The 144,179-nt window shown below is 40.0% G+C and overlaps 2 protein-coding genes and 1 non-coding gene across 15 annotated transcripts; all 3 read left to right on the forward strand.

Moving 5' to 3' along the window:
- The first annotated feature begins 667 nt into the window (after positions 1 to 667).
- Ccdc7b (coiled-coil domain containing 7B) lies at positions 668 to 74,129 on the forward strand. Of its 13 annotated transcripts, XM_087596678.1 has the most exons (20): positions 668 to 941; positions 4,524 to 4,642; positions 7,946 to 8,269; positions 11,534 to 11,653; positions 16,783 to 16,866; positions 27,611 to 27,631; positions 27,887 to 27,919; positions 28,584 to 28,735; positions 38,643 to 38,704; positions 40,029 to 40,085; positions 42,181 to 42,256; positions 49,387 to 49,417; positions 49,812 to 49,901; positions 53,909 to 53,988; positions 57,051 to 57,105; positions 64,254 to 64,439; positions 69,165 to 69,350; positions 71,349 to 71,371; positions 72,368 to 72,412; positions 73,822 to 73,954. In XM_087596678.1, the coding sequence occupies exons 3-19, from the start codon at positions 7,997 to 7,999 to the stop codon at positions 72,372 to 72,374; spliced, it is 1,536 nt and encodes a 511-aa protein (XP_087452804.1). In that variant the 5' UTR covers positions 668 to 941; positions 4,524 to 4,642; positions 7,946 to 7,996; the 3' UTR covers positions 72,375 to 72,412; positions 73,822 to 73,954. The 13 variants fall into 13 exon arrangements, with proteins under 13 accessions (XP_087452804.1, XP_087452803.1, XP_087452802.1 ...); XM_087596677.1 differs by lacking the exon at positions 72,368 to 72,412; XM_087596686.1 differs by lacking the exon at positions 27,611 to 27,631 and having other exon boundaries at positions 682 to 941; positions 16,783 to 16,889.
- A 5,806-nt stretch (positions 74,130 to 79,935) lies between these two features.
- LOC120098742 (U6 spliceosomal RNA) lies at positions 79,936 to 80,042 on the forward strand. Its single transcript, XR_015644479.1, has one exon. It is a non-coding gene; the product is annotated as a U6 spliceosomal RNA (small nuclear RNA).
- A 31,939-nt stretch (positions 80,043 to 111,981) lies between these two features.
- On the forward strand, positions 111,982 to 135,533 carry LOC103690393 (zinc finger protein 431-like). The gene is made up of 4 exons (XM_087596689.1): positions 111,982 to 112,127; positions 131,745 to 131,871; positions 132,067 to 132,127; positions 133,322 to 135,533. The coding sequence occupies exons 1-4, from the start codon at positions 112,125 to 112,127 to the stop codon at positions 135,195 to 135,197; spliced, it is 2,067 nt and encodes a 688-aa protein (XP_087452815.1). The 5' UTR covers positions 111,982 to 112,124; the 3' UTR covers positions 135,198 to 135,533.
- Positions 135,534 to 144,179: the final 8,646 nt, after the last annotated feature.

The raw sequence follows: 144,179 nt of genomic DNA on the forward strand, positions 1-144,179 counted from the left end.
GTCTTTACCTAATGTACTTTAGCTGGCATAAATATTGGCTTATTCATGCATCAACAAGCATTTATCAGCACATACCCCAAGTCAGTGACACTGTTGGTACCTCAGACTTCATATTCCAATATCATCCCGACTGTGTTCATTTTCTACTACATATAAGCACCTTCCCTTCTTTCTCAGAATATCAACAGCTGTTACAGGTAACACCTACAATTACATAATGACATTGCAACTCCAAGGGTGCTCCTGATGAGAGTCTTTAGCACAAGAAGCTGCTTAATGGCTCACCTCTCCTCACCTCTCCTTTAGTTCATTTCAACCTATTTTATTTACTTTGGTCTGTATGTATTTGTTTCGTGTTCTATGAAAACCTAGATCTGTCACTCTCTCACCTCTTCCACTCTGGAAAAAAATCACTGTTTCTTGTTGGCTGACAAGGCGGCACAAGCTCTCTGTTGGCTTTCTTTTTAACATCGGAAGTGGGGCTTCCATGTTCTAGGCTTCCATGATCCCTGGCACCCACACTTGACTCCTTGTAGCTGCCAGGGCACGAAGGCAGCAGAGCTGGAGGCAGCTGCTTGCATCCTCGGGTCTTGGTCTTTGCTTCATCAGTGGGCATGAGGGATCCATGAGGGAGCCACAGCCCACGCGCCACGCCCTGTGGCCTTGTGATCTTTTTGGCTCCCCGGTGCGCCAGGGATCAGGGTGGGCCAGGCGCGTGCCCTGTGGTCCGTTGTTACCACCCGGGGCCCAAAGGCCCACTTTTCCCTTTCAGCACAGATGTCAGTTTGTACTGGGGCAGAGCAGTTGTCTGGGGAGTTTGCTGGCGTCTTCCAAAGAGATCTAGGAGACTCAGGATTTACAACTTTCTCAGGCAAATAGATTCCCACCTGCCTCCCCAAAGTCAAGTCACCCAGTAAGACAACTGCCAACAGCCTCAGCAGGTACCCCTCTCAGAGGGCAGCGGGTGGGAGGGGTGACTTCCTGAAATGGTAAAGGTGAGCATTCGGCTCTCCTGCAAGAGCTTTCCCAGTGATGAGTCCCGAGGAACAGCTGCCATATTTAAGGCCCCTTCTTGTTCCTTAGGGGTATTTGTCCAGTTATTGGATCTCCACCAGTCAGAAACCACTTCCCATTAGCTCATTTGTAGTGTGTGTTTCGTAAGGCTGGTGCAACAAGGTAGCACAGACTTTGTGGCTTGAAGTGGAAGTTCATCACTACCCAGTTCCTAGATTAGAAACTCAGGCTTCAGGTGTTTTCAGGGCAGGTTTTGCCTAGAGAGTTGTAGGGAGACGAGTGTGTGCTGCTCTGCTCACTTCTGCTGGTTGCTTGCACCCATTACTTCCTTCAGCTTAGAGACCCATGTATGAGCCAATATCTGCCTCAAATGCAGGGACATTCTGCTGTCTGTGTGTCTGTTTCCGTTTTTTTACTTTGTATAGGAAAACGCTGAGATTGGGGCCTGTTCTGGTCTAATGTGAACTCAACCTGATGACATTTTCAACCGCCCTAATGCCAAACAAGGACACATTCACAGGTTCTGCGTATCTGGGGCATAACTCATTTTACCCCATAGCAACATGAAAACTCGATACTTTTTCTCACTAGGAAACTCCCCTTGACCACCTTTACTCTGTCTAGTAGTACAGGAATTAGCCTCTCTATTTTAGCTACATTTCTCTTAACTTCCTATATTCATGTTCCTTCTATTTCCTCTCTGAAAATTGTTGTCTAGGAGACTTAAGTGAAGTAGGTTTTGGTGTCTTTGGAGTCCCTGAAATTGCTGCTGTCATTCATGTTCCAGACACCAAGCTTCATTGTTTTCCTCACACATATTTGAAATGTATATCCCTGTCACTGGGTGTGCATATTTAAAATTTTATAAGGTGTCTCTTAGAACTTTTACCTGAAGTGTTTTCTGTTGGCTGAAATATGCACAAAAGCCTACAAAAAAACTATTTGCATTTTAAGTCCACAATTGTAACAATGAGTATTTTCTTCATTAGAAATTATGCCCAACCTATTTGAGAAAGTAAGTATTTGAAACTTTTATAAAAATGATTTACTTTATGAGACTACTAATTTTTGATTGAAAATAGATTTTTTTCATACAAAATATTCTTATCATGGGTTTCCTCCCATAACTCTTCCCAGATCCTCCCACTTTTCCATCCACTGGAATACACATCCCTTCCTTTCACTCTCAATAGAAAATGAACCTGCGAGTCAAATAACCCTATTAAACAATGGGGTTCAGAACTGAACAAAGAATTCACAGCTGAGGAATGCTGAATGGCTGAGAAACACCTAAAGAAATGTTCAACATCTTTAGTCATGAGGGAAATGCAAATCAAAACAACCCTGAGATTTCACCTCACACCAGTGAGAATGGCTAAGATCAAAAACTCAGGTGACAGCAGATGCTGGCGAGGATGTGGAGAAAGAGGAACACTCCTCCATTGTTGGTGGGATTGCAGACTGGTACAACCATTCTGGAAATCAGTCTGGAGGTTCCTCAGAAAATTGGACTTTGAACTACCTGAGGATCCAGCTACACCTCTCTTGGGCATATACCCACAAGGTCCCCCAACATATAAAAAAGACACGTGCTCCACTATGTTCATAGCAGCCTTATTTATAATAGCCAGAAGCTGGAAAGAACCCAGATGCCCTTCAAGAGAGGAATGGATACAGAAAATGTGGTACATCTACACAATGGAATATTACTCAGATATCAAAAACAATGACTTTATGAAATTCATAGGCAAATGGTTGGAACTGGAAAATATCATCCTGAGTGAGGTAACCCAATCACAGAAAAACACAAATGGTATATACTCATTGATAAGTGGCTATTAGCCCAAATGCTTGAATTACCCTAGATGCGTAGAACACATGAAACTCAAGACGGATGATCAAAATGTGAATGCTTCACTCCTTCTTTAAAAGGGAGTACAAGAATACCCTTGGCAGGGAATAGAGAAGCAAAGATTAAAACAGAGACAGAAGGAACACCCATTCAGAGCCTGCCCTTCATGTGGCCCACACATATACAACCACCCAATTAGACAAGATGGATGAAGCAAAGAAGTGCAGGCCGACAGGAGCCGGATGTAGATCTCTCCTGAGAGACACAGCCAGAATACAGCTAATACAGAGGCGAATGCCAGCAGCAAACCACTGAACTGAGAATAGGTCCCCCGTTGAAGGAATCAGAGAAAGAACTGGAAGAGCTTGAAGGGGCTCCAGACCCCATGTGAACAACCATGCCAACCAACCAGAGCTTCCAGGGACTAAGCCACTACCTAAAGACTATACATGGACTGACCCTGGACTCTGACCTCATAGGTAGCAGTGAATATCCTAGTAAGAGCACCAGTGGAAGGGGAAGCCCTTGGTCCTGCTAAGACTGAACCCCCAGTGAACATGATTGTTGGGGGGACGGCGGCAATGGGAGGAGGGTGGGGAGGGAAACACCCATAAAGAAGGGGAGAGGGAGGGATTAGGGGGATGTTTGCCCGGAAACCGGGAAAGGGAATAACATTCAAATGTAAATAAGAAATACTCAAGGTAATAAAAAAAAAAGAAAAGTAAAAAAAAAAAGAAAATGAACATAGATAACAACATAGAATAATAAAAAGAACAGAACAGGACAAAACAAACAGAAAAAAAAGCCGAAGACCCTACTTTTGGGAATAGAATGACCCTTTCATAGGAGTTGCCTATCAGACATCCTGCATATCAAATATTTACAATTCACAATAGAAGCAAAATTATAGTTATGAACTAGCCATGAAAATAATTCTAACTTTGGGGGTCACCACAACATGAGCAACTGTATTGAAGCATTGCAACATTAGGAAGGTTGAGAACCACTGGAGCACATGTAAGGGAAATGTAGTTATCTGCTGAATACTTTTCATGCATATAAATCCTGAAGGAGATTTGAGAAAAATCCCCAACAGGAGTTATGTAGTTTGAAATTGGGATTAAATGGGGACTAGGAACAAAGAAGCAGAAGCTGACAATTCAGATCTTTGAAATCCTACTTTCCACTCAGAGTTATTCAAGACTCCCAGGCAAAGCTTACTTTGTTGTGTGGGTAATATTTTTTTTTTCGTCAGGTTGAGGTGTGGCCGAAGTTAATGGAATAATCTAGTTACTTAGGTTACTCTCCATATCACTGTGCCAAAATTCCATTCTGGACATCTAGTCTTCCTTATTGTCTCCAAAATACGATGAACACTGTTTAAGGCATTCCTAATGGAAACTGCACTCTTTTGAAGTCCCTCTCCAGTGGTGGGCAAGCACCTAAATTAGCACTGTTTTTGAGATGCTTAACTGAGACTCAACAGAAATATCTGCATACTCATCTCTGTGATGCTGGTCCTGACTGTATTAGAGCCCAGATCATCATTCATTTCTAAAGTTGATTTCATTTGCTCAATACTCCTGTATTATGTTTGGGGTTTGCTAAGGTGAGGTTTCCCGTTTAGATTTGTTTTTTGTTCTACTTTCCTTGACAGCATCCAGATCCTCCTTAAGAGCACAGTGCATTCACACAAAGCCAACATGGCATACAATTCACAACTTACCTTCAAGACGATGAAGGCACAGAGGGGATAACAGATCCTGCAGCACAACTGTAAGTAGTCCTCTTGACAAAAGAATGGCCCCTAGTTGCATGGGAATGAATCTTCTTCCTCTCTTGAGTTGTTCTGTGGCCAATGTCAGAGGCTCAGGATTAAGCAGAGAGGAACCATCTGTGGGGTAGCTTATCGAAGTGAGCTCTGTGTGATTCTTTTTCATCTTCTTGGAGAGTTGAGTAGAGATACCAGGTTCGTACCTCGCATCCAGTTGTCTGGCTGACTTGGAGCTGCCTTTCAGGAGGGAAAATCCTGAACTGGATCTGTCTGAACTCCCATTCAGGGGTGAGACTGACTAGATTCCCTGGAAGCTGGAAAATGGAGCCCAGGGAAACTGGACCGCAGATGGGTGGGGAAGTCACACAGACATGATCAAGGAGTTGGTGATCTGAATGGATAAATCCCTTTGTTTTAAATTAAGAGGATAGGATCAGTTATCTACCAAAGGGGAAAAGAACTAAGCCAAGAATGAATGTCTCAGCCTTTTACTACTGGGAGCGCTGTAGGAGCTGGGGAAGGACACACTTTGGATTGCTGAGACAGAGCTCTCAATGGAGAAGGGAAAGAAGCTTGGTTTTGAATAAGATATAGGAGGGGTTGCAGAGCAAGCAGTGGTAACACCCTAGTCCCTGGCCTGAGAGACAGCAGGAGAGAACTCCCAGCTGCTACAATCCTCACACTGCCTGAATGCCCAGAAAAGGCTGAGGTTAGGAAGCTGATTGGGATTGATCATCTTTTTGTGGCCACTCTCCTGCGTTTGGAAGAGCCCAGTTTAGAACACCAAGCTAAGATGAGCAACCCTGTGACTGGAGAAACTACAACCTTGCTGGCCAGGCTTTGACTCTTGATGATGAGAGGTGACCACCACATGGCCAACTTAAAGTGTTCCTAGTTTGGGGCATCCTAGCCCTGACAAACTGCACAACCTATACAGCCACTTCCACTAGAGCCTTCCTTCAGGCTTTGTTCCTTCAGCACGAGCTCTGACTAAGTTGGTCATGGCAGGGTGCTTGGACTCTAGTCCCAGACCTTAGCTGGTTCATCCTTAGCTTAGGACCACTGAACCTAGTCACAGCTCCTTAGCTGGTTTATTCTTTAAACCACGTTTATTTGTTGGTCCTTAATGAGTTTGAAATTTAGATAACATTTAAAATCTTATGAGAAGAAATATTAAATCAGGGTAGGGGAGGTGGCTCAGTGGTTAAGAGCACTGACTGCTCTTCCTGATGTCCTGAGTTCAATGCCCATCAAGCACATGGTGGCTCACAACCATCTATAATGGGATCTCATGCCCTCTTCTGATGGGTCTGAAAACAGTGACCGTGTACTCAAATACATAAAATATAAGAGAGAAATATTCAATGATACTATTGATTTTCCCATATTGTCTCAATGATATGCTCCATTTTCTGTAAGATTTTGTACTTTCTCTTTTGTTTTGTGTTTTCTTTTCTATTAGTTTTCTGACAATATTTTATCTGTTCTTTTCTTTAAAGATGTATTTATTTATTTTTATTTATATGAGTAAACTGTAGTTATCTTCAGACACAGCAGAAGAGGGCATGAGATGCCATTACAGATGGTTGTGAGCCACCATGTGGTTGCTGGGAATTGAACTCAGGACTCTGGAAGAGCAGTCAGTGCTCTTAACCGCTGAACTATCTCTCCAGCCCCTTATCTGTTCTTTTTAAAGTGTATATTCCGGTACACTTTATGTCTCAGAAATTCATCTTTATTTTTATTTGGAGTGTTTTCCCTATCTGTTTCATCTTTCTTTTCCTTTGGAGCTCTTCCTATCAGTCTGTCAGTATTTACAGACTTCGTGTATCTCTTAGTTTTGCTCTTCATTTCTCTGGTGTTTTCTCTGCTTTGCTTTTGTGTTCCTGCTGCTGTGTATCCTTCCATCTCATCTCCTGTCTTACTAACCTATCTCACGGAATAGTCAGTTATGTGATCCATTTTTATTTGTGCTATTTTCATTTTAAAGCCCCAAATACATCCGTTTATAATGTATAATCACTAGCCTATTTGTGTTGAGTGTAAGACCACAAAGCCACATTATTATATCTTAATTGGGTCACCATATCCACAATCAGCATGGTCTGACACAGGTTTTCACACTCTGTGGGAGGAGATATTGTTCTTAGTCTTAATGAGGTAGCAAAGAAGAAAAACGTTCATGAATGAAAGCTTAAACCTTTCTGATCTGTTTTCTTTACCACACTGTAACTTTTAAAATAATGTTACATATTGAGACATCCATTGTAGGGAGAAAAACAGAATTTTTCTCTTTCTGAAAACAATGTCTTATTTATTGCCTCTGCCTTCTTTCTTCTTCCTGAATCTCCCACACACAAATAAGACTTGAACAGCTTTTCAAAACATATCATGCCTTATTTCCAGAATATTATCTATCTGAACAGTAATGGATACATGTGCTAAAATTTCAAGTCCTAAGTATTTTCACTTATTTCATCACTTACTCATACAAAATGTTATAAAATTTAAACACAAAAATTATAACATTTGGAGCAAATAGTATAGAAAGGAAGCAAGATATACAGAGAAATTGGTCTTTATTGAATTTCCAACTATAATACCTCCTAGCTTTTGAGTTTTCCTGTGACTACTTTCTCTGAGATGAGGTTAATCATTTGCAAAATGGGAATGACAGTGTGTGGAGAGGGTGTGTTTTAACTTAATAATGGGAGTTTCAGTACTCTGTTGTCATGCTTGAGTTTAAATACTTCGTTTTTATTTAGCTTGCCATTCAAAATGGCCAAAAAATATAATGTCAGCTCCTCCCAGAAGAGGTTTGGTGTATATTTCAATTATTTTTATATTTCTGTGACAAATCATCTCACGATGAGTGTCTACTGGAGGTAATTATCTACCTGGATAACGGTTTCAGAGGGTTCAGCAGGTAGTTACTTGGCTTTATGCTTCTGGGCGATGGTAAAGTAAAGCTTTATGATAGGAAGCAGAAAACAGAGGAAATTGGGGACTAGGCATAAAACTTCAAGTCAGCATTCATCTATCAGCTTCTTTCAGCTAAGCCATACCCACTAAAGCTTTTCATCCTACAAAATAGAATCATAATTTGGAAAACAAGTAGCCAATACTTGAGCCTGTACAGAACTGGTTGTATTCACACCATAACAATGTCATCTGAAGAGCCTGCTACAGTACCATAATGATAAAACAACATAGTATATGAATTTCTTGAATATCAATAATTTTGTTGATATACTAAATGAACAGTGTGGGGTTTTCCTTTGAATGTCCTAACATTTTATTCACAGGGAGGTACTGAATTTTTCGCATATAACTTGGAAGCTAAATTAGCCACAAAAATGAAGAGAGCAAATCATCTCTCGACCACTAGTAAGAAGTCAACAGGTGTTCCAGAATTACCTCATAAGAAAGGAAAACTGAATTCATCACATAAGACAAAAGAAAAACATAATGCCAAGCCTACATATGAAAAAATTGAACCAATGGTCCTCAGGTCTCCACCCACAGGAGAGTCAATTGTACGGTATGCCTTGCCAATACCATCAACTATGACGAAAGACTTAGTATCAGATGCTGAAATGGTCAGGAGGATTGCCAAAAACCTGAAGATGGTAAGATACTTGTTGGATCTTCTACTGGTAGAGTTCCCACTATGGTCACTAGCTGGGGCACTTGCTGTTAGGCAACAGGAGAATCAGCTATATTTATAATGGACTCAGTATATTATTATGCCCATGTTAAGATTTATTACATCCTGCACATGAAGAGAAATCAGAAGGAAAATGGGACCAAGGCTATAGATTGTTATCTGAGACATTCTTAGTTCCTCTGGCAGTGAATCATGAAAACGCATATAGAATGTGTTCCAGAGGAAGTCATTAGACAATATCCAGAGTGATGATACCTTAAAGTGGTCTGTCTATGGCTTTACTGCTATGAACAGATACCATGACCAAGACAACTCAATATAAAGGACAACATTTAATTGGGACTGGCTTACAGATTCAGATGTTCAGTCCATTACCATCAAGGCAGAAAGATGGCATCATCCAGGAAGACATGGGGCTGGAGGAACTGAGAGTTTCACCTCTTATTCCAACGGCATCTAGGAGAAGACTGGCTTCCAGGAAGCTATGGTAAAGGTTTTAAAGCCTATGTCCACAGTGACACATATACTCCAACAAGGTCATCCTGTTAATAGTGCCATTCCCTGGATCAAGCCTATACAAACCATCACATGGTCCCTGACAACCACATACTAGAATTTGAGAATCCAAGGAAAGCAGGAGTTCAACATACAGCATACTATCTGGGATAAAAACCACTCTTTCTAGCTTCCTGAAAATGAAATTTCTAAATGTCAGACTAAAGCCACCATTCCAAGTAGGACCTTGTGAGTATGAGCATCTGAAATCCCATTCCAGCTGTAGTGATGCTTGTCTGCACTTCAAGCAAGAAGAGCAAGACAGATTATAGCACTTGATATTTCCCCGTTTTTTTTTACATAAGGATTGACAATCAAGTTGTAAATAGTTTTTAAGTGGCACAAGGAGGGAAGACACCAAATTAAAGATATTATAGTTTATCATACTTCTAAGACACCTGTTAGATCACAGTTTGCTTTTGTGGAGAATGTCTTTTGAAATTTTTTGCTTTTTACTCTTTAAATTTCTTTTTAAAAATATTTTAAATGTTCATTTTACAGCCTGATTGCAGCCTCTTCCCTTCTCTTCTCCCAGTCCCACCTTTAGAAATCCCTGCCCCATTGTGCCCTCCCCTGGGTTATCTAGTGCCAGCAAGTCTAGGGACATCGTCTTCCACTGAGGTCCAACCAGGCAGTCCAAATAGTGGAGAGAGGATCCAATGGTGGAGATCAAGGACTGTGACAGCCCCTGTTCCACGTGTTAGGGCAACCACATGAACATCAAGACTGTACCTTTGCTACAAATTTGTAGGGTGTCTAGATCAAATTCCTCCATTCGTCCTACTTAGTGTCCCAAGGTCTGTGAGCCCCCGTGGTACTAGGTTACGTGACTCTGTAGGACTTCCTGGGGGTGTCCTTGTCCCCTCTGACTTTCCAACTTGTATGCCTCACTCTTCTACAGGACTCCCTGGACTCAGCCTGATGTTTGGCTGGATCTCTGCATTGGCTTCAGTCTGCTGCTGCTTAAAGCCCCTTAGGAGACAGTTATGCTAGGTTCCTGTTTGCAAGCACAGCAGAGTATAAAAATAGTGCCAGGGGTTGGCTCTCTCACATGGGATGGTCTCAAGTTGGGGCAGGTATTAGTTAGTTGTTCCTCAGTCTCTGATCGATCTTTGTCCTTGCACATCTTGTGGACAAGACATATTTTGGGGTAAAGAGTCTGTGAGTTGTTTGAGGTTCTCCCGCCTTCTTCTAGAAATCCTGTCTGGCTATAGAAGGTAGTTATTTCAGTCTCTATATTCCCCTCTTGTAGGCATCTAAGCATGTCACCCCCATAGACTCCCCATATTCTCTCCCATCATAGGACTCCAGCTAGTCACCAAAAATGTTCCGTAACCTGATTTCCATTCTCACTCCTAGGCATCTATCACCCACTTTATCCCATACCTGACCACCATCACCGTTCCCCTCCTCATGTCTTCTCCTACCCAGTTCCCTTTCTCAATTCACCTCAGATGACTATTTGGTTTCCACTTTGGAGTTTGAATCATTAATTCTCCCTTGTGTCCTCCTTATTACCCAGTATCTTTGGGTCTGTGTATTGTTGCATGGTTATCCTGTACTTTATCACTAATGTCCACGTCTAAGTGAATAATTACCATATGTGTCTTTTTGACTCTGGGTTACCTCACTCAGGATGATATATATTCTCAGGTTCCATCCATTTGCCTGCCAATTTCATGATGCCTTTGTTTTTATTTTTTAAGTATTTTTAAATATTTTAAATTTATTATTTTATGTTATGAGTACACACTGGCTGTCTTCAGACACACCAGAAGAGGGCATCAGATTCTACTACAGATGGTTGTGAGCCACCAGGTGGTTACTGGGAATTGAACTCAGGGCCTTTAGAAGAGCAGTCTGTGTTCTTAACCATGGAGTCATTTCTGGAGTCATCCAACCTGATGCCTTTGTTTTTAATCATTGAACAATATTTCATATTGTAGGTGTACCACAGTTTCTTTTCTTTTTTCAAAAAATTTGGAATTAGTTACTTTGTTTATTTACAAACCTTCCTGGTTTCCTCTTGGAAAACTCCCTATTCCATCTCTTCTTCCCCCTTCCTCCACGAGGGTGCTCCCTCATTCACCCAACCACTCCCGCCCTACCACCCTAGCATCCCCCCTACGCTTGGGCACCAAGCCTTCACAGGACCAAGGGCCTCCCCTCCCATTGATGCCAGACAAGGCCCTCTTCTGCTATATATTTTCTTTATCCATTCTTCAGTTGATGACCCTCTAGGTTGTTTCCAGTTTCTGGCTATTATGGATAGGGCTGCTATAAACATAGCTGAGCAACTGCCCTTGTAGTATGATAGGCATCCTTCTTGTATATGCCCAGGAGTGGTATAGCTCTTTACATTTCTTTTATTCAGTGTGATATTCAGAGGAAAATCAAACTTTGATGAAACTCTGCTTTCTTCCACCATTCACAGACACATACCTCTTTTAGCTATTTATCCACATAGAGAAGATACACCCTTGGAGTGTTCTCATGATGAGGTAGCAGGCTTAAACACCACTGAGCAGGGTATCTACCTGACAATGTCTGGTGAGTCAAAGAGTAGAAAGCTTATGTTCCACTGGCAATAAAGTGACATCTGTATGATTATAGTGTAACTACTTTAGTATTTTGACTATAAAGAAATGCAACTTGCTTTCCATTTTCTTAGGTTGTTTCTTCCTTGGAAAACACCTATGGAGTTCACAGTGATGATGGAGAAAAAGAAGAAGAAAAACCTGAAGAAGAAGAAGAAGAAGAGGAAGAAGAAGAAGAAGAAGAATACGTATCTGTAGGTGTATTCAATGTTAATGAAATAAATTAAGTGCTGGAAGGGGTTAACTCTTTTCTTCGGAATCCACACACACTGTTTGAATGGATCACTATCTAGACAAAGATTCTCTTGTGTCATTTGACAGAAGAATGCTAATGTTTTCAGTCTCAGCCAATTCCTTCTGTCTTAACTCTCTGTAATCTACTCTTTATAGTCTTGCTTCTATGGTGAGTTTTAAATATGAGCTTGGTTATTTTGATTGCCTTGGTTATAAGAAAGATCATTGCACTAGCAAAATGGTTCAGTGGATAAAGATGCCTGCTATTAAGCCTGACAACTTGAGTTCAGTCCTTGGGACCTACATGATGGAGGGAGAGGGTGAACTCTTGCAAGTGGTATTCTGACCTCCAAGTGTATACTTTAGCAACCAAACATGAGCCCCACCTACAGATAAATAATAAAATGTAAGTTAATAAAAAGGGTTTTGAGATTTAGTAAATTGTTGTAATTCACCTATTAATACCACAGTATGTTTCTCCTTAAGTTGGTTGTTTTATTTGTTCTTCCTGTATGTTTTAATCTTTTTTTAAAGATTTATTTATTTATTTCATGTATGTGAGTACACCGTCACTGACTTCAGACATGCCCTTTTACAGATGGTTGTGAGCCACCATGTGGTTGCTGGGAATTGAACTCAGGACCTTTGGAAGAGCAGTCGGTGCTCTTAACCACTGAACCATCTCTCCAGCCCCCTGTTTTAATCTTTTAAGGTGTTCTTAAATTTTTCTTTAGGTGAATGTGTGCATTCTGAATGTATGAATGTACACATATGTGATGATGCCTACAGATTTCAGAAAAAGACATTGGGTTAAAGTGACAGGAAGGTGAAGACATCCAATGTGGGTCCTGGGAACTGAATAACAGTCTGTTGAGAGGGCATTGGGGACCCTTAAGAGTTGAGCCACCTCACAAGCCCTGTTTTATATATACCTGACTCATCCAAACGTTTGCAGTTGAGTTTTTAACCTTTATTTTCTCATTCTTACATTGTGTGTATGAACAGCTGCATGTGCAGCATATGTATAAAGGTCAGAGGACAACTTTGTGGAGTTAGTTTACTTCTTTCACATTTACATGGGTTCCAAGGGTCAAATTCAGATTGCCAGGCCTGCCCCTTACCATCTCTTAACCATATTGCCAGCCCCCAGTTTTACTCTTCAAACATAAAATATTACCCTTTTTTATAATTAGTTTTTTAATGGATTGATTTGGGCTATATAATATTACACCTGGGGTGAACCTTCCCATAAATATGTTTAATAACTGTACTTATTTATATTGTATTTAATCTTGTTCACCACAATTTAAATTTGCACACTGTTTAGATCTTTTACATGATTTGTTTGTCCTACAGTTTGAAGGAATTGTTAATGACATGTTTAAAACTTTAGTTTCTACACATTTGACATCAGTGACAGGCATATGGTGGTTGTTTGTGATGATCTTTGATCTTGTGATATTAGTCATTGTATCATTTAACTCTCAGAACTTTATGCTGATATATTGAAGGGATAATTACGTTGTCCTCACCAGATACTCTAATTTCTTTCACTCAGACTTCCAGTCTGAATGCTTTTCAGTTCCTTATTTGGACTTACAATGGTTTGGGCATTGTAGTAAATAATAGTGGTAAAAATGAGGACCTTGTTGCTTTCCAGTAGCTGTGCTCAGAGAAGGCTAAAAGTACAATTCAGGCTTAGCCCTAAAAACACAGTGAAAAAGAAAAAAAGGGCCAGATACTTCTATGAAACATTTAGCCTAGTGATTTGCCCTTGGTGTGAGAAGTGGAAAACCACTTTTCACTGTCACACAGCTGTGCTGTACTATCAGGTAGTGGTCAGAGCATTGGTCACTGCATGACTTACACACATAACTAGACTTAGCTTATGGATTAGATCCCCTCACCCCAGAAATACTTAGAGCGTATCTAACATTGAGGAAAGATCAATCTTCCAAGTTTCAGGGGACACTTGAGTGTTTAAATTTTGCTTACTTCCTGAGTCTAAGGCGCTGCCTTCTTCCTTCCTGGAGGGAACTTTTCAAATCTGAGGCAATCTGTGCAACAGCCTGAAAAGACTGATGAATGCTCAGCTGGATTTCTTCATCTCACAAATTCTGTTGTCCATACCAGAGTGCTTTGAGATTGTATGTAGGTAAGACCATCCTGCTTCTTGCATGCCCACTTTAGATAGGTTGGGCTTTGGGTCTTTGTTTCTTTTGAGCTTGTTCTGTGGAATTCAGTTCCTCAAATTTTATGTTGTCACGTTTTCTGTTTCCTCACTGAAGACTATGGAAGTTAATTTTTAGTTTTTCTTTTCTTTTGTGACAGTAGCACTGGAGTTCGGTGTCTCATTTCTTTTTACATTTCAGTGCGAAATGAGACCTTTGACTCCTTTCTTTGGGTATTCATACCAGTGTTCTTCAGCAGTGTGGTTTTATTTCATTGAACTCATTGGGACACATGCCTATCTTTAGAGGCAGGGTATTTTATTTTATTTTATCCTTGTGGTATATTTATTTCAGTATCTTTTACTTTGTCTCATTTTATTTTTTTATATTAATTTTGTTAGAATTTCCTATGTAACTATCATATTTGCAACATTTCTCCCTTCTCCCTTCAACAACTTCACTACCTCCCTCATATTCATGGCTTCTTATACTTTACTTAGTATTGTATAATATATGTGTATGTATAAATGTAAATGTTTGTATACACAATAAGCCTACAATGGCCTGTACACAGCCCATTGGATTCCTTTAATACTGCTCATTTGTAAATGATTTTAGAGTAGACCAATTGGGATAGAATAACCTCTCAGAGGACTCATCCGTGGAGAAAAATTAGTTTCCCTCATTCAGGATCTATTCATTGCCTGTATCTCTTCATTTAGGATTAGGGCCCTTTGAGATTTTCCTCATCTACATTGTCATATTAGCTGGTGTTGGCATTTTTCATGTCTTGTTTAGGCAACTATATTGTTGAGATTTTATGTGGCACAACTTCCTGTCAATATGGAAGATATTCCACAGCAGATATCCTGGTACTCTTGCTCTTACAGTATTTCTGCTCCTTCTTCTACAGTGCTCCCCAGGCCTTATTTATCAGGGTTGTTTTGTAGATGTATTGACTGGAAGTGAGACCCCATAGTCAGTTGTTCTTTCCATTATAGTCAGTTGTGGGCTTTTATGATGGTCTCCTACATGCTGCAAAATAAGCTTCTTTGAGGAGGAATAAGAGCTTTATCTCTTTGTGTATATAAGGAGATGGATTAGATGCAGTCAGAGATTAGAATGGTTCTCCTTTAAGTCCATGAACTCTCCAGTCACAGGGAGTTGACCACATTTACAGTACTGGTAATAAATTCTGTCCTACTTAGCAGACCTTAAGTCAAATGAGATAGTGTTGGGTTACCATAGCATATAAGTCCCACTAGTGCATCTTTCAGGATATCTACACATTTTAGTCATTGTTATGGAACTGGAAATTTTTAACTACTATCATAATCATTAGTAGTAGTAGATAAATGTTACTATTTGCACCAAAAATGAAGTTTTGTTAGTCTTAAAGAAACTGTAATATGAACTAGTAGTATGCATGTGGTAATCAGCTTTTCTGACATCTATTGTCATAATTCTTACTGATTTCCTTATCTGTATAGATGTCAGTTCCTGAACTTATTTCAGTGACCCTGGCCTCTGCCTACAACCTCCTTTGTTTTCCTGTAGCCTATTTCATATTATGATAGCAGTTCTTCAGTCTCCCTAGGGCATGAAAACTATTGGTCCTGCCAATTATGTATCCCAAATTATCCTTGTATCCTCTCTCTACTAGCTTAAATTGCATAGTACAGAAGGTATCATTATCACTCCTTAGCATATCTGGTAAATTCTGTTGGCTTCTTTTGTCTATTGTAGTGGTCTTTGGATATTTAGTTGTAATGTATTTGGGTAAACTATAAACCTTGTCAAATTGATCTTTAGTCTGTGGCAATTAAATGCAATAGTGGAATGGAATGAACTGTCTTTATGTTTGTGACTGGTTAATCTTCTCTATTTTTTAACTCTCTAGGATGATTCTTCCAGTGTTTGTTTGAATACTAATGGTTGAAATCTCAGCCGAAAGTATGAGTGAGAAGCACTCTATGACTTCTTTAACTTTTTGAGGTGGTCAGTGGGTAAAGATGCTTACCATTAAGCCTGATGATCTGAGTTCAATCTTTGGTACTCACATGAACATCCATTCCTGTTCTTGGATCTCCACTGGATAATATGGCATGCATATATACACAAATACACAAATAATCCTTAAATTTTTTTGAGACAAGCTAAGTTCCCTTGAATATTCTCTGGAGTTCAATATGGCCTGAAACTTGAAACCTCCTGCCTCATCTTTCCAAGTGCTGGAATAATGCATATGTCTCATCAGTTTTGTTCCTATGAATATATTAATGGCTATTCTTTAGTGGACACCTTCTTCTGTGAGAATCTTAACTGGAAATAAGTGTGTAAGATTGCTTTAACATGGGTTGGGTTCTGATATAGAAATATCTACCAGAAGATATTTAACCATCACACTGTATTGATGATTGGCTACTAGAAGATAACACTGAAAGGCTACAGATTTTGCAAGTATATTCACAGACAAAAATTGTAGTTCACATTCTTTTCTACTTTTGTGATGTTGGGGTTTGCCAGACTTCTCTACCACTTAGCTTCATCCATATTGTACATTACATTCTAACATGTGCAATTCTATATACTATAACACAGGAGTTCTTTTCTTTAGACCATCCTAAAAGCAGTAGAGTAAGGTTGGGCTGCTAGAGTCTCTGCAGTTGTATATATGAGAAAAGGAAAACATACTGTGTCATCAGTCTCAGGATATACTTCTTTCCACAATTAATTTCTAGTAGGGTTTGTTGGGATAACATTTAAAACATGGCTTCTTGCTACCCAAGTTTGAAGCAGCAGAAATTACACAGAACCAAAATATTTTCCAAATACATTTAAATAGATTAAGAAATAAGTGGATATACAAGTGAGCTTTAAAGTTGAAGGTAACTCTATTTTGTGGTTCTTTTTGGAAGGTTGGTGATGATATGAATTCATTCTTGTTGTGCTGTTCACAATTTGCCGCTCAGCTGGAGGAAGCAGTTAAGGAAGAACGTAATGTATGTATTCCAAGTCTTGCCCGGTGAAAACTATGAGAGCTTGTATTGATTGTAGAAACTGTGATGTGATGTCCAGTAAGCAATATTAGCCTAAAATCAGTCCTTTAGGGAATTTAAAAAGTCATTAGAAAATATTTTATTTTATTTTTTTCTCAATGCAGACATATCTGTGGATTTTTCTTTAAATACAATATTAATACAGTATTTTCAAATATGATCTCTATACTATATTTTTATTTTTAAAATAAACCTGTATTATCAAAATCATGTTAGGATTAATGCTAATTTATCATTAATAAAATATTTTTTAAAAAAGGATCATCATAGTACTAATTCCCAGTATGTAAAAATACTATTAGCATAGACATGGTTGACTTTCTGCTTTTCCTTACATATTATAATTTTCCCCTTGTTGATATATATATAATATCTATATATATAATATTTCAAAAAAATTAAATAATGTGTGGCATGATAGACAGCTCAGTGGTTAAGAGTATTTGTTGCTCTTGCAGAAGAGTCAGACTTGGTTCCCAGTAGGTACATGGTCACTCACACTCATGTGTAACTCTAGTTCCAGGAGCTTCAGCACACTCTTCTGGCCTCTGCAGGGATACATGTAATATATACACGCAAACATTCTTAAGAGAAAACCACAGAAAATAAAAATGAAACTTTTTAAATTTTTAAATAATATCACATTTTTCTTATTTCCAAGTGTACTTTAAGTTTTAAAACATACCATGGTCGATAAGGCCTCTGGGCTCCCGTGGGGGAGGGCCCAGGAGCGGCAGGACCCCTGCCTGAGACACCACTGGAACCTGAAAGAAACAGACCGGATAAACAGTTCTCTGCACCCAAATCCCGTGGGAAGGAGAGCTAAACCTTCAGAGAGGCAGACAGGCCTGGGAAACCAGAAGAGACTGCTCCCTGCACACACATCTCGGACGCCAGAGGAAAAAGCCAAAGACCATCTGGAACCCTGGTGCACTGAAGCTCCCGGAAGGGGCAGCACAGGTCTTCCTGGTTGCTGCCGCTGCAGAGAGCCCCTGGGCAGCACCCCACGAGCGAACTTGAGCCTCGGGACCACAGGTAAGACCAAATTTTCTGCTGCAAGAAAGCTGCCTGGTGAGCTTGGGACACACGGAAGCAGAATTTCTCTAGAACCGGGCACGTTCTGTGTTTACCGGAAGTCCCACACCCGCGGATCCCGGCCCGCAGCAGCTCTCTGCTCCCAGACCCGGTGAGAGAGAGACCCAACCGCCTGGTCAGGTGGGCACTCCTGAGGCTGCAGAGCGGAAGAGACCACCAACACTGCTCACCCCTGCCCACATCCCTGGCCCAAGAGGAAACTGTATAAGGCCTCTGGGCTCCCGTGGGGGAGGGCCCAGGAGCGGCAGGACCCCTGCCAGAGACACCGCCGGACCCTGAAGGAAACAGACCGGATAAACAGTTCTCTGCACCCAAATCCTGTGGGAGGGAGAGCTAAACCTTCAGAGAGGCAGACAGGCCTGGGAAACCAGAAGAGACTGCTCCCTGCACACACATCTCGGACGCCAGAGGAAAAAGCCAAAGACCATCTGGAACCCTGGTGCACTGAAGCTCCCGGAAGGGGCGACACAGGTCTTCCTGGTTGCTGCCGCTGCAGAGAGCCCCTGGACAGCACCCCACGAGCAAACCTGAGCCTCGGGACCACAGGTAAGACCAAATTTTCTGCTGCAAGAAAGCTGCCTGGTGAACTCAAGACACAGGCCCACAGGAACAGCTGAAGACCTGTAGAGAGGAAAAACTACACGCCCGAAAGCAGAACACTCTGTCCCCAAAACTGACTGAAAGAGAGGAAAACAGGTCTACAGCACTCCTGACACACAGGCTTATAGGACAGTCTAGCCACTGTCAGAAATAGCAGAACAAAGTAACACTAGAGATAATCTGATGGCGAGAGGCAAGCGCAGGAACCCAAGCAACAGAAACCAAGACTACATGCCATCATCGGAGCCCAATTCTCCCACCAAAACAAACATGGAATATCCAAACACACCAGAAAAGCAAGATCTAGTTTCAAAATCATATTTGATCATGATGCTGGAGGACTTCAAGAAAGACCTGAACACACTTAGGGAAACACAGGAAAACATTAATAAACAAGTAAAAGCCTACAGAGAGGAATCGCAAAAATCCCTGAAAGAATTCCAGGAAAACACAATCAAACAGTTGAAGGAATTAAAAATGGAAATAGAAGCAATCAAGAAAGAACACATGGAAACAACCCTGGATATAGAAAACCAAAAGAAGAGACAAGGAGCTGTAGATACAAGCTTCACCAACAGAATACAAGAGATGGAAGAGAGAATCTCGGGAGCGGAAGATTCCCTAGAAATCATTGACTCAACTGTCAAAGATAATGTAAAGCGGAAAAAGCTACTGGTCCAAAACATACAGGAAATCCAGGACTCAATGAGAAGATCAAACCTAAGGATAATAGGTATAGAAGAGAGTGAAGACTCCCAGCTCAAAGGACCAGTAAATATCTTCAACAAAATCATAGAAGAAAACTTCCCTAACCTAAAAAAAGAGATACCCATAGACATACAAGAAGCCTACAGAACTCCAAATAGATTGAACCAGAAAAGAAACACCTCCCGTCACATAATTGTCAAAACACCAAACGCACAAAATAAAGAAAGAATATTAAAAGCAGTAAGGGAAAAAGGTCAAGTAACATATAAAGGGAGACCTATCAGAATCACACCAGACTTCTCGCCAGAAACTATGAAGGCCAGAAGATCCTGGACTGATGTTATACAGACCCTAAGAGAACACAAATGCCAGCCCAGATTACTGTATCCAGCAAAACTCTCAATTAACATTGATGGAGAAACCAAGATATTCCATGACAAAACCAAATTTACACAATATCTTTCTACAAATCCAGCACTACAAAGGATAATAAATTGTAAAGCCCAACATAAGGAGGCAAGCTATACCCTAGAAGAAGCAAGAAACTAATCGTCTTGGCAACAAAACAAAGAGAATGAAAGCACACAAACATAACCTCACATCCAAATATGAATATAACGGAAAGCAATAATCACTATTCCTTAATATCTCTCAATATCAATGGACTCAACTCCCCAATAAAAAGACATAGATTAACAAACTGGATACGCAACGAGGACCCTGCATTCTGCTGCCTACAGGAAACACACCTCAGAGACAAAGACAGACACTACCTCAGAGTGAAAGGCTGGAAAACAACTTTCCAAGCAAATGGTCAGAAGAAGCAAGCTGGAGTAGCCATTCTAATATCAAATAAAATCAATTTCCAACTAAAAGTCATCAAAAAAGATAAGGAAGGACACTTCATATTCATCAAAGGAAAAATCAACCAAGATGAACTCTCAATCCTAAATATCTATGCCCCAAATACAAGGGCACCTACATACGTAAAAGAAACCTTACTAAAGCTCAAAACACACATTGCACCTCACACAATAATAGTGGGACATTTCAACACCCCACTCTCATCAATGGACAGATCATGGAAACAGAAATTAAACAGTGATGTAGACAGACTAAGAGAAGTCATGAGCCAAATGGACTTAACGGATATTTATAGAACATTCTATCCTAAAGCAAAAGGATATACCTTCTTCTCAGCTCCTCATGGTACTTTCTCCAAAATTGACCATATAATTGGTCAAAAAACGGGCCTCAACAGGTACAGAAAGATAGAAATAATCCCATGCGTGCTATCGGACCACCACGGCCTAAAACTGGTCTTCAATAACAATAAGGGAAGAATGCCCACATATACGTGGAAATTGAACAATGCTCTACTCAATGATAACCTGGTCAAGGAAGAAATAAAGAAAGAAATTAAAAACTTTTTAGAATTTAATGAAAATGAAGATACAACATACTCAAACTTATGGGACACAATGAAAGCTGTGCTAAGAGGAAAACTCATAGCGCTGAGTGCCTGCAGAAAGAAACAGGAAAGAGCATATGTCAGCAGCTTGACAGCACACCTAAAAGCTCTAGAACAAAAAGAAGCAAATACACCCAGGAGGAGTAGAAGGCAGGAAATAATCAAACTCAGAGCTGAAATCAACCAAGTAGAAACAAAAAGGACCATAGAAAGAATCAACAGAACCAAAAGTTGGTTCTTTGAGAAAATCAACAAGATAGATAAACCCTTAGCCAGACTAACGAGAGGACACAGAGAGTGTGTCCAAATTAACAAAATCAGAAATGAAAAGGGAGACATAACTACAGATTCGGAGGAAATTCAAAAAATCATCAGATCTTACTATAAAAACCTATATTCAACAAAATTTGAAAATCTTCAGGAAATGGACAATTTCCTAGACAGATACCAGGTATCGAAGTTAAATCAGGAACAGATAAACCAGTTAAACAACCCCATAACTCCTAAGGAAATAGAAGCAGTCATTAAAGGTCTCCCAACCAAAAAGAGCCCAGGTCCAGACGGGTTTAGTGCAGAATTCTATCAAACCTTCATAGAAGACCTCATACCAATATTATCCAAACTATTCCACAAAATTGAAACAGATGAAGCCCTACCGAATTCCTTCTACGAAGCCACAATTACTCTTATACCTAAACCACACAAAGACACAACAAAGAAAGAGAACTTCAGACCAATTTCCCTTATGAATATCGACGCAAAAATACTCAATAATAGGAATCAGAGAAAGAACTGGAAGAGCTTGAAGGGGCTCGAGACCCCAAAAGTACAACAATGCCAAGCAACCAGAGCTTCCAGGGACTAAGCCACTACCTAAAGACTATACATGGACTGACCCTGGACTCTGACCCCATAGGTAGCAATGAATATCCTAGTAAGAGCACCAGTGGAAGGGGAAGCCCTGGGTCCTGCTAAGACTGAACCCCCAGTGAACTAGTCTATGGGGGGAGGGCGGCAATGGGGGCAGGGTTGGGAGGGGAACACCCATAAGGAAGGGGAGGGGGGAGGGGGATGTTTGCCCGGAAACCGGGAAAGGGAATAACACTCGAAATGTATATAAGAAATACTCAAGTTAATAAAAAAAAAAAAAAAGAAATGTATATAAGAAATACTCAAGTTAATAAAAAAAAAAAATACTCAATAAAATTCTGGCAAACCGAATTCAAGAGCACATCAAAACAATCATCCACCATGATCAAGTAGGCTTCATCCCAGGCATGCAGGGATGGTTTAATATACGGAAAACCATCAACGTGATCCATTATATAAACAAACTGAAAGAACAGAACCACATGATCATTTCATTAGATGCTGAGAAAGCATTTGACAAAATTCAACACCCCTTCATGATAAAAGTCCTGGAAAGAATAGGAATTCAAGGCCCATACCTAAACATAGTAAAAGCCATATACAGCAAACCAGTTGCTAACATTAAACTAAATAGAGAGAAACTTGAAGCAATCCCACTAAAATCAGGGACTAGACAAGGCTGCCCACTCTCTCCCTACTTATTCAATATAGTTCTTGAAGTTCTAGCCAGAGCAATCAGACAACAAAAGGAGATCAAAGGGATACAGATCGGAAAAGAAGAGGTCAAAATATCACTATTTGCAGATGACATGATAGTATATTTAAGTGATCCCAAAAGTTCCACCAGAGAACTACTAAAGCTGATAAACAACTTCAGCAAAGTGGCTGGGTATAAAATTAACTCAAATAAATCAGTAGTCTTCCTCTATACAAAAGAGAAACAAGCCGAGAAAGAAATTAGGGAAACGACACCCTTCATAATAGACCCAAATAATATAAAGTACCTCGGTGTGACTTTAACCAAGCAAGTAAAAGATCTGTACAATAAGAACTTCAAGACACTGAGGAAAGAAATTGAAGAAGACCTCAGAAGATGGAAAGATCTCCCATGCTCATGGATTGGCAGGATTAATATGGTAAAAATGGCCATTTTACCAAAAGCAATCTACAGATTCAATGCAATCCCCATCAAAATACCAATCCAATTCTTCAAAGAGTTAGACAGAACAATTTGCAAATTCATCTGGAATAACAAAAAACCCAGGATAGCTAAAGCTATCCTCAACAATAAAAGGACTTCAGGGGGAATCACTATCCCTGAACTCAAGCAGTATTACAGAGCAATAGTGATAAAAACTGCATGGTATTGGTACAGAGACAGACAGATAGACCAATGGAATAGAATTGAAGACCCAGAAATGAACCCACACACCTATGGTCACTTGATTTTTGACAAAGGAGCCAAAACCATCCAATGGAAAAAAGATAGCATTTTCAGCAAATGGTGCTGGTTCAACTGGAGGGCAACATGTAGAAGAATGCAGATCGATCCATGCTTATCACCCTGTACAAAGCTTAAGTCCAAGTGGATCAAGGACCTCCACATCAAACCAGACACACTCAAACTAATAGAAGAAAAACTAGGGAAGCATCTGGAACACATGGGCACTGGAAAAAATTTCCTGAACAAAACACCAATGGCTTATGCTCTAAGATCAAGAATCGACAAATGGGATCTCATAAAACTGCAAAGCTTCTGTAAGGCAAAGGACACTGTGGTTAGGACAAAACGGCAACCAACAGATTGGGAAAAGATCTTTACCAATCCTACAACAGATAGAGGCCTTATTTCCAAAATATACAAAGAACTCAAGAAGTTAGACCGCAGGGAAACAAAAAACCCTATTAAAAAATGGGGTTCAGAGCTAAACAAAGAATTCACAGCTGAGGAATGCCGAATGGCGGAGAAACACCTAAAGAAATGTTCAACATCTTTAGTCATAAGGGAAATGCAAATCAAAACAACCCTGAGATTTCACCTCACACCAGTGAGAATGGCTAAGATCAAAAACTCAGGTGACAGCAGATGCTGGCGAGGATGTGGAGAAAGAGGAACACTCCTCCATTGTTGGTGGGATTGCAGACTGGTAAAACCATTCTGGAAATCAGTGTGGAGGTTCCTCAGAAAATTGGACATTGAACTGCCTGAGGATCCAGCTATACCTCTCTTGGGCATATACCCAAAAGATGCCTCAACATATAAAAGAGACACGTGCTCCACTATGTTCATCGCAGCCTTATTTATAATAGCCAGAAAATGGAAAGAACCCAGATGCCCTTCAACAGAGGAATGGATACAGAAAATGTGGTACATCTACACAATGGAATATTACTCAGCTATCAAAAACAACGAGTTTATGAAATTCGTAGGCAAATGGTTGGAACTGGAAAATATCATCCTGAGTGAGCTAACCCAATCACAGAAAGACATACATGGTATGCACTCATTGATAAGTGGCTATTAGCCCAAATGCTTGAATTACCCTAGATCCCTAGAACAAACGAAACTCAAGACGGATGATCAAAATGTGAATGCTTCACTCCTTCTTTAAATGAGGAAAAAGAATACCCTTGGCAGGGAAGGGAGAGGCAAAGATTAAAACAGAGACTGAAGGAACACCCATTCAGAGCCTGCCCCACATGTGGCCCATACATATACAGCCACCCAATTAGACAAGATGGATGAAGCAAAGAAGTGCAGACCGACAGGAGCCGGATGTAGATCGCTCCTGAGAGACACAGCCAGAATACAGCAAATACAGAGGCGAATGCCAGCAGCAAACCACTGAACTGAGAATAGGTCCCCTATTGAAGGAATCAGAGAAAGAACTGGAAGAGCTTGAAGGGGCTCGAGACCCCAAAAGTACAACAATGCCAAGCAACCAGAGCTTCCAGGGACTAAGCCACTACCTAAAGACTATACATGGACTGACCCTGGACTCTGACCCCATAGGTAGCAATGAATACCCTAGTAAGAGCACCAGTGGAAGGGGAAGCCCTGGGTCCTGCTAAGACTGAACCCCCAGTGAACTAGTCTATGGGGGGAGGGCGGCAATGGGGGGAGGGTTGGGAGGGGAACACCCATAAGGAAGGGGAGGGGGGAGGGGGATGTTTGCCCGGAAACCGGGAAAGGGAATAACACTCGAAATGTATATAAGAAATACTCAAGTTAATAAAAAAAAAAATTAAAAAAAAAAAAACATACCATGGTCATTATATTTACAAGACATTTTGGACTGGTCAACATTTAGTGTGTGTTCAGTATACACTATATAGTTAATAATACATAACATCATGTACTTTTTATCCTGTAATATATAGATATGTCCAACTTCATTTGTAATGTTCTTTAATTGACATCATTTGTTGTAGGCTTAGATTTTTCAAAATCTATTTATGGTTCTTTAACGCTTCAACCTTCCTTCTAGCTCACTGAACAAAGGTAGAGGAAATAGAAGATTATTAGGAAAAGGGATGGTGGTCTGTTTAGAAATAGTTTCTGGGGCAATTCTACCCTTCCCTATCAAGATAACAGCAATCTAGTCCAATAGTAAATGCCAAACAGGAATCAATAGCAACAGGACAATCCAGCAGAAACAGCAAGGCCTCCCAGAAGTGACCAGAGTCAGCCAGAGTAACAGGAGAAGTTGGTGTGCTTCTCTCTATAAAGTCAAGACCAGTAAAGATCAGGGAAGACCAGGAAAGCATTGATTTTGTTAGTGATGCAAGAGCCTCTCTCACTGTGGTGTTTTATTTATATTCTTTCTAAACATCACATGTCTGTTTTCAGTAAAATATCGCATGCTTTCCCACAAGACAGCTTCTAGAAAAACATCAGGTGACACAACTGAGTTTTTAAAGAAACCACTAAATTCCACTTCAATTTGTCTTTGCCTTTTCCCCATCTCCCTTTTCCTCCTTTAGTCATGTGTTTCATAATTCCTAATGACTGTTTTGTCTCAATGGCTTCTATTTTGTGCTTCTGCTTTGCATGTTACTTTATCTGATACAAATGTACTTACTGCTTTTTGTTTATATTTTCCAATTAAATATTTACCTTTTTAAATACCTCTAACATTATTTTGGGTCCGTTTCTAATGGGAGAAAAAATATTTCAAAACTTTTCTCAAAGTTTTCATTAATCCAAACAATATTTTACCATATGGACATGGAACTATAGACCTGTAGAACAAGCAGAGAACCCAGAAGTAAAGTGCCTGCCTGTTGCATAAGCATGAGGATCTGAGGTAGATCCCCAACATCTACATAATATCTGGTTGGTGCACATCTCTAAGCCTTATACTGGGATGAGGGATGGAGATGGATGGATCCATGAAGCTTGCTGCTCTAGCCAATTGGTAAGCTCCAGGATCATCAAAATAGAAGTCATAACGAGAGGGAAATACAAACCACAATAGGAAAGTCTACTTAACTCAACTATATTAAAATTAAAGTCTGAGTTTATTCAACAGTGTTGAGACTGAAAAATAAACAAATATTGCATTATGGTATGAACACACATCTTTCAGGGCTTTGGAGTGGAATGTGGTGATTTGAATGAAAGTGGCTCCCATAGAGGCCATGTTTAAAAAGTTGGTTCGCAGTTGGTGGGACCATTGGGAGTTATGGCCCTGTTGGAGAAAGCATGTCACAGGGGTGGCTTTGAAACTTAAAAACCTCAGGCCATTCCCAGTGTGATTTCTCTTCTTGTTGCTTTCAGATCAAGATGTGCACTCTAGGCTGTTCCTGACACAATGCCTTTGCTCCGTCATCTTGTATTCTAACCCTTTCTTTGATAAGTTGTCTTCTTCATGATGTGTTGTCACACAACGTATAGTAATTAGGGTAAACATGCAATCCTCTCTTCAGGAAGCTTTTCATATAGTTGCTTGAAGCTCCAGCTCCATGAAGCACAATTTAGCTCAACTCAGACTTCAGCATGAAAAGCAGTCATTTATAGTCATGAGCTGAATGCTGGCCCCACTAAATATCTGATTCAGTAGCCGAGGGAAGGAAGAAGTCAAAGCGTCCTTATTTGCAGATGATACAACTCTGTATATAAAAAAACCATGCATTCCATCAATAAACCTCTACTCATAAATATGTTCAGTAAAATAAATGGACACAAAATTTAGACACTGAAATCAGTAGCTTGTTGTCTTGTATACAAATGACAAACATACATAGAAAGAAAACAGGAGAACAATATTTACAATGGCCTCAAAAACAGTCTTGGAATAATGCATGAACTTTTTATACTAACAGAACAAAGAAAATTATAAATCAAGCAATTTTCAAATACTCTTCTAGGAAAATCAGGTTGGCAGATTATGGCACAGTGGGGAAATCTCTGCTGTAGCCCTCAGATGCTAACTGATATATTCTTAGCGTTTCAGGTGCTGGAATTTATGGATCTTGTCTGTACATTGGAAACTGATTGATCTAATAATCACAAGAACATTAGGTCACACAGAGGTGGACAATAAATGGCAATTTGGAGGCTGAGATAGCCCAAGGTGATTTCCCTCTGAAATTGCACATCTCAACTGTCATTTATGTTTCAATCAGTTAAAACCCTCTTCTACAATATATAACACAGGCATGACTCTCTTCTGGAAACTTCTTTTCATGAACAAAATATTAGATGTGAATCATTTGGGGATTTCTCAAAATAGTCATAGGGAGTGAAAAACTATTTTTTTTAATTCTGGATGTAGTTGTATATTCAAGATGACCAAACTCCATAACCACTAAATTTTTATAACTTTGGAACTACAGATTTATGAATCACAGTAATTTTAGCAAATTTATTATTGTAAATTATAAGTATTACATGATACTTATTTTATCTTTAAATATATTTTCTAAAACTTTGTTTTCCAGATTTTAGAGTCTCTTTACAAGGTATGTATTTCAATTCATTGCAGCTTAAAGTAACTAAAAGTAAAAAGAAGAATGCATATCAAGCAAAGATGATCTAGGTTTTGAGATCACAGCATTCCCTGGTTGCTGCTAGATATTTTTAAGTTTATCTCACAGTTGTATGTTACTCTACCCACTTCTGAACCCTGTGTGATGCATGTGAGTTAGGACTGGTGCTTGGCAGATACAGGGTCACAGACACATGTTCATTAACTTTCTCCTTTTTTTTCTATGAAGTGGTTTCAGCAACAAGTCAACCAAATGGAGGAGGTAAAATATAACTTCTTAACTGTTAATTATATTAGTAAATATTTGACTCATTTGAAAATCAGTGTAAAATATGTATAAATCAACTGTTTCAATAATGATGTCCGTAATCATTGATTATAAAGTAATATTTTGATTTAGGTTGAAAAATAATTATTTGGTAGCAAAATGTTTATCAGTAATATGCAAATGAGTTTTCTGTATGAATCCAGGAAAGAACAGATTTGTTAAATCATTTTTCCTCCTGAAGAATAATGTAAACTTCATTCATTTTTTGCTAATTTACATAAAAGTGGTGGGAATTTATCAACTTAAAATTTCTCCTGTTTTTAAAAATTGTCTGTAATATAAGAAGACATAAAACTATATTGATTTTTTTCAAACTGTATTCTGTTCTTTAATGATATCTTTTGCATTTTGGATTTTTAAATACTTTAAAAACTAGATTAGAATAACTGGTCTCTGTGAAGACTTTCAATTCTGCTTTGTGATAGAATATATGTATTCCCTTAAGCATGAAAGAATAGTTTCCAAGGTAGCTTCAGTGATGGTTCAGAATTATTCTGATTTGATAAACTTATTCAAATTGATAAAGAAAATAATGAAATGCTCTTAAGGCATGAGATTAAAATGGATATTTAGTAACTGATTATTTTTTCTACTTTAGATAAGTAAAGACCAAAGTAATTTACAAAGAGATATTCCATCAGATAAGTTCGTCAAATTGGGCATTACACAAATTGCGAAGCTCTTACATAAATTTGAAGAAATTAGAAATCGCCTAAGGGAGCGTAAGGTGTCTGAGAAGTCTAAAGAGCCGTGAGTGAATTATAATAATTAATTGAATTAAAATCAGATGTAAACTAAATGAATGTTACTCCTTTACAAAGAACTTCTAAACGGTATCTGAATGCTTAGTTACAGTTTTTCTGATTTAAAGTTTTAATAGTGTGTAAGATGGTGTCGTTTGGTGCAGTGGACAATCGTCACATGTGGCGATTCAAAATCAATTTAGTAAAGCAAATTGGCTTTTTGGTGATACTAAACACATTTTAAGTACTCAATAGTTGTACATAGATATTATTTAAAACTTCTGTTGGATAGTCCTATCTTTAAAACATCTGGATTATAATTTTGTTTCTGAGTACTTTAAAAATACTTTAATTAAAATAGAATTAAATCACATCCCCCTTTCTTCCCTCCAGTCCCTCTGAGAAACCCTCCCATGCACCCCCTCAAGTTAATAGCCTCTTTCCCTTTATTATTTTTACACGCATATATATGTGTATGTATATGTATGCACAAATTCTTAATTACAACCTGCTGAGTTTGTTTTTGTCTACACAGAATTTCAGGACTGACCATTTCTCATTGGACAGCTAATAAAGGGGGTTTATCTCTTTTCTGAGCAGTCAAAAATTGTAATTCTTTGTCTAAGGGTGGGACCCTGCAAACATTTCCACCTTCCACATTAGCATGTCTGTTGTTATTGCCCTTGTTCTCCAGTCTTGTTTATGCAGCCATTTCTAGGATACACTGTTTCACAGCAGACTTCCAGCTATTATGGTTCTTGCAATCTTTCCACCCCCTTTCCTGAGAAGTTCTTTGAGCAATTGATGCAAGAGCTACAATGCAGATGTATCTGTTGGGGATAGGCTGCCCATGATCTGTTGATCTACACATTTTGTCCACTTGTGGATTACTGTGATGGTTTCCATTTGCTATTAAAAATGGCTTCTTTCACAAGAAGTATAGTTATATTTATCTATGAGTATAAAGATAAGATTTAGAATGTAGTTAGCAAGCGCCATCTGTGACCCCTGAGCACAGGGGTCTAGGAGCAGTAAGGGCAGGACCCTTCTGGTTGCTGCCCTCACAGAGAGCTGAAAGGCAGCCGCCAGGAGCAACTATATCCCTGAGAGCAGAACACTCTGTTCCCATAACTGGCTGAAAGAAAACAGGAAAACAGGTCTCCAGGAGTGGTGACACAGAGGCCCACAGGAGGGTCAAGCTACCATCAGAAACAGAAAGACAATCTAACACCAGAAATAACTTAATGGCAAAAGGCAAGTGCAAGAACTGAAAAAACAGAAACCAAGACTACTTGGTATCATCAGAGGGCAATTCACCCACCAAAGCAAACAATGGATATCCAAACACACCAGAAAAGCAAAATCTAGATATAAAATCACATTTTATCATGATGATGGAAGACTTTAAGAAGTTCATAAATAACTCCCTTAAGGAAATGCAGGACAACACAAGTAAACAACTAGAAGCCTTAAAGAGGAAACACAAAAATCCCTTAAAGAACTACTGGGAAAAAAATTAACAGGAGAAGGAAATGAACAAAATCGTCCAGGAGTTAAAAATGGAAATAGAAACAATAAAGGAAGAACAAAGGGAGACAACCCTGGAGATAGAAAACCTAGGGAAGAGATCAGGAGTCAAAAATGCGAGCATCACCAATAGAATACAAAACATTGAAGAGAGAAACTCAGGAGCAGAAGATACCATAGAAAACATCGACACAACTGTCAAAGATAATGCAAAATGGGAAAAGCTCCTAGCTCTAAACATATAGGAAATCCAGGACACAATGAGAAGATCAAACCTAAGGATAATAGGTATAGAAGAAAGTGAAGACTCCCAACTTAAAGGGCCAATAAATATCTTCAGCAAAATCATAAAAGAAAACTTCCCTAACCTAAAGAAAGAGATACCTATAAACATACAAGGATCCTACAGAACTCTAAATAGATTGAACCAGAAAAGAAAATCCTCCCATCACATAATAGTCAAAACACCAAATGCACAAAACAAAGAAAGAATAATAAAAGCAGTAAGGGAAAAAGGTCAAGTGACATATAAAGGCAGACCTATCAGAATTACACCAGATTTCTCACCAGAGACTATGAAAGCCAGAAGATCCTGGGCAGATGCCATACAAACCGTAAGAGAACACAAATGCCAGCCCAGGTTACTGTATCCAGCAAAACAGTCAATTAACATAGAGGGAGAAACCAAGATGTTCCAGGGCAAAACCAAATTTACACAATAACTTTCTACAAATCCAGCCCTACAAAGGATAAGAAATGGTAAGGCCCAACACAAGGAGGCAAGCTACACCTTAGAAAAAGCAAGAAAGTAATATTTTTGCATCAAAACCAAAAGAAGAGAAGCACACAAATACGAGGGCAACTATATACATAAAAGAAACCTTACTAAAGCTCAAAGCACAGATCGCACCTCACACAATAATAGTAGGAGATTTCAACACCCCACTCTCATCAATGGACAGATCATGGAAACAGAAATTAAACAGAGACATAGAGAAACTAACACGTTATGAACCAAATGGACTTAACAGATACTTATAGAACATTCCATCCTAAAAAGAAAGGATTTATCTTCTCAGGACCTTATGGCACCTTCTCCAAAATTGACCATATAGTCAGTCGCAAAACAGGCCTCAACAGATACAGGAAGATAGAAATAGTCCCATGCATCCTATCAGACCACCACCGACTAAGGCTGGTCTTCAATAACAACAATTAGGAAAGAATGTCCACATATACATGGAAGTTGAACAATGTTCTACTCAATGATAACTTTGTCAAGGAAGAAATAAAGAAATTAAAGACTTATTAGAATTTAATGGAAATGAAGGTACAACATACCCAAACTTATGGGACACAGTGAAAGCTGTGCTAAGAGGAAAACTCATAGCGCTGAGTGCCTGCAGAAAGAAACGGGAAAGATCATATGTCAGCAGCTTGACAGCACACCTAAAAGCTCTAGAACAAAAAAGAAGCAAATACACCCAGGAGGAGTAGAATGCAGGAAATAGTCAAACTCGGAGCTGAAATCAACCAAGTAGAAACAAAAAGGACTATATACAAAGAATCAACAGAACCAAAAGTTGATTCTTTGAGAAAATCAACAAGATAGATAAACCCTTAGCCAGACTAACAAGAGGACACAGAGAGTGTGTCCAAATTAACAAAATCCGAAATGAAAAGGGAGACATGACTACAGAATCAGAGGAAATTCAAAAAATCATCAGGGGGTTGGGGATTTAGCTCACTGGTGGTAGAGCGCTTGACTAGCAAGCACAAGGCCCTGGGTTCAGTCCCCAGCTCCGAAAAAAGAAAAGAAAAAAAAAATCATCAGATCCTACTAAAAAGCCTATATTCAACAAAACTTGAAAATCTGCAGGAAATGGACAATTTCCTAGACAGATACCAGGTACCGAAGTTAAATCAGGAACAGATAAACCAGTTAAACAACCCCATAACTCCTAAAGAAATAGAAGCAGTCATTAAAGTTCTCCCAACCAAAAAGCCCAGTTCCAGATGGGTTTAGTGCAGAATTTTATGAGACCTTCATAGAAGACCTCACACCGATACTATCCAAACTATTCCACAAAGTTGAAACAGATGGAGCGCTACCGAATTCCTTCTATGAAGCCACAGTTACTCTTATACCTAAACCACACAAAGACCCAACAAACAAAGAGAACTTCAGGCCAATTTCCCTTATGAATATCGACGCAAATACTCAATAAAATTCTTGTAAACCAAATACAAGAGCACATCAAAAAAATCATCCACCATGATCAAGTAGGCTTCATCCCAGGCATGCAGGGATGGTTTAATATACGGAAAACCATCAACATAATCCACTATATAAACAACTGAAAGAACAAAGCCACATGATCATTTCATTAGATGCTGAGAAAGCATTTGACAAAATTCAACACCCCTTCATGGTAAAAGGCCTGGAAAGAATAGGAATTCAAGGCCCATACCTAAACATAGTAAAAACCATATACAGCAAACCAGTAGCTAATATTAAACTAAATGGAGAGAAACTTGAAGCAATCGCACTAAAATCAGGGACTAGACAAGGCTGCCCACTCTCTCCCTATTTATTCAATATAGTCCTTGAACTCCTAGCCAGAGCAATCAGACAACAAAAGGAGGTCAAAGGGATCCAGATCGGAAAGAAAGAAGTCAAAATATCACTATTTGTAGATGATATGATAGTGTACTTAAGTGACCCCAGAGAAGTTCCACCAGAGAACTACTAAGCCTGATAAACAACTTCAGCAAAGTGGCTGGGTATAAAATTAACTCAAACAAATCAAAATTCCATCAAAATTCCAACCCAATTATTCACACAGTTAAAAAGAACAATTCGCAAATTCATTGGCAATAACAAAAACCCCAGGATAGCTAAAACTATCCTCAAAAATAAATGGACTTCTGGGGGAATCACTGTCCCTGACCTCAAGCAGTATTACAGAGCAATAGTGATAAAAACTGTATGGTATTGGTACAGAGACAGGCAGATAGACCAGTGGAATAGAATTGAAGACCCAGAAATGAACCCACACACCTATGGTCACTTGATTTTTGACAAAGGAGCCAAAACCATCAAATGGAAATAAGATAGCATTTTCAGCAAATGGTGCTGGTTCAACTGGAGGTCAGCATGTAGAAGAATGCAGATCGATCCATGCTTATCACCCTGTACAAAGCTTAAGTCCAAGTGGATCAAGGACCTCCACATAAAACCAGATACACTCAAACTAATAGAAGAAAAACTAGGGAAGCATCTCGATCACATGTGCACTGGGGAAATTTTCCGGAACAAAACACCATTGGCTTATGCTCTAAGATCAAGAATCGACAAATGGGATCTCATAAAACTGCAAAGCTTCTGTAAGGCAAAGAACACTGTGGTTAGGACAAAACGACAACCAACAGATTGGGAAAAGATCTTTATCAATCGTACAACAGATAGAGGGCTTATATCCAAAATATACAAAGAACTCAAGAAGTGAGACCGCAGGGAGACAAATAACCCTATTAAAAAATGGGGTTCAGAGCTAAACAAAGAATTCACAGCTAAGGAATGCCAAATGGCTGAGAAACACCTAAAGAAATGTTCAACGTCTTTAGTCATAAGGGAAATGCAAATCAAAACAACCCTGAGATTTCACCTCACACCAGTGAGAATGGCTAAGATCAAAAACTCAGGTGACAGCAGATGCTGGCGAGGATACGGAGAAAGAGGAACACTCCTCCATTGTTGGTGGGATTGCAGACTGGTACAACCATTCTGGAAATCACTCTGGAGGTTCCTCAGAAAATTGGACATTGCACTACCTGAGGACCCAGCTATACCTCTCCTGGGCATGTACCCAAAAGATGCTCCAACATATAACAAAGACACATGCTCCACTATGTTCATAGCAGCCTTATTTATAATAGCCAGAAGCTGGAAAGAACCCAGATGCCCTTCAAGAGAGGAATGGATACAGAAAATGTGGTACATCTACACAATGGAATACTACTCAGCTATCAAAAACACTGACTTTATGAAATTTATAGGCATATAGATTGAACTAGATAATATCATCCTGAATGAGATAACTCAATCACAGAAAAACACATATAGTATGCACTCACCGATAAGTGGATATTAGCCCAAAAACTTGAATTACCCAGGGTACAATCCACAGAAGCTCAAGAAGAAGGATGACCAACGTGCAGATGCGTCACTCCTTCTTGAAAGGCAAGAACAAAAGTACTCATAGGAGGGGATATGGTGGCATGTTTGGAGCAGAGACTGAAGGAATGGCCATTCAGGGCCTGCCCCACATGGGTATACAACATATATATATATATATATATATATATATATATATATATATATATATATATATATATATATATATATACAGCCACCAAAACTAGATAAGATTGATGAAACTAAGAAGTACATGCTGACAGGATTATTATATAGCTGTCTCCTGAGAGGCACAGCCAGAGCATGTCAAATACAGAGGCGAATGCTAGCAGCAAACCACTGAACTGAGAGCAGGATCCCTGTTGGAGGAGTTAGAGAAAGAATTGAAGGAGCTGAGGGGGCTTGCAACCCCATAACAACAAAGCCAACCAACCAGAGATCCCAGGGACTAAACCACTACCCAAAGAGTATGCATGGAGTATCCATGGTTCCGGCTGCATATTTAGCAGAGGTTAGCCTTGTTGGGGCACCAGTGGAAGGAGAAGCCCTTGGTCCTGCCAAGGTTGGAACCCCCAGTGTAGGGGAATGTCGGTGGGCAGGAAGGGGGGTGGATGGAGAGGGAAACACCCTTATAGAAGAAGGGACTGGGATGGGATAGGGGGCTTATGTCTGAGAAACCGAGGAAAGGGAATAACATTTGAAATGTAAATTTAAAAATATCCAATGAAAGAAAAAGAAAAGGGAAGTTATAAATGAAAAAATAAAAAATAATAGTCAAATACAGAGCGCAAACAATTAGTCATGGATTGTCAGATCTCTTTGACTGTATCTTCAACATAGCTTCTGCATCTAAAGATCATGGAGCATCATCAAGAGGACACAGTAATACTGTTCTAAGCCATAGGTCTGGGAAGTCTACTGTGAGATTATAGTTCCTAGAAACAATAGCAAAGTTGTACTCATTGTTCTTTAATGTGATTTCTGTGTAAAAAAGATCCAAACAATAACAACAGTAAAAGATTAGCAATGTGTGAAGGAGCAGTCTTGCTAGGTCCCATGCCAAGAAAAATAACTACAAGAAATTAATGATTGCTTAGATCTGGAGAATTAGCTTACTGAGCGAACGAGGCCTTAACTGGTTATGGTTATTTTTTCCATAATATATAGAGAGGTTGTAAATGAGCTCAGAAGGTTTTATTCATATATTTTATGAGCACATATACTATTTGTGTCTTTGTAACAATTGTAATTTAAAAAGCCATTTTCATAGATCTGTCATATATTTTAAATGATTTCATTAAAATTAACAAGAAATTTTAAAAAAGAGTTGCTAGTGTAAGATCTCTCCCTTTTTTTTTTACCAATGCACTTAGTGCCATGAATTTTCCTCTTAGCACTGCTTTCATTGTGTCCCTAGGTTTGGGTATGATGAATCAACATTTTCATTAAATTCCAAGAAGTCTTTAATTGCTTTCTTTATTTCATCCTTGACCAAATTATCATTGAGTAAAGAGTTGTTCAGTTTCTACATGTATGTGGGTTTTCTGTTGCTTTTGCTCTTATTGAAGACCAGCTTTAGGCCATGGTGGTCTGATAGGGTACGTGGGATTATTTCAATCTTCTTGTATCTGTTGAGGGTTGTTTTATGTATGACCAATTATATGGTCAATTTTGGAGAAGGTACCATGAGATGCTGAAAAGAAGGTATATTCTTTTGTTTTAGGATAAAATGCTCTGTAGATATCTGTTAAATCCATTTGGTTCATAACCTTTATTAGTTTCACTGTGTCTCTGTTTATTTTCTGGTTCAGTGACCTGTCCTTTGGTGAGAGTGAAGCGTTGATGTCTCCCACTATTATTGTGTGGGGTTTAGTGTGTGTTTTGAGCTTTAGTAAAGTTTCTTTTATGAATGTGGGTGCCCTTGCATTTGGAGCAGAGATGATCAACTTTAAATTTATAATGAACTTATGAAGCTTAAAAAATGATAAGGGATGAGTAGTCAGAAATGCCTCTTAGTGAAAAGACATGTAAACAATTCTGCTGTAACTCCTTTAAAGCTTATCAACCTATGTCATGGGCTATTACTTTAAACTTACCATGAACTTATGAAAAATAAAGATGTTTAGAAAACCATGTAATCAATTTTTCTGCTGTGACTTCCTCTTGTGGAACATTTCATCTGTGAGACAAATTATTTCTTACATAGAGAACTTTTGTTTGGGAAGCTATAAATGGCTGAAAGAAAAATAAAAGAGAAGTGGAGCTCTTTTCTTTTCATCCAGCATGCATGAGCATGTCCTTGTGTGTGCATGCACGTGTGTGCGCGCACGTGTGCGTGTGTGAGTGTGTGTGTGTGAGTGTGTGTGTGAGTGTGTGTGTGTGTCTGCGTGTGCGTGTGCGAGTGGTCCCAGAATAGTTTAAGAGTGTTAATTACCACCAGCTTTCAGTCCAGCCATTTTTCTGGTTCTCTCTGTTCTGCTGGATGTTAAAGCTGTTCTTTGACAGGGCTTGATTTCCTTACTGTTGAATGGGCTTTATGCTGAGTTAGACAGCTGCTGGTTACCAACACGTGAATATCATTATTGCATTGTTACAGATATCTTGGTATATTTTTCATTGTTGTGGTTCAACTGTTCAATTGCTTTTTTGCTGGGAAGCTTGTAAAGTATTTTCTGGTACTATAAGCTAGATTGCAAGAAGGAAGCTTTCAGATCAGATGCAGCTCAAACCATTTGAGACCTGTGTCTGTCTGCAGTATGGCATTTCTTCAGCAATAGGTGTCTACCGTCAACTCCAAGAAGTAACCAAAGGCTATAGACAGTCTCTACTGCTTTAGGAGTCACTCAAACTACCCTGAGCAACTATTAAACGAGTGATTTTCATGCCTGGTACTGGGGTCTCCATTAGTCGATGGTTTTGTGGGGATCATTGTCACCCAAGTGGCATAACTTCCTGATAGGTAGATTGGAAGGTAGTTAAATAAATAGATGATTGATAGATGATTGATAGATAGTGTATACATATATACTTATATGAGTTTTGTAAGATTTTAGATAAATATAAAATAATGATTCCTTGAGGCTTTATCAAACAATCTTACGGGTAATAGTTCTGCATCTGTCTTTCTCCATCTGCATTTCCCTCCTGCCCCTCCACCCTAGTTGAAGCCCTTCAGTGTTTTCTCATTTCCTGTTTCATATCACCTGTGTCCTGCTATTTCTTCTCACTCCCTTCCTACCATGCCTAGGGTTCTTTTAGACTCTTCTCGTGTTAGTTGTTACTCCACGCTGTCTGCTCACATATGAAGATTTGTAGCTAGAAACCACACATGAGACAGAACATTGTGTTTCTGGGTCTGGTATGTCTGAGTTTGTTCAAATGGGTCATAGTTGCAAACTCAATACTTATTTAAAAGTTATCAAACCACATCTAGAATTGTACTTATACTGGTTTTCATCAAGTATGTATACAGCACTTTTGTATTATTAAAAGAAAAACTACTTATACTGGGAAGAAGATAATACTCATTTTGCAATCTCTTCATGTGCTTTTTATATATTGTTGACTTACAGGAATGGAGAAAATATTACTGTGTCACTACTTAATAATGTACATAATAAAATATGCCAGTGTAGAGGCTTCTATAAATGTATTTGAGCTTCTTGCTTGTAGGCAGGAATATTTTAGAACTACATATTAATATTTATATTTGATATTTAAGTGTCTTCTTGTACAAGGTATTTTTCTAGAAAATCCTGGGAGACCTGTAACTACTTTATGAGAAAGGCATTAGTACGTGTAAGTTTTAACAGATGAGGACCCTGGAGCAGAGAGAGGCACAGAAGGTGGCTCCAGGTCACATAGTTACAGGTTTGGAGCAGGTTGTCTCACTCTCGGGCTTGTGGTCTTAGCTCTAGACCAAGTGATAATGTACTAGCAGTTTCTACTGATTTGTTTTAGTTATTCTAGTTCTAAATGTTATTGGTGTACTTAGATACATTCTTGGAATACACAACTTATAGAATTTGTGCTTTTTATTATAGGACAGAATTTATCTTAGTACTGAGTGACAGATAACTGATATGCTAACTTTTAATTAACAAACTTCATATGTCTAGTCTGTAAATTACAGTTCTTTAAGCATGTAACTTAACTCTGAATGTATATGAAGATATGTTTCTTTTAACAGGGAAAAAGAGGTTGTAGCTGAACCAACGAAAACTTATGAACTTATAGAAAAGGAAATTGAAGGTAATATTTTATAAGTGCTTAATCTTTATAGTTTCATAAATATATTTTTTAATTTTAACTTACATCCCTTCAATAAATCCCTTATTACTTGCTGTTTCTCCTGGCCACTTGCTCATGGTCCATCTCCTCTCATAGTGATTGCCCCCTTTTGTGTGTACTTTCTTCCTCTCTCTTGTCTATCTGCCACCCTGACTGAGGTAATTGAAAACCCACCTACCTTTGTCTACTGCCCAATCACAGAACTTAGACTTTTATTGACTTATTAACTCATGAAGCAAGATGACATAGCATCACTCTGTACATGTGAGTCCTTGTTATGGGCAACCAGGTCTTGGGAGTCAGTTTTTAACATTTGAATACACAACAACCACAGACCAACCCTAACACAGGCATTGCACACATAGAGGGCACAAGCAGGCAAAACATTCAAACACATAAAACAAATATTTGTAAAAGATGAATGTTGTTATGACTTGGTTGTTGCTTCCATAAAGTTTAGAGATTTCAAGGAAAGAACACATTATGGACCATTCAAATGTGTGGTAATACCTGAAGTTGATGTAGTCTACAAATCGTTTCCTCTCAGGAAAGTTAAAAATACTGTGCAACCTTAAAAGATGAATAGGGCTTATTTGAGTGAAGGAGGAAAATATTGGCCATTTGAGATGGCAATAAGATGAAAAACCAGCATTGACTTGAGAATTAAAACTGGAAAAATAGAATGTGAGAAGATAGGCAGCACTAATTTGACAGGCCATCTTGGAGGACGAAAGCCTTTGGACACTTTTAGTATTAAACAGGGAATTGTTAAAGTTTTTTTTTACTGAAATGACAATGCAGCTTAAATGTGTAATCAATACAACTTAGATCGCTAATGAAAGAAAGTGAAATGCACAGTTTAGAATCTTTTTACCTCATACAATTGACAAAACTTGATGGTTGAAGGCAAAGGAAAGGTGATGGGATACTCACGTTACTTTCAACCAATAGGGATGAATAGAAGGAAAAACAAGTAGTGGGAGGGTGTGGCACAGTTGTGGAGCACCTGCCTATCCACCAAGACCTGGGCCTGATCCCTGGTGTCACACAAGAAAGAGAAAAGCATGTTTTAGAGGGAAAATGATGTATCAGTAGGTGGCTATTATCCGCGTTCATTCAGACATCACAGCCAGTGTGCCTGATTGCAAGTGTTTGGTATTAGAAGCTGTTGTTTTTGTCTTTCCTTTGGGTGACACATTAAAATTAATAATGTAGACTATGAACCCAATTAGTGGATAGAATTGTATATAAAATATAAAATGGTGAATTCTTGTATTTATTTCAGAGTTCATAAAATCCCATTCAGATATAGAATTTCAAACTGTTTCTGAAACTGAGTCAGGTAAGCAGCCATTCATTTAAATCTCATCACATTAACACCTCCCAGTTACTACCACCAACCGAGGACCAAGTGTGCATGTACATGAGCCTGTGGGAACATTCTCCTTCAGACCACCATAGTTAAGAAACCTCTGCATTCTTGATGCTTTTTTTCAAGGTTTGGTCTGTTCTGTTTGTTTATTTGTTTGTGTTTAAGAGAGAGTGTCAGGTATCCCAGGTTGGCTTCAAACAAGAGCTCACTGTCTTTGGAGCTCTTCTTGTAGTCTGTACTAGTGATGATTTCAGGAGTCTTCATATGCAGTATATAAGCACCTGCATGGGGACCTATTGTGTTTTTTGGTAGCAAAGTCTGTTTGAATTTGTGTGTGTGTGTGTGTGTGTGTGTGTGTGTGTGTGTGTGTGTGTATTTCTTACCCAAGGGAAATTGTAGCAGGAAGATAGGTGTTGGTAAGAAATATAACTTGCAATGTGAACATAATGACAGTAGCACCAGCATTGATGCATGCTATCTATGACATTTACACAGATTTGGCTTCTGTACCACAGGTTCTTATGGGCTAGCTGGGTCTGTGAGATCCAGCTGCTGCTGTACTCTAGCTATTGCTTTCTCAGCAACCTCAGTGGAGATCTTCCTGCTGCATCTGATGTCTGCATTGCAGGTTTTGTCAGACTGGCCCCAAATCTGGGCTCTTGTATACAAGCACACATGCAACAAAAATTGCATCAGATCCTTGGGCTGTAAACTTCAGTGATGTGGTAGTGGCGTTGAAGCTTGGGTTGCAGTGTTATGTGCAAACAATACAGTTCTGAGGTCCTGGAGACTTCTTTTTTTATTTGAAATTTTATATCTTACTTTTCAAATGTTATCCCCTTTCCCGATTTCTCCTCTGGAAATTCCATCCTCCCTCCCCTTCTTCAATGAGGATGCTCCCCCACACACCCACCGACCCACTCCAGCCTCCCTGCCCTGGCATTCCCCTACATTGGGCAACCAGCCTTCACAGGACCAAGGGCTTCTCCTACCATTGGTATCTGACAATGGCATCCTCAGCTATATATGTGGCTGGAGACATGGGTTGCTCCATGTATACTCTTTGGTTGGTGGTATAATCCCTGGGAGATCCGTGGTGTCTGTTTGGTTGATATTGTTGTTCTTCCTATAGGTTGCAAATCCCCTCAGCTACCTCAGTCCTTTCTCTAATTCCTCTGATGGGGACCCCATGCTCAATTCAATGGTTGGCTGCGAGCATCTACCTCTGTGTTGGTGAGGCTCTGGCAGAGCAGCTCAGGAGACAGCTATATCAGAATCCTGTCAGCAAGCACTTCTTGGTATCAGCAGTAGGGTCTGGGTTTGGTGTCTGATATAGCTGTCTCCTGAGAGGCTCAATCAGAGCGTGACAAATACAGAGGCAGATACTGGCAGCCCACTGTTGAACTGAGAATAGGGTCCCCATTGGAGGAGTTAGAAAAAGGATTGAAGGAGCTGAAGGGGTTTGCAATCCCATAAGAACTACAATACCAACCAATGATGGACGGACCCATGATTCAGCTTCATATGTAGCAGAGGATGGCCTTGTTAGGCACCAATGGGAAGAGAAGCCCTTGGTCCTGCCAAGGCCGGACACCCCCCACCCCGTGTAGGGGAATGTCAGGGCTGGGAGGCAGGAAGGGGTGTGGTTTGGGAGGGGGAACATAATTATAAAAAGGGGAGAGGGATTGTAATCCAAGAAAGGGAATAACATTTGAAATGTAAATAAAAATATCCAATAATTTTTTTTAAAAATTCCTGCCTGATAACTTAAATATATATATACTATATCTGAAATCCTGTGCTCATACTTGCCTACCCCGCCCCCCATACTCTGGGTATGCCTTGTATCACAGGTATTTTCTATTGATATTTCTTTATTTCAAATAGAAAATTGAAATTTTGTATTGAAAGCCAGAAATGGTAAATGGAAAAAAGTAAAATAATGTAAATCTGATTGAAATAATCATGTCTCCTCCTGTGATTATTTAGTTTTCTTATACATATCAGTGAATTGTGTGGTCATATAACTTCAGTCATTATAACACCTTTATATATTCTGTAATAGGTACTCCTTCTTCAATGACTAATCGGGTTTCTGTGATGATGAAAATATTTGAAAATCAGACAACTATGTTACAGAAGTAAGCTTTAGAAATATTATTTCTTATTTTCTCCTTATCAAATTGAGTGCATAGAATAGAAACATTGAGAACATAGATAAAAAAATAAGGTCTTCATCATAAGCTAATCTTTTTTAACTCATTAATTAATTAATTAACTTTAGGGCCTGATCAAAGCTCCCCTTCCTCTTCTCTCCCTCCCCCATTTTCCCTACCCCCTTTTCTTCAAAGAAGAGGGGAGGCATACATTGGTACCAACCTACCCTGATACATCAAGTTCCAGCAGGACTAAGGAGGCCAGAGAAGGCAGTCCAGCTATGGGAAAGGAATCCAAAGCAGGCAACAGAGTCAGAGACAGTTCCCCACTCTAATTGTTAGGGAACCAACATGAAGAACAAGTTACAAATGTACAGAGTGCTAGTTGGTTGAAAGTTCAGTCTCTGTGAGCCCCCACAGGCCCAAGTTTGTTCAGTCTGTAAGTCTTTTTGTGCTGTCCTTAATCCATCAGGCTCCCTCAATCCTTTCCCCAACTCTTCCACACCCTGAGTTCCATCTACTGTTTGACGGTGGGTCTCTGCATCTGTTTTGTTGAGCTGCTGCATGAAGGTTCTCAGAAGACAGCTATGCTAACTCCTTGTCTGCACATCATTACCATAAATAATATTAGGGGTTGGCTCTGTCCTATGGGGTGGGTCTCACGTTGGGCAGTCATTAGTTGGACATTCCCTGGATCTCTGCCCCATCTTTATCCCTGCACTTATTATAGGCAGGACAAACTTTGAGTCAAAGGTTTTATGGATGGAGCTAGTACCTTCTTCCTTCCAACTGCAAATCCAAACTGGCTACAGAAGATGGAGTCTTAAGGCTCCATATCCCCAGCTGGTAGAGGGCTCATCTAAGGTCACCTCCATAGACTCCTGGATACCTCCCATATCCCTGAGATGGCCTCCCACTGATTTCTGTTGTATGGATGTGGGCAGCTGGAATGGAAGGATCAAGTCAGGAGGTAGTAAGGAGAAGGAATTATTGGAGGTAATATGGGTAGAGATGGCTAAAATCAAAGGGTATTTGAGGAACTATCTCCAATAGAGTAACACAGGGTATATCAACCACTCCATGGCAGGCCTCATATTCAGGAGTAGTCTTCCAGTATATAATGAACTCCACAGCTTTTTGTTTGTGCTTATAATTGGTTACAATTTGACTTAATTTTGTTCATTTGTTTTGTTTTTATTTTTATTTTCAGTGGTGTTTTATTTTGTTTTCTTAGTTTTCAAGTTTTGCTGTATTAATTTTTTGTTTGTTTTTTTCAACAAGAACTTAAAGTTGAGTCAGGTAGGTCTGAAAGGATTTGGGGGAGGAGAAGAATATGGTCAAAATATATTTCAATTTAAAAATTATTTAAAGGGGCTCAAGACCCCATACGAACAACAATGCCAAGCAACTGGAGCTTCCAGGGACTAAGCCACTACCCAAAGACTATACATGGACTGACCCTGGGCTCCAACCGCATAGGTAGCAATGAATAGCCTAGTAAGAGCACCAGTGGAAGGGGAAGCCCTTGGTCCTGCTAAGACTGAACCCCCAGTGAACATGATTGTTGGGAGGAGGGAGGTAATGGGGGGAGGATGGGGAGGGGAAGCCCATATAGAAGGGGAGAGGGAGGGGTTAGGGGGATGTTGGCCCGGAAACCGGGAAGGGGAATAACAATCGAAATGTAAATAAGAAATACTCAAGTTAATAAAGATTTAAAAAAAATTTTTAAAAATAAAAATTGTTTAAATAATAAAAATGTAATTTAAAGATAAAACAGTTGACTTTATACATGTATTTGTCTTAATTTGGATTTTATTGCTATGAAGAGACATCATGACCATGCATCTCTTATACAGGACAACAGTACTTTGGAGCTGGTTTTTTTTTTTAATTTAGAGAATACTTTATTAGTTTTCGTAATCAAACCCACGTATATAAGACCTTACATATTTAATACAGTGTGTTACCCCTGTACAAATGGAAAAAACTTAAGTTCAACATTTCTAGACCAATATGGCTGTTAATTTCTGTACAGTGCCAACTCAACACAGTAAACGGGGATACTTTTTTCGAAAGTTGACAACACAGGTAAAGTTTCAAAAAATTCAAATTATATATCTGTATATATATATTTATATTTATATAAAAAGACCAATAATAGCAGTGTGTTATGCATCAACAGCAGCAACGGCTTTTCCAGGTTCTGCAGTCATCTGAACAAAACTGTAGAGACATCCAGCACACTCCATTAAAAAAAAAAAAGTAAAAAAACAAAACCCGAGAAAACAGCACAGTTCTGTTACTCTTGTGGTACCTGGCACCATTTTTTTTTAAATTAGCTTCTCAATCATCATCTGGAAAGAAAACATCCTGAGCAACATCATTAAAAACAGCTCTGATAAAGCACGGTCACTACTACGTATCATAAAGCAGGTACAAGCTATTTTACATCCACAGAGGTATGATACAGTACTGTCCTACATCTATAATACTAGAGGATACAATTTAAAAGGCATTATTTGAGACTTGATTCTACTTTTCCAGCAGAGGGCCCAAAGGATGGTGTGACACAGCTTTGTAAAGAAACATACTCTAGACAGGATTTCCTTTCACTAGTGGCACACTTCTAAGGATTCATTCTCTCCATGAATGTCAGCTAAAACCGTTATTAAAAAAATGAAATATCCCTAGAACAAAACCGTATAACCACCGGATTCACATGAAGATGACCTAGTGGAGACAAGCTGGACCTCACCTTATCAACAAGCTATCAAATCTGTTATGTTTAAACAGTGAGACCTCCAAGGAAGGAGATGCCAAGTAGTGCTTCAAAGCTTCGGACCACAATCAAACACAGCATCCTTTTCAACAGAAGCAGAAGCTCATCTGAATATGCTCATGGATGCTGACATCAACATTTAATCATCTCCTCACTCATCCAGGAAGAGGGGGAGATCAGTTACTACTGTACTTTATTGTGTTCAACCAAATCTCCATGTTACAAAAATAGCAAGCTGCCATAATAAAAAATAAGGCTCCTCTATCCAGCACCAGATAGCATCATTTTACTTTCAAGCCTAGAAATTGCACACTTGTATATAAACCAATCGAAGATGAGGATTGAGAGTTCATCTTGGTGGATTTTTCCTTTGATGAATATGAAGTGTCCTTCCTTATCATTTTTGATGACTTTTAATTGAAAATTGATTTTATTTGATATTAGAATGGCTACTCCAGCTTGCTTCTTCTGACCATTTGCTTGGAAAGTTGTTTTCCAGCCTTTCACTCTGAGGTAGTGTCTGTCTTTGTCTCTGAGGTGTGTTTCCTGTAGGCAGCAGAATGCAGGGTCCTCATTGCGTATACAGTTTGTTAATCTATGTCTTTTTATTGGGGAGTTGAGGCCATTGATGTTGACAGATATTAAGGAATAGTGATTATTGCTTCCTGTTATATTCATATTTGGATGTGAGGTTATGTTTGTGTGCTTTCATTCTCTTTGTTTTGTTGCCAAGACGATTAGTTTCTTGCTTCTTCTAGGGTATAGCTTGCCTCCTTATGTTGGGCTTTACCCTTTATTATCCTTTGTAGTGCTGGATTTGTAGAAAGATATTGTGTAAATTTGGTTTTGTCATGGAATATCTTGGTTTCTCCATCTATGTTAATTGAGAGTTTTGCAGGATACAGTAACCTGGGCTGGCATTTGTGTTCTCTTAGGGACTGTATGACATCTGTCCAGGATCTTCTGGCCTTCATAGTTTCTGGCGAGAAGTCTGGTGTGATTCTGATAGGTCTGCCTTTATATGTTACTTGACCTTTTTCCCTTACTGCTTTTAATATTCTTTCTTTATTTTGTGCGTTTGGTGTTTTGACAATTATGTGACGGGAGGTGTTTCTTTTCTGGTCCAATCTATTTGGAGTTCTGTAGGCTTCTTGTATGCCTATGGGTATCTCTTTTTTTAGGTTAGGGAAGTTTTCTTCTATGATTTTGTTGAAGATATTTACTGGTCCTTTGAGCTGGGAGTCTTCACTCTCTTCTATACCTATTATCCTTAGGTTTGATCTTCTCATTGAGTCCTGGATTTCCTGTATGTTTTGGACCAGTAGCTTTTTCCGCTTTACATTATCTTTGACAGTTGAGTCAATGATTTCTATGAAATCTTCTGCTCCCGAGATTCTCTCTTCCATCTCTTGTATTCTGTTGGTGAAGCTTGTATCTACAGCTCCTTGTCTTTTCTTTTGATTTTCTATGTCCAGGGTTGTTTCCATGTGTTCTTTCTTGATTGCTTCTATTTCCATTTTTAATTCCTTCAACTGTTTGATTGTGTTTTCCTGGAATTCTTTCAGGGATTTTTGCGATTCCTCTCTGTAGGCTTCTACTTGTTTATTAATGTTTTCCTGTGTTTCCCTAAGTGTGTTCATGTCTTTCTTGAAGTCCTCCAGCATCATGATCAAATATGATTTTGAAACTAGATCTTGCTTTTCTGGTGTGTTTGGATATTCCGTGTTTGCTTTGGTGGGAGAATTGGGCTCCGATGATGCCATGTAGTCTTGGTTTCTGTTGCTTGGGTTCCTGCGCTTGCCTCTCGCCATCAGATTATCTCTAGTGTTACTTTGTTCTGCTATTTCTGACAGTGGCTAGACTGTCCTATAAGCCTGTGTGTCAGGAGTGCTGTAGACCTGTTTTCCTGTTTTCTTTCAGCCAGTTATGGGGACAGAGTGTTCTGCTTTCGGGCGTGTAGTTTTTCCTCTCTACAGGTCTTCAGCTGTTCCTGTGGGCCTGTGTCTTGAGTTCACCAGGCAGGTTTCTTGCAGGGGAAAAGTTGGTCCTACCTGTGGTTCCAAGGCTCAAGTTTGCTCGTGGGGTACTGCCCAAGTCCTCTCCGCGGCAGCAGCAACCGGGAAGATCTGCGCCGCTCTTTCCGGGAGCCTCCGTGCACCAGGGTTCCAGATGACGTTTGGTGTTTTCCTCTGGCGTCTGGATGTGCACAGAGTGCAGTCTCTTCTGGTTTCCCAGGCGTGTCTGCCTCTCTGAAGGTTTAGCTCTCCCTCCCACGGGATTTGGGTGCAGAGAACTGTTTATCCGGTCTGTTTCCTTCAGGTTCCGGCGGTGTCTCAGGCGCAGGGATCCTGCCGCTCCTGGGCCCTCCCCTACGGGAACCCAGAGGCCTTATACAGTTGCCTCTTGGGCCAGGGATGTGGGCAGGGGTGGGCAGTGTTGGTGGTCTCCTCCGCTCTGCAGCCTCAGGAGTGCCCACCTGATCAGGCGGTGAGGTCTCTCTCCCACGGGGTTTGGGAGCAGAGAGCTGCTGCGGGCCGGGATCCGCGGGTGTGGGACTTCCCTTGGAGCTGGTTTAAGTTTCAAAGGTTTATTCCATTTTTGTCATAGCAAGAAGCATGGCAACATTGAGGCAGAAATGGTGCTGGAGAAAAAGCAGAGTGTTCTACATCTTGATCTGCAGGCAGCAGAAAGGAACTGTGTATAGCTTGGGCACAAGAGACTTCAAAGCCCACCCCCACATTGACATACTTCTTCCATAAAGGCCATACTCCTAATAGTACCTTTTCCTTTAGACCAAGGATTCAACCTCATGAGTCTGGGGCAGGGGGTGGAGAAGAATATCTAATCAAACCACCACATTACACTCCCTGGTCCCCATGAACTTGCAATCATAACATAATGCAAAATTCATTTAGTCCAACTTCAAAAGTCCCCATGGTCTATCATGACCACAACAATATTTAAAAGTCCAAAGTTCAAAGTTTCTATAACCCCCTATAATATAAAAATAAAAATAAATCACATACAATATACAGAGGGTACAAAGTGTACATAATCATTCCAAACTGTAGGCAAAGGAGCATAGTGAGGAAATACTGGACCAAAGCAAGACTGAAAACCAACTAGAGAAATTCCAAACTCTGCATCTCTATGTCTGATGTCAAAATTCTCTCCAGATCTCCAACTCCTTTCTGTTGGGAGTGATGACCTTGAAACCCTCCATTTTTGATGTTAATATTATGGTTAGAGTTAAGTATGACTGGGTTCATGGAAAATCCCCAGCCAGCTGCAGAAGACTAATACAAATCTGGTGGTCAGGATGAATAATGATATGATAAAGTTCTGACCTTGCCGAGAAATACATCTGACGTCAAGATGCCCAATGTGATGACCTGTAACCTTTCTGAAAAAACCAACATCCTGCTGTCTAATGATATAACAAACCTGTGACCTTTCTGACATCCTGTCGACATCAGTTGACCACACGAATACTGTGCCCTTGGCCTGCGTAAATGTTTCCCACTCCCCCCCCCCGTTACCCCTGATATAAATTCAGCCTTGGGGAAAAATAAAATTGCTACCTTGATCAGACTCTTGTCTTGGCTTCCTTCTTCGCACCTCTTGTCCCCCATTCTCTTCCAGGTACCCTCTGCACCCTCGTTGACACCTTTCAGCTTTGTTGAATGCAACAACATTTTTTCCTCTTAGGCTGTTCTCCCTCCTTGTTAGCAGCTTTCCTTGGCAGGTATGTCCTGTCACTGGCAAATCTAACCTCTTCGGGTGTCCAAGACAATCAAGCCTTCACCTCCACAGCTTCAAACAATGTTCTCTCTGGGCCTCCATGTGGGGACATCCATGCTACATGCCTGACCTTACTGGCTTTCCTTAGTTGCTGAGATTCCATAACTGCTTTCTCCTATCTTTGGTTCTAAAGACAGAATCACATGGCTGAAGCTGCCAAGTTCTGCTGCTTGCTGGGGCTGGAATATAGCGCCCTCATTCAATTACATCTTCACCAACGTTCTGTTTTCCATGGTTTCCTTCCCTGCCTAAGCTTGGCTGTCCTGGAACTTGCTCTGTAGACCAGGCTGGCCTTGAACTCAGAGATCTGTTTGTCTCTGTCTCATGTGTGCTGGGACTGAAGGGATGTTAATTACAGGGTACTGTTGGTGGATATGTGTAGGAAGGATCCTCGCAGGAGGCTAGATTTTGCAGTAGGTTGCGAGACTAGGAAAAGGACACTTGGTAAAAATCTTTTTAAAAAATGTAAATGTGTTCTATAACTTGAAAATGTATATATTTAATATAGCATAGTTACTTTTGGTCTGTTTTTCAGAGCTTTAAATGATCAGACTGAAGCTGAGGCTGTAAGTATAACATTCTTAATTTGGTATTGTACCTTGCCCTTGAATTTTGAAGACACTCTAGAAATGGCCATTTTCTCTCATTGTAATTAGAGATGAGCACTCACTCAGTTTACCCAGGTTGTGAACTAGAAGGAATCGCATGTTCTTTTCACTTTATCGACATCATGGTCATTCAGAAACACTTCTGAAATACTAAGCTGGAATCTATATTGTATTTAGATATATCAATACCAATGGCAGCTTAGAAATGAATCCTGTTGGCCCATTCTCTTTTAATGCTCTAGTGAGGTTAGTCTTAAATTAATATCTAAGTATTGAATTACTTCAATACTTAGTATTGAAGTTGCTTATAGAGATACTTAATTTTGATTGGAATATTTACATTTATTTTTAGAAATGTAAAGTGATGGAAACTAATTACGAAATATTATTATCAGAAAAAAACCTGCTGGAAAGTGAAATACAACAGCTGAAGGAAATAGAGGTTGGTACATGTAACACATAAAAATGACATGCAGTATCAAATAAAGCTTAGTATCATAGCGATGGGAATCAAAGTGATATTTATTTGTTCTATGACATGTTTTATGGTCATAATTCATAGATGCTCTGATTTAAATAGCATAAATTAATGATATAAATCTCCATATTAACTATCAAACTCATAAGGATAAAACAGAAACATATAATCATTGTTAAGGACATCTACTTTTTATTTTAACTTTTGTTTCTTTTTATTTATTATTCTCCCATACAATACATCCCAACTGCAGCCTCCCCTCCCACTACCCCTTCTGTTCCCTTCCCCACCTCCCCTCTTCTCCAGAACCACTGCTCTTCTGTTTCCCTTCAGAAAAGAGCAGGCCTCTCAGGAATATCAACCAAACATGGCATGACAAGATGCAATGAGACTGGGTAGGCATAAGCCCTCATATCAAGACTGGATAAGGAACCACCACATTGATTTCCGCAGTGGATGTACATGTTTGCACTCACACCAGCAATGGAGCAGTGTTCCCTTGCTCCTCACCAGCATGAGCTGTCACTTGTGTTACTGATCTTAGCCATTCTGACAGGTGTTATATAGAATTTCAAAGTCATTTTGATTTGCATTTCCCTGATAGATAAGGATATTGAACATTTCTTTAGACATTTCTTGGCCATTTAAGATTCAATTGAGAATTCTCTGTTCAGATCTGTATGCCATTTTTAACTGGATTGTTTAGTTTGTTTTAGTTTCTTGAGTGTTTTATGTGTTTCGGATATTAGCCCTGTCTCGGATGTGGAGTTGGTGAAAATCTTTTCCATTCTATAGGCTGATGTTTTGTCCTGCCAGGGCCCTGCCCTGACATTTTTTTAAACGGTACTTGTCCAACACAGCATTGGACAAAAGCCAAAGACTGATAATTCTATAATTTTATTATAATTTTAATTATAATTGTATTACTAGTGCTTAAATAAGCACTATTCTCTTACTCTGAAATTCAGATGAGATGGAGTCTCTTGGAACCTTGCATCTCAGAGCTCACCCATAGCAGACCATGAAAAGAGGGCGGAGCATCTCCTGAGAAGTAACCTGCCAGCCTTAGCTTTTCCTTGATGGCTCCTGACAGTGTCCTTTGCCTTATAGAAGCTTTTCAGTTTCATGATATCCTATATATTAATTGTTGGGTTTAGTGCCTGTGCTACCCATGTTCTGTTTAAGAAGTTGTCTTCAATGCCAATGCATTCAAGAATATTTCCGACTTTCTATTCTATCAGATTCAGCATGTCCGGTTTTATATTGAAGTCTTTGATCCAATTAAACTTGAGTTTTGTACAAGGTGATGAATATGTATCTATTTGCAGTACTCTACATGCAGACAACCAGTTTGACCAACACCATTTGTTGGAAATCCTTTTTGTTTCTAATGTTTCTAATGGAACCTATTTCTGGCTTCTTTATTAAAAAGAAAACAGGTGTCCATAGGTGTGTGGATTGATTTCGTTGATTAATGTGACTGCTTTTATGCTAACACCATGTAGTTTTTATTATCATATTGTCTGTAGGACAGCTTCAAATGGATGGTGAGTTGACTCTGGAAGTTCTTTTACTGTTCAAAATTGTTTTAGCTATTCTAATTTTTTGATTTTGTTTTTTTGTTTTTTGAAATTGAGTGTTTTCCTTTCAAGGTCACAAAGAATTGTGTTGAAATTTTGATGGGGATTGTATTGAATCTGTAGATGGCTTTTGGTAGGATGGCCATTTTCATCTTTTCATCTTCTGATATCTTCTCAACTTCATGAAAAACATTCACATGGCAAATGTTTAACTTTATAAATTTGTTAGGAAATGAAAGAGTCAAAGTTTTTGTCACATGTCCCCCTCCAACCCTTGAATTTGAAGACTGAAACCAAGTTTTTGTTAGGCAAAAACTACCACTGCACTAAATCTGCAAACCCCAAGTCTTTTAAATGCATTCTGTGTTCTTTATAACTAGTTAATTATATCAACTACAATTATAACTAGTTAACTATACTAACCAGTGTGAGTAGAAATTAGTACAGTGCCAGTGATATAAGAAAATCTGCCTCCCTTTATGTTTTATCTTCTTACCATTTTTACTCATATTATAAATGCAAATTACAGGCAAGAGTCAGACAAGGTAAACTGTGATGAAACAGCTAAATCATTGTATGTATAGTTTAAACACTCTTCTTTTGGAATTTTGGAGGCTTTTTCTTATACTGTACTGCAGGCTAGCCAAGAACTCACTTCAACCCACCTGACTTAATCTCCCAACTGCTGGGATATCATGCCTGGACCATTGTGTCCCACACAATTCTCTTGAACCCACTTTTATTGGTTACTTGATATTTCTTTGATACTGGAGGAGAAAGCAGAAATTATTTTCTGTTGGCAACCTCTCATTATTAAGTATTTACTAGCCTACACTGTGTATGAATTTTGTAAGAAACATCTTCAAAAGCGTACTAGATTATTTGGGGGATATAATAGTTCCTGTTAAAATTCATTGCTGTGATTTTATTGTTAATGTTCCTGTTTTGACACAGTGTCAAACTTACTGTGTAGTTGAGAATGATTATAAATCCCTGATTGTCCTGTCTTCGCCTCCTAAGTGCACCACTGTTTCTGGTTTTTTTGTTTGTTTGTTTGTTTGTTTGTTTGTTTTAGTTTAGTTTTTTGTTTTCTTTCAAGGTTTCTCTGTGTAGCCATAACTGTCTTAGGACTTGCTCTGCAGACCCTGCTGACTTTGAAGTCACAGAGATTCGCCTGCCCCTGCTTCCCACATGCTGGGATTATAGACCCACACCACCACCTCCTGGCTTTAGCATTTTATTTTCAAGGAATTATTTCACCTTATGTTTAACTTGTGATAAGTTTACCATTACAGTACATTTTGTATATTGAGATTTTTAATATAAAATAATCATATACCGCCTTTACCTTTATTATCTATAATTTTAATAATTGTTAAAATTATTTCTCTACATTCATATATAAAGCAATCTGATTCTGCAAAGTTGTTCAAGAATATTTTGTGCAGGGGCATAGTGATATATTACTTGCAATTCTACGATTTGAGAAACTGAGGCAGGAGGTTCTATGGTATCTTCTGCACCTGAGATTCTCTCTTCTGTCTCTTGTATTCGGTTGGTGATGCTTGCATCTATGACTCCTAATCTCTTTGCTGGGTTTCCTATCTCCAGAGTTGTCTCTCTTTGTGATTTCTTTGTTTCTATTTCCATTTTTAGATCCTGGATGGTTTTGTTCAATTCCTTTACCTGTTGAGTTGTGTTTTCTTGCAATTCTTTAAGGTATTTTTGTGTTTCATATTTAAGGGCTTCTACTTGTTTACCTGTGTTCTCCTGTATTTCTTTAAGGGGGTCATTTGTGTTCTTCTTAAAGTCTTCTATCATTATCATGAAGGAATTTTAAATCCAAATCTTGCTTTTCCAGTGTGTTTGGTTATCCAGGACTTGCTGTGGTAGGAGAACTGGTTTCTGATGATATCAAGTAGCCTTGATTTCTGTCGCTTAGGTTCTTGGTCTTGACTCTCACCTTCTGGTTATCCCTGGTGTTGTTCATCTTGCTTTCTCTGACTGGAGCTTGTCTCTCCTGTGGGCCTGTGAGCCTGTGATCTTAGGAGTAATAGCACTCCTGGGAGACCAGCTCTGTCTAGGTGGGATTTGGGTTGTGGAGGGCTGTGGTACAGTCTTAGCTCTGGACAGAGATAGAAGCTAGAAGGATTCTCTCCCAGGTTCCTCCTTGGTCCCTGTGCCCTGTGTGTTCCTGTAAGTCCCTCTTTGGACAGTCATTGGAACAAAAGTGGGGTCTCACCTTGTACGTTGGAGTGAGAGCACTCCTGGGAGACCACCTCTCTCTAGGCAGAATTTGGGTGTGGAAGGATGTAAGACATCCTTAGCGATAGGGCGCAGATGGAGACAGGCCACCTCTTATAACTTATTTTCACATGTTCAAAATTGCAGAGGTTAAAGTCTACAACCAAAGAAGATCGAACCAAGAAAACTGGAAAATCAGAAAAGAAAAAAGATAAAGATTCAGAAAGGTAAAGCAAGAAGTTATGTAATCTTTTCCTTACTAAGGTTGTAAAAATGTACCTAAGAGAAGTTTTAAATAATATTAACAAATATATAGTTTTAAATCAGGACAGAAAAGTCAAAAAGGAAAGAACAAGGAACTGTTACAGGATTAGAGGTAGAGAATGAACTGGAAGAGTTCCTTTACGGGTTCTACTATTACTACTTATTACATTACATACTACTTAAAATAGTCATTAAATGCCTATGGCTTAAGTGATAAACAAATGAATAACTTTTCTGAAGCCAACTTTTCGATGTAAAGTGACTGAGATTTTGAAAGTGTACTTGTCATTTTTCTTCCCTAACAAACTTTCTTCTTCAAAGAACTTCTACAGCTGATAACAACTTCAACAAATTGGCTGGATATAAAATTAACTCAAGCAAATCAGAAGCCTAGCTTTATACAAATGATAAATAGGAATACAACAACCTTCATAATAGTCAAAAATATGAAATATCTTGGTGTAACTCTAACCAAACAAGTGAAATATCTGTGTGACAAGAACTTGAAATTCCTGAAGAAAGAAATCAAAGAAGACCTCAGAAGATGGAAAGTTCTCCTGTGCACATGGAATAGTAGGATTAGCATTGTACAAATGGCCAAAAGCAATCTACAAATTCAGTGCAATCCCCATCAACATTCCAACACAATTCTTTTTTTTTAATTTTTTATTAGATATATTTCTTTACTTACATTTCAAATGTTATTCCCCTTCCTGGTTTCCTGTCCATAATCCCCCATCCTCTCTCCTCCCCCTCCCCCATACGGGTATTCCTCCCATAATCCCCCTTACTGCCCCCCACATATTCCCCTGCACTGGGGGTCCAACCTTGGCAGGACCAAGGGCTTCCCCTTCCACTGGTGCCCCAACAAGACTATTCTCTGCTACATATGCAGTTGGAGCCCAGGGTCATTCCACGTATAGTCTTTCAGTAGTGGTTTAGTCCCTGGAGGCTGAGAAACACCTAAAGAAATGTTCAACATCTGTAGTCATAAGGGATATGCAAATCAAAACAACCCTGAGATTTCACCTCACGCCAGTGAGAATGGCTAAGATCAGAAACTCTGGTGACAGCAGATGCTGGCGAGGATGGGGAGAAAGCGGAATACTCCTCCATTGTTGGTGGGATTGCAGACTGGTACAGCCATTCTGGAAATCAGTCTGGAGGTTCCTCAGAAAATTGGACATTGCACTACCTGAGAACCCAGCTATACCACTCCTGGGCTTATATCCAAAAGATGTTCCAACATATAACAAGGACACATGCTCCACTATGTTCATAGCAGCCTTATTTATAATATGCAGAAGCTGGAGAGAACCCAGATGTCCTTCAATAGAGGAATGGATACAGATAATGTGGTACATCTACACAATGGAGTACTACTTAGCTGTCAAAAACAATGACTTCATGAAATTCATAGGCAAAAGGATGGAACTAGAAAATATCAAAGACTGCCCCACCTAGGGATCCAGCCCATATACATAAAGCCACCAAACCCAGACAATATTGCTGATCCAAAGAAGTCCATGCTGACAGGAGCCTGATATACCTGTCTCCTTTGAGTCTCTGCCAGAGCTTGACAAATACAGAAGCGAATGCTAGCAGCAAACCATTGAACTGAAAATAGAACCCCCGTTAGAGGAATTAGAGAAAGGATTGAAGGAGCTGAAGGGGCTTGCAACCCCATAAGAACAACAATACCAACCAATGATGGACAGACCCATGGCTCCAGCTGCATATGTAGCAGAGGATGGCCTTGTTGGGCACCAATGGGAGAGAAGCCCTTGGTCCTGCCAAGGCTGGACGCCCCCCCCCAATTTTGGGGAATGTCAGGGCGGGGCTGGGAAGGGCTGCCTGGTTGGAAAGGAAGGAGATGGATGAAGTACTCGGCTATGGAGGGAAGGGGGGCAACTTTTGGATTGTAAATAAATAAAATCATTTTAAAATATCAGATTGAAATCTTAAAACAAATGTAGCAGAGAAAGACTTGTGTTAACTCTTCCTTACCAGCTAATGTTCTAAGCTTGCAGATTCCCTAAGTCAGTTCTCCAGAATTTATTCTTTTCCTTCTGCAGGCTTTAACTATGTTTAGTTTTATAAAAATAATTACCCATTTACGTGAATAAATTATTATAAAGTGGTTTTAATACATAAATATAAGTACAAATTGATCATGTAATTTAAATTTGTTTGGTATATGTTATTTAAAATAAAGTTTTTAAATAAGCCTATGAATTTAGTGTTTATAGAGGGCTTTAGTTTCTGGAAAGAATTTTATTAGATACAAAACTTGTCCTTTGAAGAAGAAAAGTGTTCAGGGAAGAAAAATGACCAGTATACTTTCAAAATCTCAGTCACTTACATTTCAATCATAGCAGTGAAAATTTGGCTTAAGGAAAGTTATTCATTTGTCTATCACTTAGGCCATAGGGAGCCAGTGACTGTTTTAAGTAGTGTGTATGTGATGTAATAACTAGTAATAGTGGCAGCAGCAGTGAGTAGTGTACGAGAGGCTGAGGAGGTGGCTTAGCAGGTAAAAGTGCTTGCTGCATAAGCCTGATAACTTGAGTTTGATCCTTGGATAAAAGCCAGATGTAGTGTCTGTAATCCCATTGCTCTTACAGGGAGATGGGGACAGGAACAGGTCATGTATATAGTGCAATGGAAGAAACAAGAGACAATGCCTCAAACACAAAGCAAAAAAAAAGAAAAAGAAAAGGAAGAAAAGAAAAGAAAAAAGAAAAAGAAATAAAAGTTTCTTTTCTTTAAAAGAAAAAAAGATTGTCTCTGACCTTCAAGCATAAACTATGTAATGAGCTCCCTCTTCCTCTCTTTTCCTCTCTCTTTTCCTCTTTCCCTTCCTCCTTCCCTTTCTCTCTCTGTTTCTGTCTCTCTGTCTCTGTCTCTCTCTGATTGTGTGTGGCAGTATGTTTTAAGATTTTAAATGATCTCAAGTCTTTGGGAAAGTAACGCATTTATGTGTTTTCAAATATCATGAAAATTTTTTAAATATTTTTAATTACAGGAAGATATCTCCAAATGGAGAACTTCACTCATTTGAAGAACTGGCTGAAATCCAAGTAAGATATATTCTCCCTGAGTCTATTTCTGTAATAATTCATTAAAATTGTCTTCTGCATGCCAATTCTGATTTGAATCATAAATGCTCCATTTCGATGGCTCACCTGCCCTTTTGGAACTCTGCTGTCCTCAGAGGTGGCTGAGTCCATCAAAAGCCTAACTAAATTTCTGGCCTCTTTGCTGTGCATTTCTTTTCCCATTTCCAGGTCCTACTGAGATTCATGAGTAGTGATTAGAGGTTTGCTTTTTCTCTTCATTGTTACTTGGTTTTGTTTTAGTAGATAGTGTTTCCTCTCATACTTCAATAGGAATAATATAGTTTTCAAATGTTTTCTTAAAACAATTACCTTTTAAAACAAAATTTAGAAGTGTTATACACTGTAAAGATGTTTCTAATTTTTACTGTTTTTTCTCATGAGATACAGCCTTCAAATTGTCATTTTCCTGTGTGATGTTTGAGTCCTTTCTTCTTTTCTCTTTTTCATTGCTTGTCAACAGTTTGGCTTAGTTGCATGGCACATGACTGTTCTTAGCACACTAAGTCGACATGTGCTCAGCATCTTGAGTATGTAACTTTTGCCAAACATGTTTTTGCTTCTTTCTGTTCCTGTATGAAAATACACTTCCTTGGGTGGTAGAAATCTGATGTCACTCTACATATTCTTTATATGTTTGTAAAAGGTTTATTTCTGTATTTACATATTTTCATTGATAGATCTAAGTGGTTTCACCTTTTCGTTGTCCTATCTAACTTGCTATTCTGTCCATACATTCAGTTTTATAACCAGGATATAATTGTGGATGCTACAGTTGTAAACATTGGGACATTTATTGCAGCTTGTGTTTGGTGAGATCACTGTCACTTCTTTCACAGACATTGGGCACTGTCTGATGGCTGCATTGAAAGTGCTCTGTGATCATTTTAAAATCAGGGTTGTCTTCGGGTATCTTTCTTGGTTTCTTTTAACTTGATAATAGTAAGTACATTTTTTTAGTTTACTATAATTTTTCATGGATATTGTAATACGGTGTTGAAACTCCAGAATCTACTATGTCCCTTTGATGACTGGTATTTTTCCTTTATTATATCATGAACATGATTGAGTGTGAGTGGAAACTATGTACCTATCCAGACTTTTTAAAATCCTGTTAGATTTTGCCAGGTTGTTTTGAGTCTTTACTTTGTGTGTGTGGTTCATAGGTTACAGGGAGGCTTGGACAGATTTTATACAAGATTACTGGGTTCTTGTCTTCAGTTACCTCCTTTATGTGATTTTTCACTTAGCCTTTCCATGGTTAGGATTGTCCCAAACAGTGCCCTTGTTTGTAAGTTATAGAAACAGAGGCTTTTGTAAGCTTTTGGGAGACTGCTATGGCTCAAATAAGCCTTACTCTCAAAATGAAAGCCACAAAAACAGTAATCTAGACCTTCTTTTCCTCCATGGGCCGCTTACCCTTGTTCACACATGAGTGTTGGTGCTTCTGTTCTGTGTAGTGCACAGGGTTACATGTGGCAGAGATTGTCCTCAAGGAGCTTGTTGTGACAAACAGAAACCATACATGGAGCTTTGGATATAGTTCTCAAACTCTCATCCACTGTGATTTCCTGAATGTGTAACTTATATTAGATGCTAAAATTGGAGATTCCTCTAACAATACTTCAAACATTTCCACTTACATATTTCAGACCCAAAGAAAATGAAATGAAAATGTTTCATTTATAGTCGTTCTAATGTGCAAGATGCATGGTAATTTTGAGTGTGGGAAATCAACAGGAAGATATAGCTTCAAGTTGTATCCACCACTGCATAGGAGAACTCAGCAGTTAGATGTGTTCAGATCATCATACTGGCAATCCGTATATTTGAGACATGCAAATGACCATAAAAAACTAAATCTGAAAAGTACCAGAATGAATACTGTTCACGCTCTTTAACTCCTAGAAAGAAGCAGAAGCCCTGAAAGTGAGAATAAAACCCTTCAGGAACAACTGAACTCAGCTTTAGAGATGAGGGTCTCAGCAGCAAGCTAAGAGAATGCCCAGTTGGGAATTTCTAAATGAATGCTCTGCTCTTGTAAACTGAGTGACTATCTGTATACGTGTGTGTGTGTGTGTGTGTGTGTGTGTGTGTGTGTGTGTACACAAAGGACAACACATACACACATATACATATAATACAATGTTGCACATAGTCATTTATACATGCAAATAAATTAATAGACCATAATATTTATTCATATCTAGAACAGCAATCCAGAAAGAAAATAAGTCTTCATGAAGAAAGCAAACTCTTTCAAACTGCCCATACACAATCTATTTGGAGGAAAAATACTATTCAGAGGCAGGAAACATGACTCAGTGATTAAGAGTGTTGTCTCACACTGAGGTTCTTAGTACATGAAAAGGGAAGAAATAAATACAATCTCAGTAACAGCCATGGATTAGAAAGGTTTCAAAAGCAGCTTCTGCACATATCAAAAATGCCCTGTGAGTGGGCTACCTTGTCTGGTTTTAAAGACACCTATTCTTACTTCAACTTGATATGCCCAGCTGGTAGATATCCATGGGAGGCCTCTCTTTTCCTGAAGAGAAGGGGAGAAGGGGGAAGGGAGGGAGAGGAGGTTATAGGAAGTGACTAGGGAGAGGAGGGAGGGGAAGGTGTGAGCAGGATGTAAAGTAAATAAGTTGTCAGAAGCCATCTAGGAAAGGCTAAGGCTTGCAAGTGAATTTTCTGGAGATGGCCCACAGTTTGGCATGACCTGCAATGGGTGACCTCTGAGACATAGGGTCCTTAGAGGCTTCAACCCAGGATTGCTTTTTGCTGCTGATATACCTGTTCGTGTCACTAGGTCATAGTCCAATGATTCCCCGGCATTGGGCAAATTTCCTGCAGATCAACATGAAGATGTACTCTCATACAGTAATGCTTATAGAGATGATTCTATGTGATTTCACAGTTTCTGATGACTTTATAGAAGTCTTAAATTGATACAAGTAACTCTTAAGTTGATACAAGTAATCTCCAGCCCCCTATAGAATAAAGCTGTAAATAGAGCTCTGTAAATCTTCATGCATCACAGGTCAATTGCACTAGGATAAGGAAGTAGGCCAGAAACAAATTTGTGATGAGAAAAAACATTCATTCTAGGTCAGGTCCAAGGATGAAGCCACAGCTGTGCACTATGGTAAAGCAAGGCTATGTCAAACTGTTTAAACTTATAATGAGATTATAGAATGAAACACTGCTTTGAACTTGCTGTCAGCATCCTCTGTAACTCCCCTTTTGTGTAACATTCATCTATGAGGTAATTTTATAATAGAACTTTTCCCCATTAGCCAAATGTATATATAAATATATGTGCTGTGTGTGTGTGTGTGTGTGTGTGTGTGTGTGTGTGAGAGAGAGAGAGAGAGAGAGAGAGAGAGAGAGAGAGAGAGAGAGAGTCTATATGTGTTCACATACACTTGTGTCTAGGTATATGTGTATGTGAGTATGCATTAATACTTGTGGAGCTGTTAAGACAGGCAGTCAGGCCTGGACAAAGTGTGTGTGTGTGTGTGTGTGTGTGTGTGTGTGTGTGTGTGTGTGTGTGTACACGTCTAGGCGTGTGCTTGAATTCTGCCTTTCTTCCTTTACTTTTTCTCTGTCTCATGAATGAACTCCAAGCCTCTAGCCTAGGCCCACCAAGGGACCCTCAGAGAAACTAATAAGCCTTCTTTTCTTAATCCTCTCTTGCTATCAACAGGAGTTAATTACCAGAAGCCAGAGTCTTTTGGCTTTAGAATAGAAAAGGATTGAAGAGAGAAAAAAATGACCTAGTTTAGCCTCTTCTCTCCCCCCCTCTCCCTCCTCCCCCAGCCCAGGAACCCACCAATATCATCCATTGCTGCCTGTGATTGAATCTGGTCCTATGGCAGGTCTGAGTCAATAAATAACTTAATTTAAAAAAGGAACATACACACACACACACACACACACACACACACACACACACACACAGAGTGAATAATGTTCTTGCAAAATGCTGGAGGTTGGTTCCTAGCGCATGCGAGATGGCTCACAACAGCCTTTATCCCCAGCTCCAGGGACCTGACACCCTCTAGTGGACGCCACAGGCAACTGCACACAGATGTGCTCATAGCCACACTCAGTCATTCCCTCACTCAGAAGCCCATACACATGGATAAGGAAGAAGGAACGAAGACCTGGCCCTTGTCCTTCCAATTAAATTTAATACAATGAGTATTTTGTCTGTTTCTGCTCTTTCTCTAGTTCTAGCCAAACATAAATTAAAATGAGATATAAACATTTCATATATGAACACAGAAAAGTATTAATGTTTTAGTCTATATAAAACATTATTTTTAGTTTATTTAAAAATATAAGACAATTCATTAATTCTATAATTTCAAAGAGAAGCTATGAACAAAGAGACTGGATTTTAGAATAAAACAGTAAATTGAAAATCAAAAGATATTTTTATCCAAGATGTTTATTCAATTACATTATTCAGAAAATGTAATGCAAAAAGTTATAATGGCTGTTACTCTTCCCTCTTCCCCTTTGTCCTTTCTCTCCCCTTTCTTCTCCCCACTTCCATCCACGTGCTCATGGCCAGTCTCTACTCCTCTCCTTTTCTACTCTTCTTCTCTCATTAAACCTTTCCACAAGGAAAAAAATTAAAATGATGAAGGATAACATTTAACAAATTAACAAGTAGTTCTTTGAAGGTGCATAGATGAAGAGTGAAGAGACTTAAATTTCCCAATTTCAAAGCTATGTTTCAAAGCTATGTTTATCATGTTTCGCCAGTCGATGCATAAGTATAAAGAAATCAGCACAGAAAGGCAAATGCAATTCCTTTTGAGCATAAGAAAACTCCTGTAATGTGTAAGGGACAAGACTCTTGGTGATGTAAAAGAAGTACAATTAAGGCAGCTATCCTCATCCAAAATGAAGGTATACTGTAAGATTTCAGTGATGAAAGCACGTCCACTTCTGATGCTGAATGTAAAGCAGGGAAGCTTTAAATTAATCTGACATAGAGTACTTAACAACTTTTAGTACTAAATGTTCTTATAGAAGGTAAAATAGTCACACAGAGTAAGCATTTATGGAAAAGATAGGCTAATACAGTATTGATTGTTTTAGAACACCAGAGTTACAAATGAACATTGGTGATAATTGAGAATTGTATTATTTTCTGGCCACAGAGTGACCGGTGTGAGTTGTCTGCACCCCAGGACAGCTGTGAATGTGATGACAATGTCATGTCAGTGTCTTTCCAATCTCCTTTCTGTTGCTGTTACAAAACACTGACCAAAAGCAACCTGGGAAGGGAACGGTTTATTTGGCTTACATGTCCTGAGCATTGAGAGAAGTCAGGACAGGAACTCAAGCAGGGACAAAGGCAGGAGCCATGGAGGGAACAGCTTTCTGTCTTGACTGTTGCTTTTGCTCCGCTAGTTTCCTTGAACCTCCTACCTAGGGGTGGCACCACCCACAATGGGCTGAGGCCTACTGGATTAACCATTAATCCAGAAAGTGCCCCGCAGGAATGGCCACGGACCCATGTGATGGAGGCATTTCTTCAGCTGAGGCTCTCTCTCCCCAGGTGACTCTAGTTTGTGTCAAAATGACAAAAACTAAATATCACAATGTCAAAAGACCAGACATCCTGGTAAAGCAAACCTTCCTGAGGATTATTACCCAAAAGATAAATTTGAGTTTACAGCTTTAATTTAGTTTATTTTATTTACTTTAAGTGTGTGGATGTTTTGTCTGTGTGTCTGTCTGTGTGTCATGTGCATGCAGTGGCTCAGAAGATAAAAATGGTGCCAGAGCCCCTGGAGCTGGAGTCACAGTCACTCAGGAGCTACCGTGTGGCTGCTGTAACGTAAATCCTGAGGCTTTGGTAAGGGCAATCAGTGCTCACGTTGTAGATGATGGTTTGAGTTGTCCTCCCCCTCGATCTCTGGTTTGCAAGTCATAACGGCCTAGGTTTTCTATTACAAATATTAGCTGCTCTGCATGGCTTAGGAAAGCCGTGAGTCTGGGACTCCTGCCCAGGAACATATACAATATAGTTAGTATCAAATATTTTATATGAAGATATCTTATAAACATCCCTGAGATACACAAGAAACCCAAACAGCTAAACTGTGATTAAAAACAAACATGCTTAATAAAACACAGACATGTATATATATATATATATATATATATATATATATATCTCATTGATTATTAAATTTTAGAGAACAATAGGTGCTCCTCACCTACAATTTTGTAAGACTAAGTTACAGATATATTAAATGCTTGTGGGTATATGCCATTGTAATCTTTCCCATATTTCTATTATATCAGCATGAATTGTTACTTATTTGAAAGGAAATAAAGGACTTTGAAAGGATTTGAAAGGAAATACTCAGTGAAAGTCTTGTGGAAATGAAACCATTTCATTTATCAAGTTTACTATTAATAGTATTTCCTAAAGAAGAAAATTCACAAAAACCTTCCATTAAGGTTTAATGAATTTTAATAGAAAAAGGCTTGAAATAGCCAAATGTTCACTGGTAAAATATTTGAAAACTTTAAAATGTCATTTTACTAAATACATTCTGCTACCTATCTTGTGACTATGTATTTTTGTTGTAAAAATATGACATCTTGAATAAAAAGACCATATTATATGTGTATAGCATAATATACTATATGTGTCATCAAAATGTATATCCGTTAACATAACAGAGAATATTGAGTGATTTTTCTATTTGATAGGAGAGGTTTTTTGGTGGGAATTTTCTTTTTCAAATTCTGATACTTGGTTTTGTAAGCACCCCCACTTCAAGATCTTTTTAGGGCGCCGTTGTTTATCATAGCCTTGAAAATGGCAACTTGAGAAAATGTCTAGGCTTTGTTTTAATAAGATAAAAGTAGAAGCCTTTTTTAAAAAAAATTTTTCCAACATGCAAAACCTTTTAATAACTCTAATTGTAAACCTGTTGAGTTGTATCTGATGGTATAATTTAACTTCACCAGGTCCGTTAGAGAGAATGCAGGTGTCAGTGTGCACAGACTCCTGATGTATGTGCTTTTAGGGGGAGATGTGACTTAAAACTGACAAACTGATTTCTCACAATCAGGAAGCTGAAAGAAGTAAGTCTCAACTCAACCTTGCCCTAAATCAAAAGACAGCGGTGCCTAAAGAGGGGAAGAGCAAAACAAAACTGGACCGGGCTCAAAGTAAATCAAAGGTTAAGGTTGAAGATTCAAAAGATTCCCTACTGAAGAAGAGTGACACACAGTCCGCTGGACAGAGGCAGGATCAGGTGAGGCAGACACTGACCAAAGCAGTCAGTATCTGATTTACAGGAAAGTTTTTCCTATCGTTCTTACTTTATTTGTATGTTACTTTCTATTTATTTGGAGTTTTAATTTTTACTCTTTAGATGTATGGATTCATTGTCATCCTAAATACCAACTGGAAGCTGTCCATTTTGGGGGCTGATTTAAGCATTTATTTGAGAACAGGAAGAAAATAAAGTTTTAAAACTGGGCTGCCTTCTCTAGCCTGTATAGAAGAAGATGCACCCAGTCTTACTGCACTTTCATATGCCAAGGCTGGTAGATATCCATGGGAGGCCTCTCTTTTCCTGAAGAGAAGGGGAGAAGGGGGAAGGGAGGGAGAGGAGGTTATAGGAAGGGACTAGGGAGAGGAGGGAGGGGAAGGTGTGAGCAGGATGTAAAGTAAATAAGTTGTCAGAAGCCATCTAGGAAAGGCTAAGGCTTGCAAGTGAATTTTCTGGAGATGGCCCACAGTTTGGCATGACCTGCAATGGGTGACCTCTGAGACATAGGGTCCTTAGAGGCTTCAACCCAGGATTGCTTTTTGCTGCTGATATACCTGTTCGTGTCACTAGGTCATAGTCCAATGATTCCCCAGCATTGGGCAAATTTCCTGCAGATCAACATGAAGATGTACTCTCATACAGTAATGCTTATAGAGATGATTCTATGTGATTTCACAGTTTCTGATGACTTTATAGAAGTCTTAAATTGATACAAGTAACTCTTAAGTTGATACAAGTAATCTCCAGCCCCCTATAGAATAAAGCTGTAAATAGAGCTCTGTAAATCTTCATGCATCACAGGTCAATTGCACTAGGATAAGGAAGTAGGCCAGAAACAAATTTGTGATGAGAAAAAACATTCATTCTAGGTCAGGTCCAAGGATGAAGCCACAGCTGTGCACTATGGTAAAGCAAGGCTATGTCAAACTGTTTAAACTTATAATGAGATTATAGAATGAAATACTGCTTTGAACTTGCTGTCAGCATCCTCTGTAACTCCCCTTTTGTGTAACATTCATCTATGAGGTAATTTTATAATAGAACTTTTCCCCATTAGCCAAATGTATATATAAATATATGTGCTGTGTGTGTGTGTGTGTGTGTGAGAGAGAGAGAGAGAGAGAGAGAGAGAGAGAGAGAGAGTCTATATGTGTTCACATACACTTGTGTCTAGGTATATGTGTATGTGAGTATGCATTAATACTTGTGGAGCTGTTAAGACAGGCAGTCAGGCCTGGACAAAGTGTGTGTGTGTGTGTGTGTGTGTGTGTGTGTGTGTGTGTGTGTACACGTCTAGGCGTGTGCTTGAATTCTGCCTTTCTTCCTTTACTTTTTCTCTGTCTCATGAATGAACTCCAAGCCTCTAGCCTAGGCCCACCAAGGGACCCTCAGAGAAACTAATAAGCCTTCTTTTCTTAATCCTCTCTTGCTATCAACAGGAGTTAATTACCAGAAGCCAGAGTCTTTTGGCTTTAGAATAGAAAAGGATTGAAGAGAGAAAAAAATGACCTAGTTTAGCCTCTTCTCTCCCCCCCTCTCCCTCCTCCCCCAGCCCAGGAACCCACCAATATCATCCATTGCTGCCTGTGATTGAATCTGGTCCTATGGCAGGTCTGAGTCAATAAATAACTTAATTTAAAAAAGAAACATACACACACACACACACACACACACACACACACACACACACACACACACAGAGTGAATAATGTTCTTGCAAAATGCTGGAGGTTGGTTCCTAGCACATGCGAGATGGCTCACAACAGCCTTTATCCCCAGCTCCAGGGACCTGACACCCTCTAGTGGACGCCACAGGCAACTGCACACAGATGTGCTCATAGCCACACTCAGTCATTCCCTCACTCAGAAGCCCATACACGTGGATAAGGAAGAAGGAACGAAGACCTGGCCCTTGTCCTTCCAATTAAATTTAATACAATGAGTATTTTGTCTGTTTCTGCTCTTTCTCTAGTTCTAGCCAAACAAAAATTAAAATGAGATATAAACATTTCATGAATGAATATAGAAAAGTATTAATGTTTTAGTCTATATAAAACATTATTTTTAGTTTATTTAAAAATATAAGACAATTCATTAATTCTATAATTTTAAAGAGAAGCTATGAACAAAGAAACTGAACTTTACACTGAAACAGTAAATAGAAAAACAATGGATTTTTTTATCCAAGATATTTATTTGATTACAGTATTCAGAAAATGTAATGCAAAAAAATTAAAATGATGTAGGATAACATTTAACAAATTAACAAGTAGTTTTTTGAAGGTGCATAGATGAAGAGTGAAGAGACTTAAATTTCCCAATTTCAAAGCTATGTATTATCAGTATTTTAGTCTGCCATGTTTCGCCAGTCGATGCATAAGTATAAAGAAATCAGCACAGAAAGGCAAATGCAATTCCTTTTGAGCATAAGAAAACTCCTGTAATGTGTAAGGGACAAGACTCTTGGTGATGTAAAAGAAGTACAATTAAGGCAGCTATCCTCATCCAAAATGAAGGTATACTGTAAGATTTCAGTGATGAAAGCACGTCCACTTCTGGTGCTGAATGTAAAGCAGGGAAGCTTTAAATTAATCTGACATAGAGTACTTAACAACTTTTAGTACTAAATGTTCTTATAGAAGGTAAAATAGTCACACAGAGTAAGCATTTATGGAAAAGATAGGCTAATACAGTATTGATTGTTTTAGAACACCAGAGTTACAAATGAACATTGGTGATAATTGAGAATTGTATTATTTTCTGGCCACAGAGTGACCGGTGTGAGTTGTCTGCACCCCAGGACAGCTGTGAATGTGATGACAATGTCATGTCAGTGTCTTTCCAATCTCCTTTCTGTTGCTGTTACAAAACACTGACCAAAAGCAACCTGGGAAGGGAACGGTTTATTTGGCTTACATGTCCTGAGCATTGAGAGAAGTCAGGACAGGAACTCAAGCAGGGACAAAGGCAGGAGCCATGGAGGGAACAGCTTTCTGTCTTGACTGTTGCTTTTGCTCCGCTAGTTTCCTTGAACCTCCTACCTAGGGGTGGCACCACCCACAATGGGCTGAGGCCTACTGGATTAACCATTAATCCAGAAAGTGCCCCGCAGGAATGGCCACGGACCCATGTGATGGAGGCATTTCTTCAGCTGAGGCTCTCTCTCCCCAGGTGACTCTAGTTTGTGTCAAAATGACAAAAACTAAATATCACAATGTCAAAAGACCAGACATCCTGGTAAAGCAAACCTTCCTGAGGATTATTACCCAAAAGATAAATTTGAGTTTACAGCTTTAATTTAGTTTATTTTATTTACTTTAAGTGTGTGGATGTTTTGTCTGTGTGTCTGTCTGTGTGTCATGTGCATGCAGTGGCTCAGAAGATAAAAATGGTGCCAGAGCCCCTGGAGCTGGAGTCACAGTCACTCAGGAGCTACCGTGTGGCTGCTGTAACGTAAATCCTGAGGCTTTGGTAAGGGCAATCAGTGCTCACGTTGTAGATGATGGTTTGAGTTGTCCTCCCCCTCGATCTCTGGTTTGCAAGTCATAACGGCCTAGGTTTTCTATTACAAATATTAGCTGCTCTGCATGGCTTAGGAAAGCCGTGAGTCTGGGACTCCTGCCCAGGAACATATACAATATAGTTAGTATCAAATATTTTATATGAAGATATCTTATAAACATCCCTGAGATACACAAGAAACCCAAACAGCTAAACTGTGATTAAAAACAAACATGCTTAATAAAACACAGACATGTATATATATATATATATATATATATATATATATATATATCATTGATTATTAAATTTTAGAGAACAATAGGTGCTCCTCACCTACAATTTTGTAAGACTAAGTTACAGATATATTAAATGCTTGTGGGTATATGCCATTGTAATCTTTCCCATATTTCTATTATATCAGCATGAATTGTTACTTATTTGAAAGGAAATAAAGGACTTTGAAAGGATTTGAAAGGAAATACTCAGTGAAAGTCTTGTGGAAATGAAACCATTTCATTTATCAAGTTTACTATTAATAGTATTTCCTAAAGAAGAAAATTCACAAAAACCTTCCATTAAGGTTTAATGAATTTTAATAGAAAAAGGCTTGAAATAGCCAAATGTTCACTGGTAAAATATTTGAAAACTTTAAAATGTCATTTTACTAAATACATTCTGCTACCTATCTTGTGACTATGTATTTTTGTTGTAAAAATATGACATCTTGAATAAAAAGACCATATTATATGTGTATAGCATAATATACTATATGTGTCATCAAAATGTATATCCGTTAACATAACAGAGAATATTGAGTGATTTTTCTATTTGATAGGAGAGGTTTTTTGGTGGGAATTTTCTTTTTCAAATTCTGATACTTGGTTTTGTAAGCACCCCCACTTCAAGATCTTTTTAGGGCGCCGTTGTTTATCATAGCCTTGAAAATGGCAACTTGAGAAAATGTCTAGGCTTTGTTTTAATAAGATAAAAGTAGAAGCCTTTTTTAAAAAAAATTTTTCCAACATGCAAAACCTTTTAATAACTCTAATTGTAAACCTGTTGAGTTGTATCTGATGGTATAATTTAACTTCACCAGGTCCGTTAGAGAGAATGCAGGTGTCAGTGTGCACAGACTCCTGATGTATGTGCTTTTAGGGGGAGATGTGACTTAAAACTGACAAACTGATTTCTCACAATCAGGAAGCTGAAAGAAGTAAGTCTCAACTCAACCTTGCCCTAAATCAAAAGACAGCGGTGCCTAAAGAGGGGAAGAGCAAAACAAAACTGGACCGGGCTCAAAGTAAATCAAAGGTTAAGGTTGAAGATTCAAAAGATTCCCTACTGAAGAAGAGTGACACACAGTCCGCTGGACAGAGGCAGGATCAGGTGAGGCAGACACTGACCAAAGCAGTCAGTATCTGATTTACAGGAAAGTTTTTCCTATCGTTCTTACTTTATTTGTATGTTACTTTCTATTTATTTGGAGTTTTAATTTTTACTCTTTAGATGTATGGATTCATTGTCATCCTAAATACCAACTGGAAGCTGTCCATTTTGGGGGCTGATTTAAGCATTTATTTGAGAACAGGAAGAAAATAAGGTTTTAAAACTAAAGACATTCTGCTTAAAATGGATAAAATTCAATATAAACACAAAATTATAGAGAAGAGTCCTAAAGAATGTTTCATCTTGTTCCCCTAGCACTGTGGATTCAGAAGCTTTACCCTTCCCTAACCCAAAAAGGCTTTCATGAACTCAGGCTTTGTAGGGTCTGATACTTTCCAGGGATCTGAGCCTCTTTGATTAGCGCCCAGGTCTCTGTGCATATCTCACGGCGATGGTCACAGTGCACACTAAAGTGTACCTTCCCCTGTAGCCACACAGGTCGTCTGTAAGTCAGTGGAAAGTGCTATGTATTCTGCTGTGTTCAGGCTCTTCCTAGTTTGTTCCTCATACTCGTTTCCCCCTATTTTCTACAAGTTTTCTGGTTACAGAAAGAGATGAAGAATGAAATGTACCAATCCAGTCAGTTATTGTGGGCTGCATAATAAATTCCCAAGGAACTTCATGGCCTAGACAGCAAACACGATTACCTCAGATTTGTGATCTAGGATCCAGGTGTGCACACACCTGAAGTTTGTAACAGTAACGAGAAAATACCACAGACGCCTGTCCACAAAACACTGTGTTCACAATTTTACAAAAGCTGTGAGAGCAACAATGAAGAGGCAAAGTCAGAGAGATAAGAGACAGAGACATGCTTGATCTCGGAAGTGGCATGTCCTCAATCTTACCGTATCTTCTGCATTTATTTTGGTTATGGCAAATCTATACCCAAGAGGGTTCCATCCCTGGCATGAATACCAGGCTGAGAGCATGCCCATCAGTTGAGAGGCTGCATGCTGAAAGCAGAGTGAGTGAGATTGTGAAAACTCTTAAACTGAGCACAAATTTAGCAGTTTAGCTTAAAATACTCATCAGGAGGAGCCGTGGAAGATTAAGATTTTAGGTTAAGGACTAATGTGTAAGTCTGTAATTATGTAGAAAACAAACGATGAATTGCTAGGACAGGTGAAGGAAGATTAGAGATGCAGACTAGCACAGTGTCTAAGAAAGGAAACCGTTTTGGTGAACTGCCAAAAGTCCTGCTGTTTGTGGGTAAAGAAAGTTCTTATGAAAGAAGCGAAGTTATGTGATGTTCAGGCCTGCAGTGACACTGAGTGTCACCATCTGTGTTACAGAAAAACGCCTGTTATTGTTTAAAGGAATTTGTCTATTAATAAAATCACACTTGTTGGGCACAGGTTTCAGTTTAATCAGATACCTCAATAAACTTTCGGGTATACATTCTTAATATATTTAAAATATATGTTGTTAAAATACCCTTATGCTAGCGCATTAGCATAATAAACTATAGCAAGTGTATTTAAAATAATATAGATAAATTTAAATAATTTTATCTCATAAAAATCTATTTTATTATATTTGTAACAATATAATTAATTATACCCTATAGACTTTTAATTAAGAAATACATTTTCAGGGCCAGATCTTCCTTAATCTCATCCTATAATTTCTCAGTCTTTGTAACATATTTGTCTTATATGACTCTCATGTTAAGAAAACCATCCTGATGCCTGGCATAATAATGCACGCGTCTAATGCCATCGTCTGAGAAGCCAAGGCAGATAGGTCTCTGTGAATTCAAGACAGTTTGGTCCACATAGTGAGTTCCAGGCTAACCAAGGCTTCATAGAGAGAACCCATCTCAACAAAAATAACATGGGGTGGGGCAGGAAAATTACCTTGAACATCTTTATGTGACTCGTTTAAAACATTGTCCAAATATTTGTTATATGTAAATTTAATTTTATCTTATTACAGACCTCATCTGATCAGAGTAAAAGGTCAGTTGGTGAAAGGTAAAACAGTTTGTGTTTGTTCTGTCTTTTCAGTTTTATTAGTTATATATCTAAGTGTAGAAATACCAAACTACGTCTTTGTTTATATCATCACTTGCTCTTTTGCTGTTACTTTGGACAACTAACTTTAAATTCAGAACGTTTGAAACTTAAGATGTCAAAAATTGGAAATTAGGGGGGATTAAAAACTCAAAAGTTTAAAACAGTTTTAAATTAAGAGTTAGATTTAAAGTATGATTAGATTTCTAAAGTGGTAACTGAGTCTTATTCTTTTTCTCCATCTTTATTAACTTGTGTATTTCTTATTTACATTACAACTATTATTCCCTTTCCAAGTTTCCAGGCCAACACCCCCTAACCCCTCCCCCTCCCCTTCTATATGGGCTTCCCCTTCCCATCCTCCCCCATTACCCCCTCCCCCCAACAATCACGTTCACTGGGGCCTCAGTTCACAGGACCAAGGGCTTCCCTTGGTCTCTTTGATCATGTGACCATAGGTGTGTGGATTCATTTCTGGGTCTTCAATTCTATTCCATTGGTCTATCTGTCTGTCTCTGTACCAATACCATGCAGTTTTTATCTCTATTGCTCTGTAATACTGCTTGAGGTCAGCTGAGTCTTACTTTTAATTTAGTTATCAAACTACAGGACATAAATCTAAAAACAACTCAATAAAACTTGTTGTCACAGCCGTTCGCATCTTGGTGCATATGGGAACGTGAAACTAGTTGAGTTGTTCAATTCACCCAAATAAATATTACAGTTTTCCTTCTTGAGTCTCTTTGATGGTCACACTGTGATTGTTACCAGACTTGCTCAGGTAGGGGGCAGTGCTCCCAGGCAGACTGCTTAAGGGGAAGTAGATTCTTTCAGAGGAGTTAGGTTACTATATTACTGAGTCAAAATACACTGTCAGTGCTTTATTCCCCATTAATTATAGAAAACTTCACACATAAAATTTTTACGTTGCTTACCTTGCAGAAAATAGAAGAGAATGCCTGGCCATATGGGCGTCTATGTTTTATTGCAAGTATTTGGCCTTGTTTTTAATGTTTGTGTGTGTGTGTGTGTGTGTGTGTGTGTGTGTGTGTGTGTGTGTGTGTGTGTGTGTGTGTGAGTTCCTTATCCTTTCTCTTGTTATCTAACTGTGGTAAGGGTTTCTAATTTATTCTTTTACATTTAAAATGTTCTGGTCAGCATTATAATATTGTAATGCCATAAGAAAAAGAACTGATAAATAAACTCCTCATGGATTCCTACCCAGCTTAAGAACTATGTGGAAAGAGAAATAAAGCAGGGGGCTGTCATACTCATGCTTGGATTGTGGTAAGTGAACTAGCTCTATGGTTTCCCTAAGGAAACATGGTAGACTGCAGGCCTTTGAAATGCGGCACTGTCTGCATATGTCACCTGAAAAAATTGGTAATATTTAATATTGTTCTAACATTGAGCTTTGAGGTGCTATTAATGAACCCATTGACTACCTTAGTAAAGCACATCTTGGAGAACAGAGACGTGGGCTTTAAAAACTGTATCATATGGCGGCTCTCTAGTCTGAATGAAGGCATTAGTAAGGCAGCCCCAGGCTGGGCACAATTCTCCATGCCTTTAATCCCAGCTCTCAGAAGGAAGTCTGTGTACTCAAGGTCAGGCTGATCGATATAGGGAGTTCCAAGCCATCCAGGGCTAGAGTAGGATCCTGTCTCAAATAAATTTACTTTAAAAAAGCAAAAATTTACTTACCTGATTATATGCCTTTAAATAATTTTCCTGGCAATGTTACACTCTCATTCATTTTCATCAGTCAATTAGATTTGAGACTCATAATGGAAACCAGTGAATGAAACAAGAGATCACTGGGGCTGATAGGTAATATGGAGCATATTGTCAGGGAAGAATCCATTGTACAATTCCCAGAAGATCGTTGTAATTATTTTTCATTCAGTTTGTTTTTGATGTAGAAACTCTATGTCATGCAAAAAGTCTGCTGAGGTGCAGGGTATGTATTGTCCTTGCTGTATGAGCAGGAAAACAGGTAAGTGTGAACAGGTGTGGAACACCAGAGAGGGTGCAGCATGTTTGGCTAGACTGAGAGTTATATGGTCTTTAATTTCAGAGGGAATGGGGTTGGCCTTTACCAGGCAATGTTATAATAGATGTTTCCGTATGGACAGATCTCGAGGCCTTCATGAACTTCTTTAGAGTCTGCATGCGGTGCACAAGGAAAAGTCTAGAAATTTGTTTTGTTGGGGATCTAGACGAATGGCAATGCTGAGAAATAATTCATGAAATAGGTCGTTTTTGCTTAGTATAGTTTATAGAATTACCCATTAACAACTATATTTTAAATATTGCTAAATAGGTTTAAAATTCAAACCTTTAAGCACACAGCAGACAGTATTATTCACCAACTTTCATTTTGTGTTACTCCTTAGAGCCAAATAGAATTTTTGAAGTACTTTGGAAGACCCTCGACCTTTCCAGAGTGGACAGAAGCAGAAGGAGATTCCCACCTCAGCAGATATGTGGCATTGCTTGCAATAAAAAACATTCTTCTGCTCTTGCCAATATTAGCAGTTTATTTTGACTTAGAGAATGAGTTAGTGACAAATATTTAATTAGACAACATATTTTAATAGCTTATTGCCTCTCATATATGCATTGTTAGTTTTTTAAATGTTTTACAGTGAAATTTACATGTTTAAGGCATGAAAATATAAACAACTTCTTTGTGTTTCATTTCTAAGAGTTACACATCCAACCTTTGTCACTATGGCTATTATCATGGAAACTTCTGCTACCAAATACTACATAAACATTATAAATCACGAAATGTCAAAAACAAAAAAAAGAAAAAGTTTTCCATGCTGACTTTTCTCTATGAATTATTAGCTGATAAGTTTACTTCATTAATTTACCATTCACTCAACATGTATTTTTTATTACTCTCAAATGCTGAATATTCTCTAGTTATGAAATTCATGCACAGCAAAGCCAACTGGGGACTAACATAGAAGGATAATTTAGATATAATTATGAAATAAGCTATTAAAATGTAGTTCTCCCAGAGGAACATTCCTCCATTGTTGGTGGGATTGCAGACTGGTACAACCATTCTGGAAATCAGTCTGGAGGTTCCTCAGAAAATTGGACATTGAACTGCCTGAGGATCCAGCTATACCTCTCTTGGGCATATACCCAAAAGATGCCCCAACATATAACAAAGACACGTGCTCCACTATGTTCATAGCAGCCTTATTTATAATAGCCAGAAGCTGGAAAGAACCCAGATGCCCTTCAACAGAGGAATGGATACAGAAAATGTGGTACATCTACACAATGGAATATTACTCAGCTATCAAAAACAATGCCTTTATGAAATTCATAGACAAATGGATGGAACTGGAAAACATCATCCTGAGTGAGGTAACCCAATCACAGAAAAACACACATGGTATGCATTCATTGATAAGTGGCTATTAGCCCAAATGCTCGAATTACCCTAGATGCACAGAACACATGAAACTCAAGACAGATGATCAAATTGCGAATGCTTCACTCCTTCTTTAAAAGGGGAACAAGAATACCCTTGGCAGGGAATAGAGAGGCAAAGATTAAAACAGACACAGAAGGAACACCCATTCAGAGCCTGCCCCACATGTGGCCCATACATATACAGCCACCCAATAAGATAAGATGGATGAAGCAAAGAAGTGCAGGCCAACAGGAGCCTGATGTAGATTTCTCCTGAGAGACACAGCCAGAATACAGCAAATACAGAGGCGAATGCCAGCAGCAAACCACTGAACTGAGAACAGGACCCCCATTGAAGGAATCAGAGAAAGGACTGGAAGAGCTTGAAGGGGCTCGAGACCCCATATGAACAACAATGCCAAGCAACCAGAGCTTCCAGGGACTAAGCCACTACCTAAAGACTATACATGGACTGACCCTGAACTCTGACCTCATAGGTAGCAATGAATAGCCTAGTAAGAGCACCAGTGGAAGGGGAAACCCTTGGTCCTGCTAAGACTGAACCCCCAGTGAATGTGATTGTTGGGGGAAGGGTGGCAATGGGGGGAGGATGGGGAGGGGAACACCCATAAAGAAGGGGAGGGGGAGGGTTAGGGGGATATTTGCCCAGAAACCGGGAAAGGGAATAACGATCGAAATGCAAATAAGAAATACTCAAGTTAAAAAAAAATGTAGTTCTCCCAATTTTATCATAATATACTTCTGTAAGTGAGAGCTGATGTTAACATTGTGAATGCCAGAGGATATTTCCTAATTCACTCAGTTCACTGTTGCCCTTATCAGGGGTCTATTATTAATGACATATATAAGGTAGGTTTTTCTAGAGGAATCGTAATTATAACAAGCTACAGAGGTAAAAATATTCTCAAGGAAGAGATTATTCTATAGAGAACTGCTTGTAAACTGGCTGAACACACAAATGGAAAGTGTTTCAGAGAGGACCCCTCTTCACATACCTTTTTACCAATGATAGGAGAATTGGAAGAGAATAGTGAATATTTAAATCAACCACATACAGGGGAGAACATCCTGGTCATGGAAGTGGCCGTGTTATGAAAAGGCAGATGGGGGCTGGAGAGATGGCTCAGTGGTTAAGAGCACTGACTGCTCTTCCACAGGTCCTGAGTTCAATTCCCAGCAACCACATGGTGGCTCACAACCATCTGTAATGGGATCCGATGCCCTCCTCTGGTGTGTCTGAAGACAGCTACAGTGTACTCATATAAATAAAATAAATCTTTAAAAAAAAAAGAAAAGAAAAGGCAGATGAAGGCAGAGCAGTATACACGTGATCCTCTCTGAGCAATTCTGGGAAACCATCTCTAGCCAGTCAGAAGGGAAAGTAAGAGAGCCACCCATGCCACCCAGAGATGAAGACCTGCCTGTGCTGTGTCTTCCCATTGCACTAGAGTCCCATTACCATAAGTCTGTCCACTGCCTCTGGCTCCCACCTGGTCTTGAACAGGCTGGTTTCTACAGTTCTGACCAATAGAATAGAGGATATCAATCAGCAGGGTCACCAGGTTGGTTAGGTGGCCGTCCAATATCATGAAAACTACAGAGTCAACGTTCATATTCTTGGCTAGCCACAGAAAACTACTGTGGGTGTCTGCTCCTGTCTGGAATAGAAACACATTTGTTGTTTCCCTTAGCATGCTCTCCAGCCATTTCTTAGAGTCAGACATGTGCACACCTAACAAACACATCTGTTAATGTTCCACAGAGATAAGATAGACACTCCAGTTCCTGGAGTGATTAATTTAGGAGAGACTCCCATGAATGTCCTTTTGCAAGGATGATGATATCTTTTAAATGAATAATATGTTGTATTCACTTAGTTGTGACAAGGACAAAATTGAAACTCATTTTTCCCATTGAAGTGATTGCCTTTACAACCAGATCCCAGCTGCTTTGGAGTTCAACCACAGTGGTCTTTGCATCATATAATGTCTGTAACTTGGGAATTGGAAATCAACTTGTGAATACATCATTTTTTATTTTTTATAAAGCCTCTGTTTTAATGTTTCCTAGAAACCTGGCTATTTTTGTATTTTTAGCTTCAGTTTATTCTGTGCCATATCTGTGGGTATATGATTTCTGCTTCTGCTTTGGCCAAGTAATGTGATTCTTTTGAAGCCTTTGAGACTACCTACAACACAATTACTAAAATATGCACCACAGCAGCTCAGTGATGATTTGTCTAGGGTAATTCTTCATATGGGTCATTTCCCAACTTGGGGATGGCAAAAAACTTCTATTTTCAAAAACAGTATATTAATATAGTAAGTTTCATTGAAAACCTTATGAAAAGTAGTAGCAGTACACATGGATTTACTAGGCTCTCATTAGCTGTACAGTGTATATTTATACTAGGAGCATCTGATGGGACTGCAGAACATACTGGAGGGGGAGGAGCCTGCCCACAGGGTAATTTATAATTTCACAGAAAAAATAGGTAATTCCTGGAAAGAGAGATAGAGATTTGCTGAGAATGAGGCTTGTGCAAGGCACTCACAATCCAATATTGTAGGCATTCACAGAAGATCTTGTCATAACCAAGGTATACAATGGGAAAGAGAGGCCACTGGAGAGGAATCCTGTTCATCATTCCTGTCAAAGGGTAATTTTCCTATTAGAATAATTTGGGTTATGTAAAGTTAAATAGATTTACATAATTTACCCGTAGTTTAAATTCTCTTTCTAATGCTGCCAATACTTTTGATGCTAGGTGCATGGTCAATATTATCCCTGAATTATTACAAACAGGCCTTTTTTAGTGGTCTACCACCCATGTTTTTATAAATCTGAAGCAGACTCACTTCAGGAAGATCATGCGCTATTTAGCTTGTTGACTCCTGATAATACATGCTTCTGGGAAAAAAATTCAGGTATTCCCACTGACAAGACAGGCATTTTACCAAATGAAATATCTCCCTAGTCCTACTACAAGTTCTTAATACCTTAAATATTTGTCATTGGTCAAAATCCAGAGAATAACATATAGTAGGCCCTTCTATTGAAGAGAAGGTCAAAAGGTTTAATAGCCTATATTATTATAAGATCGTAAAAAAGCAAAGTTTAAAAATACTTTAATTAATGTAGAAAAATATGGGTGGTAGACCACTAAAAAAGCCTGTTAATAGTAATTCACACAGGAAAGACTAAAGGGAGACAACCATGGAGATAGGAAACCTAGGGAAGAGATCAGGAGTCATAGATGCAAGGAACACCATCAGAATTCAAGAGATAGAAGAGAGAAACTCAGGAGCAGAAGATACCACAGAAAACATCGACACAACTGTCAAAGATAATGCAAAATGGAAAAAGCTTCTAGCCCAAAACATACAGGAAATCCAGGACACAATGAGAAGATCAAACCTAAAGATAACAGGTATAGAAGGAAGTGAAGACTCCCAACTTAAAGAGCCAATAAATATCTTCAGCAAAATCATAGAAGAAAACTTCCCTAACCTAAAGAAAGAGATGACCATAAACATACAAGAAGCCTACAGAACTCCAAATAGATTGGACTAGAAAAGAAACTCCTCCCATCACATAATAGCCAAAACACCAAATGCACAAAACAAAGAATATTAAAAGCTGTAAGGGGAAAAAGTCAAATAACATATACAGGCAGACCTATCAGAATTACACCAGACTTCTCACCAGAGACTATGAAAGCCAGAAGATCCTGGACAGATGTCATACAGACCCTAAGAGAACACAAATGCCAGCCCAGGCTACTATATTCATCAAAACTTTCAATTAACATAGAGAAACCAAGATATTCCATGACAAAACCAAATTTACACAATATCTTTCTACAAATCCAGCCCTACAAAGGATAATAAATGCCAAAGCCCAACACAAGGAGGTAAACTACACCCTAGAAAAAGCAAGAAAGTAATCTCCTTGCAACAAAACAAAGAGAAAAAAAGCACTCAAACATAACCTCACATCTAAATACGAATATAACAGAAAGCAACACTTTTCCTTAATATCTCTCAACATCAATGGACTCAACTCCCAATAAAAAGACACAGATTAACAGACTGAATACGTAAAGAGGACTCACCATTTTGCTGACTACAGGAAACACACCTCAAAAACAAAAACAGACACTACCTCAGAGTGAAAGGCTGGAAAACCACTTTCCAAACAAATGGTCTGAAGAAGCAAGCTGGAGTAGCCATTCTATTAACAAATAAAATTGACTTTCAACCAAAAGTCATCAAAAAAAAAAAAAGAAAAGACACTTCATATTCATCAAAGGAAAAATCCACCAAGATGAACTCTCAATCCTAAATAACTATGCTCCAAATACAAGGGCACCTACATATATAAAAGAAACCTTACTAAAACTCAAAACACAGATTGCACCTCACACAATAATAGTAGGAGATTTCAACACCCTACTCTCATCAATGGACAGATCATGGAAACAGAAATTAAAGCGAGACATAGAATAACAGAAGTTATCAACCAAATAGGCTTAATGGATATTTATAGAACATTTCATCCTAAAACAAAACAATACACCTTCTCAGCACCTCATGGTACCTTTTCCAAAACTGACCATATAATCAGTCACAAAACAGGCCTCAACAGATATGAAAAAAAGAAATAATCCCATGCATCCTATCAGGTCACCATGGACTAATGCTGGTCTTCAATAAAAATAAGGGAAGAACACCCACATATACATGGAAGTTGAACAATGCTCTACTCAATAATAACTTGGTCAAGAAAGAAATAAAGAAATTAAAGACTTCTTGAAATTTAATGAAAATGAAGGTACAACATACCCAAACTTATAGGACACAGTGAAAGCTGTGCTAAGAGGAAAACTCATAGTTCTGAGTGCCTGCAAAAAGAAACAGGAGAGAGCATAAGTCAGCAGCTTAACAGCATACCTAAAAGCTCTAGAACAAAAAGAAAATACACCCAGGAGGAGTAGGAGGCAGGAAATAATCAAACTCAGAGCTGAAATCAACCAAGTAGAAAGAAAAAGGACCGTGCTCGCTTTGGAAGCACATATACTAAAATTGGAACGATACAGAGAAGATTAGCATGGCCCCTGCGCAAGGATGACAGGCAAATTCGTGAAACGTTCCATATTTTTAATCTGCAGGAAATGGACAATTTCCTAGACAGATACCAGGTACCAAAGTTAAATCAGGAACAGATAAACCATTTAAACAACCCCATAACTCCTAAAGAAATAGAAGCAGTCATTAAAGGTCTCCCAACCAAAAAGAGCCCAGGTCCAGATGGGTTCAGTGCAGAATTCTATTAGACCTTCATAGAAGACCTCATACCAATACTATCCAAAATAGTCCACAAAATTGAAACAGATGGAGCGCTACTGAATTCTTTCTATGAAGCCACAATTACTCTTATACCTAAACCACACAAAGACCCAACAAAGAAAAAGAGCTTCAGACCAATTTCCCTTATGAATATCGATGCAAAAATACTCAATAAAATTCTGGCAAACCGAATCCAAGAGCACATCAAAACAATCATCCACCATAATCAAGTAGGCTTCATCCCAGGCATGCAGGGATGGTTTAACATACGGAAAACCACCAACGCAATCATTATATAAACAAACTGAAAGAACAAAACCACATGATCATTTCAAAAGATGCTAAGAAAGCATTTGACAAAATTCAACACCCCTTCATGATAAAAGTCCTGGAAAGAATAGGAATTCAAGGCCCATACCTAAACATAGTAAAAGCCATATACAGCAAACCAGTAGCTAATATTAAACTAAATGGAGAGAAACTTGAAGCAATCCCACTAAAATCAGGGACTGGAACAAGGCTGCCCACTCTCTCCCTACTTATTCAATATAGTTCTTGAAGTTCTAGCCAGAGCAATAAGACAACAAATGGAGAACAAAGGGATACAGATCGGAAAAGAAGAAGTCAAAATATCACTATTTGCAGATGATATGATAGTATATTTAAGTGATCCCAAAAGTTCCACCAGAGAACTACTAAGCCTGATAAACACGTTCAGCAAAGTGGCTGGATATAAAAGTAACTCAAATAAATCAGTAGCCTTCCTCTACACAAAAGAGAAACAAGCCGAGAAAGAAATTAGGGAAACAACACCATAATAGTCCCAAATAATATAAAATACCTCGGTGTGACTTTAACCAAGCAAGTAAAAGATCTCTATGATAAGAACTTCAAGACTCTGAAGAAAGAAATTGAAGATCTCAGAAGATGGAAAGATCTCCCATGCTCATGGATTGACAGGATTAATATAGTAAAAATGGCCATTTTACCAAAAGCGATCTACAGATTCAATGCAATCCCCATCAAAATACCAATCCATTTCTTCAAATAGTTAGACAGAACAATTTGCAAATTCATCTGGAATAACAAAAAACCCAGGATAGCTAAAGCTATCCTCAACAATAAAAGGACTTCAGGGGGTATCACTATCCCTGAACTCAAGCAGTATTACAGAGCAATAGTGATAAAAACTGCATGGTATTGGTACAGAGACAGACAGATAGACCAATGGAACAGAATTGAAGACCCAGAAATGAACCCACACACCTATGGGCACTTGATTTTTGAAAAAGAAGCCAAAACCATCCAATGGAAAAAAGATAGCATTTTGAGCAAATGGTGCTGGTTCAACTGGAGGTCAACATGTAGAGGAATACAGATCGATCCATTCTTATCCCCCTGTACAAAGCTTAAGTCCAAGTGGATCAAGGACCTCCACATCAAACCAGATACACTCAAACTAATAGAAGAAAAACTAGGGCAGCATCTCGAACACATGGCCACTGGAAAAAATTTCCTGAACAAAACACCAATGGCTTATGCTCTAAGATCAAGAATCGACAAATGGGATCTCATAAAACTGCAAAGCTTCTGTAAGGCAAAGGACACTGTGGTTAGGACAAAACGGCAACCAACAGATTGGGGAAAGATCTTTACCAATCCTACAACAGATAGAGGCCTTATAGCCAAAATATACAAAGAACTCAAGAAGTTAGACTACAGGGAGACAAATAACCCTATTAAAAATGGGTTCAGAGCTAAACAAAGAATTCACAGCTGAGGAATGCTGAATGGCTGAGAAACACCTAAAGAAATGCTCAACGTCTTTAGTCATAAGGGAAATGCAAATCAAAACAACCCTGAGATTTCACCTCACACCAGTCAGAATGGCTAAGATCAAAAACTCAGGTGACAGCAAATGCTGGCAAGGATGTGGAGAAAGAGGAACACTCCTCCATTGTTGGTGGGATTGCAGACTGGTACAACCATTCTGGAAATCAGTCTGGAGGTTCCTCAGAAAATTGGACATTGAACTGCCTGAGGATCCAGCTATACCTCTCTTGGGCATATACCCAAAAGATGCCCCAACATATAAAAAAGACACATGTTCCACTATGTTCATAGCAGCCTTATTTATAATAGCCAGAAGCTGGAAAGAACCCAGATGCCCTTCAACAGAAGAATGGATACAGAAAATGTGGTACATCTACACAATGGGATACTACTCAGCTATCAAAAACAATGACTTTATGAAATTCATAGGCAAATGGTTGGAACTGGAAAATATCATCCTGAGTGAGGTAACCCAATCACAGAAAAACACACATGGTATGCACTCATTGATAAGTGGATATTAGCCCAAATGCTCGATTTACCCTAGATGCACAGAACACATGAAACTCAAGACAGATGATCAAAATGTGAATGCTTCACTCCTTCTTTAAAAGGGGAACAAGAATACCCTTGGCAGGGAATAGAGAGGCAAAGATTAAAACAGAGACTGAAGGAACACCCATTCAGAGCCTGCCCCACATGTGGCCCATACATATACAGCCACCAAACTAGATACGATGGATGAAGCAAAGAAGTGCAGGCCGACAGGAACCGGATGTAGATCTCTCCTGAGAGACACAGCCAGAATACAGCAAATACAGCGGCGAATGCCAGCAGCAAAGCACTGAACTGAAAACGGGACCCCCATTGAAGGAATCAGAGAAAGGACTGGAAGAGCTTGAAGGGGCTCGAGACCCCATATGAACAACAATGCCAACCAACCAGAGCTTCTAGGGACTAAGCCACTACCCAAAGACTATACATGGACTGACCCTGGACTCTGACCTCATAGGTAGCAATGAATAGCCTAGTAAGAGCATCAATCTAAGGGGAAGCCCTGGGTCCTGCCAAGACTGAACCCCCAGTGAACGTGATTGTTGGGGGAGGGTGGTAATGGGGGGAGGATGGGGAGGGGAAGCCCATAGAGAAGGGGAGGGGGAGGGGTTAGAGGGATGTTGGCCCAGAAACTGGGAAGGGGAATAACAATCGAAATGTAAATAAGAAATACTCAAGTTAATAAAGATTTTTTAAAAAGTTCCACCAGAGAACTACCAAGCCTGATAAACAACTTCAGCAAACTGTCAGGGTATAAAATTAACTCCAACAAATCAGTAGCCTTCCTCTATACAAAAAAAAAAAAAAAAAAAAAAAAAAAAAAAAAACAGGCTGAGAAAGAAATTAGGGAAATAACACCCTTCATAATAGTCCCAAGTAATATAAAATATCTTTGTGTGACTTTAATCAGGCAAGTGAAAGATCTGTACAATAAGAACTTCGTGTCTCTGAAGAAAGAAATTGAAGAAGACCTCAGAAGATGGAAAGATCTCTCATGCTCATGGATTGGCAGGATTAATATAGTAAAAATGACCATTTTACCAAGAGAAATGTACAGATTCAATGCAATCCCCATCAAAATTCCAATCCAATTCTTCAAAGAGTTAGACAGAAAAATTTGAAAATTCATTTGGAATAACAAAAAAAAAACCAAGATAGCTAAAACTATTCTCAACAATAAAAGGACTTCTGGGGGAATCACTATCCCTGACCTCTAGCAATATTACAGATCAATAGTGATAAAACCATCTAATGGAAGAAAGATAGCATTTTGAGCAAATGGTGCTGGTTCAACTGGAGGTCAGCATGTAGAAGAATGCAAATCGATCCATTCTTATTACCTTGTACAAAGCTTAAGTCCAAGTGGATCAAGGACCTCCACATCAAACCAGTCACACTCAAACTAACAGAAGAAAAGGTGGGGAAGAGTCTCGATCACATGGGCACTGGAGAAAATTTCCTGAAGAGAGCACTAATTATGCTCTAAGATCAAGAATCGACAAATGGGATCTCAAAAGCTACAAAGGTTCTGTAAGGCATAGGACACTGTCATTAGGACAAAACGGCAACCAAAAGATTGGGAAAAGATCCTACATCCAATAGAGGGCTAATATCCAAAATATGCAAAGAACTCAAGAAGTTAGACTCCAGGGAGCCAAATAACCCTATTAAAAAAAATGGGGTACGGGGCTGGGGATTTAGCTCAGTGGTAGAGCGCTTACCTAGGAAGCGCAAGGCCCTGGGTTCGGTCCCCAGCTCCGAAAAAAAAGAACCAAAAAAAAATGGGGTACAGAGCTAAACAAAACATTCTCAGCTGAGGAATGCCGAATGGTCAAGAAGCACCTAAAGAAATGCTCAACATCTTTAGTCATAAGGGAAATGCAAATCAAAACAACCCTGAGATTTCACCTCCTACCAGTGAGAATAGCTAAGATCAAAAACACAGGTGACAGCAGATGCTGGGGAGGATGTGGAGAAGGAGGAACACTCCTCCATTGTTGGTGGGATTGCAGACTGGTACAGCCATTCTGGAAATCAGTCTGGAGGTTCCTCAGAAAATTGGACATTGAACTGCCTAAGGATCCAGCTATACCTCTCTTGGGCATATAACCAAAAGATGCCCCAACGTATAAACAAGACACATGTTCCACTATGTTCATAGCAGCCTTATTTATAATAGCCAGAAGCTGGAAAGAACCCAGATGCTCTATAACAGAGGAATGGATACAGAAAATGTGGTACATCTACACAATGGGATACTACTCAGCTATCAAAAACAATGACTTTATGAAATTTGCAGGCAAATGGTTGGAACTGGAAAATATCATCCTGAGTGAGGTAACCCAATCACAGAAAAACACACATGGTATGCACTCATTGATTAAGTGGATATTAGTCCAAAAGCTCAAATTACCAAGATAAAATTCACAGAACACATGAAGCTCAAGAAGGATGACCAAAGTGCAGATGCTTCACTCCTTCTTAAAAGGGGGAAGAAAAATATTCACAGAAGGAGATATGGAGACAAAGTTTGGAGCAGAGACTAAAGGAATGGCCATTCAGAGCCTTCCCCATGCAGGGATCCAGGCCATGTTTATATACCAAATCTAGACAATTTTGATGAGACCAAGAAGTGCATGCTGACAGGATCATGATATAGATCTCTCCTGAGAGTCTCAACCAGAGCATGACAAATACAGAGGCGAATGCTAACAGCAAACCATTGACCTGAGAATGGGTTCCGCATTGGAGGAATTAGAGAAAGGATTGAAGGAGCTGAACGGTCTTGCAACCCCATAAGAACAACAATACCAACCAACCAGAGCTCCCAGTGACTAAACCACTGCCCGAGGACTATACATGGACAGACCCATGGCTCCAGCTGCATATGTAGCATTGTTGGGAAACAATGGGAGGAGAAGCCCTTGGTTCTGCCAAGGCTGGACCCCCCAATGTAAGGGAAGTCAGGGTGGGAAGGTGGGGTTGTTGGGGTGGGGGAACACACTTTTGTAGAAGATGGAGGAGGGAGGATGAAATAGGCAGCTTATGGACAGGAAACCAGGAAAGGGAATAACATTTGAAATGTAAATAAAAAATATCCAATAAAAAAGAATCAAACAATTAATAAAATCTTTTGTTAACAACAACAAAAAACATTAATAACTCACTACTGAATGAAAATGTGTCAAGACAGAAAACAAGAGTATAACTAACAACTTTTTAGAATTTAATGAAAACAAAAAGATTTATTTACACACAAAAAAGAATTAATGAAGTAAGATTCCATGTGTAGTTTACTATTTCAGGGATGGGTATAAGTGAGTGTTTGGAGGCAGAAAAGGCAATGGAAAGACATAATTAAACTATAATCTCAACATAAAAATAACAGTTTTTTAAAAACATCAAAATGACATACAATATATTAATAGAAAAATCACACTGGACTTGAAGAACTGATGTCAGAAATAGTGGTGTGTGTGTGTGTGTGTGTGTGTGTGTGTGTGTGTGTGTGTGTGTGTGATGTTAAACTCAAAGTTTTTAACTCCCATCTTGCTTGGTAAAATAGAGATTCTTTAGCTAAAGTGATTTATATATGCATAGACTTCAATGACTTTATAGAAATAAGATTGTAGGTTAAGCATTATTTTCACTACAATTTTGTCACTATTGCCCCATTCTGACTGAAATGGAGTGTTTGCCAATTAAGTTCAAGGTCCTTATAGTATAAACAAAATTGAACCCTATTTTCCTTCTCATATACAGTGTCCTTCTTAGCGTAGCATCTAACATATCTAATATACTCCGTGTATATGGTAATGCTGAGCCAAAATTCAGTACCTCTGTGAGATCCAGCAACAATGTGCAATGTTATCACCATGGTCTGTTCTCTGATTTTGTTCATCAAGTTTCCCTTTCAAACCAATTTTTATAGTGCATTAATATTCTTAATCCCAGCAGAGGCAACATAACACTTTGTCATGTCTTAAATTCTGTTGCTACAACAAAATACCATGGCTGAAAGCAACATGTAAAAAAAATGGTTTATTTACTTATGTTCCTCAGATCACAGTTCACTGAGAGAAGTTAAGGCAAGAACCAGGATGCAGGAATTAAGTTAATTAAGAGTTCTAGAAACGCCTTACTGCTTGGTTCTCTTTGGTGTCTGCAGTTATCTCTCTCTCTCTCTCTCTCTCTCTCTCTCTCTCTCTCTCTCTCTCTCTCTCTCCCTCCCTCCCTCCCTCCCCTCCTCCCTCCCCCCTCCTCCCTCCTCTCTCTCCCTCATTCCAGACTATACCCATTGTGTCCTGAAATTCCTGGATGTTTTCTGCTAGGACATTTTTACACTGTGTATTTTCTTTGAGCAATGTGTCAAATCTTCTATGGTATCTTCTACGCCTGAGATTCTCTGTTCTGTCTCTTGTATTCCATTGGTGATGCTTGCATCTGTAGCTCCTGGTATCTTTCCTATGTTATCCATCTCCAGGGTCACCTCCATTTATGATTTCTTTATTGTTTCTATTTCCATTTTTAGGTCTTGGACTGTTTTGCTCAATTCCTTCACCTGTTTGATTATATTTTCCTGTATTTCTTTAAGGGATTTATTTGTTTCCTCTTTAAGGGTTTTTACCTATTTGCCTATGTTTTCCTGTATTTATTTAAGGGAGTTATTTATATCTTCCCCAAAAGCCTCTATCATCTTCATGAAATGGGATTTTAGGTGTTTTAGGGTATCCAGGGCTTGCTGTGATGGAGAATTGGGTTCTGTTGGTGCCAAATTACATTAGCTTCATTTGCTTATTTTCTTGCTCTTGACTCTCACCATCTGGTTTTCTCTGGTGCTAACTGGCCTGTGGCTCTCTGGATCCGGCCTCTCTGGAGGCACGTAGAGCTCTGATCTGGGTTAAAACAGGCCTCCTGTGTTCCTGGTTAAAGCAGTTTCCCATGTCCCTGGTTAGGTCAGCACATCTGTGTTCTTGGTTAAGGCAAACGTCCTAGGAGACAGACAGGCTCTGGGTTCCAGGGGCAGGTTCTGCCCCAGTTGCAGACTGGAAGGACTGCGTGGCTCAGGCAGAGTGGTTGGCTCCCCTGTCTGCTGGGCTCTGTAGTGGTCCCAGATGATATGGGGATTGGGTTGGGTGTCTCACCTGTGTCCCTGGTTAAGGCAGACCTACTGGAAAAGAGGCAGGCTGTGGGGTGTAGGAGGGGAGCAAGCATGTGAATCTGCCCCCAGTAGAGGAGAAGACTAAAGGCACAATGGATGTCTTTGTTTTTAATAGCTGCATAGTATTCCACTGTATAGATGTACCCCACTTTCTTTATCCATTCTTCAGTTAAGGGACATCTAAGTTGCTTCCAGTCCCTGGCTATTACAAATAAAGCTGCTATGAACATAGTTGAGTAAGTGTCTTTGTGGGATGTTGGAGCACCTTTGGGTATAGGGCCAGGAGTGGTATAGCTGGATCTTGAGGTAGAACTGTTCCCAGGTTTCTAAGATACCACAAACTGGATTTCCAAAGTCGTTGTGCACGTTTGCAATCCCACCAGCAATGAAGAAGTGTTCCCCTTGCATCACATCCTCCCCAATGCTGTCTCTTCAGTTTGAGGGATTAGCCATTCTAACGTGTGTAAGATGAATACCTCAGAGCGGTTTTGATTTGCTTTGATGACCAAGGACTTTGAACGTTTCTTTAAGTGCTTCTCATCAGTGTGAGACTCCTCTTTTGGGAGTTCTCTGTTTAGTTCTGTATCCTATTTTTAAAATAGGGTTATTTGGGTTGTTGGTGTCTAACTTCTGGAGTTCGTTCTAAATTTTAGATATTAGCCTTCTGTTAGATGTAGGGTTAGTGAAGAGTCTTTCCAAATCTGTGGGCTGCTGATTTGTCCCATTGACAGTGTTCTTTGCCTTAGAGAAGTTTTTCAGCTTCATGAGATTCCATTTCCCGAATGTTGATTGTAAGCCCACGGTCCCACATCTTTGTATAGTCTGAGCAGTGTTTATCAGCTGTAGGAGCCCTGTTAGACGTTTGGGGGTAGCATGTGGACGTAATCATATCATCCACAAATAGCAATACTTTGAATTCTTCCTTTCCAATTTGCATCTACTTGATCTCCTTTAGTTATCTTATTTCTGTGGCTAGAATTTCAAGTAATATTTTGAGTTGATAGAGATAGAATGGGCAGTCTAGTCTTGTCTCTTATTTTAAGGGAAATGTTTGAAGTTCCTCTCCATTTAGTTTAATTTTTTATTGGCTTGCTGTATGTTGCTGCAATTTTGTTTATATATGTGCCCTATATTCCTGATTTCTCTAATGCCTTTAAAATGGTCTGTTAGATACATTTGATTCATATGGTCTGTTAGTTTCATTATTTCTCTGTTTAGGTTTTGTGTGGATATGCTGTCAATTGGTGTTAGTGGAGCGTTGAAGTCTCCCACTAGTAATGTGTGGGATTTGATTGCTATTTAAGCTTTAGCAACATTTCTTTTACAAATGTGAGTGCCCTTGTGTTTGAGGTACAGATGTTTATAATTCAGATATCATCTTGGTAGATTTTTTCCTTTGATGGGAAAAATCTTTATCTCTTTTGATTAATTTTGGTTAAAAGTTTTTCTTATTTTATTTTTTTTTTTAGGTATTAGCATGACTAACCCAGCTTGCTTCTTGGATCCATTTCTTTGGACAACTATTTTTCCAGCACTTTACTCTGAGGAAATTCTATATTTTTGCTGAGGTGTGTTTCTTGTATGCAATAGAATGACGGATCCTGCTTTCCCATCCATTCTGTTAGCCTATGTCTTTTTATTTGGGAATTGAGTTTATTGTTGAGAAATGTTAATGACAAGTGATTATTATTTGCTGTTATTTTGATGTTGGTGGTTTTGTGTGTGTGTGTTTATCTGTATGTGCGTATTTGTGTATTTGTGTGTGTGTGTCTGTCTGTCTGTCTGTGTGCTTTCTTTGCTTATTACTTATTTCCATTGTTTTTTTGGAAGTAGTTATGCTTCTTAAGTTGGAGTTTTTCCTCTAGTATTTTCTGTAGAGTTGAGTTTATGAACAGATATTGTTTGATTTTGGATTTGTATTGAAATATCTTGTTTTTGCCATGTGAGTTTTTCTGGGTATAGTAGTGTCTTCCTTAGGGTTTTACTACTGTGAACAGACACCGTGACCAAGCCAAGTCTTATAAAGGACAACATTTAATTGGGGCTGGCTTACAGGTTCAGAGGTTCAGTCCATTATCATCAAGGTGGGAACATGGCAGCATCCAGGCAGGCATGGTGCAGGCAGAGCTGAGAGTTCTACATCTTCATATGAAGGCTGCAAGAAGAACACTGACTTCCAGGCAGCTAGGATGAGGGCCTTAAGCCCACTCCCACAGTGACACACCCACTCCAACAAGGCCACACCTCCTAATAGTGCCAGTCCCTTGGCCAGGCATATACAAATCATTGCAAGTAATCTACATTGGCAACCGTGGTTTTATAGAGGTTGCAGGAGATCTATCCAGGGCCTTCTAGTCTGTGTTGACAAGTCAGGTGTAATTCTGATATGTCTGTCTTTGTATGTTATTTGGCCTTTTACCCTTGTCAATTTTAATATTCTTTCTTTGTTCTGTAGGTTTTTGTGTTTTGATAAATATGTGCTAGGAGGATTTATTCTTCTGATCCAGTCTAATCGGTGTTCTGTAAGCTTCTTGTATGTTTCTAAGCATCCCTTTCTTTAGGTTGGGTACTTTTCTTTTATGATTTTGTTGAGAATATTTTCTGGACCTTGGAGCTGGGAGTCTTCACCTTCTTCTATTTCTATTGTTCTCAGGTTAGGCCTTTGATGGCATTCCAGATTTCCTAGATGTTTTGTGTCAGGAATTTTATGAATTTAACATTTTTGACTAGTGTATCAATTTCTTCTATTGTATATTTATGCCTGAGTTTTTCTCTTCCATCTCCTGTATTCTGTTTGTGGTTGTTTCATCTGTTGTTCCTGTTGTCTTCCCTAGGATTTCTGCCTCCAGGATTTTTTCAGTTTGTGTTTTCTTTATTGATTCTGTTTACACATTCAGGTCTTGCACAATTTTATTTATTTCCTTCACCAGTTTAATTGTATTTTCCTGTATGTCTTTAAATGATTCGTTTCCTCTCTGAAGACCTCTATCTGTTTGATTGTATTTCCTGTATTTCTTTAATGTGTTTATTCATTCCCTCTTATAATGCCTCTATTATTGTAAGATTGTATGTGAGGTCATTTCCTTGTGTTTAAGTTTTTTTTTTGTTTTTTTTTTTTTGCTTTTTATATATATATATATATATTTTTTTTTATTAACTTGAGTATTTCTTTTTTTTTTTTTTTTGGTTCTTTTTTTCCGGAGCTGGGGACCGAACCCAGGGCCTTGCGCTTCCTAGGTAAGGGCTCTACCACTGAGCTAAATCCCCAGCCGAGTATTTCTTATATACATTTCAAGTGTTATTCCCTTTCCCGGTATCCGGGCAAACATCCCCCTCCCCCCTCCCCTTCATTATGGGTGTTCCCCTCCCAACCCTCCCCCCATTGCCGCCCTCCCCCCACCAGTCTAGTTCACTGGGGGTTCAGTCTTAGCAGGACCCAGGGCTTCCCCTTCCACTGGTGCTCTTACTAGGATATGCATTGCTACCTATGAGGTCAGAGTCCAGGGTCAGTCCATGTATAGTCTTTGGGTAGGGGCTTAGTCCCTGGAAGCTCTGGTTGCTTGGCATTGTTGTACATATGGAGTCTCGAGCCCCTTCAAGCTCTTCCAGTTTTTTCTCTGATTCCTTCAACGGGGGTCCTATTCTCAGTTCAGTGGTTTGCTGCTGGCATTCGCCTCTGTATTTGCTGTATTCTGGCTGTGTCTCTCAGGAGAGATCTACATCCGGCTCCTGTCGGTCTGCACTTCTTTGCTTCATCCATCTTGTCTAATTGGATGGCTGTATATGTATGGGCCACATGTGGGGCAGACTCTGAATGGGTGTTCCTTCAGTCTCTGTTTTAATCTTTGCCTCTCTCTTCACTGCCAAGGGTATTCTTGTTCCCCTTTTAAAGAAGGAGTGAAGCATTCACATTTTGATCATCCGTCTTGAGTTTCATTTGCTCTAGGCATCTAGGGTAATTCAAGCATTTGGGCTAATAGCCACTTATCAATGAGTGCATACCATGTATGTCTTTCTGTGATTGGGTTACCTCACTCAGGATGATGTTTTCCAGTTCCAACCATTTGCCTACGAATTTCATAAAGTCGTTGTTTTTGATAGCTGAGTAATATTCCATTGTGTAGATGTACCACATTTTCTGTATCCATTCCTCTGTTGAAGGGCATCTGGGTTCTTTCCAGCTTCTGGCTATTATAAATAAGGCTGCAATGAACATAGTGGAGCACGTGTCTTTTTTATATGTTGGGGCATCTTTTGGGTATATGCCCAAGAGAGGTATAGCTGGATCCTCAGACAGTTCAATGTCCAATTTTCTGAGGATTCTCCAGACTGATTTCCAGAATGGTTGTACCAGTTTGCAATCCCACCAACAATGGAGGAGTGTTCCTCCACATCCTCGCCAGCATCTGCTGTCGCCTGAGTTTTTGATCTTAGCCATTCTGACTGGTGTGAGGTGAAATCTCAGGGTTGTTTTGATTTGCATTTCCCTTATGACTAAAGATGTTGAACATTTCTTTAGGTGTTTCTCAGCCATTCGGCATTCCTCAGCTGTGAATTCTTTGTTTAGCTCTGAACCCCATTTTTTAATAGGGTTATTTGTTTCCCTGCGGTCTAACTTCTTGAGTTCTTTGTATATTTTGGATATAAGGCCTCTATCTGTTGTAGGATTGGTAAAGATCTTTTCCCAATCTGTTGGTTGCCGTTTTGTCCTAACCACCGTGTCCTTTGCCTCACAGAAGCTTTGCAGTTTTATGAGATCCCATTTGTCGATTCTTGATCATAGAGCGTAAGCCATTGGTGTTTTGTTTAGGAAATTTTTTCCTGTGCCCATGTGTTCCAGATGCTTCCCTAGTTTTTCTTCTATTAGTTTGAGTGTGTCTGGTTTGATGTGGAGGTCCTTGATCCACTTGGACTTAAGCTTTGTACAGGGTGATAAGCATGGATCGATCTGCATTCTTCTACATGTTGACCTCCAGTTGAACCAGCACCATTTGCTGAAAATGCTATCTTTTTTCCATTTGATGGTTTTGGCTCCTTTGTCAAAAATCAAGTGACCATAGGTGTGTGGGTTCATTTCTGGGTCTTCAATTCTATTCCATTGGTCTATCTGTCTGTCTCTGTACCAATACCATGCACTATTTTATTTTATCATATTTTTTATTTATATTATATTTATTTATATTTTATCACTATTGCTCTGTAATACTGCTTGAGTTCAGGGATAGTGATTCCCCCTGAAGTCCTTTTATTGTTGAGGATAGCTTTAGCTATCCTGGGTTTTTTGTTATTCCATATGAATTTGCAAATTGTTCTGTCTAACTCTTTGAAGAATTGGATTGGTATTTTGATGGGGATTGCATTGAATCTGTAGATTGCTTTTGGTAAAATGGCCATTTTTACTATATTAATCCTGCCAATCCATGAGCATGGGAGATCTTTCCATCTTCTGAGGTCTTCTTCAATTTCCTTCTTCAGTGTCTTGTAGTTCTTATTGTACAGATCTTTTACTTGCTTGGTTAAAGTCACACCGAGGTACTTTATATTATTTGGGTCTATTATGAAGGGTGTCGTTTCCCTAATTTCTTTCTCGGCTTGTTTCTCTTTTGTGTAGAGGAAGGCTACTGATTTATTTGAGTTAATTTTATACCCAGCCACTTTGCTGAAGTTGTTTATCAGCTTTAGTAGTTCTCTGGTGGAACTTTTGGGATCACTTAAATACACTATCATATCATCTGAAAACAGTGATATTTTGACTTCTTCTTTTCCCATCTGTATCCCCTTGACCTCTTTTGTTGTCTGATTGCTCTGGCTAGAACTTCAAGAACTATATTGAATAAGTAGGGAGAGAGTGGGCAGCCTTGTCTAGTCCCTGATTTTAGTGGGATTGCTTCGAGTTTCTCTCCATTTAGTTTAATGTTAGCAACTGGTTTGCTGTATATGGCTTTTACTATGTTCAGGTATGGGCCTTGAATTCCTATTCTCTCCAGGACTTTTATCATGAAGGGGTGTTGAATTTTGTCAAATGCTTTCTCAGTGTCTAATGAAATGATCATGTGGCTTTGTTCTTTCAGTTTGTTTATATAATGGATCACGTTGATGGTTTTCCGTATATTAAACCATCCCTGCATGCCTGGGATGAAGCCTACTTGGTCATGGTGGATGATTGTTTTGATGTGCTCTTGGATTCGGTTTGCCAGAATTTTGTTGAGTATTTTTGCATCGATATTCATAAGGGAAATTGGTCTGAAGTTCTCTTTCTTTGTTGTGTCTTTGTGTGGTTTAGGTATAAGAGTAATTGTGGCTTCGTAGAAGGTATGCGGTAGTGATCCATCTGTTTCAATTTTGTGGAATAGTTTGGATAATATTGGTATGAGGTCTTCTATGAAGGTTTGGTAGAATTCTGCACTAAACCCGTCTGGATCAGGGCTCTTTTTGGTTGGGAGACCTTTAATGACTGCTTCTATTTCCTTAGGAGTTATGGGGTTGTTTAACTGGTTTATCTGTTCCTGATTTAACTTCGGTACCTGGTATCTGTCTAGGAAATTATCCATTTCCTGAAGATTTTCAAGTTTTGTTGAATATAGGTTTTTATAGTAAGATCTGATGATTTTTTGAATTTCCTCTGAATCTGTTGTTATGTCTCCCTTTTCATTTCTGATTTTGTTAATTTGGACGCACTCTCTGTGTCCTCTCGTTAGTCTGGCTAAGGGTTTATCTATCTTGTTGATTTTCTCAAAGAACCAACTTTTGGTTCTGTTGATTCTTTCTATGGTCCTTTTTGTTTCTACTTGGTTGATTTCCACTCTGAGTTTGATTATTTCCTGCCTTCTACTCCTCCTGGGTGTATGTGCTTCTTTTTGTTCTAGAGCTTTTAGGTGTGCTGTCAAGCTGCTGACATATGCTCTTTCCTGTTTCTTTCTGCAGGCACTCAGCGCTATGAGTTTTCCTCTTAGCACAGCTTTCATTGTGTCCCATAAGTTTGGGTATGTTGTACCTTCATTTTCATTAAATTCTAAAAAGTTTTTAATTTCGTTCTTTATTTCTTCCTTGACCAGGTTATCATTGAGTAGAGCATTGTTCAATTTCCAAGTATATGTGGGCATTCTTCCTTGATTGTTATTGAAGACCAGTTTTAGGCCGTGGTGGTCCGATAGCACGCATGGGATTATTTCTATCTTTCTGTACCTGTTGAGGCCCGTTTTTTGACCAATTATATGGTCAATTTTGGAGAAAGTACCATGAGGAGCTGAGAAGAAGGTATATCCTTTTGCTTTAGGATAGAATATTCTATAAATATCCGTTAAGTCCATTTGGCTCATGACTTCTCTTAGTCTGTCTACATCTCTGTTCAATTTCTGTTTCCATGATCTGTCCATTGATGAGAGTGGGGTGTTGAAATCTCCCACTATTATTGTGTGAGGTGCAATGTGTGTTTTGAGCTTTAGTAAGGTTTCTTTTATGTATGTAGGTGCCCTTGTATTTGGGGCATAGATATTTAGGATTGAGAGTTCATCTTGGTGGATTTTTCCTTTGATGAATATGAAGTGTCCTTCCTTATCTTTTTTGATGACTTTTAGTTGAAAATTGATTTTATTTGATATTAGAATGGCTACTCCAGCTTGTTTCTTCTGACCATTTGCTTGGAAAATTGTTTTCCAGCCTTTCACTCTGAGGTAATGTCTGTCTTTGTCTCTGAGGTGTGTTTCCTGTAGGCAGCAGAATGCAGGGTCCTCGTTGCGTATCCAGTTTGTTAATCTATGTCTTTTTATTGGGGAGTTGAGGCCATTGATGTTGAGAGATATTAAGGAATAGTGATTATTGCTTCCCGTTATATTCATATTTGGATGTGAGGTTATGTTTGTGTGCTTTCATTCTCTTTGTTTTGTTGCCAAGACGATTAGTTTCTTGCTTCTTCTAGGGTATAGCTTTCCTCCTTATGTTGGGCTTTACCATTTATTATCCTTTGTAGTGCTGGATTTGTAGAAAGATATTGTGTAAATTTGGTTTTGTCATGGAATATCTTGGTTTCTCCATCTATGTTAATTGAGAGTTTTGCAGGATACAGTAACCTGGGCTGGCATTTGTGTTCTCTTAGGGTCTGTATGACATCTGTCCAGGATCTTCTGGCCTTCATAGTTTCTGGCGAGAAGTCTGGTGTGATTCTGATAGGTCTCCCTTTATATGTTACTTGACCTTTTTCCCTTACTGCTTTTAATATTCTTTCTTTATTTTGTGCGTTTGGTGTTTTGACTATTATGTGACGGGAGGTGTTTCTTTTCTGGTCCAATCTATTTGGAGTTCTGTAGGCTTCTTGTATGCCTATGGGTATATCTTGTTTTAGATTAGGGAAGTTTTCTTCTATGATTTTGTTGAAGATATTTACTGGTCCTTTGAGCTGGGAGTCTTCACTCTCTTCTATACCTATTATCCTTAGGTTTGATCTTCTCATTGAGTCCTGGATTTCCTGTATGTTTTGGACCACTAGCTTTTTCCGCTTTACATTATCTTTGACAGTTGAGTCAATGATTTCTATGGAATCTTCTGCTCCTGATATTCTCTCTTCCATCTCTTGTACTCTGTTGGTGAAGCTTGTATCTACAGCTCCTTGTCTCTTCTTTTGATTTTCTATATCCAGGGTTGTTTCCATGTGTTCTTTCTTGATTGCTTCTATTTCCATTTTTAATTCCTTCAACTGTTTGATTGTGTTTTCCTGGAATTCTTTCAGGGATTTTTGCGATTCCTCTCTGTAGGCTTCTACTTGTTTATTAATGTTTTCCTGTGTTTCCCTAAGGGAGTTCTTCACATCTTTCTTGAAGTCCTCCAGCATCATGATCAAATATGATTTTGAAACTAGATCTTGCTTTTCTGGTGTGTTTGGATATTCCATGTTTGTTTTGGTGGGAGAATTGGGCTCCGATGATGCCAAGTAGTCTTGGTTTCTGTTGCTTGGGTTCCTGCGCTTGCCTCTCGCCATCAGATTATCTCTAGTGTTACTTTGTTCTGCTATTTCTGACAGTGGCTAGACTGTCCTATAAGCCTGTGTGTCAGGAGTGCTGTAGACATGTTTTCCTGTTTTCTTTCAGCCAGTTATGGGAACAGAGTGTTTGCTTTCGGGCGTGTAGTTTTTCCTCTCTACAGGTCTTCAGCTGTTCCTGTGGGCCTGTGTCTTGAGTTCACCAGGCAGCTTTCTTGCAGCAGAAAAGTTGGTCTTACCTGTGGTCCCGAGGCTCATGTTCACTCGTGGGGTGCTGCCCACGGGCTCTCTGCGGCGGCAGCAACTAGGAATACCTGTGCCGCCTCTTCCGGGAGCTTCAGTGCACCAGGGTTCCAGATGGCCTTTGGTGTTTTCCTCTGGCGTCCGAGATGTATGTACAGAGATCAGTCTCTTCTGGTTTCCCAGGCTTGTCTGCCTCTCTGAAGGTTTAGCTCTCCCTCCCACGTGATTTGGGTGCAGAGAACTGTTTATCCGGTCTGTTTCCTTCATGGTCCGGCGGTGTCTCTGACAGGGGTCCTGCCGCTCCTGGGCCCTCCCCCACGGGAGCCCAGAGGCCTTATACAGTTTCCTCTTGGGCCAGGGATGTGGGCAGGGGTGAGCAGTGTTGGTGGTCTCTTCCGCTCTGCAGCCTCAGGAGTGCCCACCTGACCAGGCGGTTGGGTCTCTCTCTCACAGGGTCTGGGAGCATAGAGCTGCTGCGGGCCGGGATCCGAGGGTCGTGTTTAAGTTTTGTTAGGATATCCAGAGCTTGCTGTGGGGTAGCTTTGCTTTGGAAGTGTATATTGCTATGGTTCTTGTTGATTTTGTTCTTTTGAGGGCCTTAAACCATCTGAATGGTTTTGGTCTCTAGATGTTCTTATCATCATAGAAATAGGGAAGAGAGTGAATCTCAATTGTCCTGGCATGGCAGACCTCTGATTGGTATTCTTAGGCTGTATGTTTCTGGACCTGGAGTTCCCATATGGTTCAGGAGTCTGACGAAGTTTCAGGAGAGGTGGTGGAAGAGTGTCATGTCATGAACTATAAATACGTAGCTGTGTACACAAACTGTGGAACTCTGCCCTGGTCTTCCCAGTGTAACATTAGCAACCACTGAAAATTATATAACACATCACACACTATTTTAATAATTTGAGAAGTGTCACTGTTTAATTTGGTTTTAGCACATTGGGCTCCAATTCACATAGCTAATGGTAACAGATGTACTGGGAGACTATGCTGGGACAGATGAACACATTTCCTATGGAGAAAAGATCATCAGACATCACTTAAAGGATGGCCAAGAATTAGGAAGACTGAGGGATTAAGACTGAGGGATTAACAATGCCAACAAACCAGAGCTTCCAGGACTAAGCCATGACCCAAAGTCTATACATGGACTGACCCTGGACTCTGACCTCATAGGTAGCAATGAATAGCCTAGTAAGGGCACCAGTGGAAGGGGAAGCCCTCGGTCCTGCCAAGACTGAACCCCCAGTGTACGTGATTGTTGCGGGGAGGGCGGTAATGGGGGAAGGACGGGGAGGGGAAGCCCATATAGAAGGGGAGGGGGAGGGGTTAGGGGGATGTTGGCCTGGAAACCGGGAAGGGGAATAACAATCTAAATGTAAAAAATAGCCAATTTAATAAAGATGAAAAAAAAGAGAAATCTGATAACTTTGTTAGTAAATAGTTACATTCACACTGAAAGGTAACATCAAGCTGATGTGTAAATGAGCCTAAAGGATAATACTCTGCTCCTGTTGTATATTTTATTATTTAGTATATTTTGATATGGATTAAATGGATATATCTCAAAATAATTACTGTGTTTGATAAACATTAACATTTGAAAACATTAAAACATATTTTACAAATATCATGGAAATATCATTATTGAAATTTTTCTCATTGTGTATGAAATTAGAATTTAAAATATGGATGTAAAATAGCTTGTACCTGCTTTATGATACGTAGTAGTGACCGTGCTTTATCAGAGCTGTTTTTAATGATGTTGCTCAGAATGTTTTCTTTCCAGATGATGATTGAGAAGCTAATTTAAAAAAAAAATGGTCCCAGGTACCACAAGAGTAACAGAACTGTGCTGTTTTCTCGGGTTTTGTTTTTTTACTTTTTTTTTTTAATGGAGTGTGCTGGTTGTCTCTACAGTTTTGTTCAGATGACTGCAGAACCTGGAAAAGCTGTTGCTGCTGTTGATGCATAACACACTGCTATTATTGGTCTTTTTATATAAATATAAATATATATATACAGATATATAATTTGAATTTTTGGAAACTTTAGCTGTGCTGTCAACTTTGGAAAAAAGTATTCCCGTTTACTGTGTTGAGTTGGCACTGTACAGAAATTAACAGCCATATTGGTCTAGAAATGTTGAACTTAAGTTTTTTCCATTTGTACAGGGGTAACGCACTGTATTAAATATGTAAGGTCTTATCTACGTGGGTTTGATTACAAAAACTAATAAAGTATTCTCTAAATTAAAAAAAAAATCCCCAAAAAATTTGTTTTATTTATTTACATTCCAAATGTTGCCACCCTCCCAGTTCCCCCTTCCCAGAGTTCCTCACCCCATTCCCCTTCCTTTCGCCTTCTCGAGTGTACACCTTCCACACACCCAACCCCCCTCTGCCTCATCTCCACCCCATCCCCACCACTCCTGTTTCCACCAAACCTCCTACTCCCTAGGCCCCCAGCATCCTTCTTCCCTGGGACACCAAATTTCAACAGGATTAAGTGCATCCTCTACCACTGAGGCCAGACAAGACAGTCCTTTCTACATATGTGCCTGGGGCCACAGACCAGCCCATGTATGCTCTTTGTACTAAGGCTGGATGTCAATAATAACAAAATTAGCATTTTCTTAATGTTTGATTTCAAAAAGGTTTCCTTCTTTGATTTCTGTAAAGTTTTTTTACTGATTAAAAAATTCTTTCATGAAAACATGGACTGATTATTAGACAGTTTACACAGTCATATAACACGTTTTGAATACTCTCACTTTGTGTCAGGTGGTATTGTATAATGGCTTTTTTATATATTTCTTAATGAGTCTCTCTTTAATATTTTATGTTCTTTTACTATGTTTAATTTCCAAAGATTATTTCATATGTTTTGAAACATAATACAGTACTGAAACATTAAAAGTAGCATCCTGAGTTATGAATATTATTTAATATGTGTTGGTACTCTTTGGTTACTAAAGGACATGAATAAAGAAGATAAATGAAATATCTTGATGTAGTATTTGATTCCTAAAAACTCAATATAATTAAGATATTTGACACATAGAAGAAATTTCAAATAAGACATTTTAAGGAGAATGATTATGGGTTTCATATATGGTTCAAGATATGTTTGTTATGTTTCTGTAAATTGGAACTCCAAGAATATTGTACAGCAGTACTACTCTCTGGGGCTATAATCTAGTTTACACATGGCTTTCAGAGACAAAAATGCTCTTTATGGATTTCCACAAATATAAAAATTATCATATCAGGCTGACCAGTTTATGATTTGAAATCGTATTCAACTCTAAAGATGTCTACATTTCCAAGACATTTTTAAGAAAAGTAGCATTTACACAAAAATTTAGCATGCCTTGTAGTACAAAGTTTACTGCAATTGAATAGAAAATTTCATGTTTCCAATAGTGGTGGTTTGAATATGCTTGACCCAGGGCATTATTAGGAGGTATGGCTTTGTTGGAGTAAGTGTGTCCTATTGAAGGAAGTGTGTCAATATTGGGGTGGGAGTGTGCAATGAGACCCTCTTTCTAACCACATGGGAACAAGTCTTCTTCTATAATAGCCTTCAGATGAAGATGCAAATCTCTCAGCTGCTCCTGCACCATGCATTCCTGGATGCTGTCATGCTCCGCCTTGACGATAAAGGTCTGAACCTCTGAACCTCTAATCCAAACCCAACTAAAGGGTGTCCTTATAACAGTTGCCTTGGTCATGGTGTCTGTTCACAGTACTAAAAGCCTAGTAAAAACCAAAGTTGGTATGAGGGACTGCTGTATTATTGCTGTGATAGGCCAGACCATGCTTCTGTTTGGAAGAATGTGGATTTGGAAAGTAATGGAATGCTTTAAGTGGAGCTTAATAGGATATCCTAAAAAAAGAATATGGAAGACTTTGTTGCTGAGAGTGATTTGAACCATGGATATGTGGCTCAAGAGTTTACAGTGGGAAAGAATTTCAGTATATGGCCTAGAGACTGTTTTGTGCTATACTGGTAAAGAATGTGACTGCTTTATGCCCTTGTCTGAAGAGTCTACTTGGGACTAAGGTAGAGATTTATATTAACTGCATTGACAAAGGAAGTCCCAAAAAAGCCCAGTAAAGACTTTGTTTTCTGGTTTAGTCTCATAAAGAGGTTTCTGATCAAGCATAGCAAGCTTTAAAAAAATTACAAAATATATGGCTCAAGTAATGATAATGGGAGCCCACGAAGTGAAATGAAGCTGAATCCAGTGTTCAAGGAAATAAAGAGAGTAAGGGAATGGTGATCTCAAGGCAAGATCCCACCTAGATAAGCTTATTGTTTGATGTTGAACAAGGAAAACGTTGCACTTTTAACTTGTAATGAATGACAATCCAGAAATGGAGGGCACATTTTTAATCCAGATATTGCAGCTGTACGAAAAAGAAATCTTGCTCCATCAGAGACAAATAGGCTGACTTATTTGTCAAGCAGGAGAAGTGGATCCTGCCTTTGTCCCTGTGTCCTCCCTTGAAAAGTACCATTGTGCCTGTGAGTAATGGGCACTTGCTGTGCTCAGAAGGGGGGAGATTGGTGATGTTTATGGTAGGTGCTGTTTAATGTACTTCCTGTAGGTGACTTCCCAACAGATACCTTCAGAAAGAAGTTAAAAAGCAGAGAGCAATGAAGGTTATTATCTCTGGGTTTTGCCTTCTTTTTTTCTCTGGACAACTCTCGTCATAGAGCAGGCTATGAAGAGACAGGGAGGGCTCTTGTGATCACTGTGGCTCTGTGCCATCTCCCCACACGGACCCTGTCTAACCACGCATGGGCCAGACTCGTCTGTATTAACGAATCTTCCCCTAGATTCTGATTATCACCTTCACAATTTCCATAAGGTGTAGCTAACAGTCAGCATACAGTCAGTTCTCCGTACACATGGGACTTTGGTTCCAGACCCCCTCATCAATATCACATCTGGCCAGGTCTCCTATGTAAAATTGTGTAGTAATAGCATAGAACCCATACACATCCTCCTTATACCATAAATCAACTTAGATGTTCTACAATATTCAATACAACGTTGACTATAATGAAACACATTCATTGACTTATTAGGAAATTGTGACAAGCAGATAGATGACCTCTGCGTGTTTCACACATCTTTTAAATAGTCTCTTCTTCCTTCTTCTCCTCTCTCCTTCCATTTTTCCTCATCTATATCCTTCTACATCTTATTTTCCTTTCCATTTCTTTTTTTCCATGAGGACAGTGATGTATTAAGATAGAATCTTACATGTAATCCAGGGTAATCTTGAACTGAAAATCCTCCTACCTCTACCTCTTGAAGACTAAGATTATAGGTGTATATATTATGCCCGAGTTTTCAAGCAGAAATCCATGTATGTGGATCCCTGAGCTACAAATTAACTGTCTAGTCTTTGGGAAACTGCTAAGGTGATGACAATATTGAGGAGTAGACTCGGAGTACAACCATGCCTCCACTTCTGTTAGCCCCTGGATGCCCATTACTATAGGGATATGGAGTAAGCCTGGGCATTACTTCTTAAGCTGTCTGTTTCACTTGAGACATAGAGGCACCAAAATGATCAAGAGGGACTATATTTAAAGGACAGTAGAGGCTCTCTCATGCCAGACAAGGACTCCAGGAGATGCTCTAACAGATTCAATGATCCTTGGCCAAAGAGGACCAACCCCATTGTGTTATGAGGTGCAAGAGAAGATTCCAAAGTGCTTCCCTCTAGCTTCTGATAGTGCTTATTTTATTTGAACACCAGCGTTTAAACATAGACACACATTGGATAGAATAGAGATGAGTATCTTTCAATATTTCTAGACCATCCCCCAAGTCCACTTCCTTGCCATTCAACAGGGCATCAGAACATGGAATAGGCTGTTAACACATTGAAGCAGTTCCAGAAAGATCACTGTTATGTGTTAATAGTTTTTGAAATTTTAATTCCAAGCTTCTTCAGAATTTGGAAAGTTCATAAGAAGAACACACAATGACCAGAGTGCTTTTGGCTATGTTAGTGATGGGCAGGGAGAGAAAAGTCCTGCAGGTTTCCCTTACAGTTTTCCTTCCTGTGTTCTTCTACATCATGCAAAGCATGAACTGTGAGTGGTCTCTGGGGTCTTGTGCTGCTTCTCCTTGGTAGTGTTACCTGATGAGCAGGTAATGAATTATGGTCTTTAATGTGCATGCAGAGATCACGATCTCTTAATAAATTCAATGTGTTTTCTTAGAATCAACATTGTATTGGATATTGTAAAACATCTAAACTGATTTTCAGTGTAAGGAGGATGTGTCTGGGTTCTATGCTGTTCCTACACAATTCTCCGTGCACTGAGTGTCGTTTAACTCAACTACGTTGTTTTGGCTGCTCAGTATCACTTCTTGACCATCTAACTCAAAGGAAGCACATTATACAAAAAAACCACCTTTTCAATTTGTTATTTCATGAAATTTGCACTAGCAAACATTAAATTAGAAAGTGTTATTTTGGGTCTGGAGAGATGGCTCAGTGGTTAAGAACACTGACTGCTCTTCCAGAGGTCCTGAGTTCAATTCCCAGCAACCACATGGTGGCCCACAACCATCTGCAATGGGATAGAATGCCCTCTTCTGGTGTGTCTGAAGACAGCTATAGTGTATAAATAAATAAATCTTTAAAAAAAATTTTTTTTTGTCTTTCATCTCTTTATATGAAGTCGGTTCAGTAGCAGCCACCAGGGGGCGCCCTCAGTGCTGTCTTCCACTTGTGTCCTACGTAAGGCGCCCTGGACACAAGGTGACAGTAAAGTTGACTTCTCTAGGACTGCTGCACCCTGTTAGACAAGTTCAACAGGAAAAAACAAACTTCAACAAAGAGGCAATTAGACAGTGGGGACGAGTCATTCAGTGCTGTGGAAGAAAAACAGAAGTAGAGATCCTGGTGGAAACAAGAGACTGTGATTCTCACACCTACTACCTACCAACAGTCCCTTCTCCACATCCACAATCTGTGAACTCCCCTGTACCTGTGTGCAGAGTGACGCCATGACAGGTCAGTGATGCACCGGCTGCTGATCTATGTCTTACGTGTGAAAATCTCCTTCAGTCATGAGGACGAGTTTTCTTTAAAATCGCATCCTCAGAAGGAACAGAACTGACCAAGCCCCACAACACTCCTGTCATCAGTAACTTCCTGTTCTCCCTGCCTGTGCCTGTGTGACATCAGAAGAACCAAACCCATACGTCTTTTCTCAGAAGATGGATTAAAGGTTGTGGTTGAAAGAATAAGAGGAAAGGATTGGCTGGCAAGCATCTACCACAAATCCAGCATGGAGTATGGGGGCTTTAATTTCCCTAGAATCTTGATTAAATGTCAACTCTGCATTCTAAAGGATAGGGACAAAGGAAGAGACATGTGAACATTTGAGCAAACTATTTACTTAAGAAAGTGTTTCTAGTCTTGAAGTCATACCTGCCCCAAACACTCAGTCTGCACATTTCCCACACTGCTCCTCCCCTTTCCCCCTTCCCTGGACAGCGGCTGACACACACATACATGTTCTCTTCCTACCTGTGAGATCTGAGTGAAAATGGCTCCCGTAGGCCCATAAGGAGTGGCACTGTTCGGTGTGGCCTTTTTGAAGGAAGTTTGTCACTGTGGGGTGGGCTTTGAGAGTTCAGATGCTCAAGCCAGGCCTAGTTGCTCCCTTTCTCTTCTTGATGCCTGCTAATCCAGATGCATAAGTCTCAGCCACCTCTCCAGCACCGTCTGCCTGCCACTGTGCTTCCCCGTGATGATAATGGACTAAACCTATGAGCTGTAAGCCAGCCCTAACCAAGTATCTTCCTTTATAAGAGTTGCTATGACTGTGGTGTCTCTTCATGACAGGAGAAACCCCAACTAAGACGCCACCCATTTGATTTTGGGGACCTTCTTAGTTAAGTTTTCTGGGATCCGAACTAAGGGCATGGGAAAGTTCTCAGGCAGGTGGGCCTTTTACCTATTCCTTTATTTTATTTTTTGAGACAGAGTATCACTATGTAGCTCAGGCTGGCCTCGAGGTTACAAATCTGCCTCGGTCTCTTGATTGCTGTTCTTATAGCTATGAAGCATTACACCTGGATAGACCCACAGACTTCACTCTGGAAACTTCAGTGTTCAGGATAACTTTGTGGAATTGGTTCTGTTTACCTTTGCATGAGCTCTGGGACTTGCACTCAGGTCTTTAGGTTTATGAGGTAAGAGCGTTTTTATCCCCTCTTAGCCATGTTGCCAGCCCTCACATAGCTTCCTAGAAGTGTATTTTAGGAATAAACATGGAATGATCTGCACAGCCTAAGCCTTGACCAGGGACCCATCTGCTGCTTCCACATTGTCATCATTACTCCTAAGCCAGCCTTCTCCGAAGACCTAGACACTCAGATTTTTGTCTCAATGTTGAGATTGAGCCACTGAAATACTAGATAATCTGTGCTGTAGAGTGAATGTTTAGTTCCTCCTGAAATATGTGTGTGGTAACTGAGGCCACAGGGCGATGTGATTATGAGCCTTCGGCAGATTTAAATCACAGGTATGTTTCCCCCATGGAGTACTCATGAGTGCGGTTCTGTTCTTAGAAAAGAGACCCTGAGAGCTCTGTCACTCCTTCTGCCATGGGAACACAGCAAGAAGATTGAAGTCAGGAAATGGACATCTGTGGACCTCGTCAAACACCTAACCTGGCATCCTGACTTAGTATGTCCAGTGTTTCTGTGCTGGAAATTTATGTGACTTTTTTACAATGACAGACAATCTCTGTTGGGTTCCTGAAGTGGAAACAAGTGGGTGCCTCGCACCATCCACAGAGCAGTCTGTAATGATGTGTAGATGGCAGCTTTATGAGAGCAAAGACCAAGGCCCACATGGTCCTGTAGAAGTGGGGCAATACCCTTTGTCCCCAATTTCTTATTTCTAGCTCTACTCCTTCTAGTAGCTGTCCTGCTAAAGTAGAAGACGCTATTTCTCTGTAACTGTATTTCTGTTACTACTATCTTCCATCAGCTATTTTTTTCTTTAAATTAAAAGAGCATTCTCTCTTCAATTGTCTAATAAAACCATATATTCAGAACTCAAAAAGAGAAATAAGTTTAATACGGTAGCATGAGACAAATGTCTTTCTATTACAAAGAGCACCTTCTCCAAAATAAGGAACTAATAGACCAGTCAAATTATGTGTTCCCCAGAATTATGTTTATTACATTTATAGCATTTTGCTTTCCAAAACATATTCTGTATTTTATAAGCACTTATTGGTACTTGTGAAATACAGCAGACCCAGCCTGTAACAAGAAGTGTGTGAGGTCAAACAGAAGCCAAATCACTTTTTATGTTCAAATCCCCAATGTTTAGCTTTCATGTAAATAAAAAAAGTCAACCCTTTCTGTAGAGTTTGGCACTGTTTACTATTACTTTCAACCATTAATTTATAAGTGCTCCCTACCCCCACTTGAAAGCAGCTCCCTTCCCTCCCATCTTTTCTCTTTCCACTCTCGTCTCCTTCTTCTCTTTTCTGCTCTTTCTTTTTCATTTTTGAGACAAGGTCTCAGCATGTAGCTCAGGCTGGTCTCAAACTCTCCACTCTTCTGCCTTAGCCTCCCGAGCTCTAGTCATGTAGGCTTGCCACACCGCCTGTATGTGTGACAACCTTTTCATTCAGACAGATTCTCTTTTCTGCAGTAGTGGTGGCTTTCCTTTATCTAATAGGCTAAACTTCACTTTCTTTCCCTCTCCAATTGCTTTTAAATTTTTAATTTAATTAATTACTTTATTTTTACGATTTCCTTCTATTCCCAGGACTTCTCCTAGGAAAGAGAACAAATCATGGTGCTCCCAGGCTCAGAATGACTTACAGATCCCAAGTGTTTGCTGTGGCGTTCAAGGCCCTTCAAGCCATCTGGAAGGGGCTTTTCTGTTTTCTGTTGTTTTCCACCCACACAGGGCTGCCTCCTCTGTCTGCCGAGTGCCCACAAGGAGCCCTCAGGAGCTGACATTCTTCACTGGATGATTCCTTCTTTCTTCTCCACCTGGACTCTCCTCTAAACCCCAGGACATCCTGTGAAGTCTCCCATCCACTCTTGGATTCAGTAATTGCCCATCCACTGCACTCTTTTTCCAGATCTCCTATCCAACACTCCTATTTTGTTCAGTCCTGCTATGTGTTAACCTGAAGCTGTTTGCATTCTGATGTTAATTCTGCTTCCTCCGAGGGCTGCCCAGGGCGAGCAGTCCATCAAGTACTCAATGAAGTTATGGTTCTGTTTTGTCCTGGAGCAGACTAGGCAACCTATCCATAGGTGCAACTTTTGGGATTCCCCCTTTTAGTCTTGAGGAGGTGCCCTATTTGAGGAAGGTAGGACTTCCTATTTGGAGATGCTTACAAGTAATCTTTGATAAGTTTAGCAAATCAAGGTTATCATTTTAAGGATAATGTCCAGTAAAGGGTGGGTATGAAAAATCTTTCTAGCTTTTCCTTGTGAAGTTGTCCAGCCAAGATGATTATGAAAATCAGTTTATGCCCTGCTTTAAGTTACTATGCAAAATAGTTTCCTGTGTCCTTGGCCTGTGGTGACTTCCTTGCTCCCTTCCTGTCATCTGCTCACTTTTCTGTAAATCCCCTCTGTGTTAACAGTCTCCAGTGCAGCCCCTCTTCCCTGTCAGGGAAGGAAATTTCCTTGTTAAGAAGGTTTAAGTAGGAGGATTACAAATGGAGGAGAGCAGCAGCGGCTGGCTGGATCGCGTCCCGCTTTTCTCTGTCTCTAAGGACATTTCCTAGACTTTCATACACTGTGCATGAAGGCAATGCATGCAGTTTGTCAAAAACCTAAAACCCTGACAGCCCGACCTCTCCAGGTAACAAGGGTTGACTGCAAATCATCGAATGTAAATTATTGGGGCCTCAAGGACATCAGCATGGAATGTACCCTAAAGAAACGACCTCGTGACTGTACCGTGGCTACACCACCCCTGGGTCTATTATAGACCCAAAGGCTAAGTCAGGGCACCACAGAGATGTTTGCACATCTGTGTTTATTGCCACAATAGTCAGGAATTGGAATCAGCCCAGATGCTCGACAGATGCACAGATAAAGAAACTATGCTTCATATTTAATGGAAGTTTATTCAGCCATAAAAAGAGCGAAATTGTGAAAGATCTATGCAGGAAAATGGGGCCAAATTGAGATCATGTCAAATAAAATAAGTCAGGCTCAGAAATACAAATATTTCATTTTTCTGTTCTATGCATAATCTACATTTCAACTGAAAGACATGGAAGAGGACGGGCCAATGCGGGGAGGAAGGCTGGACAGGTGGTAGGTGGGCAATTATTATTAGTGTATGTAATGGCTATTCCTGGATGTCAACTTGACTATACCTGAATTAACTACAATCTAGAACTGCAGGGCTCACCTGTCATCCAGATCTTGAGGTTGGAAGACACAATTTTCTGACCTGGATCTTGGCAAGATCTCTGAGCTCAAGGTAAGTCTGGGACAAAGCAAGTCCCAGATCCCAGGATGGTGGTGAACACCTCTAAACTGGGTCACACCTTCTGCTGGAGACCTACACAGGGACATTGGAGGAAGGAAGATTCGTTCTTTTTCACCTGCTAGCATTACTTGCCAGCACATCTGTTGGAAGCTACTTCTACAGAAGACCACGGAAACAACGAGCCTTGTGGGACTGAGCAACTACCAGATCCCCAGACTTCCCATTCACAGCTGAGCATCGTTGGGGAGCTCGACTATACTGTAAGTCATCGTAACAAGTTCCCTTGCTACATAGAGGCTTCCCATGAGTTCTGTGACTAGAGAACCCTGACTGTGTACATTGTCCATATGAACAAAAAATTACTATGAAACACAGTGATGCAAGATTAACATATAATAATCAAATGGCTGTGTTTCTACAGATCTTTGTCATTTGCAACCTGGCACACTATGGTAGTTAATATAAATTAGAATACTACCTAAATTGCAGTGTCTTAGAGTAAAGGATTGAATTCTTCATTTCTCCCTAGCCAGGGCATGCTGCTGATAACCACCTTCTCCCAGATTCCTTCAAAGGCTCTTTTCTTCCTTTAGAGCTTCCTGATATTTTTCTTTTATCCTAGAGAAATGGCTCCAGCAGTCCCATTCCTTTTTGCAGGGTTGTGTTTGATCCACTGTGCATAGTTATTTATTCTTACTAATGCAACTACAAAATGTTTGTAGCAGTGCAGTCCGCTCAGGTCACCTTTCTGGGGGAAAGATGCCTTTGTTGGTTTTGCAGCAAATGACAGACTCCCAAGCTGATGCTATCAGTACAGCTTGTTCACCAAAAGAGCCATCCCTTGAGAAAGGCCTAGATGATGCATGACATGTTTTTGAAAATAATTTTTAAACACTGACATTTTAAATAACTTAAAGTGCACAGACACTTGCTGGAGGCCTGTCCCTGCCTTAAGGGAACAGCTCTAGGGTGGAGCACAGAGTTGGATGAAGGTTAAACAACTGAATAATCTCTGGTTCTATAATCTTCTCGGTTGTGCTTTAATAAGATCTTGTCTCTTACTCTCTAGTTTTCTTATTATTTGTGCTTTAGAGAATACTTGGTTTCTTATTATTTGTGCTTTAGAGAGTACTTGGTTTCTTATTATTTGTGCTTAAATATAAATGCTGATTCTTTGCAAATAATACATGCTGTTTAGAAGCAGGGAATTGAGTAAAGGATCAGTTGCTAGTGTTCACTTCTCTGGCAAGCCAGCCAGAAGCCCCTTACTGGCCAGGCAAGAAGCTCAGAGCTCATCAACTCTTATTGAACCAGAGAGAAAAGGAAAGGAAAGAAAGAAGTCACTTAAGCAGACAACACACACACACACACACACACACACACACACACACACACTAGATGAAGCTGGAAATGGTTACACCTCCTTTTCTTAAAAATTACTTTCAGCTTTTTATAGCTTTTAGACAAAATGTTCTCTATGTAAGAACGAATTATCTCATAGATAAAATGTTACAAAGAAAGGACAATAATTAAAGTCCTTACACAGGCAAATATGAACAGACACACACACACATTCATATACACACACTCATACACATTCTGCTTGGTTCTGACCACCTGTTTCATCTACTCCACAAGTGTTCATGCATACCTACACACAGACAGACAGACAGACAGATATACATTAAATGGATGGAGTGAGCTCCAAATGCTTTTAATGTCAGAGAAAAAGAAAGAAAGAAAGAAAGACAGACAGACAGACAGACAGACAGATAGACAAGAAAGAACTTGCTAGCCAGAGGTAAGGCAAGTAGACAAAGAGGACGAGCTGCCATCCTCAATGTTCTTTGTATATGTAGGCTTCCACCAGAAGCTGTGGCCTAGAGTAAAGGTGGATCTTAACACCTCAAAAAATCCAGATTAAAGAAAGGTTTTCACATTTCAAAAGCTATAATTAAGAGAAATCCCCCACAGCACCCAAACTCTTTCAGTTTTAGTTAATTCCACATGTAGTCACTTTGACTACCAGGAATAGCCATCATGTAAGACAAGACAGAAGAACTGAGAAAGATTTTCCCTGCTGTGGCAGGCAAGGAGAGCACAGGAGTCATTTCCAAAGCAATGATTTCCTTCAAGAAAGGAAGCACTGGGATTTTACTGAGGGAGTCTGGCTATGTTCACATATAGGTTTCCCTACCCCTATACATGCTACGTTAGCCATTGTTGGACTAGTTGGGCCACAGCCTGTGAAATATTCTAATAAATCCACTTTCCACACACATAGATTCATCCTATCCGGTCTGTTTATCTAGAGAACCTTTTCTAAAACAGTTCTGTGTGTGAATGTGAGTTCACCTTCCCACTGAAGAGGATGTGCTGGCTAACAGTAGTGCTCCACAAGGTTTGTCTCCCAGGGCTCCCATACCTACCAGTGAAAACCAGCTGCAGTTTACCTAAGCCCAGCATGAAGGACTCGACCCAAATCAAATCAGAGTGTTTGCAGATTTACTGGGGGCAACTCTCTAGTGGGCTCACTGATCCCAAGGATCCAGAGAGTTCACAAGTCCCAAAGAGGTCAGAGAAGTCCATGCGGAGAGTGAGAATAAGGAGCAGGGGTGGGGAGAAAAGCGAGCAAGGCATGCAGGGAGAGAAAAATGCAGTAGTGGGGGGAGTGAGAGGGAAAGTGGAGGGAAGGATGGAAAGGGGAGGGGGAGGGAGAGAGAGACAAACATAAAGACAAAGAGTATGAAATTTCTGGATTATAGAGGAAGAGCTTCTGGGGAAGGGAAAACTCGGCCCCTGCGCTGGAAATTTCAAGGTACAAGGTGGGGTATGCCGGACACGCCCTGTTACAGGTGGGGACTGAGCAGTGCTGGGAGAACCTGGAGGCCCAGACAGCTTTGGTGTCTTAAATTCATGAACGTCAGCCGCTTGTCCCGGGTCTGAATCCCAACAGCCACAAAACAAAACTCTTGTTTCCTCAGATCTCTCTTTAATTGTTAATATCTTGGGCAACCTTCCACTTGTGGGACAGATTGATAACCCCACTGCAAGTGGAGTAAGGGGCTATGCCAAGCTATTTACCCTGATTCCTGGAGAAAGAAAGGAAAGAACCTACTGAGTGTTGTGAGGGCAGCTCAGGTTGAAGTGAGGACCGGGTGAGCACAGGGTCACTGCCCTAAAAGGGGTGGAGCAAGCGGCTGAGGAGTGGTAGATGGCGAGGTGGGTCCTTCCTGGGGCTGGGCGGGGAGACAGATGAGAACGCTATTGGAGGACAGGCACAAGTGCTACTGAAATGCAAATCCCTGTAGATCTGGAAAAGATCTGGCCCTGGGCTTGAAGCTTGGACCCGGAACTGTGTACCTACACTGTACCTTCAGCTCACTCTAACGCTCACGGAGGTGTTCAAGTCACTCAAGACTACTGGCCAATCAGAGCCTTCAACGGACCTGCTAATCAGAAGAGAAGGCGGGCTTTTCCGGGTGCCATGGTGCAGGATTCGCTTAGTAGCTGAGCAGTCTTAAATGGTTCTGTGTGCTGTGCTGTCTGTCCTGCCGCTGGATTCTGTAAGGCTTGCTCAGACAAGCTCCAAAGTCGCGACATGGTGAGCACAGGGTCACTGCCCACAAAGGTGGTGTGTGTGTGTGTGTGTGTGTGTGTGTGTGTGTGTGTGTGTGTGTGTGTGTGTGTGTGTGTGTGTGTGTGTAGGGGACTGAGCAGCGGGAGCTGGGTTAGGGTTAGGTGGTGTGTGTGTGTGTGTGTGTGTGTGTGTGTGTGTGTGTGTGTGTGTGTGTGTGTGTGTGTGTGTAGGGGACTGAGCAGCGGGAGCTGGGGTGATGGGTCTTTCCCGGGGCTGAGCAGCCACCTGTGAGGTCCTAGCCTCTCACTGGACCCGGCGCGAATAACTTCCCTGTAGGGGCTGCATCCGTGCAGAGCATTTGGCTTGTGTGTGGAAAGATCCTTGGCGTGATCGCAAATTCAGAACCCTAGTTTCTACATGTTCTGTTCTTAGCATTTAGCATTAAGGTATAAGATCTACTTGGAGTTAATTTTGTGGATGGGGTAAAAGGCATCTCATGTGCTGGGTAGCAATGCAGTATCAAGCTGTGATGTAAAAGAGTAGAATTGATGATGTAAAGTATTTGTTAAATCTTAGGAGATAGCAAGGCACACCAAGTAGAATTTAGCTGAGAGAGGACTGCCTGCAAAACACCCCACGTGTAAGTAGTAAGCTAACCAGGCCTGTTAGAGATTAGGATGCTAGGATACACAAGTTTGTTCACCAGGGTTGTCCAGATATATAGCACCAGACCCTGATTAGCAACCAACCACCTGGCCCATCTCCATATCAAAGAGCAGGGCTCTAACAAGTTGCTCAATGGGGCTTTACAGGATCACAATCAAGGCCTGGTGTGCCATAAAGGTTTAGTTTTATTCTTGAGAGAATAGTCCTGCCACATGGGCAAGATGACACCTGGTGACAGCCATCTGTAAAGGTAAAACAACAATAGCAAAGCACTGTTGTATTTATTGAGTGTTGTCCTGATCAACTACACTTTCCCTGCTTTCCCTGAGGTCCCGTGTATGAGCTCCTTCAGGACATGCTTGGCTGAGCCAGTGACAGTCTGGGGCCTAGTCCTTGGGAGCTTTCCCTGATGCCCTGTGTATAGAGATAAAACAGCTCCTCCTCTAAAACCAGGGGTATGCTTGGGGCCAGGGCATTTGGGGGGGGGGGGCATTGCTTAAGATTCTGAGAACACAACTCTTCCCGCCATATTTCCCAAGGCCACTATAGGCTTGGTCAGGAATATTTTTGAAATACACTGAGTTCCCCTTGTGCAGCACTGTTTAATTAGACTTCTCCTGAGTGCGTCCCATTGTATGATGTTTCTGCTAACTTCATCGTTTCTTCATCCGTTTCCCTCACGTAAACCGTATACAAGATGACATTCTTCTTAACCTTACTTAGCATAAGACATAGCTGGTGTAAGACACCCCTACCCCAGCTTCTACACTTTCTACCTTCCCCTTTACAGAAGTTTTTCCTCATCTGAGACCTTCCACTTAGGACACTGTCACTAACCTACTGTTTTAGGGCACTGGTGTACTTAAGAAATGATCCTGGAAATGTTTGCTTTGTAAACGTCCCATCTAAGTGGCTAGACTTTTAGTCTCCAATTTATATTTAAATTGTTCAAAACTTAACCTGGAACCTAAAACAAACTTAAGGGTGACAGCATACATGGAATGCAAAATCCTCCCTAGGCTGGCTTCTCTTGTAGCATTTTAGACCCAGTGTGGCTGTTCTTTGCTACTTTGTGGTTTCCTTTTCCCCCACCCTTAATCCCTCTCCTCCTCAGCCCTCCCCCCGCCCCCGTTTCACCCCCAACACCAGATAGGAGAGAAACAAGGATGGAGGAGAAAAAGATCCTTGAATCTAGTTCCTTTCCTTGTACTCGACCCACCAGCATGAGTCGAAGTTTCTTCTGGGGGAGGGAAGATTAAAGATAGGAAAAGCAGAAAGAAGATGCAAAGCCAAGAGCTAGATTTGGGGGGACTGCTGGTTAACACAGCTGCAGCAGTGACCAACAGCAACCAGCAGCCTCCAGTTTTTTGGTTGTTTTTTTTTTTTTTTTTTTTTCTTTTTCTGGGGCTGAGGACCAAACCCAGGGCCTTGTGCTTGCTAGGCAAGTGCTCTACCACTCAGCTAAATCCCCAACCCCTCCAGTTTATTTTTCATAGTGGTTTTATGCCCTACCGTGCCGTAGAAAGCAAAGCCACAAGCTAACAAACAGTTTTCTGAAATATGCGCAGAACATTGGTTCTTATCCAGAGACACCTCCCTCTTCCTTCCACCAAGGACAGCCCCTCACCTTGAGCCTCCGGTGTACCCCCTCCAACCATTCCACACCTCAGCAGGCTGGGAAATTCGCCTACAGACTCTGACCCACCTTGACTGCCTGAGTGCATACAATGAATAAGGTCAGTCCTAAGGCACAAGCAAAGTAGCCAAGGAAGAAAACCGATGTAAACAAAGTTCCCACTGTATTGGCCTTATCAAGATGATCAAGATATGAGGAACACATTCCTCAGCTGTATTTCTTTTTACTTTCTCATCCTAGCCCAGTGTCAAATATTCTTGCCATTTTCCTAGAAGCGGTACCAAGAGCTCTCCACACCTGGGAGAGTAGAAGATTCTAATAAAATACAAATTTACCATACTAGGGCTCTGTCTGCCCCTAGGGTGGGGTGGAAGGGTAGAGCTGGGAAGGCCTGTGCTAAGTCATGCAATCTCTAATCCTCCAATAGAGGGGCTGCTACCATTCTCTGTGGAGCCTAGCAATCAGGAGGAGCACCAGTGGGAGGTAGCTTGCAGGTTCTTTCCATATTCTCTGATGTAGTTCATCACAGAGCTGTGAGGGAGATGTGGCAGCCACCAGGAACAACATGTTGGCTAAGCTATCAGAGTCCAATCTGACTGGACTGACGTGGACTGTGAACCAGACTGTGGTGCTGTTGGTACATGTGGTGTCCTGGGCAGAGTGCCTTGTCCTCTGAGCCTCTCTGAGTGTGGGTTCCCTGGGGAGGAGGCTCTGCATCTGGGTACAAGGTGTGTTGATTACAATATCACTGCCCAGTGTGCACACAAGCATTGCTCTTGGTGTGCAGAAGACAGATTTCAAAACTGAAAATCCGGTTTCTAGAAGTTCTGAAGATTGTATTGCAAATTTATTTTGTGTGATAAATTTTACAAATAGTTTAGAAACTGTTAGAGATAAGGTTATGAGAATCATCCTTTGGCAATACTTGGTTAAAATCCTTTTACCTCTCCACTATCAGCAGTCACATTGAATGGAGTGATTCAGGGAAATTCAGTTCCAGAGTCCAAAAGGAGTTCCTGAGATGCAGAGGTTTCTCAGGTGTGCAGGGCGAGGTGTAGGTGGGTAGGGAAGATTCTACATCATTACTAAAATCCACATGACATCATGTGGAAGCAGACATTAAATCAATATTCAACCTTTGTTTGTGTGTGGGTTCAATGGGTTCACACAGTGAGATCACACGGGGGCATTGGGAGCTGCAGAGCCATAACCCACCTTTCTTACCACCTCCACACACAGAGCTCTATAGCGTGGGGTCAGGCTGGAGGGTCAGAAATATAGCAGTTTAGGGTTATTTTTGTGGAAGTTGTGAAGCCTGTGTTTATTCCATTTGAATACACATGCAATCATAGGTAATATTGGTCAAGTTCACATTTCTCCTGGCTGAGTTTCCTTAGGTCTTTTGATTAAAACTTGACTATAATTTGGGGCTTATGTTCTTGCCTTTTTTCTCTACATCTCATTTTTTCACAAATGTGCTAAAACTTTTGATCGTTGTAGCTCTTTGATAAGTACAGATGGAATCTACATTGTGCCAAAATGTGTACTATTTCTTCATAATCCTGTTGATGATTCTGAGGTTTTTTCACATGGCGAATAGCTTTGAAATCAGCTGTCCTGTTATATATTATTAGACGTTTTCTTTAGATTGTCTTGAATTTTTGCTGCAAATTGAACATGCCCAACATTCCTTTTTTAACAACACTATAATGGTGTTGTTTACAGTTATATAAATTGGTAAAAGATATTCTACATAATAATTCATATAGCAAGCTATATAGTATGTGTGTGAAACTGAAACCGATGTGAAATAATGTACAAAGCCATAGAAAGAGGACTTTAGTGTAGACTTTGGTGACACAGAATGCATCGTTAGGGTCACATAGACGAGATCTTACTAAGCATGACTTAATTGAGAAAACAAAAAGAGTGAAAATAAAGCATGGTCCAGAATTGAGCAATGAATCTGGATGTGACACAGGATTGAGTATTAGCAATAAACTCTGATAGCAGTAGGCTGGGATTTTCCATACCTACTAAAACTAGTTAAGACTATGTTTCTATAGTTGAAAAAAATTGCCCATATTTAATATATGTATGCCTGTGGACATAATACCTACACCCAAGCAACCCCATTCTATGGAGTGGGCTATTGGAATCGTGGCTCATGCCAAGCCAGTACGGTTCCACATGAGAGAGTTTCTGCCCCGCGCTATCTCGTCAGCAAGAACACGCGGGGACACACGAATCCTTCTGCAGCTAATGTTTATTGTATCTTAAAGAGAGGGCCCGGGGCGCCAGCATGGCGCGGCTTATATACACCCTAGCGCGGCGCATCCACACCTGATTGGTCGCTTACCCATGATCTCATTAGGCACGCCCCGGAGTAGGCAAAGACCTGGCATGAAGGCACTCTTGCACATGCGCACACAGTTAACTTCCTGAAAGGAAGTCGGCTGGCGTGGCGGAGGCCAGCGCCATCTTGTGGTGGCGAATGTTATTGCGGCTCTCCACAAGTTTCATTGGTGCTGGGGGGGGGGGGTGGTGTGCACAAAGGAGTTGAGGAGACAAAGGAGGAAAAGAGAGAGAAGGGGTGAAGGTCAGGAAGGGTCAGCTTTTTATTTGGGCAGTGACATAACTTCTTGCAGGAGAAGGTGGGAGATTTGGGCTAGGAGGATGATGGGAATATATGGCAATTGCTATGACAACAGATGCACAGGTTCCTGTCACCTGTGGGTGACGCCACTGCCATCGCTGGGTTTGGAGACAATTTGCAACCATAAAGCCGGCTCCTGATACCAACATTAAGTATCATAAAAATGACAGAATCGCCATGGATCCCAAGAGTCTTCTCAGTATAGTTTCCATGCACTTGAAATTAGTTTTAAGAAGTACCAGAATTCGCTTGTTCATTGCAGTTGTATTCATGCTAGCCTAAATATGAAAATAACATCCATGCTCATTTGTTGAGGACAAGCTAGGTGCCTCAAGGGGACCTTGGGCTAAAGGAATGGTTAAAGGATTATGCAGTTGTAAAGATTCACGGTCAGTGCTGAATTGGTCATAAAACAGCATGTAATTACAGCTTAAGCATTGTCAACTCATTTCTTTCTCCCATTTAATTTTAATCTTTAGTGCACTCTTATTGTCAGATGATATGAGAGTTTGAACTATTTTGTCAACATTGCAGGTAGCAATCGAAAATGAAGGTGACCAAGCCAGCTCAGTTAGTCAACAGGGTCTCAAGGGAGGGAGTGAGGATTGAAAAGAAAAGGACAATTAGACAACATATAACATGATTTGAGCCAGTGCTGAGGCTGAAACAGGTTTATTTTTCTATAACCTGCTTCTATACCATTCTAAATACATGCAAATACTAGACCAGTTCTAGATCAAGGAACAAACAAGGCAATAAACAAAGTTTGTGATCGCTTTTTTTTTTCATCTTTATTAACTTGGCTAGTTATTATTTACATTTTGATTGTTATTCCCTTTCCTGGTTTCCTGGCCAACATCCCCCTAGCCCCTCCACCTTCCCTTCTATATCGGCTTCCCCTCCCCATCCTCCCCCCATTGCCACCCTCCCCCCAACAATCCCGTTCACTGGGGTTCAGTCTTAGCAGGACCCAGGGCTTCCCCTTCCACTGGTGCTCTTACTAGGCTATTCATTGCTACCTATGAGGTCAGAGTCCAGGGTCAGTCCATGTATAGTCTTTGGGTAGTGGCTTAGTCCCTGGAAGCTCTGGTTGGTTGGCATTGTTGTTCATATGGGGTCTCGAGCCCCTTCAAGCTCTTCCAATTCTTTCTCTGATTCCTTCAACGGGGGTCCTATTCTCAGTTCAGTGGTTTGCTGCTGGCATTCGCCTCTGTATTTGCTGTATTCTGGCTGTGTCTCTCAGGAGAGATCTACATCCAGTTCCTGTCAGCCTGCACTTCTTTGCTTCATCTATCTTGTCTAATTGGGTGGCTGTATATGTATGGGCCACATGTGGGGCAGGCTCTGAATGGGTGTTCCTTCAGTCTCTGTTTTAATCTTTGCCTCTCTATTCCCTGCCAAGGGTATTCTTGTTCCCCTTTTAAAGAAGGAGTGAAGCATTCGCATTTTGGTCATCCTTCTTGAGTTTCATGTGTTCTGTGCATCTAGGGTAATTCAAGCATTTGGGCTAATAGCCACTTATCAATGAGTGCATACCATGTGTGTTTTTCTGTGATTGGGTTACCTCATTCAGGATGATATTTTCCAGTTCCATCCACTTGCCTATGAATTTCATAAAGTCATTGTTTTTGATAGCTGAGTAATATTCCATTGTGTAGATGTACCACATTTTCTGTATTCATTCCTCTGTTGAAGGGCATCTGGGTTGTTTCCAGCTTCTGGCTATTATAAATAAGGCTGCAATGAACATAGTGGAGCACATGTCTTTTTTATATGTTGGGGCATCTTTTGGGTATATGCCCAAGAGAGGTATAGCTGGATCCTCAGGCAGTTCAATGTCCAATTTTCTGAGGAACCTCCAGACTGATTTCCAGAATGGTTGTACCAGTCTGCAATCCCACCAACAATGGAGGAGTGTTCCTCTTTCTCCGCATCCTTGCCAGCATCTGCTGTCACCAGAGTTTTTGATCTTAGCCATTCTGACTGGTGTGAGGTGAAATCTCAGGGTTGTTTTGATTTGCATTTCCCTTATGACTAAAGATGTTGAACATTTCTTTAGGTGTTTCTCAGGCATTTGCCATTCCTCAGCTGTGAATTCTTTGTTTAGCTGTGAACTCCATTTTTAATAGGGTTATTTGTCTCCCTGCGGTCTAACTTCTTGAGTTCTTTGTATATTTTGGATATAAGGCCTCTATCTGTTGTAGGATTGGTAAAGATCTTTTCCCAATCTGTTGGTTGCCGTTTTGTCCTAACAACAGTGTCCTTTGCCTTACAGAAGCTTTGCAGTTTTATGAGGTCCCATTTGTCGATTCTTGATCTTAGAGCATAAGCCATTGGTGTTTTGTTCAGGAAATTTTTTCCAGTGCCCATGTGTTCCAGATGCTTCCCTAGTTTTTCTTCTATTAGTTTGAGTGTGTCTGGTTTGATGTGGAGGTCCTTGATCCACTTGGACTTAAGCTTTGTACAGGGTGATAAGCATGGATCGATCTGCATTCTTCTACATGTTGCCCTCCAGTTGAACCAGCACCATTTGCTGAAAATGCTATCTTTTTTCCATTGGATGGTTTTGGCTCCTTTGTCAAAAATCAAGTGACCATAGGTGTGTGGGTTCATTTCTGGGTCTTCAATTCTATTCCATTGGTCTATCTGTCTGTCTCTGTACCAATACCATGCAGTTTTTATCACTATTGCTCTGTAATACTGCTTGAGTTCAGGGATAGTGATTCCCCCTGAAGTCCTTTTATTGTTGAGGATAGCTTCAGCTATCCTGGGTTTTTTGTTATTCCAGATGAATTTGCAAATTGTTCTGTCTAACTCTTTGAAGAATTGGATTGGTATTTTGATGGGGATTGCATTGAATCTGTAGATTGCTTTTGGTCAAATGGCCATTTTTACTATATTAATCCTGCCAATCCATGAGCATGGGAGATCTTTCTATCTTCTGAGAGCTTCAATTTCTTTCTTCGGAGCCTTGAAGTTCTTATCATAGAGATCTTTTACTTGCTTGGTTAAAGTCACACCGAGGTATTTTATATTATTTGGGACTATTATGAAGGGTGTTGTTTCCCTAATTTCTTTCTCAGCTTGTTTCTCAAAAAGGAGCAGACCTAACAGGACAAAACAAGATAGAAAAAGACATGGTGAAAGCCTTTATATTGGACAAGGCAATCTGATAGGAAAAGTCTCAAGATCAAGCAAAAGAGTCAGAGTTACACCTGCTTCCACTGTCAGAAGTCCCACAAAGACAACAAGCTAACAGCCATATCATATCAGCAGAGGACCTGGTACAGACCCATGCTGTCTCCATGCTTGCCATTTAAGTCTCTGTAAGATTCCTAGAAATCCAATCAGTGTTAGTCATGGGTTCCCTCTCATGTCAAGGGCAAGTTAAACCAAGCATTGGTTGGCCACTCAAACAAGTTTGTTACCATCATGCCCCAGCACATCTTGCAGTACGGACCAATTGTAGGTGTGTGTGTTTGGGGGATGGAGGTCCAGTTTTCTCTTTCTATAGCCTGAGGAGTACCCTCTCAAGAGACTAGAACACAGGTGTCAGTTATCTGAGAGCAACATTTGTCCTAGCATCAGCATGAATTGTTTAAGGATCTCCAAGGGACCTCCTTGGCCAACAGCTCAACCAAATGTAACCCATTCCCAACATTGAAGCCCTGGCTGGCTACAAAGGATGGTCACTTCAGACTCCATATCCTCCATTACTAGGAGTCCTCATTAGGGTCACCCTGTAGCATCCAGGAAGTTGCTATTGTACTGGGTTTTTACACTAACCCCCAAATAGCCCCTAATTCCAGATGTTTCTTCCTGCATTGTACTTTCCCTCTGCATTCCCCCCAACTGATCCCTCCCACTCCTGCTCACATCAAACTCCAGTCTACTCACAGAAATTATTCTATTTCCCCTTTAGAAGGAGCTCTCTTTACCTAGCCTCTCTGAGTTTGATTATTATTTACCTAATAGGTAGTATCCACTTGTAAATAACTGCATGCCATGTTTGTCATTCTGGGTGTGCTTTCTTTAGTTGCATTTACTTGTCTGTAAATTAATAATGTCATCTTTTTAAACAGCTGAGTGATACTCCATTTTATAAATTACCATGTTTTTTGCTTATCCATTTTTCAGTTGAGGTACCTCTAAGCTGTTTCCAGGTTCTGACTAATATGACTAAATATGCTATGAACATAGTTGAGCAAATGGCCTCGTGGTAGGGTGGTACCTTTTGGATAGATGCCCAAGAGCAGTAGATCTGGGTTTTGAGATAGATTCTCAGGGTTCTGAGGAATCACAATTCCGAGGAAATGCCGATTTCCATAGTGGCAGTATTAGTTTGCACCCTAAAAGCAACAGAGAGTTGTTCCCTTTTCTCCACATCCTTACCAGCATGACCTGTCACTTGTATTGATCTTAGCCCTGTTATGAGTTTCTTGAGGTTTTGATAGTTTGGGAAACAGTTTTAGTGTCCTCTTCTGAAGCCTTGCCTCTCCTCATTTCTTGGCAAATCTGTGTTTTGCAGTTGTTGCAATCATCAATTTTTGGGTTTTTTTGCTACTTAAATGATTGATATGGTTAACACATTTGATTTGGGTTTTTTAAACTTTCTGATATATTATTGCCTTTGTGTCCTAATTAGCTTCAGTCATGAACATTTTAGAGCCTACAATCATCTGAGGGGCTCTCACTTGAGGGCTTGCCCTCATCAAAATGTCGGATGCTGCATCAGTGAGAGATTGCGTTGTGATGATTGATGTGGGAAGGCTCTACACTGAGGGTGGCAGAATCCCTAAGCAAGTGGGCCTGGGCTGGATAAGAGAGCTGGCTGAGCATGAGACAGTGACTAAGCAAGAGGGCAAGGCAGGAAACAATATTTGTTCATGGTTTTTGCCTTATTTTCTTGAAGCTTCAGTTTCTATCCTAAACTCCCAAACTGATGGCTGTGCTCTAACAGGACCAAACAAGTGAACCTGTTCATTACCTGAGATGCTTTGGTTAGAGAATTGAATCAAAGTAGCAGAGTAGCAAGTTAGAACAAGAACAAAAAAAAAAAAAGGTGATTTTGTTGCTGGACAGAAACTAGAGAAACTAGAAGTGTTCTCCTTTGGAGGAATGTGGTAAATATCAGGACTTGAGGTGACAAACAGCATAGAAAACTGTGCTCACTGCCCCACATGTGGCCCATACATATACAGCCACCAAACTAGATGAGACGGATGAAGCAAAGAAGTGCAGGCCGACAGGAACCGGATGTGAATCTCTCCTGAGAGACACAGCCAGAATACAGCAAATACAGAGGCGAATGCCAGCAACAAACCACTGACCTGAGAATGGGACCCCCATTGAAGGAATCAGAGAAAGGACTGAAAGAGCTTGAAGGGGCTCGAGACCCCTTATGAACAACAATGCCAAGCAACCAGAGCTTCAAGGGACTAAGCCACTACCCAAAGACCCTGAACTCCAACCTCATATGTAGCAATGAATATCCTAGTAAGAGCACCAGTGGAAGGGGAAGCCCTTGGTCCTGTCAAGACTGAACCCCCAGTGAACGTGATTGTTGGGGGGGAGGGCGGTAATGGGGGGGAGGATGGGGAGGGGAAGCTCATATAGAAGGGGAGGGGGAGGGATTAGGGGGATGTTGGCCCGGAAACTGGGAAAGGGAATAACAATTGTAGTGTAAATAAGAAATACCCAATTTGAAGTCCCACACCCGCGGATCCCGGCCCGCAGCAGCTCTCTGCTCCCAGACCCGGTGAGAGAGAGACCCAACCGCCTGGTCAGGTGGGCACTCCTGAGGCTGCAGAGCGGAAGAGACCACCAACACTGCTCACCCCTGCCCACATCCCTGGCCCAAGAGGAAACTGTATAAGGCCTCTGGGCTCCCGTGGGGGAGGGCCCAGGAGCGGCAGGACCCCTGCCACAGACACCGCCGGACCCTGAAGGAAACAGACCGGATAAACAGTTCTCTGCACCCAAATCCCGTGGGAGGGAGAGCTAAACCTTCAGAGAGGCAGACAGGCCTGGGAAACCAGAAGAGACTGCTCCCTGCACACACATCTCGGACGCCAGAGGAAAAAGCCAAAGACCATCTGGAACCCTGGTGCACTGAAGCTCCCGGAAGGGGCGGCACAGGTCTTCCTGGTTGCTGCCGCTGCAGAGAGCCCCTGGGCAGCACCCCACGAGCGAACTTGAGCCTCGGGACCACAGGTAAGACCAAATTTTTTGCTGCAAGAAAGCTGCCTGGTGAACTCAAGACACAGGCCCACAGGAACAGCTGAAGACCTGTAGAGAGGAAAAACTACACGCCCGAAAGCAGAACACTCTGTCCCCATAACTGTCTGAAAGAGAGGAAAACAGGTCTACAGCACTCCTGACACACAGGCTTATAGGACAGTCTAGCCACTGTCAGAAATAGCAGAACAAAGTAACACTAGAGATAATCTGATGGCGAGAGGCAAGCGCAGGAACCCAAGCAACAGAAACCAAGACTACATGCCATCATCGGAGCCCAATTCTCCCACCAAAACAAACATGGAATATCCAAACACACCAGAAAAGCAAGATCTAGTTTCAAAATCATATTTGATCATGATGCTGGAGGACTTCAGGAAAGACCTGAACACACTTAGGGAAGCACAGGAAAACATTAATAAACAAGTAAAAGCCTACAGAGAGGAATCGCAAAAATCCCTGAAAGAATTCCAGGAAAACACAATCAAACAGTTGAAGGAATTAAAAATGGAAATAGAAGCAATCAAGAAAGAACACATGGAAACAACCCTGGATATAGAAAACCAAAAGAAGAGACAAGGAGCTGTAGATACAAGCTTCACCAACAGAATACAAGAGATGGAAGAGAGAATCTCAGGAGCAGAAGATTCCATAGAAATCATTGACTCAACTGTCAAAGATAATGTAAAGCGGAAAAAGCTACTGGTCCAAAACATACAGGAAATCCAGGACTCAATGAGAAGATCAAACCTAAGGATAATAGGTATAGAAGAGAGTGAAGACTCCCAGCTCAAAGGACCAGTAAATATCTTCAACAAAATCATAGAAGAAAACTTCCCTAACCTAAAAAAAGAGATACCCATAGACATACAGGAAGCCTACAGAACTCCAAATAGATTGGACCAGAAAAGAAACACCTCCCGTCACATAATTGTCAAAACACCAAACGCACAAAATAAAGAAAGAATATTAAAAGCAGTAAGGGAAAAAGGTCAAGTAACATATAAAGGGAGACCTATCAGAATCACACCAGACTTCTCGCCAGAAACTATGAAGGCCAGAAGATCCTGGACTGATGTTATACAGACCCTAAGAGAACACAAATGCCAGCCCAGATTACTGTATCCAGCAAAACTCTCAATTAACATTGATGGAGAAACCAAGATATTCCATGACAAAACCAAATTTACACAATATCTTTCTACAAATCCAGCACTACAAAGGATAATAAATGGTAAAGCCCAACATAAGGAGGCAAGCTATACCCTAGAAGAAGCAAGAAACTAATCGTCTTGGCAACAAAACAAAGAGAATGAAAGCACACAAACATAACCTCACATCAAATATGAATATAACGGGAAGCAATAATCACTATTCCTTAATATCTCTCAATATCAATGGCCTCAACTCCCCAATAAAAAGACATAGATTAACAAACTGGATACGCAACGAGGACCCTGCATTCTGCTGCCTACAGGAAACACACCTCAGAGACAAAGACAGACACTACCTCAGAGTGAAAGGCTGGAAAACAACTTTCCAAGCAAATGGTCAGAAGAAGCAAGCTGGAGTAGCCATTCTAATATCAAATAAAATCAATTTCCAACTAAAAGTCATCAAAAAAGATAAGGAAGGACACTTCATATTCATCAAAGGAAAAATCAACCAAGATGAACTCTCAATCCTAAATATCTATGCCCCAAATACAAGGGCACCTACATATGTAAAAGAAACCTTACTAAAGCTCAAAACACACATTGCACCTCACACAATAATAGTGGGAGATTTCAACACCCCACTCTCATCAATGGACAGATCATGGAAACAGAAATTAAACAGTGATGTAGACAGACTAAGAGAAGTCATGAGCCAAATGGACTTAACGGATATTTATAGAACATTCTATCCTAAAGCAAAAGGATATACCTTCTTCTCAGCTCCTCATGGTACTTTCTCCAAAATTGACCATATAATCGGTCAAAAAACGGGCCTCAACAGGTACAGAAAGATAGAAATAATCCCATGCGTGCTATCGGACCACCACGGCCTAAAACTGGTCTTCAATAACAATAAGGGAAGAATGCCCACATATACGTGGAAATTGAACAATGCTCTACTCAATGATAACCTGGTCAAGGAAGAAATAAAGAAAGAAATTAAAAACTTTTTAGAATTTAATGAAAATGAAGATACAACATACTCAAACTTATGGGACACAATGAAAGCTGTGCTAAGAGGAAAACTCATAGCGCTGAGTGCCTGCAGAAAGAAACAGGAAAGAGCATATGTCAGCAGCTTGACAGCACACCTAAAAGCTCTAGAACAAAAAGAAGCAAATACACCCAGGAGGAGTAGAAGGCAGGAAATAATCAAACTCAAATCAACCAAGTAGAAACAAAAAGGACCATAGAAAGAATCAACAGAACCAAAAGTTGGTTCTTTGAGAAAATCAACAAGATAGATAAACCCTTAGCCAGACTAACGAGAGGACACAGAGAGTGTGTCCAAATTAACAAAATCAGAAATGAAAAGGGAGACATAACTACAGATTCGGAGGAAATTCAAAAAATCATCAGATCTTACTATAAAAACCTATATTCAACAAAATTTGAAAATCTTCAGGAAATGGACAATTTCCTAGACAGATACCAGGTATCGAAGTTAAATCAGGAACAGATAAACCAGTTAAACAACCCCATAACTCCTAAGGAAATAGAAGCAGTCATTAAAGGTCTCCCAACCAAAAAGAGCCCAGGTCCAGACGGGTTTAGTGCAGAATTCTATCAAACCTTCATAGAAGACCTCATACCAATATTATCCAAACTATTCCACAAGATTGAAACAGATGGAGCCCTACCGAATTCCTTCTATGAAGCCACAATTACTCTTATACCTAAACCACACAAAGACACAACAAAGAAAGAGAACTTCAGACCAATTTCCCTTATGAATATCGACGCAAAAATACTCAATAAAATTCTGGCAAACCGAATTCAAGAGCACATCAAAACAATCATCCACCATGATCAAGTAGGCTTCATCCCAGGCATGCAGGGATGGTTTAATATACGGAAAACCATCAACGTGATCCATTATATAAACAAACTGAAAGAACAGAACCACATGATCATTTCATTAGATGCTGAGAAAGCATTTGACAAAATTCAACACCCCTTCATGATAAAAGTCCTGGAAAGAATAGGAATTCAAGGCCCATACCTAAACATAGTAAAAGCCATATACAGCAAACCAGTTGCTAACATTAAACTAAATGGAGAGAAACTTGAAGCAATCCCACTAAAATCAGGGACTAGACAAGGCTGCCCACTCTCTCCCTACTTATTCAATATAGTTCTTGAAGTTCTAGCCAGAGCAATCAGACAACAAAAGGAGATCAAAGGGATACAGATCGGAAAAGAAGAGGTCAAAATATCACTATTTGCAGATGACATGATAGTATATTTAAGTGATCCCAAAAGTTCCACCAGAGAACTACTAAAGCTGATAAACAACTTCAGCAAAGTGGCTGGGTATAAAATTAACTCAAATAAATCAGTAGTCTTCCTCTATACAAAAGAGAAACAAGCCGAGAAAGAAATTAGGGAAACGACACCCTTCATAATAGACCCAAATAATATAAAGTACCTCGGTGTGACTTTAACCAAGCAAGTAAAAGATCTGTACAATAAGAACTTCAAGACACTGAGGAAAGAAATTGAAGAAGACCTCAGAAGATGGAAAGATCTCCCATGCTCATGGATTGGCAGGATTAATATGGTAAAAATGGCCATTTTACCAAAAGCAATCTACAGATTCAATGCAATCCCCATCAAAATACCAATCCAATTCTTCAAAGAGTTAGACAGAACAATTTGCAAATTCATCTGGAATAACAAAAAACCCAGGATAGCTAAAGCTATCCTCAACAATAAAAGGACTTCAGGGGGAATCACTATCCCTGAACTCAAGCAGTATTACAGAGCAATAGTGATAAAAACTGCATGGTATTGGTACAGAGACAGACAGATAGACCAATGGAATAGAATTGAAGACCCAGAAATGAACCCACACACCTATGGTCACTTGATTTTTGACAAAGGAGCCAAAACCATCCAATGGAAAAAAGATAGTATTTTCAGCAAATGGTGCTGGTTCAACTGGAGGGCAACATGTAGAAGAATGCAGATCGATCCATCCTTATCACCCTGTACAAAGCTTAAGTCCAAGTGGATCAAGGACCTCCACATCAAACCAGACACACTCAAACTAATAGAAGAAAAACTAGGGAAGCATCTGGAACATATGGGCACTGGAAAAAATTTCCTGAACAAAACACCAATGGCTTATGCTCTAAGATCAAGAATCGACAAATGGGATCTCATAAAACTGCAAAGCTTCTGTAAGGCAAAGGACACTGTGGTTAGGACAAAACGGCAACCAACAGATTGGGAAAAGATCTTTACCAATCCTACAACAGATAGAGGCCTTATATCCAAAATATACAAAGAACTCAAGAAGTTAGACCGCAGGGAAACAAATAACCCTATTAAAAAATGGGGTTCAGAGCTAAACAAAGAATTCACAGCTGAGGAATGCCGAATGGCTGAGAAACACCTAAGGAAATGTTCAACATCTTTAGTCATAAGGGAAATGCAAATCAAAACAACCCTGAGATTTCACCTCACACCAGTGCGATTGGCTAAGATCAAAAACTCAGGTGACAGCAGATGCTGGCGAGGATGTGGAGAAAGAGGAACACTCCTCCATTGTTGGTGGGATTGCAGACTGGTAAAACCATTCTGGAAATCAGTCTGGAGGTTCCTCAGAAAATTGGACATTGAACTGCCTGATGATCCAGCTATACCTCTCTTGGGCATATACCCAAAAGATGCCTCAACATATAAAAGAGACACGTGCTCCACTATGTTCATCGCAGCCTTATTTATAATAGCCAGAAGCTGGAAAGAACCCAGATGCCCTTCAACAGAGGAATGGATACAGAAAATGTGGTACATCTACACAATGGAATATTACTCTGCTATCAAAAACAACGAGTTTATGAAATTCGTAGGCAAATAGTTGGAACTGGAAAATATCATCCTGAGTGAGCTAACCCAATCACAGAAAGACATACATGGTATGCACTCATTGATAAGTGGCTATTAGCCCAAATGCTTGAATTACCCTAGATCCCTAGAACAAACGAAACTCAAGACGGATGATCAAAATGTGAATGCTTCACTCCTTCTTTAAATGAGGAAAAAGAATACCCTTGGCAGGGAAGGGAGAGGCAAAGATTAAAACAGAGACTGAAGGAACACCCATTCAGAGCCTGCCCCACATGTGGCCCATACATATACAGCCACCCAATTAGACAAGATGGATGAAGCAAAGAAGTGCAGACCGACAGGAGCCGGATGTAGATCGCTCCTGAGAGACACAGCCAGAATACAGCAAATATAGAGGCGAATGCCAGCAGCAAACCACTGAACTGAGAATAGGTCCCCTATTGAAGGAATCAGAGAAAGAACTGGAAGAGCTTGAAGGGGCTCGAGACCCCAAAAGTACAACAATGCCAAGCAACCAGAGCTTCCAGGGACTAAGCCACTACCTAAAGACTATACATGGACTGACCCTGGACTCTGACCCCATAGGTAGCAATGAATATCCTAGTAAGAGCACCAGTGGAAGGGGAAGCCCTGGGTCCTGCTAAGACTGAACCCACAGTGAACTAGTCTATGGGGGGAGGGCGGCAATGGGGGGAGGGTTGGGAGGGGAACACCCATAAGGAAGGGGAGGGGGGAGGGGGATGTTTGCCCGGAAACCGGGAAAGGGAATAACACTCGAAATGTATATAAGAAATACTCAAGTTAATAAAAAAAAAAAATGCAAAAAAAAAAGAAATACCCAATTTAATAAAGATGGAGGAAAACAAAAAGAAAGCTGTGCTCAGGGCTTAATCGGTTGTTGTAGCACCTGGAAGACCGGAGTATCGCAAGTAATGCAGTCAGAATTTGAGGTCATAGGATTTCAGTGGAAAATAGACTCCATGAATAATTTAGCTAGAGGTCATTTATGTGGTATTTTGACTCCAAATCTTCCTTATTCCGCCCATGCTTTGCGAAATTGAGTAAGGCAGAATTAAAAATAATTGGCTATATTTCTTAGATGGAATATTGAATCTGTTGGATGATTATTACTAGTAACTCATTCTGGACTACAATTTTTTTTAAAAAAGCAACAAGTTGAGTAGAAATAAATGCAAAGTCTGTGGTTTGGGAAGATGGCATCCAAATGCTGAGACAGGGGCATGAATTTTCAAAGATATTATCACCATTAAAGAGAATGTCCTTGCTCAAGATTGGAAGCCTAAGAAGGTGCCTTAGGGGAAACAGTCCCTCCTGCTAAGCCTTCAGTTAATGGAAGGGGGAGTTGGCAAAGTGATTTCCTAGACCCAGGAAGGAACTTCATATAAAACCTGCTACAACTGTGGTCCAAGCATGGCAGAATCGATCCCAATTTAGAATCTAAACTTGGCAGGAGCACCCTAGTTCTGGAAATAAGAAAGATGGAAAATGTAAGGTCATGGCAGCTTCTCCTGTGGTTTCAGTTCAGCACTGTTCCAGCCATCTACGTTTGGCAGAGTCAGAGCCCCAGTGAGGGAGGACACTGTGAGAGTGCATTGCATGAACCTGAGGATGAAGCCTGAGTTGCATTGAGACCACAAGATATTGAGACACCTAATTTATGAGACACCTGTCATGGAGAGCTGCATATAGGGAGCTCAAGGATCTAAACTGAGAGATGTATGAGAAGTTGCAGGGATAGGGCCATCTAAGCCTTTTGAAACTAAGGCTCCTTGTGTCTGAGACACAAGACAGGATTTGGTGTTTGCCCTGCTGGGTTTCTTGCTTTTGTCCAATCTTTTCTCACTATGTACACATTCCTATCTATTGGAATGGGAAGGGGTATTCTGTGCTTTTGTGTGTTGGAAAGAAATAACTTGCTTTCTGATTTTACAAGATGTGCCAATCAAGAATGTCAGAAGAGATTTTGGGCATGTGAAGAGTGTAGGGACTGCTGCAGACTATTAGGCTCATGAAGTTAAACAATGCATTTTCATCATGGGTGACCATGATCAGAATGTAGTTGATTGAGTCAAAAAGCTCCCAGATATGGTGATATCTTTGAACACTTCTTTCTCCTTGGTAGCTTTCCTTGGGAGAACTTATAATGTTAGGGTCCAAGAATCACTGACCCCAACTCAAATAATATGCAACAGTGTTTTGTTCTGCAGAATTCTATCATGCTGGGGTCTGCCATTCATTATGATGGATACAGACAGGTGAGCTTTGCAAGCTCAATTTAAAGCCAATGAGGGGAATTCCAGGGAGGAGTAGGTGACGTTTATCCTGATTGATTGGCTCAATTTCCAGGGGTATGGGTGTCTTTGGGATTGGTCAAGGTTCAGGGGAATTTGGGAGACTTTCTGTCACCAATGCTGATTAACTATTCTTGGTTAAGGCTTGCTTAGGCCTGGTGGCAGGGGCAGCTCCTGAAAGCTCCTGGTTGGCTGCCTGTGAGGGGTGGTTTTCTTGGAATTGGCTTGTTTGGACTTTTCCAATTTTGGGAAACAGAAACTTAGGCCTAGTTTCCCAACCTGTCAGTTTACAGCCTGTCATGGAATCAGCCTTGCTCTGGCCAACTCAGTTCTCTCAATAGAAGTTTTTGTAGGAGGAACCTTTCTAGATGATTAGTTATTAGGGATGAGATTTGAATGTCTATAGACTCAACTCATTTCGTGTGTGTGTGTGTGTGTGTGTTTACCATGTTGTGGTCAGACCTGATTAATTACAGTTTAAAACTGGGACACTTCAAGATTCTGGAAGATGAATACAGAACTAGAGTGAATGTGTAATTCTTTGTAGGAACTCGAGTAAAAACCTCTGAGTCCTTTCTATCTTTCTTGTGTGTTTGATTGATTTTTACAGGGGAGATAGGGTCTTAATATGTACCTCTGGCTGTCCTGGATAGACCAGAGATATACCTGCCTCTGCCTCTTGAGTGCTTGGATTAAAGACATGAGCTGATATGCTCACTTGCCCATCATTTTTTGCAGTTAGCAATTGTTCATATAATTTCTCTGATGTGTGCTCGGTACTGCTTGCTTCTCTCTCTCTCTCTCTCTCTCTCTCTCTCTCTCTCTTTCTCTCTCTTTCTCTCACACACACACATTTATTAGCATTTCTTTTGCAAGGTTATATCCTACTCAAAGAGCAAAGAAATGACAGAGGTGAACCTTATTACTCACTTTTCTTCTAAGATGATTTGGTAATTACATTACAATATCTGGGTCAAGAAATAAGTGGGGGAAGCACCAGAAGCATACATTTACAGTGATATCGGTATCATGGTTTCTGTTGTACACATGTATGGGATATTTTAGGATACACTGACCTATGATGACGTACATGTGAACTTCACTCGAGAAGAATGGACTTTGCTGGATCCTTCGCAGAAGAGTCTCTACAAAGATGTGATGCTGGAGACCTACAGGAACCTCACTGCTATAGGTAAAACAGTGAATTTTCTTTCACTTTTTAAAATAAGGGAACTTTTTAAAAGTTCTTTGTTACTGTTGCTTTTCTGTAACTTCAATTGGGAATAAGGAAGAATGAGGTGAATAAATCAGGTTCACTGAAGATAGTAATTTAAATTTTGCCTAATTTACAATAATATATCTTACATTTTCTGGTACTATATTTTAGGTTACAATTGGGAAGACCATCCTATTGAAGAACATTGTCAAAGTTTCAGAAGACATGGAAGGTAATTTTCATGTGCAAGTTGGTATGGTATCTCTGAAGAAATGTTAGTATGTCCTGGAACTTTTAAAGAAAAGCAACAGTGTAAAAAAAAAGCACTTCTTTAAGTGTATTGATTATTAAATTCTCACAGATCCATGTACCTCAATGTCAGGTGTCTGATTTGTGTTTGCAAGGCATTCCTCTAAGAAAGAAGACAAAGAAACAATGCCTTAACAGATATTACCATTTGAATCATAGCCACAGTACAGCTACTCTGTAAACCTGCCAATCTATTTAGTCTCATAACACACACACACACACACACACACACACACACACACACACACACACAGAGAGAGACAGAGACAGAGACACAGAGAGAGATAATAGAGTATAAGTATATGTTTCTAATAAGCAAATAAATCATAGTAAAGCTGAATACTCATATAGTAACATTGCTAAGTTTAAATGAGAGGGGCAGTTTATGAGAGTCAAGAATGTTGTTGAAGAGAAACCTTAATTCCTATACCATATGTCTATGATGAACAAAAAGTCAAACTGTGTGAATGCAATGTGGAAATCTTTCATTTGTTATTCTTTTAATAGGTATATCTTGTGTCACAATGGATACAGCCATGTGAGCACAGGGATATTGAAAAAAGCAATGTCTCTCTCTCTTTCCCCCTCCTTCCCTCCCTCCCTCCCAGAACAATTAAAATATATGTAGTAGTCCACATTTGAACAGACTTTCTCAGTGTGATACAAGTTTATAATTAGTTGGTTTCCCAACTTCATTAAATATATCTATAAACTCACGCAGCAGAAAATCCCTATGAATACTAGGATTGTGGAAATTCCTTTCTGTTTGTCCTGGTTCACTTTGCCAATGTGGTATGTAAATTAGTGTATTTCACAATAAAGGGAAATTTATGACTGTACTCAATGTGGTAAAGCTCTGAACTCTTCCATTTCTCTTCAAATATATGAAAAATCTCATAGAGAAAAGGGATGCTACAAATGTGAGCCATGTAATAATACTCTTACTAACCCATAATGAATGGGAAGCCTTGAATGTAAACAAAGTGATAAAACATTAAGATGTGATTCCTCTTTACAATTAGACCATATTATAAAATTAATTTCTACAGGTAAAAAGATTCATCAGTGTAGTAAATGTGGTAAAGCTTTCACATGTGCCAACTATCTATCTTTGCAGGCATGAAAGAAGTCGTACTGGAGAGGAACCCTCTGAAAATACTCAGTGTGGTAAAGCCTTTGCATATCACAGTTATCCTCAAAGGCATGAAAAAAATCATACTGGAGAGAAACCCTATGAAGGTATTGAGTATGGTGAAGCCTTTGTACATCACAGTAGTCTCCAAATGCATAAAATGATACATACTGGAGAGAAACCCTACAGATGCAATCAATGTGGTAAAGCCTTTGCACAACACAGTCATCTCCAAAGACATAAAAGTGCACATACTGGAGAGAAACTCTATGAATGTAAGCCACATGATAAAGCCCTTACATACCATTCTCAACTTCAAAATCTTGAAAAAATTCATACTGGAGAAAAACCTTACCAATGTAACCAATGTGGTAAAGCCTTTGCACATCGTCGTAATCTTGGAATGCATAAAATAATACATACTGGAAAGAAACCCTACAAATGCAATCAGTGTGGTAAAGCCTTTGCACGACACAGTCATCTCAAAATGCACAGAATAACACATACTGGAGAAAAACCTTACAAATGTAATCAATGTGGTAAAGCCTTTGCATATCATAGTTATCTCCAAGTACATAAAAGAAGTCATACTGGAGAGAAGCCCTATGTATGTGATCAATGTGGTAAAGCCTTTGCATATCATAGTTATTTCCAAGTACATAAAAGAACACATACTGGAGAGAAACCCTATGAATGTAAGCAATGCAGTAAATCCTTTGCCTCTCATGGTCAACTTCAAAGTCATGGAAGAATTCATAATGGAGAAAAACCCTACAAATGTAACCAATGTGATAAAGCCTTTGCACATCATTGTAATCTTCGAATGCATAAAATGATGCATACTGGAGAGAAACCCTACAAATGCATTCAATGTGATAAAGCCTATTCACGATACAGTAATCTCCAAATACATAAAAGCACACATACTAGAGAGAAACTCTATGAATGTAAGCAATGTGGTAAAGTCTTTACATACCATTGTGAACTTCAAAGTCATAAAAGAATTCATACTGGAGAGAAATCCTACAAATGTAACCAATGTGGTAAAGCCTTTACACTTCAATGTAATCTTCGAATGCATAAAATGATACATACTGGAGAGAAACCCTACAAATGCAATCAGTGTGGTAAAGCCTTTGCACGACACAGTACTCTCCAAATTCATAAAAGCACACACACTGGAGAGAAACCCTATGAATGTAATCAATGTGGTAAAGCCTTTGCATCTCATAGTTATCTCCAAGTACATAAAAGAAAACATACTGGTGAGAAACCCTATGGATGTAATCAGTGTGGTAAAGCCTTTGCACAACAGGGTCATCTCCAAATGCATATAATAACACATACTGGACAGAAACCTTACAGATGTGATCAATGTGGTAAAGCCTTTGCATATAATAATACTCTCCAAGTACATAAAAGAACTCATACTGGTGAGAAACCCTATGAATGTGATCAGTGTGGCAAGGCCTTTGCACATCGTTGTCATCTCCAAGTACATAAAAGAATACATACTGGAGAGAAACCCTATGAATGTAATCAATGTGGTAAAGCCTTTGTAGGTCAGAATGATCTTAAAAGACATGAAAGAATTCATACTGGAGAAAAACCTTACAGATGTAATGAATGTGGTAAAGCCTTTGTATGTAATGCTAGTCTCCAAATACATAAAGCAACACATACTGGACTGAAACCGTATGAATGTAAGCAATGTTGTAAAGCCTTTGCCTCTCATGGTCAACTTCAAAAACATGAAAGAATTCATACTGGAGAGAAACCTTACAAATGTAGTCAATGTGGTAAAGCCTTTTCACAATCAAGCCACCTCCAACTACACAAAAGAACACATATTAAAGAGTAACTGTATGAATGTAACCATTGTGGTAAAGCCTTTACTGTGATATTCAAAGGTGTGGTAATTTAAATATACTTGGCCCATGGCAAGTGGCAGTGTTAGGAGGTATGGCCTTTCTGGGGTAGATGTGGCCTTTGAGGAAGTATGTCACTGTGGGCGGTGGGCTTTGAGATCCTATGCTTAGGCTCTTCCCAGGGTGGAAGAGTCTTCTGGCTGCCTTCTGACCAAGATGTAGAACTCTCCAGCACCATGTCTGCTTGGACACTGCCCTTCTTTCTGCCTTGATAATAGACTGAACCTCTGAATCTGTATACCACCCCCAATTAAACATCCTTTATAAGAGTTGCCTTAGTCATGGTGTCTTTTCACAGTATTAAAACCCAAATTAAGACCCCATAGGAACAACAATGCCAACCAACCAGAGCTTCCAGGACTAAGCCACTATCCAAAGACTATACATGGACTGACCCTGGACTCTGACCCCATAGGTAGCAATGAATATCCTAGTAAGAGCACCAGTGGAAGGGGAAGCCCTGGGTCCTGCTAAGACTGAACCCCCAGTGAACTAGTCTATGGGGGGAGGGCGGCAATGGGGGGAGGATGGGGAGGGGAAGCCCATATGGAAGGGGAGGGGCAGGGGTTAGGGGGATGTTGGTCCAGAAACCGGGAAAGGGAATAACAATTGTAGTGTAAATAAGAAATACCCAATTTAATAAAGATAGAGAAAAAAAAGAATAAAACACCAAGAAAAAAAGAAATGTAAATAAAAATATCCAATAAAAAACACATTTTAAACATACACAAAGAAAGAAAGAAAACATTGGCTTGGACCTTCCTTTTAAAACAAGAAAATTCTCATTGATACAAATGATTTCTTAAATTCACATTGCAAAGTGCTGCATGTCTTGCCTCTTCCAGGAGAATAAATGACTCTAAATAAAATGAAATGTTACATATAAAAAACCCTGCAAACTCTTCAATAATATATCCAAAAATAACCATGATCAAGTTGGTTTATTCCAGAGATTAGTGCTGGCTCAATGTGTCAATAAATTTTATAAATTTCACAAATCTCTTGTTTTTGATAGAATAGAAATCATAACATTTTGATAGGCATGTAAGACTTTGGACAAAGCCAACATCAATCATGTCAAATAGCCCATAGAAACTCAGAATATAAGAAACACATCTCACCATAATAATATATATGGCAAGCAGTAGCCTTATCAACCAATAAAAAATATATTGAGAAAGAAATCTGGGAAATAATTCCATTCATAACACTTTAAAAATTCAAGCCCACCAAATGTCTCTAGAGTTAAACCTGACCAAAGAAGTAAAGACCACTATAATGAAAACTTTAGATACTGAATAAAGAAATTAAAGAGGACACTAGAAGAGGGAAAGACCTTGCATGCTCATGGAATGGCCATACCTCCAAAATCAATCTACAGATTCAATGCAAACCGAAGAGAAATTAAGCGGGAATATTGGGAAAATACATTACATAATGCATGAAAATAATAAACCCCATTATTCTTTATAATAAGTATTAAGGCATTTTTGAAGACTTTACTATAGATCCAAACTGGTTTTAGAAACACACACACACATACACATGCATATGACAAAATTGCAAAACACCAGTCAGGCATATGATGTTCTACCAGTAAGCCCAGCTCTGGTTAGGTGGAGCCCTGGGATTCACAGTCAAGACAGCTTAGTCTAAATTATTGATCTCAAGTGAGAGACCCAGCTTCAAAAACGAGATAAATATTATCTGAGGTCAACAATTGTTCAAGAGATTCATGCAAACGTACATGAACACACACTATATACAAATGGAACAGAATTCAGACTAAAATCCGTGGCACATGCCAGAACATAGATGCCCCAAGGAATTTACACAAAAAGAAATAACCCAGTTGCCAAGAGACAAATACTATATGATGCTCTTTGTACAAGGAGCCTAGAGACAACGAATTGGAAGCAATGGAAAGCAGCGTGGTGGCTGCCAAGGGCTATGAGAGGGAGAAGTGAAGAGCTGGTATTCATTGTATATAGAATTTCTGTGTGAAATGGTAAAAGAATTGTGGTGATGGATGGGAATCGTAATCCCACAATACTGTGAATGTACTTAATGCCACTCAGCTATCAACTTAGATAAAAACGACAGCATTCATATTATGTATATTTTACGAGAATAATAAGTAAAAGGTCCTCCCTCACCATAAAGTGAGGTCTTCCTAAGGGGTCTGTTGAAATCTCTAAGAAAACTCCTTTGAGTGACTTGGTGTAATGGAGGCAGCTGTTGGCTGTGAGGTGCAGAGAAGAACGCAGAATCAGAGAAGCCTCAGTGCTCTGCACGGCACTGACTCCCAGGCCGTACTTAATTAGTTTACTTTCCTTTATAAAACTTTACCAAATGAAATTTTATGCCTATCTGTTTGGGTTGGTTAATCACACGTACTTTCACAAGAAGTCAGCATTAGATGCTTCCTTTGTCCTCAAATTTCTTTTTTTTTAAGGTTTGTCTCTGAGGCTAGGATGTGAACCCCCGGCTGCAGTGGTGACGGCTGGAACATGCAAGGATTTTTTTTCTTCACTAAATGTTTGTGTCATCTTTGGCTGTCGAGAGATGTTTAAATTCATGTTGGCATAAGGAAATATGCTGAATGCTTCTTTAGATATTTAGACTAAAGTTTCGTGTAACAAATATCAGTTATTGCTCCTAGGATGGCGAGCCACCTCGAGACAGGAGAAGCAGTAAACAACACAACACTTAGAGTTCAGTGTTGAGCGACACAGATGCCAGCTCTGAGTGCCAGACCAGTGGAGTGCTAGACAGAGTCCTAGAACCTTCAACTGTGAAACTCACTAAAGAGCACATACCTTTCGGGATTACTGCAAAACTAGGGGTGAAGCAGGTAATATTATGCAGGCCCTGTCACCTAACAGACACCAAGTAAACATTAGTCATTATTTCTGTCACTGTGTTATTAGAGAGCCTATGCAGGATAGGGGACCGGTAAACAGGATTTTTTCCCCACATCATTAGGAATAATGAGAGATTGAGACTAAGACAACTCTCACAGTTAGCATTTTGGGTTGTTTCAATGACACCCTTTTTACTTGGTCTTGCTAACTCTGAACTTTGCTAATATTCAACCCACTTTTTAATGTTTTTTTTTAAATACATAAAATGGAATACTAAGGTAAGCTGACAACTGCTTTTTCTTTATTTTTAATATTTAATTTTAGTATGTGTGGGAGTGAGGGGACACCCTTAGAGACCCTGGAGCTGGAGTTAGAAGCAGCTGTGAACCTTCCCAGGTGGGTGCTGGGAACCAGGCCTTGGTCCTCGTCAATGCTAGTCTGTGCTCCTAATCACTGAGCCATCTCTCCAGCCCCATAACTGCTTCTCTTAGGGAAGAAAGGAATATCTCTTTTAAAATTGAATCACATTACCCAGTAAGGACTATCACAAACAACAGATGCTGTTTTAAAAAATACAGGTTGTGATTTAGCAATTAAGAGCTAGAAGACATGCACAGTGCGACCGGTGTCCCTCCAACTGACCTCAGCCTCTGTCAGATTTGCTTCAGATGAAGTAATGGAGCCTCTGGTGGGAGGTTCTCAAAGGCTGGACACAATATTACCCACCAAGTTTGCAGAGCAAATACGTTATCCCAAACTGTTGAATATTCTTCAAGCCTGTGACTTCCCCTAAATGATTTTTACTGTTTGTTCTAAGAATCAAAAAACCTCAACAACAGCAAGAGAAAACCCAGCATGCTGCTTTCTGGCATTTCCTGCATTTCACTTCCCCTAGAAAGAGCGGGGCCCAAAGCTTCTGAACCATGTTGGGCTGTACTTAAGGACAATAATGCATTAACACACTTTTCTTCCATTTAATTTATTCTAGACATTTTATTCCAGCAAACCTTCAGAGGGCAGAGGGGAAATTCCATTCACCCCTCTCCTATTCTGCCCTGCCCTGCTGCACATCAGCTCAGTGGCTTACCAATGGCAAAGTTTTTTTTTTTTAAAGATTTTATTTTATTGTATATGAGTACACTGTAGCTGCCTTCAGACACACCAGAAGAGGGCATCAGATCTCATTACAGATGGTTGTGAGCCACCATGTGGTTGCTGGGATTTGAACTCAGGACCTCAGGAAGAGCAGTCGGTGCTCTTAACCACTGAGCCATCTCTCCAGCCCCAATGGCAAAATTTTAATGCAGGTTTTTTTTTCTTTTAAAGATCAGGGGTACAGGGTTTCTGAACAGAAAGAACTGCACTAAGTCCATTATTAGACACCAAATAGCTTTGAGAATAGGTTGATAATGTTTCTGGAAAAACCTCTGAAAAAAAATTTATCTACTATAAATTTGTTCATTACCAGAAAATTAAAGCACATTAACTAAATTATGGATAAAGTGATACTGGGGAATTATATTGAGAATAAGAATGAGGGCTGATGAGATGGCTCAGCAGCTAAGAGCACTGACTGTTCTTCCTGAGGTCCTGAGTTCAAGTCCCAGCAACCACATGGTGGCTCACAACCATCTGTAATGGGATCTGATGACCTCTTCTAGTGTGTCTGAAGACAGCTACAGTGTACTTATATATAATGATAATAATAATAATAATAATAATAATAATAATAATAAGAAGAAGAAGAAGAAGAAGAAGAAGAAGAAGAAGAAGAAGAAGAAGAATGCATTGGAGAGATGGCTCAGAGGTTAAGAGCACTGGCCTTCCAGAGGTCCTGAGTTCAAGTCCAAGCAACCATCTGTAATGTGATCTTGGTGCCCCCTTCTGGTGTGCAGGCAGAACACCATACATAGTAAAAAAATCTTTAAAAAATAGAGTAAAAATGCAAAAAGAAGAAAAATGGGGGAGCATTCTCATCCCCCCTCCCTAAAAAGGTAGTTGAAATTTATTTGAGATTGCAAAAGGCTCTATGGTTATTTGAAGAAAATGGTGTGTTACCCAGATGGTTTAATTAGCACATAAACTGCAGATCAGAAGATTCCCTTTTGTGTGGGAGGACAGTCATGTAAAATACATGTATTTGAGCAAGTTAGCACATCCTGTCCTCCAGATAGAGTACTGATCACAATAGGTATAAGCTACATCCACAAACAATTTTTCTTTTAAAATTAAAGACTTTTGAAAAATTTTTGAAATTTAATTTTTATTTTAAATATTTTATTTTTAAATGTATTTATATATAATAAATAACTATTAAATTAAATTGTTTATAAAAAACTATTACAAAATTTTTCTAGTAAAATAAGCATCACATATGAACATTTGTTTAAAGGAAATTTACTGTACACAGTATAGCACCTTTCTCAGAATTAGTCTTTCATCATCTCATTATATGAAATCCGTTTGGTAGAAGCCACCAGGGGGCGCCCTCAGCGCAGTCTTCCATTTGTGTCCTATGTAAGGCACCCTGGACACAAGGTGACAGTAGAGTTGACTTCTCTAGGACTGCTGCACCCTGTTAGACAAGTTCAACAGGAAAAAACAAACTTCAACAAAGAGGCAATGAGACAGTGGGGACGAGTCATTCAGTGCTGTGGAAGAAAAATAGAAATAGAGATCCTGGTGAAACAGGAGACTGTGATTCTCACACCTACTACCTACCAACAGTCTCTTCTCCACATCCACAGTCTGTGAACTCCCCTGTACCTGTGTGCAGAGTGACGCCATGACAGGTCACTGATGCACTGGCTGCTGGTCTATGTCTTACGTGTGAAAATCTCCTTCAGTCATGAGTTTTCTTTAAAATCGCATCCTCAGAAGGAACAGAACTGACCAAGCCCCACAACACTCCTGTCATCAGTAACTTCCTGTTCTCCCTGCCTGTGCCTGTGTGACATCAGAAGAACCAAACGCATACGTCTTTTCTCAGAAGTTGCCATTAAAGGTTGTGGCTGAAAGAATAAAAGGAAAGGATAGATCAGGCAAGCATCTACCACAAGTTCAGCTCGACAGTGTGGGGGCTTTAATTTCCCTAGAATCCTGATTAAATGTCAACTCTGCATTCTAAAGGATAGGGACAAAGGAAGAGACATGTGAACATTTGAGCAAATGGTTTACTTAAGAAAGTATTTCTAGTCTTGAAGTCATACCTGCCCCAAACACTCAGTCTGCACATTCTCCACAACATGCCCCCCTCCACTGCACCACCTGGACAGCGGCTAACACACACATATGTTCTTCCTACCTGTGAGGTCTGCGTGAAAATGGCTCCCGTAGGCCCATAAGGAGTGGCACTGTTCAGTGTGGCCTTTTTGAAGGAAGTTTGTCACTGTGGGGTGGGCTTTGAGAGTTCAGATGCTCAAGCCAGGCCTAGTTGCTCCCTTTCTCTTCTTGATGCCTGCTAATCCAGATGCATAAGTCTCAGCCACCTCTCCAGCACCGTCTGCCTGCCACTGTGCTTCCCACCATGATGATAATGGACTAAACCTATGAGCTGTAAGCCAGCCCTAACCAAGTATCTTCCTTTATAAGAGTTGCTATGTCCGTGGTGTCTCTTCATGACAGGAGAAACCCCAACTAAGACAATACCTATTTGATTTTGGGGACCTTGTTAGGTTTCCCTGGGATCCAAACTAAGGGCATGGGAAAGTTCTGAGACAGGTGGACCTCTTACCTGTTCCTTTATTTTATTTTTTGAGACAGAGTATCACTATGTAGCTCAGGCTGGTCACAAGCTTGCAATCCTCCTGCCTCAGCTTCTTGATTGCTGTTCTAATAGCCATGCAGCATCGCACCTGGATAGACTCACAGACTTCACTCTGGAAACCTCAAGGTTTCTGAACAATCGGGAAATGGGTTAAATAGGTTAGGTTAAATAGTCCAGTCCTCGTTTGTATGGATTTCCAATATTTAATTGGCTCAGTGTCTCAGCTCAGAGATGCTTGGAGGTAGGAAATTGTGAGGTGAGAAATGGCCAGTGCAGGCACACTGACAGCCATGAGGACAGACGACTCGATCAGCTGACTGCCAGTCCCACCATCAGGCAGCCCTCGCACTGGAGCTGTACAGGAGCCAACAACCCCAGAATTCCTGGCCCCTTCCAGGATGTCCTCGTGCTCAGAGCCCCATTAAGTAATTAATATTTATTATGAGGACCTTGGGCCACCAAGAGGAGTAATTATGCTCTCTGATTCCTGAGGCAGGCACGTACATAATACACTTAATTAACATTAAAAATTATTAACACTGAACTCTGTGTGCCAGACTTGTGATTATCTCATTGTAGAAATATTCCCATATAAAACAGCTTTAACTAAAAATGTTTTTGTACTTAAGCTTTCGTTGGCTGAAAATTGTACATTTGTGGATGTCAGACCCTCCCGGGCCCCATCAGTGGCTGCCGCTGCTGAGCCTTGCGGGTGCAGTGGAAACCTTTTGTTCCTAACACAGGAAGGTCCTGGCCTTTCTGTTTGGTCTTAACACCTGATCACTAAGACCTTTTGAAGTCAGTGCTGGGTTTCAGTGTCTGTTTTCCTGCTGAGAATGTAAACTTGTTTCTCCGTTGTGCTCTCACTAGTGGGCTTGGGGTATATCTTCTGTGAACCTCAGTAAAAGTTTTGGCATTTTCATAACACAAATGATTGGAGTATGCGTTTTCTCTTAAACCTTGCAGGCCTACGCCTGGTTCTTGGTACTGTGGCGGCGCAGGCGTCATCATGTGGAAAACGCATTTCCTAGGGAGGCTTTGATTAAATGATGGCTTCCATGTTCTCCTTTGGACTGGGTATGTGCATAAACACATTAATCCTGGCTAGTGCGTTCAGTATGTATTTTCGTACTGTGCTCTGTCCTTCAGTAGCACCAGTAATTCCTTATCCATGGGAAAGGCATGGCGAGACTCCAGTGGAACAGCAAACCTTATGCCTGCTGTTTTTCTGTACATGGATGTTGATGATAAACTTTAGCCTATAAATTAAACACAACAACAGGTTAACAGCCATGTTTAACTGAATCCTACAGTAAAAGTGATGCAAATTGGCTGTTTTACCCTTAAAATATTATGTGCAATGTTCTTCCTGTGATGATGTGGATGGCAATGCCACTCCGTAGTAAGATAAAGGTAGCCAGAAAACGCAAGCACCGTGGTAGCAATGGGCTTCTCCGGAAGGGTTATCTGAGCACAGAGCTGCAGTGGCAGTAGATTTGGGACAGAGACAGCGATGGAGCAACACATGCGTGGGTGACGTATATACAGACTGGATACAGACAAAGGGATGGTTCACATCTTAGGTGTGAGACGGAGAAAGACAGCAAAAAACTGTGCTGAGGGCTTTTCTGTTCCTAAGTTACTCCTGGCACAGAACTCACACAGCTTTGCAGGGGACACCTGCATTGCTCAGGTTGCCTTCCACCTCCACCTTGGTCCCACTTCCCTGAGCCTCTGCAGCCCTCACTTCCTGGCCACTGGGTGAGCCGAGCTCTGCTACTCATCTCTCATGTTCACAGCCCGTTCTCCTCTGGACCACAAGCAGGTGGAACTCAGGCTCTTCTGTTCTCTCCTCTGGTGCTGGTTTGTCACTCCTCCATTCGTCTTTTTTTTTTTAATTTTTCATTTATTATATATGAGTACACTGTAGCTGTATTCAAATACACCAGAAGAGGCCACCAGATCTCTTTACAGATGGTTGTAAGCCACCATGTGGTTGCTGGGAATTGAACTCATGACCTCTGGAAGAGCAGTTGGGTGCTCTTAACCGCTGAGCCATCTCTCCAGCCCTTCATTCGTCTTCTGAGAGCTTCACTTTTCTCATACGAACAACAGGGATTATACCACTCACATAATATTGGCCAAGATATTACTCTAAATAACATGCAAAAGGATTGCTACACTAATGTTTGTTATCTGAGTGCGTTTTGTATAAGATCCAATGTTCTAAAATATGGTATTCATATCACATTTATTTTTAAAGTTTTTGACAAAAATTATTAATT

The sequence above is a fragment of the Rattus norvegicus genome, chromosome 19 (assembly GCF_021556685.1).
Source record: "Rattus norvegicus strain SHRSP/BbbUtx chromosome 19, alternate assembly SHRSP_T2T, whole genome shotgun sequence".
NCBI classification, from domain to species: Eukaryota; Metazoa; Chordata; class Mammalia; order Rodentia; family Muridae; genus Rattus; species Rattus norvegicus.

Coding starts and splice junctions, on each gene's coding strand:
- LOC103690393 (XM_087596689.1), top strand. Junction 131,872..132,066: donor CAGGAACCTCACTGCTATAG/GTAAAACAGTGA, acceptor ACTATATTTTAG/GTTACAATTGGGAAGACCAT. Junction 132,128..133,321: donor AGTTTCAGAAGACATGGAAG/GTAATTTTCATG, acceptor CTATCTTTGCAG/GCATGAAAGAAGTCGTACTG.
- Ccdc7b (XM_087596676.1), top strand. CDS start 7,997: ATGAAGAGAGCAAATCATCTCTCGACCACTAGTAAGAAGTCAACAGGT. Junction 27,632..27,886: donor TTTTAGAGTCTCTTTACAAG/GTATGTATTTCA, acceptor TTTTCTATGAAG/TGGTTTCAGCAACAAGTCAA. Junction 38,705..40,028: donor TATAGAAAAGGAAATTGAAG/GTAATATTTTAT, acceptor TATTTATTTCAG/AGTTCATAAAATCCCATTCA.